General features: G+C 29.6%; 6 protein-coding genes across 11 annotated transcripts in view; 4 read left to right on the top strand and 2 right to left on the bottom strand.

Annotated features, from left to right (window-relative positions):
• LOC132932128 (N-alpha-acetyltransferase 35, NatC auxiliary subunit) overlaps positions 1-4,925 on the top strand; it is a 7,590-nt gene extending 2,665 nt beyond the window's left edge. Inside the window, exons 4-13 of one of the 2 annotated variants that reach the window (XM_060998356.1) lie at positions 20-243; positions 540-690; positions 754-943; positions 1,007-1,185; positions 1,273-1,467; positions 1,526-1,666; positions 1,789-1,967; positions 2,028-2,229; positions 4,193-4,462; positions 4,531-4,925. In XM_060998356.1, coding sequence (XP_060854339.1) covers positions 20-243; positions 540-690; positions 754-943; positions 1,007-1,185; positions 1,273-1,467; positions 1,526-1,666; positions 1,789-1,967; positions 2,028-2,229; positions 4,193-4,462; positions 4,531-4,671 — 1,872 coding nt within the window. In that variant the 3' untranslated portion in view covers positions 4,672-4,925. Of the gene's footprint in view, positions 1-19; positions 244-539; positions 691-753; positions 1,186-1,272; positions 1,468-1,525; positions 1,667-1,788; positions 1,968-2,027; positions 2,230-4,192; positions 4,463-4,530 lie in introns of both variants that reach the window. The other variant, XM_060998355.1, reaches the window with a different exon arrangement.
• A 9,535-nt stretch (positions 4,926-14,460) lies between these two features.
• LOC132918718 (facilitated trehalose transporter Tret1-like) lies at positions 14,461-20,978 on the top strand. The gene is made up of 4 exons (XM_060980146.1): positions 14,461-14,750; positions 15,587-15,722; positions 16,485-16,670; positions 18,877-20,978. Exons 1-4 carry the CDS (start codon positions 14,715-14,717, stop codon positions 19,962-19,964), a joined length of 1,446 nt encoding a protein of 481 aa, XP_060836129.1. The 5' UTR covers positions 14,461-14,714; the 3' UTR covers positions 19,965-20,978.
• A 1,661-nt stretch (positions 20,979-22,639) lies between these two features.
• Positions 22,640-33,404, bottom strand: LOC132918719 (protein naked cuticle homolog 2-like). 2 transcript variants are annotated; one of them, XM_060980147.1, is made up of 5 exons: positions 32,987-33,404; positions 27,545-27,747; positions 27,361-27,459; positions 26,198-26,619; positions 22,640-24,309 (listed from the first exon to the last, which is right to left on the bottom strand). In XM_060980147.1, the coding sequence occupies exons 1-5, from the start codon at positions 33,039-33,041 to the stop codon at positions 23,817-23,819; spliced, it is 1,272 nt and encodes a 423-aa protein (XP_060836130.1). In that variant the 5' UTR covers positions 33,042-33,404; the 3' UTR covers positions 22,640-23,816. The 2 variants fall into 2 exon arrangements, with proteins under 2 accessions (XP_060836130.1, XP_060836131.1); XM_060980148.1 differs by lacking the exon at positions 32,987-33,404 and adding an exon at positions 28,285-28,951.
• A 26,918-nt stretch (positions 33,405-60,322) lies between these two features.
• LOC132927995 (translocon-associated protein subunit beta) lies at positions 60,323-64,534 on the top strand. Its single transcript, XM_060992549.1, has 4 exons — positions 60,323-60,577; positions 63,406-63,559; positions 63,624-63,938; positions 64,324-64,534. The coding sequence occupies exons 2-4, from the start codon at positions 63,407-63,409 to the stop codon at positions 64,450-64,452; spliced, it is 597 nt and encodes a 198-aa protein (XP_060848532.1). The 5' UTR covers positions 60,323-60,577; position 63,406; the 3' UTR covers positions 64,453-64,534.
• On the top strand, positions 60,584-62,994 carry LOC132927985 (maternal embryonic leucine zipper kinase-like). The gene has a single exon (XM_060992536.1). The coding sequence runs from the start codon at positions 60,814-60,816 to the stop codon at positions 62,458-62,460; it is 1,647 nt and encodes a 548-aa protein (XP_060848519.1). The 5' UTR covers positions 60,584-60,813; the 3' UTR covers positions 62,461-62,994.
• A 4,555-nt stretch (positions 64,535-69,089) lies between the features above and the next one.
• LOC132931967 (uncharacterized) lies at positions 69,090-110,305 on the bottom strand. Of its 4 annotated transcripts, none has more exons than XM_060998105.1 (7): positions 109,974-110,305; positions 105,678-105,846; positions 85,802-86,432; positions 81,149-81,944; positions 76,340-76,562; positions 69,577-69,743; positions 69,090-69,467 (listed from the first exon to the last, which is right to left on the bottom strand). In XM_060998105.1, the coding sequence occupies exons 2-6, from the start codon at positions 105,835-105,837 to the stop codon at positions 69,580-69,582; spliced, it is 1,974 nt and encodes a 657-aa protein (XP_060854088.1). In that variant the 5' UTR covers positions 105,838-105,846; positions 109,974-110,305; the 3' UTR covers positions 69,090-69,467; positions 69,577-69,579. The 4 variants fall into 4 exon arrangements, with proteins under 4 accessions (XP_060854088.1, XP_060854089.1, XP_060854090.1 ...); XM_060998106.1 differs by having other exon boundaries at positions 85,802-86,429; XM_060998107.1 differs by lacking the exons at positions 105,678-105,846; positions 109,974-110,305 and adding an exon at positions 99,993-100,183.
• Positions 110,306-144,179: the final 33,874 nt, after the last annotated feature.

Below are 144,179 nucleotides of genomic sequence, written 5' to 3'. Positions count from 1 at the left end.
TTATGAAATATAATTACAGTTAGAGGATTTGAAATTAAGTGATCTTTCTGTGTCTGAACAAATATCAATAATAGATGTTACATTAGCTTGTCTTGTATCATGGCTCGAAGGGCATTCTTTAGCACAAACAGTGTTCACAAATCTATATTTCCAAAAGCCATATGAAATTGAAGTTGTTCCATTAAAAGCATTTTGTATATGCATTTATAAAATTATTGAAGAAATTAGGGACTTTGCTAACAGGTTAGTAATTTTTATATCTTAAACTAGTAAATAATACATTGTGTACCACAAGTAACATATATTTATACCAGTTGTCAAAAAGTTTAGAAATTCTTAATTACTTTATGCATATTTTAATACACATAAAGCAATAACAGATAACATTATATTTATTATGTAAAATATTTAATAATCTCATTAATTATATCATATTATCATTTATCAGTCTCAATTAGTCCAATGACTATTTCCAAACGTTTAACAGTTTTTGAACATCTTGTATAATAAATTATCTAATATACAATTATATTCTACAGGGCACAAGTTTTTGAAGAAGAAGATTTTCAACCTGCGCTTTATAACTATCATTATTTTAATGAGATTTCTGTCACTCGTGTGATTGGTATGATGAGAGAAGTTGATGAGTCTATAAGTCATAAATTAAAATCAAATTCAAATAGTGATGAAGTATAGTACATGGATTTTTTTTTATTAACCACTGTTTTATTTTTAAATCATTTTTTTTTACAGAATGAATCCTATATTGCATTAAATACACGAATTAAGTTTGTTAGACTTTTTTTTCAAATTTTACTTTCTTTTAATCGACGTGAGAATCATTCAAGTTCAATGGGAGAAACCCAGAGGTTGTTAACTACTTGTGGATTATTGATTCCTTCTTTAATAAGCACTGTGGATAAAGGAGTTCCCAAAGTTGGCCGTGAGAAAACATCAAATTATTTCAATTTCATGCTCTATTCTATTTTTTGTTTATATTTTTCAGATTGGTGTTATGACTTGGGCTTTGACCCATTAATAAATCAAAAATTGTTACCACCTACATTTCCTCGTTATACAAAAATTAAACCGGCTGATGAAGCTTATGTTTATTTTGATTCGTTGTTAACAAGACTGAAACAAATTTGTAAACTGACAAATTGTACAACTTTTATTAGTGCTTTGGTATGCTTTGCCATGATAGTATATTATATTATTATATTAATATTGAATATAGTTTAATTCTGTATATGTTTTTTTTTTTTTTTTTAGGAATGTTTTATTGAACTTGGTCACAATAACCACTTATGTATTGTATCTAGATCAATTATGCAAACTCTTTATTTTCCTCAACCTAACCGAGTATTTGGTACTCAGGATTTTGAGGACTGTCTTAGAGAATGGGCTAAGTCATTTATAGCACCACCATCACTTATACCGCGTTTAAACATTTTGTCTAACTCTCAAGTAATATTTATATTTTCTATCTTTTGCAATACAAATAAAATGTATTTAATTTTTTTAGGCTAAGGACTGTATATACAACTTTTTTGAACATTGTACTCGTCCATTTGCCGGGTTGATTCAAATTTGTGGCCACAATAAAGCTAGACAAAGAGATAAGTTAGCACATCTTATGGAAGATTTTTCAGCACTACAAGATGAGGTACATATTTGAAATCAATACTTTTTAATATTAATATTGTAACCTATTGATTATAAACTAATTTATTTAGTAAGTAACTGTTTTAAATTTTAAATACATTTATTATGTTATTTTATTATCAGTCTCAGAGGGTTGATGCATTTTTGCACTCATTCTCATCAAAATTGGATCCACCAAGAGAGCATTTAGCTAGCTTTAGCACATGGATAATTTATCATACAATTAGAATTATGATAATGTACTTACTCTCTGGTTTTGAACTGGAACTCTATAGTCCCCACGAATATCAGTATATTTATTGGTAAAAACTCATACTTAAAAAAATTGTTATTTATTTATTAATAAATTGTTATCATTTTAGGTATTTATATCAATTTCTGTATGGTTGGTTAGTATCTACATTAAATAGAGCTGATAATGTGTTGCTTGGCAGCGATTCACTGGTTGATTCTCAAAAAAATCGAACAAAACGGAATAAGCCTAAAAAGAAAAAACCACATCCATATAGTCAAGAAATTGTTATGTGCCATGCAATGCAAAGTTTAACTGGTGCTTATTTCAAGGTATACTATTAATACTACTCCTAAGCATTAAAATTTATAGTGATGACCCCTTGGCTTCCAAAATAATTCTTCACTCATTACTCTCTTTAGTAGTAATTTTCCACTTCAATATACCAATCCGTCATAGATCTTTACTTGTACTATCTAGCCTGCTAATTCTTAGCATCTCTAGTTTTCTGATTTATTTCACTTTGACATACATTATGCTTTTGAATAATCTTTCGACATCACCCAATCATCTATCTGATTATTCTAATTCTGTATGATTCTACGTATTACACAATATTTTCATTTTATAAAATTTATTTTATTATGTTATTGTTCTGTACCACTTTCCTCTTATAAATATGTAATCTATTGGCATCTGATTTTGACAGTGTCCAAGTTACAGCTCCATAACAGACTAAGGATCTAATTAGGGTTTTGTATAGCTTCATCTTAGTAGCTTTCGATTGAAGCTTTGATTTGATGATTATGATAGTGACTAAGTAAACACAATTGCCAGTCATATTTTTTTTCTTTTGAAATTTTATTACTGTTATTAAATAAAGATCCAAGATACGCAACATGTTTTAAACCTTCAACGCTATATTTTGTATTCACTGATTGTAAGGTTTTGTACCTTGAATTATGCCTCCACTGAAGATAGTTTCATATATTTAATTTTCTGTTCATTCATTTTTAAGCCCAGTATTCTCCCTTATTTTCTATACTGCAGTAAGCTTCTTTCATAGAATCTTTGTTGCTTGCTATTATTTCAATATTGTTTGAATATTCTCAAATTAGTCAAGAATTCTTGATAATATTTCCTGTTTTAACTATATCTTTTACAACTTGGTACAAAATAATATTGAAGAATGTTTCAGATAAGGCAACGGTTCCCAATCCATGTGCCGCGAGCAGTGTGGTACTAGCCCGTGAATCATATAATATTGAATATTATATATATTTAAAATAATAGTATTACATATTTTTATTGTACCTAATAATATTCCTGGTTATAATAATATTTAATTCTTTTATTTCTAATAACTGGTGTATATGTATATACAGAGTGCGGCATAAGTCAGTTCCCGCTGTCTTGTTATCAAAAAACTGCTTATTATTATTATTATTAACAGCAGGAACTGACTTATGCCGCACTCTGTATATTATATATTTATATGTGTGTGTGCTGTTGGTAGTCAATACAATGTAGGTGTATTGAAGTAGAATAGTATTAAATTCTAAGCATTTTTCTATTATCTGTATATCTTAAGATTTGATCAGTGGTTTCTTTACTGCTCATTCAGTATTTCTTCAGAATATTCCTCTAGTTTCATTAGCAGTTTAATTGATAACGTTTTATATGAGACACTTAGCAGCATAATTCTTCTGTAATTTGTGCATTCTATCTTATTTCTTACTTTGAAAATAGTACATATTATTCCATTACTCCAATTTGTTGGTATCTTTTCATTTTCTATGTACAGTATATGAGAGTTCATACATAGCATCTTTATATTTCTTGCTACTATTTTTGATCTGTTAAATTGTCCTCACTAGAAGATTTATTGGCTTTTAGTTTGATGATAGCTACATCAAAGTCAACTCTTCTTGGTTTGTCAATACAAGGTTGAGGGCCATATGGCATTCCTTTGCTGGAAAGTTTGTTAACCTGTGTTTGTCAGATCTGTTGCAATTATATGCACTCTTGAGGATATATCTTGATCACCTCTTATAATGGGCATAGACTACTGAAGGTAAACTCTACCCCCATTCTCAGGGAGATTATTTCAAGTTATCTGAGTAAAAAAATGCATACATTTAATTATTATTTATTAGATATAGGATTTTTTGAATATTTAAAAAACAAATGTTATTAGTAACTACAAAAAAGATGATAGACATTATGAACTATATTTTTGTATAAATATTTAGACTAGTAACATATTTAAAAACTATTATATTAATTGTTTTACAGACATTGATAGGATTTCAACTAGAAGGTAAAATTCGAACACCAAAACATGCAAAATTTGATAATGAAAAAGTTCGCTATGAACACAGATTTGCTGCATTCTCAGCAGTAGCTGTACCTCCACCGTTTTCTTATAATGAATTTCAAATGACTAGATGCCAAATACGTGATTCAGCATCTGGAGATTCTGGAATGTTATATTTAAATAGTTGTGAGCTATTTCATCAAGCAAGGTGTCTTCTAGATACAATTGCACAACCACACTCGCAACAAGTAACTACCAAAATTAATTAATAATTTTATTGTTGTATTAAATACTAAATTCTGTGTATTCTTTTTAGGTACTTGATTTAATAAAAGTATGTAAAACAAATTTTGTAACCATGAAGTTACTAGCTAGTGGATATATGAGAGGACCAGATGTATCGTTGGATTTTGATTTCACAACTAATTCTCACTTTCCTATATTAAAGCTCAGCTAATCTTGAACAATATTTTAGACTAAAAAGATATTTAATTATTTAAAGACTGTTTGAATCCAAAATAATTAAACACAAAATAATTTAATCATTAAAATTGTATGTGGCATTTGTTTGTTTTTTTTTTTTTTGTATAAATGTGTTGAGACGTGTTGTGATGTAAAAAAAATTTTTGTCTAATATATCAATTAATATACATTATACATTAATAATATTATATGTATATAAATATATAATGTGTGATACAAAAAAAAGAACATTTTTTTTCTTTTATCGGTCAATCTTGTAATAGAATTATAATCTTTAGAGCATTTACGATTTGTTACTGTCAAGGCTCGATCACAAGTTTATCTTAGCTTATTAATCAGTGAAAATTGATCAACTATTAAAAATCATGTAACTTATAATCACCTTCTAATCAAAGAAAACTTACAATAACATGTACAAATATTGGTTATTACTTATAAGATTTTATACCTACAGGTAATGGCATATTTTATGAGGTGAATGGGTCCACCAATACCTCATTTTACTATTTTACATCTCAAGGAAATTTATGTTCATAAATTAATATTTCTATACCTTATATTATACATTATACTCAACTTCTAACAATCAAACTATTTAATTTGAATATTATATTTAATCGTAATTAGTGGTAATTTGGTATATATTTAGTTTATATTATACTTAAATTAATAATTTCATACTGAACATTATTATATTTTTTGATTATGTAATTATATTGCTGAAGGGTGGTGTCCTGACACCCAAAATGGCCAAAACACCCCTCCCCCCTCTCCTGGATACGAGAATGATAAAATTACTGATATTAATATAAACTAGATGCCTAGTAGCTGAAGTACTTCGTACGCTACTCAAAATTAATTATGTGTAATAAACTAATAAATATCAATGTATTGCGTATCAATTTCATTGAATTGCGTTATTAATATTTCTTTTGAAAGTTAAACTTAATAAACTTTTACAAAATGTTTTTATATACAGTTTATATAAGTTACATATAACTTTGGCCGTTGTATTTTCATTTGACCTGAATTTATTTTTTAAAGTTTGGCACATTGACATAATATATATATATATATATATAATATATTATAACCAATTATTTATTTTTTATAATATATTATGATAAATTGTTGAACTAATGTGAATTATTTCGAGACTAGACGATCGGTTTATTAGATAAATATTGTATAGTTCAAGAAAAAAAAAACGATAAATACAACATTTAAGTATACCTATATACACTTTGACGATAGGTACTAACGACACTATAATGTACATTTATTTGGAGTTAATTCTATTCTAATATTCTTTATAATACAAGACACAAGTGTCTTAGTGTTTATACAATCGTCAATGTAAATATAGTACAATTTTCAGTCATACAACATCTATATCGCTAAGCCACCGTTTATTGGTTTATCCGCTTATTCAGCTTTTGAGCTTAAAAATTCTGAGTATTACTATTTACTGATCTATAGTGGACTATTAGTGGTATATAAATCCAGTATACTTATAATACTTATATATCTATATTGGCTATATTATATCACTTGTTTGATATGTTTTCCCGTAATCCCTGCAACAGTTCTCCCTCTAATAGAAATTTAAAAAATGCCCTGTATAGTTTTGGATGTATAAAAGATAGAAGAGTCAAGTGCCACTGCTGGGTAGCTACTCCGGCTACTCACCTCAAGCATTCAAGACAACTACTTTGTCGCGCTCATATGCTTATTGTAAACTGTATAACAGATTGTATATATTTCTATTAAATGTTAAAAAAAAAATTGTGGAAGTATTATATCGACATCGAATATAAATAATGTCTAATTCGAAAAAACTTCATATTATCTGCAATAGGTACGTGTTTTATTTCTTCAACTCGGATACATTTTTATATGCTGCACGCAAAAACATACATCATACACGTACATCAATTAAAATTATTAAAATTAGCCAACCCACTAAATCTCCAAACGTATTTTGTACTTTTTCTCCTTTGATCGGTAGCATGTTCATATCGTTTATTTCTGCGTCAACATCCGCCAGCTTGACATCGGAAATGGTGGCAGTCGTTCCTCGATCGACGGTTAACTCGACCGACTGCACTTCCATTTCCGACGACGGCGCGTCTCTGCCCGACAACGAATGTTCTTCGCAACACACTGTCTGCAATAAATCAAATGCAATTTGTCATTTTGATAATTATAAGTCCAATATATTATTAAAAATGATTATTTTAAATATCTCTTTTCTGTTACCAAATGGGTGATCTGAAGCTAATTAATCAAAATGTTTATTTTGAATGCATTAATCAGTGTTTGTTAATAGATAATTAATACCTGTAGTTTAAAGTATAATGTATTATACTATATTTTCACGTTTCACCATATTTTATCATTCAAATTTAAAATCAAACATAATATCTATTCATTAAATTTTTCTTTTAAGTTTCAACTATTGATTTCATGGATTTTTAGTTAAAGTATTCAAGTCTAAAATAGAGTTGATAACAGATAGCAAAAAAACTAAAATAATAATGAACATAAATGTTAAAATTAAAATTAAAAAAGAGTATAATATATATAAAAAGTATATTAAGTACATATAGGTAGTAGGTACGTATAATTGTAAAGCATGTAAGCAGTTACAAATAATGGTATATTTATTATATTTAATAAATGCTATTCGTTTGATATGGTTCTAACTTTTAATTTTTAATAAATATGTATTATTTAGTAAATTATTTATTTGAGAAGTAAAATATATATTATATAAAATTAACAATTTTTCCCGCAATTATCTATCAACTATAAAATTAATATCTTAATGGCTTAATTAATTAGCTGTTTCTATATAAGAAATTGTTTTTTTTTATGTATTATTTAAAATAACAATGTTTTTATTTATAATTGTTTCTTATTCGAATATATTGTTATGTACTTATGTAGATACATATTATACAAAGTAAAAGATATATTTTTACATTTTTACAGTTCATAATAAATAACGATTATGTTTTTTATAGTATTTTGTCTTTACGTTATAAATATTTGTTCTGCAAACGTGATTAATTACGATTTATTAGTTGGAGACTTATCATTTTACAACCAAACACTGGTATTTGCATTACTTGAAAATGAGAGAAATGGTACAGATATGTTGCAGTTAATTGAAAATTTAATGGCACCATGGCACAATGGTAATATATTCGATGAAAAACATATTGTAAATGAATGCATCGTACATTCCGAAATATTTATAAATTCAGTAATGATAATATGCAAAATTTGCTGGCTTATGTTTTATTTTACTATTGTGATCGTGATAATGAGTTTTCCGTTTAATATTTACCAGAAGATAAAAAGTATATTAAATAGCAAAAATAAATTAAATGGTGCTTATGATGATATTTAAGATAAATCAAAAATGCTGTCTACTTTATTTTTGCTATTAATATATTTCTCATGTTTGATGTTCAGGTAAATATTAAATGTAAATCTCATAATCATGATCACAACACTAAAAAAATAAATAAGCCCAAATCGGTTGGGGTACGATGATTCCCGTTCATATCGACAAAATCACCTATAATAGCAGAACGGCTATGTTAATCCACTGAGCTTAGATTCGGAAGTGGTTAAATGACTGAAACATGGTCGGCTCTGCCTGTCTATTCCGCTCCACGGATAAGCTCAGTTAAATATCAGAGCTACTGTTAAACGGGTCATTGTTCGGCAGATCTGTGACTATAGGATCCGTGGTTTCATCGTACCTTGAGATGGGGACCGGACAAAGTCCCAAGGTTTCATATTGGCTGTCATGAGCTTACTGGACGAGCGACTTTCAAAATTGAACGTAAGTTACTTGAATGCCGGAGATTTGAAAGAACGTCTGAAAAGATGTCGTCCTATCACCATAAAATGTCGGAGTCATTTGAGCAGAAAAGTATAACTGGCTTATAGATCATCTTATTTGCTTCAAAAATCGACTTCTCCACTAAACACGCACGATCATTGTACCTATATAATTTTATTTTGTATTAATTAATATGTTATATAGGCATTTAAACATTATAAAGTAAAAGTTTGTATATAACATATTAGTATTTATAGACAATTATTTGCATAGAATGATTAATAATGAAAACGTTTATTATATAAATAAAAAAAAGTACAATATTAACCATGTTTCTTATTGAAATTCAATCATTAATGCTCTAATTTGTTATAGTGTTATAACCAGTAAGTCATTATAATGACTAATTTTTACGTATATATTTGTATGTATATAAAATTATATTTTTAAAACATTCTGATTAAATTTATGCTATTGCTTATTTATAGTTGGTATATATTTTATGTTATAATGTTTATATACCGTATTACTAATAGCAAAATAAATAATAATAATCAATAGCAATATATTTATTTGCAATGTTTGAATTAGTAAAAATTAAAAAGAAAATGCAAAAGTGTAAAAAAATGTGTATATCTAAATATTTAAATGTCTTTAATTAGGATATAATTATATGGGGTTACACCCTATATGCCCCCCTCAATTCAAGCATTATTTATGATAATAGACCATCTTTGCTAAAATCGTTATTCATTGAATTCAAATTTAACACACTCATTTTGTAATGTTGTAATGGATGTAACTACTCAATGACGAAATGCTCTCGACTCTTACTATACAGCAGAATGGTTACCTACTTTTCTCCTTTTTTTAAGAAAACAATGGCTAAGTGCAGTAGCTATTTCAAAATACACTGTTAACTATATCCATGATGAACTATAGTGTATTTTAACGCTGAATATTTCATTCTGATCTCCTTTTGATGACTACAGATCTTCTCTGACTTTCTTATGTGATAAAATTCAGATTGGAAATTCATATTATAATTTATTAGTATACCTTTCGTGAAGATATTTTATCGGTTTAGTGAGGTTTACCACCATATAATTGAGTAAGAACCTTGGAACACTTATCAGTTATCAGGATACGTCATTTACACTTGTATTACAGTGTAAATAATAATGTAGACATGTAGTGTAATGTTAAATTGTTAAAGTAATATTGTTTACTAATTAGTAATTACCTACACGGCTACACCAATATATATATAATATATATTATATAGTAAGTTATAAATTATAATAACATGTATATAATCATTGATTCGAGGAAATCATGTCGAATGGCTAGCACTATATCCTCTTTTACATACTATATATGCAATATGTATATATTATTTTTGTTTTAATATACTTAAGAGAACACACTCATATTCTTGCTGTACTTCAATTACCGTTATAGGTACCTATATATATATATATATATTATTATAATTATTTGCATTATTATTTATTATTACTACTATGAAGTGTCTGATAAAATGTTGACAAAATCTCCCTTTTGACGTAGGTATACCGCGTTAGTACACTCCATCAAACGATTTATTTACTCATATGATTAATTAATCAGTACATCTTGTACTCGAGTTTTCCGTTTTGCATAATTATAATATTATTACAGCATTGTTTTTCAAATATTTTTCTTTATTTTTCTCTGTTATCCGTTTTTTGAATACAAAAACATTTAAATAATAACACGGTTATATTAAATAAAATATGCGGGATAATATCAAGTAAATACTTCAAATAAATCAAATAGTTACAACGATTTAAATCAATATTTTCGATATAATAATTTATGCACCATAAGATAGATAACACGATGTCGCGAGTTAAGTTGCGGAAGAAATATAATAATAATAACAATAATTATTAACGTTACGGTAGATTTCTATATTAGGCACAAAAAAAACTAAAAACTAAATTATAAAAAAACCGTAGAAGTAGCTTTGCTGTATAGTAGTGAAGTCTACTTGTCAATGAATAGGGCATGTACTGTAATGATTATAATTTTAATTGAATGATACGAATAATTACATTAAGCAGAGACAGTCTGTCGACCTTTATGTTTCTAAGAATATTTTAACGTATGTAACCCTATCTCCTCGCCAACAATTTTTCACAAATTTTGTTGTGAATATTTAGTACGTAATTAGTTTTAATTTGTTGGTTCTTATTTAAAACTCGTTAGACATCGGTTTTGTGGTTCAATCATACATTTTGATTTTATCATATAGTTAAAGTAATTTATTTTTTAATTAGTAATCATGAAAGTTTAGAAATATTATAAGTATAATATAGTAATAATTCGAATTTCATTTGATACTTAAAGCTGTTAATTTGAATAAATCAATACCAACATACCATATAACGATTGAAATATTAACATTAATCTAAAAAAATTTAAAATTTCATTATTGTATATTATATAGAAAATATATAATAACTAAAAGTTTCAAATTCATGTGAATAATAAATGAATTACAACATAATTACATTTTTTTTGTATATATACATGTAAATTAGTAATTATAATTTGACAATTTCGTTGAAATTAATATGAATAATTTAATATTAATTTTTCAAACCTTAGCTATTAAGTTTGAACATTTCATAAATATTGTATACCTACGTATAATGTCTCTAATTTTGACGACTTTTGTCGTTTCACTCAGATTTTAAAGCGACTTAAACTACAGAACTCTACATGGATATGAAACAAAAAGGAAATTTAATGAAAAATTAATATAAACACAATATTAAGTTGAATACAAATTATCTATTTACAATAAAATGAGGAAATCGTAAAAATGTATAAAATAGTAAATACATACTTGTATAATTAATAAATTTATCGTTTTATCTTTAAATATGTATAGTTGCTTATAACTGTTATAAGCATGTGTAATTCTCAAGTACTATCTAATACAAAGACGTATTTCAATTACGTCGTTGATTTTTCGGGTAGGTATATCCTTTATGCGTAGATCGTTTGATGCTTCGAAAAATATATGAGTATTGCACTATTATATGGATATTATTGTACGGTTATATGAACGTATATAGGTCGGTGTATCATAAACTATAATATACTGTTCAAAATTTTAAGTGCTTATAAAAACATAAACTCACAGATTTTATCGAAACAAATATAATATGTATTATTAATATCATAGTGATTGGGGGAATTAAAGTGCGTCTTTTAAATTTTAACGTGATTACATTTTTTTTTTATAATAAAGTTTGATTTTTGTCTTAGAAGTTATTAGGTAATATTTTTTTCTCTAACAGAAGTGATAACGTGACAATTTACAATTATAGTAACCGAACAACTTGTCTACTTATATTTTATTATATACTCGTATAAATAGTTAACTAAAAACTTAAATCTTCACCGCACATGTTGTAATTAAGATTAACGCATATTTAAATTGGTATATTACAGTGTAGCAGTATTATAGTTAAGCTGTATGTTATACTAATTAAATTTGTAAGAAAAATAAAAGTATAATAATCGATGAACAGCTGTAAATAATAATAAAATAATAAATTATACTACAAATCATATTTGAGTATGAATAGTATGATGTACCTATTCATTTCTTATTGAAATGGAACAATATATAGGTTCACAATTTAAAGAACGATTACATATTATTATTATTATTATTATAAAGTAGTTCATCGATTAGTAGATATCCTATTATTAATACTTTAATTTCTGAACATTTTTATTTATTTTTTTTTTCAAATCAAAATGTTTACATAATTAGAACTTATTAATAATTTCCAACGATTTGTCTGTCTCCCGTAGGTTATATGTATGACTGTGGTCTATACATAAATGTATTTAATAAATAATTACATTTTAGATATTGCATGATTCTAATTTGGTTTTTACATGATTTAATACATTTTGAGAGAGACAAAAATACATTGCTTAGTCCTTAGCTATACATTTTAGATGTTTGATGAATTACATTATGTAAATTCGCCAATTATATTGATATGGTTTATAAAACCCATGTTATGATTTGTCACTAAAAGTAATGTATATAAAGTAAACTATACTCTTTATCTAAACTCAGTTTAGACTATAGAACTTTTGTTTCTGTGTTCCCTCACGTATTCATTGTAAATCACGATCAATTTCTGTTTAGAGTGTAGAGATGAAACGGTTAAAAAAAATTACACACCGTATCGTACGATCGTATATACTCATCCCACCCATTGGACCAATTCAGAAAATAAATCGAAAACAGATGCGTAAAATCGGTCGAAATCTGTAGAGTATAATTGTTGACCTTTATGACAGTAATAAACGTATACATAAAACGTTCAAAATCAGGAACTATTTTTGAATAAATATATAGTTGTCTTATATTATAAACAAGGGTCTTACATAAATAATTATTTACATTTATTATTAACATATTTTTTAATTTAGTATACTTATAAACCATTGTACCATATAGTACAATATAATAGATATACCGTCTTTTACGTTTACTGGTCACAGTTTTCGTATTTATTATTTTTTATTATTATTAGTTTAAGTTAAATGGGAATAGTAAGCAAGTAAGCTAAGTTAAAAAGTTCTATTAGTTTTTTTTTAGCTTATCCTAGGTCAATTTTATGCATATTGCTACTTCCACAATCGTCCTCCACGCTTCCACATGTGTTGCCACAAGATGCATTAATACCTATAATAATATAATGCATATGTACACATAATAATAAGAATTATATTTACAAAGATTTACGAATTTACAACCAAACTAATTATTAAAAAATAAGTTAGAATTTTAATTTGGTAGTCTCGTATGCACTGAACTATGGATTCATTATTCAAATAGTAGAACAATTAGGAATAAGGAAAGGAATAACGTAACGAGTATGGTGTACCTGGGAATTTTGAAATCCATTAATTGAAGGATAAAAAATAGACAAGAATTAGTATTCAATTATATCACAGATTCACACAGATGAGTTTACTATAGAACCCAGAAGGATATAATATGGAATGAGCATGTCGTCAATGAGCAAGATATTGTTTAGTTTATGGAGCACCTGGTATTAATTTATATTTATTCGGCAAGATAGTCGATTACACTTGTCACTTATTCTATACTACAATATAATATATTATCTGCATTGGCAGTTCAGTATTTGATTCATAAACTGCAGTATATTAGATTATTGTTTATTTCATCATTATATATTTATATTTTATAATCGTAATCATTACTCAAAAGAAAGTCATCTACATGCGGATGTTATTCCTGGTTAAATATATATAATTGTTGAATCTACGTGGAATATAAATAATATGACAGATAAACAATAAAATTAAACATGTGATATAGGTCAATATTACGATAATCATAATATAAACACATTGTAGATACCTACTTTTTGGACACTTTTATGTTTTTGAAAAATTCTTATTTTATTGTAAAGATAATATATAATAATAATAATAATAATAATAATACAATACCATATAATATAATATTTAATTAATATTATAATAATGTATTGAAAACAAAGTATAGATAGGGTTTTTTGACAGAAGCTTAATACGCAACAACACTTATGTAGATATATACAAAATAATTGCTAGTGAAATATCACTCGACGATAACGATGTCTGAGGTTTTATTCAACAAATTATTATAATATAATTTACGTCCACAGGATAATCTATTAACTATCGCGTGTGTTTCGTATTTTATGATCTTATGACGTTTACATATTATTATTATTATTATTAGTATTGTGAAAATTATAATGACGAACCAGAGATTAAAGCGTTATCGCAGTTGCGATTTGTTTCACCTGATTGATGTCATTATAAAAAATGAACGCGTCGCGTGTACTTTTCGCATTCTTCTCGTGGAACTGCCGACACCGAAGCAGCTGAAAAGAACGCACATAAACTATACGCTATCATAGCTAAAGATTAAAGTAAACGCGGTGTATCATCATATATTCTCGTAGAGGTATTTTTACATCTAAATCCATCATACGGAAGTCCTCGCGTCACTGAAGCAATATTTTGTTATATATAATACTCACACGGTTTCACCATCGACGTCCAAAATGTTCAACAAAATATCCATTAACCATCTAAAACTGGTAAGCGCTTTTTTTGTATTTAATTATATGTAATAATTACGTTAAGTGCAGCTTTTTAGAAAAAAAATGTACGTACAGAAATATGGTTGTATTTTGGTTGTATATTAATTCTTGACTTAATATAACTTTAGAGACATATTATTATTTATTATTATTAGGAATAGGTTTTCAAACCTCTAAATATTATAAAATTCAAAAAAATATTGAAGTTCGAGAAAGATTCTAGTTTGAATTTAAAATCAATATCTCGAACAGTTTACCCGAAATCTTCGTAAATAATACTGAAGCAGACTATTTTGAAATTATTTTTTTGTAAAGTGTATATTATATTATTATGTTACTGTTCAGTTTTTGAAAATCCCAATATTACATTACCGATGATTGATTTATGCATTAATATTAATTGTAATTTTTGGACTTAAGTTTTCACTAGAAATAAGTATGTATCTAATAACTATTTTATTTTTTAAATCTGATTTAAAAAGTAAAAGTATTTATACCCATTACCCTTACGCCTTATAAGTCAGTTAATTTAATTATAGAAATGGTTGAAAATGTTTTTAATTGTTAAATTTTTACAAAAATTCAAAATATTGAACAAAAGTTTAAGTATGATATAAGTTAGAGTAAGACATTTTGTGAAATTTAATACATCCCTCATTGGAATGATTTTAATTTATTATGTATAAAAATTTATAAAATTCAAATTATTTAAAAAATGGAGACATTTTAAAATTCTATTTACAAACTATTATTATATTGTATATTCGTTTTTGACATTGATCGAGTTATATTAATTAATTTCTTATTAATTGTATTTATACATTTTTTTATAGTTTTTCACGACTAGTGTCATGTCGTTTCAACAGTTCGTCATTGGTGGAGTATTTGGATTTTCCGCCGTTATACTGCCACAACTTGAACTACCCAGTGCTCTAATCAAAGTCGATGGTGACCAAGCGTCCTGGATAGGTATGTATAAACGAGTGAAAATCCGCCCAGCCTCCTAAATATGTAATTTTTTGACAACGGTTTATAAGAAATTCTTGAACCAATCCAATAATATTACTCATAAAAATCAAATTACTGTGTGTATACTCGCATACTCTCTATATTGTAAAATTGTAATAGGTATACGGTATACCGTTATAAATTATAATTGTACACATTATAAGAGTATATAATATTAAATATGCTAAATTCTAAATTCTCAGATAAGCGCTTCGATAATAATAATTATAATTACAGTCAGTTATAGGAAATATTAGGAGTGAACTTTAGATATCCAATATAATAAATTGAGTTGTGGGAGTAAATTCCCCGCTTCTAAAAATTTTACCAATACAAACTGTTAGTAATTTCAAGTTTTTACAGAATTCTGTTATTTGTTTTTTTAATTACAAAAAAAAAAAAGTAATCAATGTTGTTTAAAACTAGTAATTATATAATTACCTTTTTAAGTTTTTTATTATTATTATCAAAAAATGTCATTAAATGCTGTTTTTTCTTTAAAATATTACGAGTAAAAGATTTTACCCAATGAAAGAAAAAAACGTATTAAAGCTGTTATAATTTAAAAAATCTGAGTATCCTCGTCAACGACCCAAGAAACACAATATCTTTAATACTTACTTATTCATGTAATATATTATGATACGTGACGGATAGTATGAAAATAAATTATAAGTAATAATATGTAATGTGAAGTTATGAACAGTTTTGGTTTTTTTTCAGCAAGTTTTCCGCTCTTGTTATGCCCCATTGGTTCACTGGTGTTTGGCTATTTATCCGATAGATTCGGCCGGAAGCTATCGTTACAACTTACGTACGTACCGTTGATTATCAGCTGGTCGCTGCTCAGCCACGCCGAGTGTTTGCAAGACATTTACATTGGCAGACTGATTACCGGACTGTCTACCGGTGAGTGTATTATTATAAAGTAAATATTAATATAATATATAGGCAATGATGTTAATGTAATAATGTATCGTAATGAAAATTGAAATAATCTGATAGTTGACGAGTCTATAACGAGATTGTGAATGGGTCATCACTAGTTCATTAGGCTAATCATTACGTTATGGTTTTTTGGTTGTAAATTGACTGGCTCGCTAATTTATTGCAATTATATAGGTGAAATAATAAAACTAATAATAATGGTATTACACTAATTAATAATTCTAATACATTTTATTTGTAAGTACCATTTAAAAACAACAATTATCTAAACAATATCGTGTAAATTTATACTATCTGTGCAAATTATATGAAGCATCATTGAAGCGTATACCTATATGGGCTATATGCTATAAGGTACTTGAATGTTTTTGTATAATAAATTTCTCATCCGGTTTTCTTCTTACCTTCTTGGTCAATGATGATTGATAACTGATTCTTCCCCATTGTTATTCCACCAGTATATAGGCATGCGTATGGAAGCAGCAGATAATGTACATTGTATATTTATAATTAAAAACAATTTTTATAAAATGAGTTCTCCCCCCCCTCATGTCATATTAAAATTTTAGATTTTCATGATCTTTTTCTGCAATTATTAGCGTTACGCGATGTATATATCATCCTACCTAACCTAACGAAACTGGAAAACATTTTAGATCCCAACCTATTGTCACTAAATATACGAGACCATGTTTCGCAAACACATATTTATAGTTTAGGTTAAAAGTATAATGATATATTGATTTATACAATGAAGATTATGCGGTGGCGTCTTTATCTCTGTGTATATATAATATATGTGGGCTTCGGATGTACGGGATTTATATTATGTTTGCGGTCTTGCACTCTTGCGGTTATATCGATGTTATTAATTCCACGGTTTTTCTTCACGCGATAAACACGAAATTATTATACATCAAATGTATTTGTATGTAGTGCAGCTCAGAGTCTATAGGTGCATTATAGGTTATTAGGCGACAAATAAAATAATATAATATATCAAATTTGCCTTTGGCCCGTCCATGGAAGCAGCGCTATATTGTCCGATGACACATATACATGTATACACAGACAAAACCCTACATGTTGGGATTCTACAAACCTCAAGTGGGACGTACATGCACGTACTTTGATGACATATGTGTACCTACATTATTTGTGTATACTATAATTTATAGGCGTGAATACACCCGTAATCCGACCCGTCAGATTATTTTATTATTGTTGTTACAATAAGACTTCTAATGCGTTTTAAAGTATATTGTTGTGTAGCCGAAACGTGAGAGATTTGCGGCAAAGTAGTAGTGTACTATATAATAATTTATAATAACTATAACGGTGTATTATATTATTATTTATTGTAAAAGGGAGTTGGATGACGCCCGTGTTGTTATATTGAACACGATGATACACTGATCGCGCTGTGTCGCTGTACTGATTATAATAATTAGAGAGAAATCTATACCGATTATCCACGTGTGTCAGTTGCATATATATGATTGATTGGGTGACGGGGGTGGATGGTGCCCGTTGAATTTTTGAAAAAAAAAGTTAGTTTCTATTTTCCTCCAAACATTTTTTAGGGAATCAAACTATGCGTTTTATCGGCTGCCGATTCCATAATTCTGGTCTCAGAACGGATTTCAGTCCGTGGTTAAACGATTGACCAATTGTATAATTACAAAAAGTTTCTCGAAAACATGTCGATAATTACGGATTTGGGTTTGTAAACCGGAATGGGAGGAATTATTTTATGCCTTAAAAAAAAAACAGAAGCAGAACGGTTAAAATAGTGTAATATATTTGAATAAAAAAACTGTCATACGTGCTTTTATCGGCCACTTCGGTGAATTAATTTTTGTCTAAAAGATATTCACTTTACCTGCTGACGACATATAAAATCAATAAAGTGGGATGAAATAAATGAACGCAGAAGATATATTATATAGTTCCGTGAGACGTGTAACGACGCGGGCAATTAATTAGTTTAATATCGTATAATATTATATATGAACAGAATAAGCTACTAAATATGACCGCGAATTGAGGAAAATTTTTCGAATTTTCCTTCGAACAGTGTACACCCGAAATAAAATCGACGATGGCCGCAAGACCGTCAGTAATAATAATATTATTAAACTCATCGTGTGGCCGTCGCGTGTTTCAGGTACCGGCGGCGTGATCTACGTGTACATAGCCGAGACGAGCCCGACGGACTGCCGGTCGTTCTTCCTGTTGATCTACACGCTGTTCGTAGGACTGGGCTTGATGACGTCCGCGATTTTGGGCGCACTGTTCCATTGGCGCACGGTGGCCGCCGTGTTCGCCGTGATGTGCGCCGTCGGTTTCGTCGCGCCGTTCTTCGTGCCGTCCACGCCGATGTGGCTGCGGTCCCGCGGCCGGAACGAGGAGGCCCGTAAGGTCGAGAAGTGGTTCGGGTTCGAACCGGACCGCATCGACGACCTGCCCACGCTGCCGCCACCGCCTTGCGCGGCCGCGGCCATGGCCACGCTTAGCCGGGCCGACTCGACCGTAGGCGCGATCATGGAAAAGAACGTGAGCTGCTGGGCCTTGTACACAGGGCCCACCGTCTGGAAGCCCACGCTCGCCGCGCTCGCGTTCTTCTGCTGTCAGCAGGCCTCCGGGTTCTACGTGTTGCTGTTCTACTCGGTGGACGTGATGCGCGACTGTCGCGTGTCCATCGACGGCATGACCGCCGCCGTGTACTTGTGCGCCGCCCGACTGGCCGGCACCGTCATCAGCCTCTTGTTCCAGTCGGCCACCAAGCGCACGCTCACCGCTTTCTCGGGCCTGGGCATGTGCGTGTCCATGTCCGCCGTGGTCGGTTACCTGTACGCGTACAGCGACGTGCCCGACCCGCCGGCCACCGATTTTCTGATCGTGCCGTTCCTGTTCTACGTGTTCTTCGCCATGTTCGGCGTGCTGCCGTTACCGTGGAGCGTGTGCGGCGAGATGTTCCCGATGGCCGTCAAGGGCACCATGAACGGCATTATGTACTCATGCGGTTACGAACTCATGTTCGCCGCTATCAAGGTGTACCCGATGCTGGTGGACGCTTTCGGCATCCGGGCTGTGTGGACCGCGTCCGCGTGCACGTGCTTCATCACCTCGCTGTTCGGAGCGTTCGTCCTGCCCGAGACCACCGGAAAGACGCTAAACGAGATTGTCGACGGGTTCAGATCGTCCAGCGACAAAGCTCGCAACAAAAAACCCGCCAAACCTCAAATACCCTAAACCCGACCGCACACCGTCCCAAACCCCGTTTCAAAGTTATTTATTTGTCGTCGTCTACCTCGTAGTTGGGTTGGTTACGTGTTGGTATCAAAAAAAATAAAGCCGGGTTCACAGTTAGGTACGTCGTCTGTTGTGTTGTGTCCGAGAGTTGAGCTTGGTCCAAATTACGGTTGATCGTGGTTAATAATTACAACGGCTAATTATAATACGATACATGGGACATGGCATGACAGACGACGTAGCTGAAAATCAGACATAATAGTGTTCGAAACGTATTCATAATGCCTATATACTATCATACTGTATATTGTAAATAATTAGATTTATGATATTATATTTTCCTATCCGAGACCGGTGAGGTCAAGTGACAAGTATACATAATATAACGTATTGTACTTTATACGACACTCACATACTTTCCACACATGACTCATAAAGTCATAATATGACATAAGTCGGTTGTTTCGGAGTATCAATATTATATTGACCCATTTTCACAACAATTTAATGTAATAATAATAGTACTGTAAATCTATCATAATATATCAGTGTAAATATTTACCATGTATGTCATATATACCATTAAGTGTACCTACTATTATACGACCAATCAGACAACTAAAATACGATACTTTTATAAGTTCGATGAAGTGCTGATCACTATCACATAATTATAATTATTGAAAAATTGTATATTTCTTGTAAAAACTGTATAATTGTAAAAGAAGATATTTCCTTATGTATAAATATACTTTTAAAGTTAGTAATATTGTAAAATTGTACCCATTGAAGCAGTTAATAAGAATAAATAATGTTTTTTTTCTTTAAGTGTACCTACGTATTTTTTGTAGTAGGTATAATGTATGTTTGTGTAAAAAATGGGACACGTGCATTGTTTAATAATCGAATATTAAATATTATTTATTAATGCAATTAATATTTTTTATGTAAATTGTAGCTTTTAACGAAACATAATATATTTATACATACTGTAATATATTTACTATGAATTTATGTCGTATTATGTTAATATGTATATGTTATATTATATTATTATTTAATATTTATTACACAGGCGGTATAGCGTCGTGGCGTACGTCCCATACATATTGATTTTTGTATGTATTTACCTATATTGCAGAGTCGCCATTTCGGGTATCGCAGAGTATACATTGGTGGCCCTATTTTTCCTGTACCATATTGGCATGTCACAATAAACCGATACAGCGAAAATTTAATATACCTAATCATCATTATTGAAAAATATTTTATTTTAAAATGTATTGTAGCTGATATTACTAGACAATTGTAAGATTATAATCATGGTTCAAATATAAAAAATAAAATTATCTCTGTCTAATAAACTTCTGTCTAATAAACTTCTTAAGATTGTGATATTAACATAAATTATTAAAAATTAGTAAAAACAATCACATATTATTCATTTTGTTAATAATTATTTAAGAATTGTTAATTTCAAACTACAAATAATTTATTGATTTTCAAATAACTGCATGTTAATAATAGCTTACAAGTTTACAACATTTTTTTTTATAAATTAAGGTATTAAAATTTAATGTGTGAATTCTATTTTTAGATGAAATGACATGTCATACTATAGTATAATCAAGATTCAAAGTAACATAATATAAACAATACAAATATAAATGCTTGCTGATTACTGTTATTAATTTAAAAGATTTGTCAATTTTTTTCTTATAATGGTCATGGTCACCTGTGGATAGTTTTTTTTTAAAAGAATAACTAATTTTCCGTCTTGTTAAGGGTGTAGGCTGGTTGTCAGACTTCTACAAATAGGCTAAAATATATAACGGAACGTAGTCACGCTATCTTTTAAAACATTAGTATAGTATAGTAGTACATTTCACTGTGGTCTGGTAGTTGAATAATTTGGCTTGCTTAAAAATTTGGCAGCCTTATTTTAAAACTGAATTGGTGACTCCTATATTTTATATTATACATAGTACTCATTCAACCGGAAAACGATTCAGCTTATTTTTCATGAGCTGTGCAAGTTAAAAATAGATTCGAAGTTACAGAAATTCTATTCATTAAACCAATATTTCAGTTTGTAATTATAATATATTTACAACTATAGATTTCTATAGTTTTTAAAGTCGAGGTCTGTGAAAAATTCAAAAATTTGACTTATTAACATAATATTATTGCAGTATATAGATCATGAAATGTCCGAAAGTTACTATATATTATAATTTTTTTTTAAATTTGAGTTACTGATGTAATATATTTCTAAACATTATCAATGTGTTTGGTAGGTAGGTTAGGTACCTGCGTTGTTCCTGTCTACAATCAAATAAAATATACACAATTGTTCATAATTTTTACATTTGGCAGTTGGTACTAAGTAACGAAATTTTTATTTACAATATCCTTATTCAATACCTATTACATTTTCTGTCAAAATTTAAAAAAATCAGCAATAATCCGTGATAGTTTTACATTTATAACATTAATATAAATCATAGAAATCTCATATTATCATCTCATTATTTAATAATAAACTAGTATTTAATGAAAAATTTCCTTTGTAAAAACATTCGTTTTAACATGCATGCAGAATTTTGTATAGACAATGGTAAAAGTGATAATAGGTATATACTATATTGTATATTAAATTAATATAACCAATGAAATTTTATTGTTTGTCAGATTTTATTTTATTTTATAGTATAATATATTATTGTTGAACAGTGAACATTATAATATAAATGACAGTCAAAATTTACACAAGTCAAATTGAAATTTCGTATGTTTTTTTTTTACAATTCGTATATTAGCAATATTAAATTCTAGCGAGAGCACAGCCAGAGAATAATATCATATTTTATAGCATACTTATACACAATTGATAATATTATAATCGTTAGACGTTAATAGTTTAAAAAAAAATCATTTTAAAAAAACTGCAGCACTGCGGCAGGTGTTGCAGCGACTGCGGGTATTGTACTACGGTATGTGAAAAGAAATGTTTAGTCTTTGTTCGCATAATATTAATTTAACGTTCTTTACAATGTTGTTTAAAAACTTATCTTATAAAAAAAAAAAAAATACAATAAAAATAGTACACATACAAAAAGAGGAACTTGGGCTGTTAAACACATTCACAAATACTTCAGATAATTATGTATATGTGGCTCAAAGTTTGATCACATGATGTTGGTTTGTTTTGTGGGAGGAAATTAGTAAGTAACGGTAAAAAATCCGTGTTCGCATAGATCACCGAAAGTATAATATTTGAACAATACACATATACTCGCACAAATCAAACTTTACTGCACACACATATCACAATCAAAATCCTAATATAGGAGCATATTATCAAACAAATGCGTTAAAAAAAAATAATAATATAATAATAATAATAATAATAATAATAATAATAATAATAATAATGATAATAATAAATTATAGTTGGCACTGTGCGTGTATATAAGATGTATATATATATATATATATATATATATATATATATACATACGCAGACGAGCAGGGCGTACAACCAAACTTGAATGTTTTAATGGATATGTTTGTATTGTTGTGATTTGATGATGATTGGATAGGGATTAAAGGAATCTAAGTACCTATATATAATGTTATGGCAGGAAAAGAAGCTTTCTGTCGATGTCGCCGACCCGGTCGGTCCAGTGCAGCGCAAACATGTTCGTAAAAACACTAACATAATGTGTATTATATAATAATAATAATGTTGTGACAATATACATGATGAAAAGGAATTAAACAGTTCTATTTTGTTGTTCTATTTCTCTCTCTCGCGCGCGCACACACACACACACACTGTTTGTCTTACATCTAAACGATGTAATAGTCGTAGTGATGATAATGATGGTGTTCGTGTATGTGATGATGGATCTTCTTGGACGCTAATTTGGCACGCTTGTAGCGCTGATGATCGATGTTTTTGGTCTGCTCCTGGGCGGCGGTCGCGGCTGCAGTGGTGGTGGTGGCCGCCGCGGCCGAGTCCTTCGACTGTTGCAGGTTGCTGCCGCTGACTACCGCGGCGGCTCGGTGGTGTTGTCGGGAGTGACTCGACGAATACTTGACCGCGTGCTCCTCGGCCGTCACACCGTTACTGTACAACTGCTGCTGCTGGCTCCTGACGTTCTTGAGGTGCTCGTACTGTCGGTGCTGCTGCTGCTGCTGGAGGTGGTGGTGTTGGTGCGAAGGGATGTATGCAACCGGTTCGAAGTCGTACGGGCTCCACGCCACCTTGGCCGGTTGAGCTCCGGTCTGGCGACGCTTCGTCCGCGGCCTGTGGTAAACGACCTCCGGCTTATTGGATTTTCTATATAAACATAAAAAAAAAATGGTTTTAATATAATTGTTGAACACACATCGCGGCGCATATATAAGTTGATATAGTATATTATTATTTAAACATCGATTTACATATTTGTCCTAGTCATTTAATATAATGCGTATACGTCATAAAGCTGCAGGTATACGTAACGTGCTCTGCATTGTTTCACGCGGCGACATCGTGATTTACTATTATAGTAAAGCGGTGTTTTTTTAATGAACTGTGTGTAGTTCAGTGTTTGACGTGACAAAACTAGTACTTCAGTTAAATCGAGATGAAATGAATATACGAGTATTGTGTATGTTATATTATAAAGGTAAAACGCGTATTGGTAAATTATTAAACAACGAAACGTTAATAATATAATATTAATGTATCAATAATAATAATATAGTATTTAAGTTAAAATTTTCTAGTTATATTGTATACGTTCACGGATACGGATATAAATACGTATATATATATATATATATATATAGCCTAAGTCCTGCAACTTTAGTACAGCGTAGGTAGCGATAGGTATTACCTTATATTACGATAATACAATTATCGCTTATTATACTTATTTTTGGCATACACTATATGCATTAGTGGGCTTTAGGTTTTCGCCGTACACAAATCCACCGCGGGCTCTATACAAGGATCATAACCAGGCTACAGATATGTTTCGACTTTTAAGCCGGAAGAGGCGGTGAAATTTATATTATTTTAAATTTTAAACAGCTAAGTCTATAAATAATTATTTTATTTACGCCCTCGAAACTCGGTTCCATCTCCCATAGGTATATCACGCACGAGCGTCATCTTACGTCGTCACATGTGACGGTTCGCTTTAGAGAGTGTCAGATTTGGACTGAGTTCAATACACACATATGCATGCACATATAATGTATACTGGCGAAACGTTTACAATACATTATTAAAGATAGGCATATAATATTATTATTATAATCACCCAGCAATCTATATAGAGGTACACGCGGAATTCCTTTTTTGCGACCCGACGAACGGTTATTATATATACAGCGTGCGTGTTGCACTTATATATACCGGTCGGCCTCGCTCGAGTATTATAACTGTATACAATATATTATTATTTTACATGCGACGTACATATATTATAAATTATAATAAACGGACGACGACGACAACAACGACGTTATGATTTTATTTATTTATTATCGTCGCCGCCGCAGGGTTTACTCGCGTAATCTCTCCTGGCTTGTTTGCAGTTTTGATTTATTTACCATAATATGTACATTGGGCGATTATGTATAGTAAAAAATACGTGTCACCGTGAATCGGAGTATAGCAGTCGGATTGATCAATAATAGCGTAATAAAATTCGTATGATGAAATACGCGCGATCCAATTTCCGAAAGTCCGTCGATAACGGATCACTGTCGCAACCGGCAAATGCAAATCAAAATACGATAATGTAATATAACTATATAAGTAATATATTTATTTATTATTTTTTAGTTATTATGGCATTCTAACTATTGAATTGGTGTTATACATTTTAAATTGTATAGTTTATTATAGTCAACCTGCAGTTACAAAAGAGATATGATATGTTCATTTTTACAAAATCAATATTTTGCCATAATTTATCATCCTAGATGAATTGTAAAAACTGCACGTTTTAAAACATACTTAATTTTGAATTAACAATTAGGACATTATAGGTATAATAGTATAAATGTATACTAATTACAAAACGGCATTTGTTCCAAATATGTTTTTGCTTATTAAGTTTGTATACATATTAAGTATATTATTTACTTTATGTACGTATTATTAATAATACGGTTATTCATTTTGCATTTGCGGCTGAATAATTTAATAAACATTAGTATATGACATTACGAACCTTTGATTTTGAAAACTCAAGTTTTCCGCCAGACTTCTTTGTACCATTTCGATCAGTTGTTCGCGCCTGTAACGCTGTGCTCCCAGCTTGGCACTCCTGTGATGCGGCAGCCAGGACCCTTTGACACCGTCGTAAACCGAAGGATAACCTGACTGTTCCAACAGTGTCGCATCGTCGAACACTCCAGATTCGATCGCATCCGTCCTGCTACGATGATGTCTATCCGTCGACGATTTGGTCTTGCGCTCGCGGCTGCTCTGGTGACCTCGGTACGGCGTACCAGTCGTCGCGCCGTCCACGACTACCGCGACCGATTGTCTGATGTTAAGCGTCACTTTGACGGTTCGCTGGCCGCGCGATGAGAATTTCGACGTCGTACCATACATAGACTCGAGAATTTTTGTTGCCAGTCCTTCGACATCCTGCAGTAATACATATAAAAATTATTATTATATATGACGATAACACGGAGACAAGCACAAAATTAAAAAAGGCATAAAAAAATAAAAAAAAAAAAAATAATAATGGATTTGACGGCTTGCCAAGAGCGGAGGTGCAGGCTTCCCCAATGGGATTTCGAGAAATTATATATTACATTTAATATATATCACTATTAACTGACAATGTGTCTGTGAAACAGTGAAATGTGTCTTAATTGGAACATCAAAGGCGAACGAGTAAAAACAAAGAGATCCCGTTGTTGTCGCGCCTATGAGAAGTTTCACAGACAGTTTGAGTGGACTACTTTGATTGCGTTGCCAAACATCAGAAGAAACGATTTGTTATTTTTAAATGCGTTCCATTTAAAATCTTTCAAGCTAGGGCGGTGGACTATTATATACTATAATATGTTTATTATTTTGCGGGTATATATAAAAACGTAACGTACCTACCGCGTGTTAGATACATCTTATTTTTGGGACGGAGTGTATTACAGATTTTGTAAGAATAAAAACAATATTTACCGGTTTACAGCCATATATCCGGTATGGTTTTAGAGAGGGTTTTACGACCGAATTACAAAAAGGACTGCGTGTACCTAAATGTTACCAGCAGATTAACCGAAAAAAAGTTTGGGGTGGGTTTGAACCCGGAAGACCAACTGGTCACTCCCTGTAAAACATTTGTGTACCTACATATAAAATATGTTTATATTGACTTACGTGTTTGGTGATTTTCCCATGCCCGTCGGTGTCGGAAAAGGTGTACTGAAACTCGTGTTTGATGGGTATTCCGTCCAGCGATACGCAGCAGTCATATACCTGTTATAGGAAGAAATCCGTTAAGATTTAAAAACTAAACATTCAAACCATTACAATATTTAATAGGTATGGACGGAATACTCACGTCACTAGGTTGCTGTGGCGGTGATGGCGAAGCTTGTGAAGTAGGTGGTGGCGGCGGCAACATCGGACGCTGGTGTGGGGGTGCGGCGGCGTTAATGAATTCATCGTCAGCAATTACCGAGGAGGTATAAGCGTAATTGATGGTTTTCGAACTGGCCGAATCAATTAACGTTTCCATGCTACCAGTTTTCGAGTCCAGGATACCTGCAAAACCGGGAAGTGGGAAAAAAATGTCAATTAAAATCCACTTAAAGATATTAACATAATTTACAAATTTACGTGCGCGTATATACTATAATATAAAATATATATATTATAGAATGGAGGTTTTTCAATTAAAAATATTTAATAATTGGAATCTAGAATCTGGTATTACATTGCCGCCGCGCCGCTACAACAGCAGGATTCGGAGGAACACATCAAAAAAGCAGCAGCAACGTACACGCTTTTGTTTTGTTTTTAATTTTTTTTCCGACGTTTCTATTCCGGAGGAAATGCTACGTGATTTAGGGTAAGAACCAGTTCTAATCTATTCGATCCATGCTCGTAGCGCGCGGGCGCGAGGAGGAAGTCGGACAATACGATTGTAATGAGTGCGGTGTACATATTATTAGTTATTAGGTATTATTATAATATATTCGCAGGATGGGAGAATTAGGAGGCACCTACGCGATGAGAACGGAGCTGGACTTTAGTATACGATTGTATATAATTATAAATTATAATATTAGTACAACATACCCCAAACCCGACTGCGATACATACGAATGTTTTATTCTTTTCTCTATAATATATAAATCTCGTCACGCATGCACAGCTACATAGGCGTAAATACGTGTAACTATATGTAAAAATATATATTAATTTCGTCTTTAAAGATTCTTGACACCATTCGTCGTAAAACTGTGTGCTCGTATTATAATGTATTATTACATGAGTACAGGAGAGACGAGAGTGTATTATTAAGTAAGGAATACACGCGGTAAATACGAAGAGTGATAGTAGGGGTGCAGGGGTTTGCTGGGGCGGAAAAAAAAAGAGACAGATTGAGAGAGAGAGCTAGTGGTGTGTGTGTGTATGTCAGAGGAGAGAGTGCGACGACGACGACGACGACGATAATGTTATAGAAGCGCACACACGCACGAGAAAACGAACGAACGACCACACGGCAACAACAACACACACAAACGCGCGCGGTCGAGGAAACGAAACCGGTTTGGTTGTCGGCGACGTAGACCGGCGGAGGCGGGAGCGGCGAACGTTTGATACGTACCGCCGAGCACATCCATCCATCCATCTTCTCTCCCGCAGCCGAAGCCGCCGCGCGGCCGATTCAACTCGCATCACACACACACACACAAACGCCGTTTCTACCGAATAAAAACATAACAGAACAATAGACGCACAAACTAGAATAATATTATATATTATTATTATTATTATTATATACACGGGTATTATACGGTGTGTGTGTGTAATTTTTTTTTTCTTGATCATATTTTCGTGCCTACTCCGCTACGTTACGACGACGATTGTTTTTTTTTTTTCATATACATAGCCGTGTTATAATGTAGGTAGGTATATGAAATAATATTATAATATTATAGGTATATACATATTTTAATACCCAACCACGACCGTGCTCCGCGCAATTGACACTCGCGCGTCAAACGCAATAATAGGGGGTTCGGAGAGTGGTCGGCGGAATTCTGTGCGCGACCTTCGAGAAATCTCTTACTCTACTTAACCGTTCGAGTTGGGTCAGGGGGAGGGTGTGACAGAGGTAGTAGTAAAGACGAAAAAACATATCCATAATATTCGATCCCGATTATTATTATTATTATTATTATTACGATTTTTTTCGGAACCGGATTTCTATGCTAATAACACGTTTCCATAGTATTGTTCTGTCCCGCGCGCGCGAACGACGGCGTTACAATCATCTACGGGCAACGGACCGAATGTAAGTGTGAGTTTGTGTGCGTGCGCGCGCGCGTGCGTGTGTGGGTCTGAGCGAGAGGGTGGGACCGCGCGTGAGAGAGAGATGAAACAACATGCGGCAACAACGTTTCAGAAGAGATCCTTGGTTGAGATATATAATCTTGGCCTTGACTCTTGGCTACAAAGAGTACCGACAAGGCGGAGCCGCCGACATAACATTAGTCGTCGGCCGGCTGGTCGGTAATATTCTTTTTTTTTTCCTTTCCTTATATATATGCCATATACATATATTTTTCCCCCTTTGTATATTCGAACGCACGCATAACACATGACACGTCATTATTTTATATTATATTATATACTTTTTTTTTTTTTCTGGAGGATAAAAACCGCTCGGACTTATCGTCGTCGTCGTCGTCAATCCCCGGAGAGATTGTAAAACGCGGTCGCGCACCCGCGTATGCGCGCGTCAGTGGCCGACCGAATAATAACTGAAAAAAAGACCGCCGCGTCTTTGTATGTTATTATACACTATACCTAGTTAGTAGTTATATACGGACACACTCGTAGTTTTCGACCGGCCAGGGAATAATAATAATAATATGTCTTATTATTTCTTGTTGTGCCCTCACGAATTCCAGACGCGCGTGCTTCTCTACCTACACCATATAGGACGAGAAAAAAAAAACACGTCCACGATGGGTAGGGTAATCAGAGCTGATGATTTTCGAGAATTCGTATTATTATTATTATTATTATTATTGTGATATGCATATATTGGCCCGACCGCGGTGTAAACACGGTAGCGATTAATTTTAGCGCTGGCCGACGACTTAACACGTGTTCGCAGCCGCCGCGGAGAATTGGCACCAAAACGACGCGCGGACCTCACGACACCGACGTCCTTGAACCCGTAACAAATAATAATATTATACAATAATATATAATATAATGTAATTGAGTATTAAGTAATAATATGTTAAACCGTCCGATAACGCCAAAAACAAACATTATAATATTATTATCACAGTTTTAAATAATAATAATAGTAATAATAATTACATTCTACGCGCGCAGTCGATGCGTGGCCGTCCGAATTGCAGAGGTATAGAAGAGAAGGGGAAAAAAGGACGCACGGAATGTGTGCGCCCCCCGAGAGGCAAGAATGCGGCGGACAACGAAAAGGGCCCGAAACGATTTCGGGAACTCGATCCCCGCGCCCCCTCCCCAAACAAATAGAGTGGTGGGTGCCGTGCACGCCGTCGGCGCGACCGTCGGCACGCCGTATCGGTTACAAACGAGCGCGCTCGCACACACACACACACACACACACTAACGCATACACGAAATGACTGCACGGCGGCGCGGAGAGACGATGATGACCGTTGTAACGTTGTTTATTGGGCCGGTTCTCGGAATGTCGGCAGATAAAAACCAAACGGTGCGCGCGTGGCCCGTCCGAGTTCCACGAAGTACGGCCGACGATGACCGGTCGCGCGGTTCACATAATACAATATATTACACAATACGAAAAAAAAAAAAAATACTGTTTACGCGCACGTATAACGCATATATAACGCGCGTTAACAGACGTTTAGGGCCCGTTTCGCGGTTGCGTGCGTTTCTGCAGTTTGCGTTGTTGAAAGTTCACAAGCGCCGCCACTGCGACGAGTGCTGTGCGGGACAGACGAGGACATCGCGAACGTCGTCGCCTCGTGTCGCGGTGGCGGATCGAGTCGGGTGCAATGGGTTTCCCAAATCGGCATGGCCCTTCTTCTTTCGCCCCACGTTTTTCGTGCGCGCATATTATATAATACAACTGCAGCAACGGAGCGCACACGCACCGGAGACGTGATGACAATGGACGTCGAACGAGCGGTATGTTATAACAATATAGCGCGGAGAAATTAAACACAAACACGAAAGCCGGACGGCAGACTTCCGGAGTGGTGGCCCGAGCGATGGAGTTGTGGTAGGGTGGGAGGAGGGGGAGGGGAAAGACGGAGAAAGAGGGAAAATACACTATACATAATCTAAAACATGTAAACAAAAAGGCGTGGGTCGCCGTCGCACAAGGGGACCCGCCGATATACATGCGGCGCTGCACCACCCACAAACATTCCGTGTTTGTTCCTTCGCCGTGTGTGCGTGTGCATGTGCGTGTGCGTGTCTTCGGTGTAAATCTATGCCGGGACTCGGTTATTCACAATCACGGGAGACCCGGGGCGCACGGCGTCACACAATGGTGCGAGCCAGCTGGATACTGCTGCAGCGGGAGCGACGGAAAACATTATATTATATTGTTGTTGTTGTTGTTGTGCGAAAGACGGCTAAGGGGGTGGTGGTGATGTCGGCGGTAGAAAGGAAAAAAAAATCCCATTTCCAAGGAAACACGCGGGCCCCTCTGAATTCCTTTACAGCAAGAGATGAAAAAAACCGCAGGTCTACGTGCCGTCTCTGCAGCTCTTCTCTCTTGTATTGTTGTATAATAATAATAATAGTAATAATAATAATATATCGCTACGTGTACGATATGCAAGTATGCGACGGATCGATCATGTAAGTTACACGCGACGGAATCAAATCGATTCCACAAAAACCGTATAATATATATTATACACACGACAATATGACAAAGATCGCTGATGAGTAGGTATAAGAGATAGAGGAGACACAGGCGCGCCCGTAGAGTGTTGACGTTTTTATTTTTTTTTCATTAATTTTTTCACATTACGTTCGAAAACTGAACGAAATAACGCGTCAGTTGCAGTTTTAGCGGCGGCATCGGTGGCTTTCCGTCTCGTCCGTCACGCCGCACACGCATCGCGTTCAGTCTTCCGCGGCGATAGTATAATAGTGGTTCATCGACCCTCGACGGCAATTTGCCGCCGACTGTTGGCGGCAATTGCGTGTCACAACAATCGTGCGCGCCAAATATAACATACTTACTCGCGCTGTATATAATAATAATAATATATAGGTACTCGTGTTGTACAACTTGTGTATATAAAATACGATGACATGTCGCTACCTGTATAACATGGTACATATACTATATGATTAAACGATAGAGTTGCATAGTATCACACACGGTTAAACGATATCGTAAACGTCTGTTGTTGTATGGTCGGAACCTTAAGCGCGGCGCCTGACGATTTCCGCTTTCGGTTCCGCAGTACTACCATACACGAGTTGCATTTTCGAGCCGCTTTTCCCGTAACCCGTTACATAATGCTTTATTGCGTCGATGACGAGATAATAAACAGAGCCGGTGGCGAAAACAACCGTTAAACAAGAGTCGTAAAACGTGTGAATGGCTTAACGAGCGTGCCTTGTTTTTAAAACCTACAGAACGCTCAGTACGCGCGTCGTACAGGTTGTCAAACGCGTGAGGGATGGGAGACTAGCTACCATACACCGCCATAAACGGAAATATCCCATAATATGCGATTTATGAAAGACGAGACTACGGCTATAAAACAGTAGGTATAATAATGTTTACCTGTAGAATATTTTCGTATCCACTTTAGCCATTCCATTTTTTTGACCAGTCCCATGAAGAAGGTGGTAACTGATCCGTGCACTGGTTACAAAAACCGAATAGAAAAATGTCGTAAAAAAAACAAAAATTAAACGGCGACAGTGAAAAACGTCGTCAAAGGCACTCGACATAAAAATCTTGATTGAAAAATAAACGAACGCTTTGAAAATGTAAAAATAAAAATAATAATAACGAACGATAAAACCCGCGGCTAAAGAGAACGTAATAACGTACACAACTCGCGACGAGCTGCGGACGCGCGGCGAACAACACACACACGTGATACTCGTTTGAATGCTGACGGGCGACTGCCGTAGTGCCGTAGTGCCGTTGCGGCGGCAGTGGCGTCGGCACATCGGCAAGGCGACCGCCTATATAGTACGTACGGCATGACACACACTCGCTCATCCTTGGGGCCTCGTCGGACCGTCGCCGTCGCTGCCGCCGCCGTACGGAATGCCTGCCTGCCTACCCTCCCACCCACCCGCCGATGCATAGCGACGGCCGCTCGCCGTTCCGGGGGCCCCGCGCGAGCGTTCTTTGAAACGATACCGCGCGCGCGCGCACATGTGTGCGTAGGTACACATATACCTAGTCCGTGTGCGTGTTATTTTCTCGGTCCATTATTACCCGGCACGTTTTATATATATATATATACGTTATAGGTATAAAGGTACCCATTCTTTTCTTCACTTTTACCATTATTATTTTTACGATTATTATATGTTACGCTCCTCGACACACACACACACACACACACACCACACAAATGCGTACACACACTATCCGGTATACCGCTGGGCATGACGTATGGCGGGCTGTGTGTGCGTGTGTCCGCGAGGTACCGATGAAACGACGGGACGACGATCATGCGCGCGGTAATTAGGAGTCGGGAGGTGCGATTATAATAATAATAATATTATATCACAACAATATTATTATTATTATGTAGAACGCGCGTTTTCGTTTGGTGGTTCCCTATATATATATGTACTTCAGCGAGCGAGATAATCGACTCTAAAGTTGATTTCACACCATATTATGATAGCTACATACTACATACGTAAAAAAAAATTTTAAAAAAACCGGCCCAAGAGAAGAAGTATTATAATATAGGTATATTGCAGTCGGTATAATCTGTTTATATTATTATTATTATTCATATATACCGCGAGTACTGACGAGTTATTATTATTATGACCGGCAAAATAATCGCGTGTAAGAAATCGTAGTTGATCCGGTTTCTGCAGGACGCTGTATGTTAATAATAATATGTACATAATATTAAATATAGCTTAAATCGAGTAGAAATATTAAATATAAATATTTATGTATATGCATGTATATATATATATGCCAAATACAGAATAATAATATTATTAACACTTAGGAAGACCGTATAGATATTGATATTGCTATTTCAATATAATATTTTATATCCGGACACGGGACTTATATATATCATTTGCTCGTAATTATTATATAGAATACACATACAAATAGCATAACAATAACAATTATTATTTTATGCATCCAGGACTTCAAAATATACATTGCAATTATTATATTTTTAATATCATTTTCCCAATTTTAACATTATTTGTTTGCTAATATGAATTAGATAATATTAATTTTATGTATTCCTTACTTCTCGCGATGGTTTGAATGAAAATGTTAAAATAAAAAGATACATGAATATAAATATACAAGAAAAATACACACATTTTGTCGAATTCGAATGTTGTTTACACTTCATTCAAATGAGTTTGTTTTTTTAAATGTATTAATCGTTAATCATTATGCGTGTATTAGTTCTAAATTTAGATTAGAAAATAATAATAAATAAATTTAGCTTCCGAGTTCAGTAATTTTGTATCATTAATATTAATTATACAAAGTGTTTTTTTGTGTTTATGTTCACGCGATTTATTGTAGAAAAAATAGGTATTTGAACTTTCTATTTATTATTTCTTTTCTGGTAAGAAAGTGTATCTAGTTGGTATTTTCAGAAGCTTAAGATCAAAAAATGCCCAGTATTTACAAAATAATCATGAAAACTAAAATTAGGGAAGTTTAATTAAGTTCAATTTGATTTTTTGATTGTACTCTTCAAAAACGAATAACCATCATTTCAACACAAAGTTCCTTATAATTCGTTATTAGATTACTGGAATTAAAAAAATAATTTAGCTTAAATCCATAATAATTTTTTATGATTGTTTGGAGTTAAAATTTTGAAAAATGTCATCAAAAACAAAAAATGTTGTCAATTATATTTTGTGATTTAAATAATTCAGAATATTTTTAATATTTATACTTAGAATTTGAAAATTTAATACAAGGTTTTTATTTGAATTAAAAATAAGGTTCATCATAAGTATTTTTTTCTGGAACAAACTAAAAGTATATTAACTATATTTTTTTATGGACATTTTAAGTTAAAATTTAGAGGAAATTATATATGTTTTAACGAAGAATTACGATTTAAGTTATTTAGTTATAACTCAAAATTTTCGAGGGGATTTAAAATTTGTGCCTACGTATATTTTGTATACCCAAAATGCGTTAAGATTTATTTTATGTTATTACCTTTTTATAGCATGGAATTATTTAAACTGTTCTACAGTAAGTACTCACGTATAGGTAATATAATAATAATACATGATATAAATAATAAATATATAGTATTATAAAAATTTAAGTTGATAATATTTGACAAATGCAATGTTTTCAGCAAAAATGAATTCAACAGTAGTTAATGCAATAGCTGGTAGATATTACTAATACTATAATAAATTATTTTAAAAGTAATTTAAATAAATAATAAAATATAGTTATAATAATACAGGCCGTCCCTTTTTCAGTATTATTTTCTACTCTTCGTATGCAAATTTTGTACGTAATAAATGACGAATTATACTTGAAGCTTACTGTTAAGCAGAATAGTTACCTACTTTTCTTCTTACTATTGTTGATACTTGTATGTATTTAGGGAGCACATTTTAGTATTTTTTAGTCCTAAGATCCGAGCCTTATTGTTTATGGTTATAATTATTATATTGTATAGAAACTAGAAAGTCATTAATATTATGTTATATGAATATAATTATTAATTGTCCATTTATCAAATATTTCCAGAGATAAATTTAATTTAATAAAAATTGTATTTGAAATTTGAATTACCAACAAAGGAGCACTTATTGATTCAGCTGATTATAGATAGATTATACACTCCGTCGGGCATCGACTACTGTTTATAATATCAACATTTCGATTTTCTTTTAAATGTATAAAAATGGTAGAAAGCAGTAATAAGTCATAAACATTATTAATATTTTTAATAATAAAAAGCAGAATATTATAAAACTATAGTCGTATTTATTATATATTTATATATATTGTAAAATGTACAATATAATTTATTTAATTTAGTATTAAAGTCATAATATATTAATATGAATATAATATAATATATTGTAAAATGTAACTATAATAAAAAATTAAAAAAATATAAAAAAGTGGTCAAGTGGGTATCGCTCTGCTGTATAGTAGAGATGGTGATTAGGTCACTGGTCGTGTGGATGTGTTAAATTTGAATGCAATGACGGGTATCATTGTATACGAAAAACGATTCTGAACGGATATGATTTGTCAGTCAATGATAATTAGTTGGATATATTATATTATTATTACTTATATTTAAATTGTAATATGATTATGTAAAAAATAAAATTTCATACTCTCATAAAATGTTTTCTATATTGACGCTGGAATTTTTTTTTACAATTACTTAAAGGAAAACTTATGGATAACCTTGTATTAGATTTTTGAACCTTAAGTATAAATCACAAAAATTTTATGAATTTTCAACTTCAAAATTCACGATTTTTTATTTTTTTTTATTACGATAAGTACAACTTATAATAAACCTTGTATTAAATTTTAAAAATTTTTTGGATAGCCAAATTTTTTTTATCGGCATTTTAAGAAAAAAAACTTAAAAATTTCGAAAATTTCAATTGTCTATAAGTAGCTTAAAAAAGGTCAAAATATTTTGAAAATTTAATCGCAAATAGATCACCATAATAAAAACATTTGGTGAAAATTTCAAGTATTTACAATGATTCGTTTTTGAATTACAGCAAAATCAAAAAATCGATTTTGTCAAAAAGTGGTTATGCGTAAAAATTCCCGTTTTTCCGTAATTTTTTCAGGGTTTTTCCCGACTTTTTTGAAAACTATTGAAAATTTTTTACTTTTTAACCCCCCAAAGTACCAACTAGATGAATTTTCATTTTCAAAGAAGGGCTGAAGTCAAAAATCGAAGCATTATTACTACTCCAAAAAGTGATGACAGACACAAAAAAAAAAAAAATTAAAAAAAAACACACATCATTGTAAAATCAATACATTCATCACTCCGTTAAGAATCTAAAATGTATAATTACTTTTAATTCTTAGGGCCAGTTGTACCGTCTTCGATTAAAGTTAATCACAGTTTAATCGGCCGAATTAGCACGGTTAAAATATCTGTTATCAGTGATTAAGCGTAATCGGAGTTTAATCAGAGACGGTACAACTGGCCCTTATTAGTGGTATTTCAAATGATATGCACTATGCAGGAATTTTCATCTTTAGTGTATGATTTTATTTTTACAGTAAATTGTTTATTTATACACATTTATAAGGATTTAAATATAGATAGGTAGAAAGTTTTTTTTCATAATTTTTAAAATTATTATATAAAACTAAGTCAAGTTTAAACATTGATGTACACATTTTAACTAAATACAATAAAAAATTAATAAAAACGTCACATGTGATATACATAGAGTGCTTCGTGAACTATAGATCGACACTAATTGATAACTAATAACTATAGGTAAGAATATAAAGGAAATTCCACATTTTATCTAGCAGAACAGATCCAATAAAAATATAATACTTAAGTCGAATATATTCAGATATATTTTATCATTTTTATCTTAAAGATAATAAGAGACATAATTATTATTTACTAATAAAGACGAACAAATTTATTATATATCTCGCGTACTACGTTATCAAAAAATATTAATATGTATTTTATTAAATTTATAAAATTCGATAGAATCAATAACTAATAAGTACTTATTACTTAGTATCTATTCATGGACCATGGTCATATTATATGAATGGTATCGGGCGGAATCAATAGCCAATAAAGTCTATATTAAGATATCATGATATATAGCAGCCGACGAAATCAATAAAAACCTTTTTTTTTAAACTAAAACTAAATAAGTCATAAGTTAATAAATCTTCCAATAAAAGTGTTAAACTTAATTTGAATTGATGCAAGAATACTAATAAATATAGATTATTAAAACATTATAATTAGTATTTAGTAAATACGTAATGTAAAAGTGTTCATTATATCATTATACAAATTTAAAATGCATCAAATTTTTATTTTCAAGAATTTTTTGAAAAAAATATTTTTATAATAATGTAGTAAATTATATACTAATTCTAAAAACAGAGATAACGAACATATACAACATATAAGTAATAAGTATATTCATCATGATGATTAATGATAAATATTATGTAAATACTATTATAGTACTACTATATAATAATATATATATAGAACAACTTATCTTTAATGTTTTGTATATTTTTTTTTAAATATGTGCAATGCACATAATAGGCATTTTATAAATGTATTAATTATTATTTAAATTTTTTATAGTTAATATTATTACATATATTATGTGTAATATAGGAAAATATCAAGGTATTCTGTTTTATTTGAATCTAATCAATTTAACCAATGATCTGTGATGATAGTTAAAAAATAATAATTTACCAAATACGTATCCATAATATCCAAATAAATAAGTTTAATAACTTACAAGTACCTTAATGAATGATTGATTTTCTTGGAATTTGTTGCTTAATTCCAATTAAACTTTTATGTTTTTTATTTGCCTTCATAACACACAATGTTATCATATAATTATATTTTAGGCTTAATATAACATTAAATTTAATCTCGTAATAACTAATATAATTATATTAGTAAGTTGGTTGAATGGCATAGTTTATAAATTAAATACAATCAGTGCATCTTAAAAACATTTAAAAATAAATTAAACATATATATAGGTACCTATAAGAAATTTTTTCTGATAATTATTTATTGTGATGTCTGAAACTATATTATATGTGTTTTATTATACTCTGTTTAAATTCTGAATAAAGGTTTTATTGGTGTATTGCAAATTGCAACCTTTCGTTGAAAGAACCTATATGCAAACCCAATTTTCAACAAAATTTTTAATCTTAATACCTAAAGCATGAACATTTAATATAAGGTTCTTTTTACATTTTTCTTACAGTAACATGAAAAATTAAAAAATACATAATATTTCTAATATTTTTAAAAACATTTAAAATTCAAATTTTAACGAATTTGAAATTTGAATATTTAAATAAGAAATAACGGTTCTAGATATTTTGTGGTAATTTAAAATAATTATATCACCTTCCCTGCTTGAAACTTTCATCACGTCGTATATTATTATTAATTATTTAATATTTATACACAATGGTGATATTATCGTAATATATAGTTTTAAACTTTTAACACAGAAAGGTATATTATAATAGAACTATGATATAAAATATTTTACAAAAAGTATCCTTGAAAACTTTATGTCATGTTTTGAAATTTCAAAAATTATTTACAAACTGACCCTTATGGGTATACGACTTTATCAATCCTGTTTTTACGTGATTGGGAATTTAGCAAGTTACCTCTATGATGGCCTACATATTTCACTAATAATTTTAAATTTCATAAAACGATTATGTTTATGGACGAAAACAATAAGAAATCCATAAAATATGTTATATATTGGTATATAAAACTAAGACTATCAAAATTTTTTAACTTACAGTAACCTTGGTTTTCTTAGTTGATATATTTTAAAATTATAATATGCTTTACTTAATGATAATCTGGAAATGATTGGTAAATGGTAATATCACTGTTTATTTTATTAAATTTTTACTGCATAGTAGATTTTAACAAAATTAAATTAATTTAATTATTTAATGTACTATATATAATTCGTATGCCTTTTATGTAGTCTTATTAGAAATGTAAGTATATTCGCTAGTATGAATTGCTGGAGTTTTGGATTATAATATTTTTAAATAAAAATATTATTTGAATATAATATTATATGTTAATTAAATAACACAAAATTTATTATCAAATAAGTTATAAAACATTTATTCTCAATAAGTTTACATTACAATTAACCTATATATTTTTAATTATTAGTTAAATATATATGAGTGTAAGGTTTATGGCATATAATAATTACTTATTAAAAAAAGATAATTGACTATAAAAATGAGCTATCAATCTATATTTTTTAATATATATTATGTTTTTATAAAATTATAAAGATGGGTAAGTATATAGAAATATTATAATATTATATTCATATATAGGTTTATAGTAGCTATTCGGCAGTTTAGGTGATGAATGGTAGCTATAAAAAAATACTGGGTGATTTTTCAAGCATGACCATCATCTTTTTTCTGCAATTATTATAAAATTATTCAAAATTTGATTTTTGGAATTTTAAGAACTTAAACATGTACAATATTTTCAAATTCTTGAATTTTTACTATTTAAAGAATGTTACGTGAAAACACAAACTGGTTATATTTAATGACCCCCTTTTATACTATTATACTGTAAATTATTTTAACGGATACAGTTTCTGAAAATGTTGATATATCAAAATAAAAATTTGAATTAGTAGTTTTTAAGTTACTTAAGTTTGTGTATTAAGAATAATTAGGTCTATGATGGTAATGAATTTAAAATATTTGGGGGCTATGGTGATTTTAAAAATGAAATAATGAATATTAGTCTGTCAAATTCTAGCTTATTAAAATGGTCCAAGTATAATAAATACTATAGGTTCAAAATTACATCTATATTTTATTAAAAAAAAGATTTTTATGGAATACTATCTTTAATCTAAGCATTTTAATAACTGATATACTGTTTTTTCGAATTATGAATTAGTGATACGTCAACATTTTCAAAAATTATCTAAAACAATTAACATTAAGAATTGGGGATTCTCATTTGAAAAACAGAAGTTTGTATCGTCACAAGACACTTCTTGATAGTAATATAAAAAATCTAAAAATCTGAAAATAATAAATATAGTCAATATAAGTATAGTTAAACATTCCTGAAACAAGCATTTGAATAAATGTACCTATTATTAAAGGCGAAAATAGAGGTGATGAATCACCCCGTTGACAAATATTCCTTATTATTATACTATTAACCTTAAAGTTACATTATTTCGATAAACCTTAAAACGATAAGTACCTTTTCACTATTCAGATATCACTATAGTATAAAATAATGAAAATATGCCTAACGAAAATTGTGAATAAGAAGTATATCTATTTTAAAATAATTTAGTTTTGCTTTATTATAAAAATTGTTCATAGAAAATATCCATCTACATTTTTGGGTGGTGTTCTGTATTATTCCATTGCAGATTTTAAATAAGAATTAATGTCCAAATTTCCTTAATATACAACGATATGTAATGTAATTTAGTGTATGTATGCATATTATTTATATATAATAGAAATAGAATCACTGCCACGTCTGAGTGGCGTGAAGAAATCGAAATAATAAATTACATACATGTATATGATATAAATATATATATATTTTTTCCAATCTTATGGGTGCTGTAGTATACGCGTGCATATAATGTGTACGTGTACCAGCGCCTCGATACTTATGTATCGCACGAAAACTGTAATTTTCTTTTATAATGTCCGTCTTAATTCGATGCACGATTACGAAATTAACGGGTGCGGCGTCGCTCACGGCAGGGGACTGGTTAAGGCTGTTGTGAAGGAGGAATGGTAGGGGGTGGTGAAGTGAAAGAGAGAAGAAAAAGGACGGAGGCTATTATTGAACGAAATCATTGGCAGCCAGGCAAGGTAGTAGTAGCTAATTCGTAAAGGGTTAGCAACATTGTCTTAAATTATGGGTTACACCGCGCCGCCACCGCTGCCTAACCCTACGTACCTGGCTCAATTATTATAATAACGTGACAGACGGATACACGTGATTCTTGAAGAATATTATATATATTAGAAAGAAATGTTAAAATGGGGAAAAAATCCATGCATAATATAAAAGATGGCCTACCTAATAACTTATGAAGTTATAAGTAATATCTATGTAATATACCTACTAATATAGAATAAAATAATTTTGGTTTAAAACGTATATCACAATGTCACATATTGACTGCTTGCGTACGCATTTAAAATATAATATATGCGTATTAAAATTTATATTTATTGTTTCATTGATGCTGTAGATATGTACTGTGTAGTGTAGTGTACATGTGTGTATGTACTTTAACAGCTCGGCATGCAATTAACAGCTAAAAAGGTATTAAAAATCTTTTCTGGAATCTAATAAAAATGCACAGCACTTTTAATAATCGGGAAAAGAATAGAAAAAAGGGAATTTTTACATAAACCAAATTCAATTGTTGATAAAGATTATTTTGTTATTTTAGTGTAACTTAAAAGTAAATAACAGAAGATGTTGAAACTTTCACTAAATGTTTATGTTAGCATTTTTTACACATGGTAATTTTCAAAATATTTTGACGTATCTTTTTGAGTTATTTATAGATATTTTACCTTTAAATACCTATTTATATTTATATACATATTAATAAAAAGTGTTTTGCACTGTCGTCTGTCAAAAACCTTGACTATTAAATAAAAAGGTCCTCAAGTTCGAATTTTAATGGAATTTATTATAGGGATCAGTTCACAGAAAGCTTTTTTTATGTTTAGTTTATTTCCAAAAAATTCATCAACTATTTTAAGGAGATGTTTGATTTTTATTTGTGTCCATTAGGGGAGATTTTATTATATCTTCTTTATTTAAAAAAATATTATTGTTTATTATATTTATAAACTAATATTTCATTACCAATTAATGCATGCATGACACATATTTTATTTTATGTTAACTATTCCTTATTTTATATCCTTAATGCATTCCGTGCCTGATTTTGAAATACCAACATAAATAAAGGAACATTAATACAATTTAATCGATACAAAATCATACGATGTTCTTTTTTGTGTTAGTAACCTACTACTACGAAGAAAAATGTTCGTGTCAAGTAATATATATTACGACTTTATATGATTTCTCGAAACCGACATACCTCGAAGTGCCGCAGTGGGGCATTTCACTCAGTGTGACAAAAAGTAATAATGTCCCAGGGTATCCGCCATATAATGTGTATTGAAATCGAACTCATAACTATAATCCAACTTCGTGGGACGTTTTTACCTAAATGCCTAATGGGTTGTTATTCTACGAATCATATTAAGTATTTTATAAAAAAAAATAATGGCGTTTAAAAATTCTTAAATGTATTAAAATAATGATGATTTTAAAATGTAAACAGATTAATAAATACTAAGTAGTAATAATTATGTATTTAATTATTATGCTAGATTAGTCAATATTTTGATTATGTTTTAGTCATACACTAATAATGATATAACAGTATTAGTGTATTACAGTAATGAACAATATCATATTATGGCATTACAGCTATCGCAATATGCCAATATATTAAATATTCATTCATAGGTAACAAACGAAAGATCATTAGCATCATTTGGATGCTAGAAAAAATACCAATTAAATATAATATTATGTTGTCTTATTTTTATTACTTAAATCTTGGTATTTTAGTATTAATTTTATTAACTTTCATTATCTTTATTTATATTCACTGATGTAAATTATGAACCATTTTATTATAAAAAAAAAAAATATATAAATGGTATTTGGATATTTACATCGTGCATGGTTACAACTTAATTACTATATTATATCAGTAATAGAAAAGTGTGTCTTATTAACGATTATTGATATATATATATATATATAAAAAAAGTTTAGTGTCCATCAATGTGTTGATAATTTTATCACAAAATATATTTATAATTGTATATATTAAATCAAATTTTTAGAAATATAAAACATATTAATTGCAACCATCATATTTATGCTGCTTCGATAATATTTTTTTTCCTTCGTGGTGCAATATAATAATTGTTAAAACTTTAACTATAAAAATTAAGAACTATAAGTAATAATATATTTCGTAGAATAGGTATGTATGTGAATATGATAGATGGTAATAGTTTTCATTATTATTTGATCGCTACACTAGTAATCTCAATATTTTGAGAACCATACATATTATGGTCTACAAAATGAAATACTTAGACAGAATAATTGAACGTATTTAGTCAATTTTTAAACGAGAAGTCTCTAATTGAAGCGATCCAGCGATAAATCAATAATAATAGACGTCAAACGATCGATATTCTAATATTATAGGTATTACTGCATCATTGTGTACCTACTACCTATACTTACACACATTTCTTATCTCACGAAATACCTATATGATGGATATTGATGGATCTGCAGTTATGCAGCTGTAGTATCGTACTCGCCCTGTAAACGATATTGAGGTTGTTTTATACTATATAGGCGTGATAATAGATACCAAGATAATTAACTAACTGAGCGGTGCGTAGGTATTTTTTTTTTTTGTTTTGTTTTGACGAGAAAAAAATTACAAATAATATTATAACGCCAATTGTCCGCCGCGAAGATTTATAGACTGCCGTTTATAGCTCGGGGTCTATATAACGCCCTTATTCACTGCATGTGCCCGAATACACCTTTAGTGCTAATCGTCCACAATTGAAATTGCAGCTCGCTTCCACATACATATACATACTCGCGCGCGCACACACACAAAAGTCCTGTTTGTCGGCGCTGACGCCGCCGCGCGTATATACCCATGACCGTGCCCCACAACACACACACACACACACACACACACACACACACAGGTGTACGGCTGCTACATTATATTACAAACACCACCGGCTGCGTAGGACTTTTTTTTTTTAACTTTGTGTGTGATGTTTTCATTATTGCCGGTAATTACAGAGCGGCGCAACAACAAAAGACGCCGCGCGCGCGTATGCGTATTATATAATATATCATAAGTAATATCCTCGTACTTACGTACGTATATAATATATAAACACGGAGTAGATATACGACGCAGCACACACACACACACACTCGCCAGAATATTACAAGTCGCACCGACGAATATTATTACCCGTTGGCCATCTCCCCCGCCATCACGTCCTCGCGCCGACCGACCACCAAAAGTTTTCAATAAAACATTTAAAAAAAAAAACGTCATCGTTGTCGTCGTCGTCGTCATCATCATCTCATCGTAATAACATGTAGGTATACTGTTGGTGCATTGGTGGTATATCATACGTACATAAATACGCCGTATAATACAACTCTACGTAGTAATCTATCGTAAAGCGCCGCCACCGCCGCGTAGTGGGGATTTCGGGTGACTACAAAGAAATCATATTTTTTTTACACGCACATATATAGGTATATGCGTGGGGTCAGACATTTTATATACTTATTATATTATTTTTAGTTTTTTTTTTTTTTTAAATAATATTCGTTCTCGCTGTGTACGATTTGCCACGTGTTACCGGTGACTGTCAAAGTGCCGCCGCCGCCGTCTTCGCCACCGACAATTATTATTATCCGATTGTGACGCAGCGGCGGCGTTAGTCCTTTTGATGTGCCTGGTCACAGAGGCTTGGTGGTTGATATATGTTATATATTATGCGCGCAGCTGATTTTTCTTTACACACGTTTTACATATTATAATATTTTTTTTCTTTTTATTTGCTGGTTTCTCCGTCAATCACTCTCTCTCTCTCACTCTATCGCAGTATATGTATATACCAATACCAGTACACAAATACCTAGGTATATGAAGTATATCAAAGTATTTATATATATAAACCTTAGACGACTTCCACAAAAAAATATTTGTCTAAAATTGATTTGTAGGTATTAAAATAAAAAAAACTACGCGCAACCAACCACGTTTTTAATATTCCATTTTATTATCAATAATTGTGTATTTGTGAGTACATTTTTTTGTAAATTATTTGTATATTGTTAGTATTTATAGGTACGCATGACGTTTATAACACACTAGTAGGTTACCGACAATTGACATTACGTCGAGTATAAGACGTAGTATGGATAATAAGTATAATATATTGAAAAACGCTAGTTTATCGCCAAATAATAATAAATTATACTTAAAAAAAAATAATAATGCTACAATCTATGATAAACATTTAATATAGGTTTTTAGCCTTGTATGCATTGACGTTTTGGTTTTGAATGATGTCAGTTCGTCCACAATATAACATATAATAAATCATAATATATAAAAAGTGTACTTAAATACATACCAGCTAGCATCTCAGCTTTCAATGCTTTCATATTATCCACATTAAACATATAATTGCTTACATATTCAATATTCAAACATGTTCAATTATTGGGTATAGATACATTTCTCGAAAATTTTATTTTAAAAATATACAATGACAACATTATGATGTGTAAATAATCTATATAGCAGGTGCTTATTATCTTGTCATAAATTATTATAAATATTATATAATATTAAAAATTATAAAATACGGCACTGTATAAAGTCCCGTGAACCTAATTGCCGGTCCAATTTAAAACATTTGAATTCAAGTTTTTTCAATAATTATTATTATAAATCATTCTTTAAGTATTTGTAAATATAAGTTGGTAATTTGTAAATTTAGCCGTTTTCAATTATCTAAACATTTTAATTTATTTATGGGCAACTTGTGTAAAACCTGGTCATTTTGACATTTCAAAGTTTTTAGTGTTGCCAAAATATCGTGCGCAATTAATACGTATTTGTAACTTACCCCTCATTTATTAATACCCCTAAAAAAGTTAGTCGTGCTTCATAGAGATTTTCGAACATTGACTGACGGGCGACGGCTAACTTTTTTTAAAGGTAATTAAGAAAAGGATGATTTACAAGTTTTAAATTTATACTTACAAATACTCATAAAATACGACGATATTTGACACGGTCCAAGTTCGAAAAGTTCTATGAATATACAAATATATATACGTACTCGTACCTATATAATATATTTCATAAAGATCTCTTTTACTTGATTATTGCTGTAACCAATTACAATTTTATATATAAACAAACAAACATTTGATTTTCGAGAGTCGAGACGAAATTCAGTGTGCAAGCCACATTTAAGGCTACATTTCCAGAGCCTCAAACAGACTCAAAGAATATGTATGAAAAAATAAGTGGTGCTAATTAGTTCTAGTTTCCAAGTCTATATATCCCATACAATCGTACATTCATTTTAGTATAGGTATATAATATATAAATGTAATAGACAAACATACTATATATTGGTAGGGAATCCTGGAAAAAACAGACCAAGGTTAAAACGACCACGGAAAAAAAGAACAATTTTTAAAAATATATTAATTGAATATGAAAATTAAAAAAATGATCACTTACTACGCACACATTTACATGACCCGTAGGTATGCACACTCATAGAAATAATTGTCTACGGTTAGGTATCTAATCTCCTCAAGAAAAATGTATAATATTTAATATAGTTTTTAAAAATATTGAAATATAAAAAAAATGTATCTTTCATTCTTCATCTTTATATAGGTACTTACCTAGTATATTTTTACAATATAATATTAACTTATTGTAATAAAGATTATAGATTATAGAATAAAATACATTTTTATTACAACCATGTAGGTACATTATAATATAATTATTTTAATTTTTTTATGACCAATTGAACAAAAATGTTACCAGCAACATGCCAAATGTTTTTATATATTTATTATTACGCTTGTAAAATTATAATATAATTGATAAATAATTAATAATAATAATTTGATATCTACAAATTTTTTTTTGGGGAGATAATTGTTTTTATATAATTTCTATGTGTATACATGCGGGTTGTGTAAATGTGTGTAAGTAATCATTTTATAATTTTCGTCATCAATTAATATATTTAAAATTTTTAAAAATTGTTCTTTTTTTTCATGTTCTTTTTTGTTTGTACTTTTTTCCTTGGTTTTTTTTACCGATTACCATAGGTAGGTACTAGGTAATAACTAATAAATACCTAATAGTGTATGCATGTGATAATAACGATAACATAATTACATAAAATATATATACTATATTATACTATACGAATTATAATGCATTTTATAATATATACAATAATAACAGGTTACAGGTGTTTCTATTACAACTTTGATATATACCGCTTCGCGCGAATACACGATAAATACATATTCTGTGTTAATAACATAGTTTTATCAATACGTCATGTTAATTAACTGAATGGGTGCAATAAGAACGTAGTATGGCTTTTATTCATATTAATTTATGATGAGATATAATTAAAAATGGCAAAAAAATGGTAATTACTGGGCAATGATAATGATAAATAAGAGTGTTGTTCTAAAAAATTATCTTTATATAATAGCAGAAAATAACATTTATTTATAATTAAGTATTTAGAGTATTACTATACTATAAAAAACTTAGTGCTTACAAACCCATTTATTTTATAGTATGAAATAATAAATAAATCTTTTTATTATGTTTGCTAAATTATCATATAATAATAAGTTATTATTAATAACATTAAAAAGTCAATAAATTATGTTTATCCAAAATAAAATGTAGCAATGGAAATTGGAAATATACTTCCAAAATTAACCAAATATTTGTTAACTATTCATAAGTTTATGAATTGTGTAAGTTAATGGCGGTTCCAACTTTTAATTTGTCATTGTATCATGATTCATATTGACTCGCTGTTTTTACCTTTTTAAAACCAAGAACGAGTGGGAACTGTTTACCACAATACTGCTACCCGACTCTGCATCGTTTATTCACCAACTTTTAAATGCGTTATACATAGATGAGGCCATGAGGACCTCTAACCGCCCTAAAATGTAACTATATACCTATAATTTTCCTTTAGCTTATACATAGTTGACTATAGTAATAATATTGCTTGATATTGAATACCTATAAGGCTATAACTATATATAGTATCAATATGACAACATGTATAGGTATAATAAACAATATAAGATGAATCGTATTTTTATGTAACTGTTCAATACCTAACTATTTGGGTAAGTGCATGGAATGGACCACAGTTGTAAAAATGTAAATGTGCGGTCACAGTTTTTGAGAATTTTCTACTGAAAAATATTTTTTTTTTGTTCATTGAAATAGCCAATAAGTGTATTTCAGAAGCAGGTGGCAGGTGATCATTGGCACTCGTCCTACTACCCCGCCTACCCGTGGTGATGTAGCCGGCCATTATACAAATGCGGTTGTTTTGCTTTGATCGTGTTTCACACTTCTTGTACCTTGTATAGTCGTGTAACTTGTAAAGTGCCCTATGGCTATACGAAGTCCGTGTATAGTCTAATCGCGGTATGATTGAGAATAAAGAAGAAGCGTGAAATGAGAAGTAAAATTTTTAAAACCGGAATTTAAATGTTTATACTTTATTTTTACTATTATTCAGTGTTATTTTTGTCTGACTGCATAAAAATATTTATTTCATGTGACAAAATTATGAATATTTATGAACAAAATTTAATTCATTCACACATTTCAAACTATTTTGTACACTGATTTTCAATAAATTGTATTATGTACCTTCTGGTTTTACTGATATAATAGCTATATTGTGGTAACTGATAATATATGGATTAATTTATTATATGATATTCTGACGAGTAGTTTATTCAGATAAAAGTGGAATATTATAGAAGGTATTTTAAATGTATAATGTATTTGTTGTTGGCTATTAGTGTTTATATAAGAAAATACATTAGAGCACTTGTTAAGTTAACATTTATAATATTGTAGATGAAACTTATTAATATACAAAAGTAATGATATCTACGATAATATAGTTTAAAATTAAAATTAAATATTAACAATAATAATACTAAATATAAATAGGAAATCATGACCATTCTCGTATTTATTTATTTATTTTTATAAAATAAATCATTTTAATATAAATTATATAACTGACGTGTTTTATTAAATATTTTCATTCTTAATGACCAACTTGTTTTGTATTATATTCTAACCATATATTTATAATATGTTATATCAATGAAATAAAACAAAATTTCTTTGGTACCTTAATAATTATATTAGATAATAAGCTTATATACTTAAACAATTTTCAACTATTAAAAATAATGTAATAGGTACTTGTATTATCATAATTGCTTAAAATGTTATTAATTATTATTTTTAATTACTACAATATAATATAATCAAAGTTCACCGAGTTAAAAACGTCAATTATCCCTATTTATTTTCCAGTATTACGTAACATATAACTTTAATGAGAAAATAAATAAATAATCTCTTTAAAGTTATAGGTACCAACTAGTTTCATTATCTATTTAATTTATTGACAGAATATTAAACTTATGGAACACTAACTAAACAAAAATTAAAAATTTTCTTAAGTTAAATTTTTAAAACTGTTGCATTTTTTGTCGTTACGCTCATAAATTTAAAATATTAATTTTATGAAACGCAATCAAATTCAAAATACAATTTCATGCAGGTATTATAGATAAATTGTTATGATACTTTATTTAATTCAATTTAATCAAGGTTGAACTATAAATTTTTAAAATCGTTTTTATTTTACTGAACCTGAAATTCTTTTATCTTCACCGCATGGTAGGTCAATAAAATATTTTGTCAATAAAAAAATGGAAAACATTCGTTTGCCAACGATACCTGTTGCCTAAATAAATGTATATAATATTCCTTCTGGACTATGTGGCGACATATCTCGATAATGGTTTTCGGGAATTAAGTACATGCCGCTATAATCATAATAATAATAATACTAAAATAGTAATAATAATAATGCGTTTAAATGTATAATGGTGGCGGTTGCGGCAGTTTCAAGAGAAAATCAATTATATTGAAAAAATATTGTTTTTTTATTTTTAAAAATGACGATGTCTCGTATTTGTGGCTTATACTTTATTATACATTAACATTATATAAAATAGAAATCAGCTATCACGGGGTTAATATAACAATATTATATATGGGTGTGCCCACTGTGTTTCAATTGTGCAGCAAGTCTGTGTAGTATACACACCTCTCTTGTACTCGCATTTTGAGACGTAGGTATACTAGGTACGTAACTGCGCACGGCGGTTGACATAAAAATAATGACAGCATGTAGTCGTATCTTATGTGTTCGGCGCCGAAAAGGACTGGTCGGCAATGATTAATAAGACACATTTAACGCGGCTTTTTGGCGGCACGGCAACAAATAATAATATAATGGAAACAGGAACTATAAAAGGGTCTTAGCTCCTACTGCGGGCTTAGGTATAACAACTATTGCTATGGCTATCCTACTAGCACGGCACCATAAACACATTATAGAACACTATATAAGTCTCCGGAACAAACGACATCAACGTTCCGCGCTGTTTGACGCCTCCGTGTATCGATATATTATATATTATGTAGTGTATACATACGTCACACATTTACACGATATATAACTATATATATAAACATAATATATATGATAGGCATTATATTATGGCTATACGCCGCCGATAGGTACGTATAATATACAATACGTTTATATGTCAATACATTAGGTACCTATATAGAATATAGACATGTCATTTTTAGGAGTAGAAGAGTAGACGTTTTAAGAAATGTAGGTACGAGTAATATTCCATCAGAATTTAATAACCAATTTACGGTTTTCCTGAAAAAATTATTAAAGTACACACACGATAAACTAATGAATACCGAGCCATATTATATATTACACTGTGCATTATAAAAATTTATACATTTACATATGTGTATAGTTTATTAATATATTATGTACTTTATGTATATAGGTACAACATGAATTGTTTACACAAAAATAATCACAGTAAACTATTTACAATACACAAGATAATGGATAGACAGACAAATGATAATATATTAATATCATATATATGTATTATTATACATAGACAATAATATTTATTTATTTATTTAAGTTTTAAGTGGGTTAGGCTCAATAACATACATTAGGTATAATAATAATAAGCAATAACAATCCTTTGTAAATAATAAAATGAAAAACAATGAGATAATATGCAATATACAAATAATAATTGATAGTAATTAGGTAGTAATAATAATGATTAAAAAGTAGGTTTATGAAATTACAATATATTTTGAATGAATCGAAGTTTGGTTATATCTATGATCAAATCGATTTTTAATTCGTTTATGGTTTTCATTATTCTATACAGGGGTGGTTTGCTTATATAATTAGTTACTTCTGTGTTCTGTGTTAGGATTTTTAGCATGGAAGGAATACCTACTTAAGATTTAAGAACTCAGGACGATAAATGTTTCCGTCAAAAGCTTATACGAAAAGTATAAATCTAATTATAAACAATAACGTGGTTCTAGTGTTAAGATAAAATTGATAAAATTGGAGAGTAAAAAGAACGTGGTTCATTAGCTATGGAACATTTAAATGTGTGGAATTTGTAAGAACTTTTGCTGAAATTATTCTAGTTTTCATTTAATATATTTATCAACATTATGTATATTATAATATAAATGGGTCCAAACCTACCCAATCTTTTCATCTTCGCATACGAACTAGTAGGAATTTATAATGTTTAAACTACTTTAAAGTCCATCATATACTTTATATTATCAAGTGATGGATACAATAAGGGGGCAACAGGAGAATTCCCTCTGTGGTGGTTATTTTTTATGTAATTATAATATCTAATAATTATTTACATAGTTGGCTAGATAATATATTTGCTGGCAAAAAATTTTACGTGATTCAAATCCCTCATAATTATAGGTAGTATGATATTATGTCGTTATATCATATACATTTTTGAAACCTTGGATTTCATTTTTAAGCATTTTTGCCCAGTAAAATTTGTATCAATATTTATAGAAAAAAGAAAATCAAAATTTTAATTATCGATAAATAGTTCAAAAAGATTCAAAATATTTTGAAAATTATACCATGTATAGTAAATACATTTCTATAATTAAACACAAAACGTTGTAAAATAAACACATCATTACCGGTCAGAATCTAAAATACAAATGTATATATTATATAGGTATATCGTACATAAGTCCTATATAGTTCTTACATGGGCGTAGGTAGGAAATATTTTCGGAGGGGGTTTTTGTCTAAATTTATATTAATATTATAAAATTATGAATAATTTATTTGTATGTATTAAATAATACAATTGTTTTATTTAATTTCGGGGGTGTTTGAACACCCACCCCCCTTATCTACACCTATGAGTCCTTGATCTTATACGAATGCAAAATTTGAAATGGAATTGTTTTGAATATTTTTATTGGTATAAATAATACGATTTTCATAAAGAGATTATAGTACTTATACAAGAAATAACAATTTATTAGCTCTGACAAAAATAATTATTTGAAATACCGCAACTTGCCAATAGGCAAAATTGTCTAGATGATATTATATTATTGTACTCGGATGCCTTAGGTTAAGATAGATTAACTTTCCAAGTTGCTTAAGTGTTTTTAATATTGGACTATTTGGACTGTAGAATTCTGTAGAAATCCTGTAGAAATGGTCACTGCGTATAGGCATTACATTTGATTAAATTCAGCCAATTTATAGGCAGATAAAGTGGTGCTATATATATATAGTATATACACATTTGTGATCGACGGGCGGTGGCGTCTATGAAATCATTGGCGGCGTCGGAGGTAGTTCACTGGCACGCGCGGCGTCTTCGTCAACATTATAATAATTATTTATTATAAGATACCTTTTAATATTTATTATTTAATTATTTACGCATATAGTAATAAAGGAAGTTTATATACTTAGTATACTATTAGGTATAAATTCTTTAAAATGTATGATAATATGATATACAAATTATACATAAACGTTAATAAAGCAACAGTTTTCCGGCAGTAATTACGTCGGTTATTTTTTTCGTATTATGTACCACAACGTCGAGGTGATTGAATAAACACACATCGTCTTCACGCTAGATTTCCAAGCATATTATATTTATATTATACTATTAAGTTTATATTGTAATAATTTAATATTTATATATATAACAATAAATATATATACTCAATGATTATACACAAGAATAAAAACAATAACAATACGAACAAATATGCCTAATAACTTGATAGTTATACAGAACTTGTCTGCTTATAGTTTTATACCTTAGTATAATATATACATATACATTAATGTAAAATATTATAGTCAATAAAAGCGACTGGAGATCGCAATCGCCAAACGATTTTTATGCTCTCCGTTATATTATATTATATTGACGATAAAGCATACAGCGCACCGATGATGATTATCGTTTAAGATACATTCAGTATAAAAATCCTATTTTAATTTAATTTAGTTTTTTTTAATGAGAAGTCCTACCCCCTATATATACATTTATACCTATTATCTATACAGTATATATTCTGTATAATAAGGATATTTCGGATATATTTATGTGCACTTAAACCATTGTTTCCCGGTAGGTTTCCTGTGTGTACTCGTATATTCAAGATGGATTGGGTAGATAGTTATTTAAATAATTTAGACGAACGGTAAAAACGCTAACTAAACTCACCTTAATGTTTTTTCGAATATTTTCGTCTGGTCGGTTTAGGTTTACAATGACAAAAACATAAATAAATCTAGTTAACTGCATTTTTTTTATAAGTCCCAACTAATGGCTGTTCATAATATTATAGTCTATATATAGGTAATCCTAATCAATTGACATTAACCGAAAGAAGTAACCCTTATGACCTTTAATTTAATGCATTATATACGTATACTACGCTTTTTTTATATTATTTATATTTCTACTTTTATAAAAAAAAAAAAGACAAGAGAAAAGAAACAAACGAATAATAAACTTAATTTACTATTTAGATGTATAAGCAATAGCATATATATTTGTATTATTTACCTATCTAAATGATAATTATTTATGGGATAAAGTAGGTGATGTTTTTCATTGATTCATATTTCGTAATTTATTATTGATCTGTGTAATCAAAATATTTAACTTAAAATAACCACAAATATTAATTACTGCAGTGTATAATTTTTCATTCGAAAAAAATTTAAAATTTATTATTATATTCAAATACTTATAACTTATAAGTTATTATTTTTTATAGCTAAAATAGTTGATAATAAATTATTGCATAACTATATATAATAAGTAATTTTACCTTAGCATGATGTTAAAATATACATATAAATTGTCAGTACAATTATTACTTGTTATTATATTTTATTTATTAAGTCTAAGTATTGATACAAATTAACACAACATTATTATTTCTACTGGCTATTGCCTATTGTGATAAATAGTGTATTATAAATTATAATATTGTATAGACCGATTGTAGAAAAATGTTTGTAAACACAGAAAGAATACTAAGAAAATAATTAGAAAATCAAAATATGTAATAACAGAATAATAGGAATTACGATAATTTATATTTGAAATAAAAAATAATTTTAGTACTATGATAAGCTATGATTATGGTTGGTACTTCTGTTTCACCAAACAAAATATTTTTATCGACATCTAACTAAGTTTATAGAAATAAAACTAAACAAATTGAAAATTTTAAATCAATAAGATAATATTGATTTAAAATAATCAAATTGTTTTTAACATTTTTCGATTGGAAATCGATATGAAATTGTTAACACATTATAATCATCGGTAAATGGTAATGGGTGCAATAATTTAAAATTGTTTTATTATTATGCTATTTTATAACTTTTTAAGTAATAAATAATAATTAATAGGTAACTAATATAATTATATAAGTGGTACTCAAAACGTTTTATTAAATGCAAAAATATTCATTATTATTCTATGGGAATTTTACAATATGCAAATAGTTTAAAATTAGTCATGAATCATGATTAATAATTTTCGTTACAGATTTAGTTAATATAAGATAGTATCATACTTACAGCATATAATATAATACAAATAAATCATAAACAATCGTTTTTATTGAAACATATTCTTAATAAATAAAGAAATTGCATTAAATCATATATTTTTTTTCTAATTTCAATACTTATTCTCACACAACATATCCACACTGCTATTTATAAGCATTCAGTATATCCTTTTCTCTCTTTCTCTCTGTGGCTCTGTTAAAGATTTACGATGTTTATATAATACATATTCATACACACGCAGCGGCACAAAAGGATCATTTCATTTGGTCTTGTTTGCATCCACTTGACTTAACGATTATATCAGTTGTCGGGAACTTATATACTCGGTATAATATAAACAATATAATTAGAATAACGCAAATCTCAGCGTTCTAAAAACTATTATACGTTTAAAAAAAAAAAAATATTATTAATTATAATTATATTTACATAAATTAGATATTCGACGTACTGATGTATGATTTCACTATTTCAGTAATATGTTATTTATTTAAAATTAATCGCACTTTTCAGCATCAAGTTCAAGTTTTGAAAGACGTTGACGAACAACATTACGATTTTTCTGGAAGTATAATGTAGTTTTGTATTTGTATATTGTATATAGTATGGTGCACAATACTATACGGTGTAGAAGTGTAAACGAAATGCATCACGACCAATACATGCGAACGTGATGTTCGCATAAAACAAGTCACTAGTATCGCGTATACGTTTATATATATTATTGTGTACAATATACATGTATACGTTTATATATATTATTGTGTACAATATACATGTATACTCGTAATATATTGTTATTATGATGTGTATATGTTAACCTATATAGTATATTGTACTATTTGTACTGTGTGTCTGTGTGTATAGTGGATTAGTATATATGAGCTGAATATATCTATACATGTTTATCTTTTTTTACTGAAAATCGTGTTCGCATTTAAGCCCACGACAAGTCTTTGTATAGTTGTATACATACCATGTACGACGTGATTTCGTACACAAAATTACAAAAACGATTTAAATCTCGCGCGCACTTTCTTTGCACGTTGGATCGAACCAGTGACCGACAATCATGTTCGCCGTTCCCTTAGATCTCGCGCGCGTCCTCCTTATTTCGGACTATCCTCGTCGAAGTTCTCGCATTCCAAATTCATTGCGTGAATTTCACTAATACAATATCATATGCATAACTGTTGTATGAGAGGAGAGAAATCTCAAAAAAGAGTCCCCAAAAACCTATTGATATTTAAACATTTGATAGCTAGCCCAGTTGCCCAGTAGCCCATATTATAATATTATGTCCCTGAAATTGTGAGATATTTTGTTTCAAGGAAAATATTCAATATATTATAAATTATAATAGAGTTTAAACACTATAAACCTACTACCTATGCACTGTGCGTAAGTATAAGAATATTAGAAATTTTGTAATCTCCATACTTAAATAATTTAGACGGTTATTAATTATAATAGTTATTTTAAATTAAACGGTTACATAACAGGATAAATTAAAATAATAATTTAGAAGGGTAATTTACACGTATAATAAAATAGGTTATTACTTATCAGCAATGATGCATTTTTGAAACACCTACCGTTTAAGGCTATGTTTAGTGTAATTTTCGTATAATTAAGAATGATTGAAATATAAAGAGATTCGAATATCAAAATATGCTCTATAATATATAATTATTTAAATCAAATCAATAACTAAATAACTAGGTATTATTAATATTATTTATTTACCAATGGTATTATGTTTTCTATTGTCAATTATTATTTGCAACTTATATTTTACACTAATACATTTTATTGCTTAAATAGTTATAGCTACTTATAGTAAAAAATACGTTAAATTTTTTTATAGGTAAATAAATATCTATGTATATATTATTAATAGTTAAACTTATCATATATGTTATTATTGAAATAATAGTTTTCTTTCGCAATCGATTTATTTTTATATAAAAATTAAACTTTGATGTATTTAAATACCTATTAATATAGATTAGTGATGTTATAACGTTATACGATGAGTATTTTTTATTGTACCTACTTGATGGTAATATAAATCAACTATGACATCTAATAAATAAATAAATATATATCAACAGATGAGTTTATTTGGTGTATTAAGTATTTAAGTCTTAAGTGTCATAATATTTTTTCACATACCGTGATTCTGATAATTTGACCGCGCCATTACGGTCCATAATATATTGTAGGTTGCAAGGAGAATATACCTTGATGAACGTAAGCAAGTGATCGCAATATTTTAAATCAATCAAAGTAAGATTGGTACTGCCGTTCATAGGCGTACACAGAATTCGTTTAACTCCCCCACCACCCTCCGGGTTATCATTTACACACATATAATATATATATTATATTATATTATATATATATATATGTGTGTGTAAAAAAATATTACATCAAATAAATCATTATACATGTTTTACTTGGGGGGAGGGGGGTAAAACCCTAACCCCTCTCCCCGACGTACCGCCACTGCTGCCGTTTAGTGTTTTCGATCAAATCTTTTTCGCATGGTCTACAGCTTTGTGTATAATCCAATGCCTGAGCGATTAAATAAGTATTTACTTTTGTATTATGTATATTATACGTATAATGTAGATTCAGAGGCCCAGAGTTATCCCAAATTTTTTTGAGGACCAGGAAAAAATACGTAGACTAGGACTCCTAAATCATCGGCCAAATCTACCTAAAATTTAATTTAACCTAACACGATATGATACAAAAATATTCACAGATTTGTAATATGTTGGTAAATTTTACCAACCAGTCGTTCTAACTTATGATATTGGTGTTAACGTAACTTATAATCAGTATTAAAATATAATAACACTAGCAATAGGTACTATATTAGCATATATTATTAATGTTATCATTAATTTTCGCACTTCATGTAAGTATTATACTTAGTTTGTATTGTATATACTTCACTAAGTAGTAAGTATATATTTTAAAGATGATAATATTGATCTTATTACAATATTACAATAATGTATAACAATAAATAAAATTACAACAAAGAAATAATTTCTTTAAATTGTATAAAATCATAACTCATTTAATGGAAAATTTAATATATTTAAGAATTTTCATATTAATTTATTTAATGAAATTAATTACCTGAAGGTTAGACTTCATAGACTCTATAAATGACTTCATTGGATCAAAATCATACCCATTTTTCATTGATTTAACATGCGTTTTTCATTAATTAAATGACATTTTTTTTCTGAGTGCAATTTCGCAACAATAATAAATGACAATTATTATTATTTAAAATAACTAAAACGTATCCGGTGGATATAATATAATTACAAAATATAGAAACGAAGTATTTCATATTATTAAAATTTCACAAATAAAAAGATTATTTTAGCAATGATAGGCATTAATGGGCAACGCCGATTAATCATGATTACACATTTATATAATTATATTGTCTTATTGACACATAAGTGCATCCGGAACGTTTTAGGGGGCCCTAGAAAATGAGGCCCGGGGAAAAAATGGTCCCGTTGTCTTTTGATAGTCTTGGCCGAACATCATCATTCATCACCTATTGTCTCAAACGAATCACATGTCACTACATTTTGAGGATTACGTGCTGTGAGCAACAACGGTCAGCGGGTTAATAAAATACGTATATGAAACTATAAACTACACTATACTATATACTATGTACTATATAGTTACTATTTAGCATTCACGGGTCACTCGTGGTACCCGAACTTATCAATAGCTTGTATAATAAAATAAATCGGGTCATTAATTTATTATAACATTTGCTGTTTTATTATTACCGTTTCGTTATGAAGAGGCCACCAAATGTGCATGCACGCAAATACAGTTGTAGTCGTTAGTAAAGACTAAACACTTGACCAAGCTCAGACGTGTGTTCATTGCGGTGTTCCCAATAAGTATCATAATATTATTGGTATCAGACTAACGTAAGTGGTACGCCATCTACTCGTGGTTTTTGTACTGATAAATTATGATAACAGATTATCACGTAGCCGCCGCCGCCGACGCTACCGCTACTACCGCCATAGTGTCATAACGGACATTTTTGTTTACGTGTCCGCGGTCCGGTGACGTGAACGGTTTGAAAAGTTAACAACAAAGCGGTTAGGCAACGAAAGCAAAAATCCGTCATTCCGTCGTCCCCGATACGGCCACGCATCGTTAACACATAAGTCACTTTACGTTCAAATTCACGACTGCCAACGAGTCGTGAACTCGTTCCGTTTTCCGTTTAATTCCGCCCGCACGTATTTTGATATACGTTATAATATACAATACCTAACGTGTACTATAACAACATCATAGGTAAGTCGTCGTTTTTTTCACGTATTAACCACCCAGGATAGTGTTAGGTATTGCCCCCCCGGGTCGTTTTTTTTTGCTTGCCTAACCGCCGTATTGCCGCTAGTTAATTTATTTTTGGTTGTCGTTGTCGAGTTTGCACCCGTGTCGCGAATGATTTGACGCGAAAAGCGCATGTTTGTAGGTGTATTTGTAGTAAGTACGTTGTTCGTGGGTTATCTATCCGACACTCGAGTGTCATGTCGAGATACCCGACGCTACGCAGTTGTGGCTACGAGCTGGACCGGACAATCGGCACTGGCGGCTTCGGCAAAGTCAAACTGGCCACGCACACTTTGACAGGTGAGAAGGTGGCCATCAAGATCATGGACAAGACCAAGCTGGGTAAAGACCTGCCGCGCGTCAAGTTGGAAATCAGCGCGCTAAAGAGCCTGTCGCATCCCAACATTTGCAAGCTTTACCAGGTGATTGAGACTGAGTCCCACTGCTATGTTGTCATGGAGTATTGTTCGGGCGGTGAGTTGTTCGATCACATTGTTGAGAAAAGCCGTCTCAGCGAAATGGAGTCACGTATGTTCTTTAGGCAAATCATATCGGCTGTATCATATTTGCATGATAATGGTTATGCGCACCGTGACCTCAAGCCGGAGAATGTGCTCCTGGACAGGGAACAGAACTTGAAAATAATCGATTTTGGTCTATGCGCTAAACCGCAAGGTGGCATGGACAGCTTGCTGTTGACCTCTTGTGGATCACCCACTTACGCTGCACCCGAACTCATTCAAGGAGTCAAGTACCACGGTTCAGAAGTTGATATTTGGAGTATGGGTGTAATATTATATGCATTGTTGTGCGGATGTTTACCATTTGAAAGTGACAATATTGATGAACTTTTTAAGAAAATATTAAGAGGAAAATACGTAGAACCTGGTTGGCTCTCGTCAGGTAGTAAACGTTTGTTGAGACGTATGCTTTGCGTTGACCCATTAAAGCGTATACGAATTAGTGAGTTAATTAATGATCCATGGATTAGTCTAGGATTTGGTTGTCCACCGTCCACAAAAAATCAAAACGTTGATCGGTGTAAAGACATGGAATGTCTTGAGGTAATTAGTCGACATTGTGATATTGATAAAGAAATTATTTGGTCCCGTATTTCCAAGTGGAAGTATGATAGTGAAACTGCAACTTATTTGTTGTTATTAAATAAAAAAAAATATGGTGCTCCAGTAGTTTTGAAAAAAAAAGAAGTATCCAATCAACAACCAGAACTAATTATAAGAAGACCAGTCACTCTACATACTCCAGGCCAAGAAAACAGAAGAGTAGTTGGACGTGCTATTCGAAGAAAAATTGATGAAGTGACACCTACTATACCTGCTAAAATCAAAAGAAATACTAATGCTGAAACTCCACAAGTACAACCACCATGTTCGTCAAATCTAAGTAGTCCTGCTGGTAAAATAATTTCAGGATTAGACCGTGTCAGAAAAGCATTGACACCTAGACGCCGTATTTCTACTCCCACACAAAAACAACCTGAAATTTTGAACATCAAAAAAGATTTATGTAATATATCAACTACAGTTTGCAAGGATCCAGAAAAGGTGATGAATCAGTTGGAAAAAGTGTTGGCGATGAGAAATGTTATTTGCTCAAGAAAAGGTTTTGTGCTTAGAGGAAAATTAAAGAGTGATGTAGCTGATAAAGAAAAATTGAAATTATCTTTTGAATTAGAAATTTGTTTGGTGCCTTCTATGAACAAAGAAAATGCACCAGTTGTTGCCATTAAACGAAAGCGACTTAAGGGTGACTCTTGGATGTACAAAAAAATATGCGAGGAAATTCTAAATTTTACCGGAAAGTGTGAAACTATTCCAGAATGAAACCTCATTGGTTTTTGACTATTTTATTTTTATCTTGAAATTATTTTCTGGAAATGCTTGTATTTAAATTTAAATATAGTGATAGGTTAAGATACAATAATAATTACCTATTTTACTCTACAGTATTATTAATTTAATTTGATTATTTCGAAATGACAAAATGAGTAATATATTAGTAGGTACAGATTTTTCTTCTTGTATTATATTTTGTTAATTGTTTTCTTGACCGCTTATTATTACATATAAGTTTATAATAAATCATTAGTCATAATATACTTACTTTAATGGTGATTAAATATGTTTGAACTTTTCTTCAGTCACCTAACTCTATGCTTTAACTTTTTTCTAATGCTTTGTCTAAAATTGTTATAAATTAGTTGTTAAATTAATTTATATATTATACTAAAATAAATGATCAAAAATATGATATCTTCTATCAAATAGATTTAAGTTATTTTTATAAGTATGATATACTCTGTAGCTTTGTTATAATTATATTGAAATACACATCTGAATTCCATTAACAAAACATAATTTTGTGTATATATTTTTTTAAACTAATTAAAAAATAGCCTTCTAATCCTCTAATCATACAACCTACTTAGTACTTATACAGTTTATACAGTATATATGTGTGCAAAATGCATAAATACTAAATCAAATCTTACAAGTATGTATGGTTATGTGAACATTGTGTATATAATAATATAGTTAATAAAATAGTTATACAAAAGCTATATTTAAAATTAATTGATGAATTACATGAAAATAATTACATTATTTTTTTTAAGTAAAATGATATATTATCATTTAAAAACTTGATTGTATTATAGTGTTAGGTTAGGTATTTTTTTTTTTTTTAAACTTATTCCGCAGTATTGGATACTTAAATATTAAAATAATAATTTTATTTTAAAAACTAATGATTAATGTTTTTATTTGCAGGATGTATTCATTAAAGTCATTAGTAATTGTAGCACTAATTTGCACATCTTTAAGCGTATCTGGCCAAAATTCAGACAATCAACAGGCCAGATTATTAGTATCTAAACAAGTTCTTAATAAATTGTTAGTTCAAGATTCTGATATCCTAGTTAAGGTATGTATACATAAAATATTTTTCACTTTTGTACAGTTTTAAATTCCAATTAATTTGTATGTAGTATACCATTTACAATGTGGGAAGTGTGCCGGCTACAAATGTTATACTACAAGACTCAGGATTTCCCGATGAAGCATTTGCCACTGTCAAAGGAAATTTGAATATTCGTTTTAACAGAATTCCATCAGGCGCAAATGTTACTCATGCTGTTGTTATCAAACCTCTTACATATGGCCGGTTTAACTTCACAGCTGCAGTGGTACAATATAAGTCATCAGAAGGTGCTGAAGAGCCACAATTTGCAATAAGCAGCGAACCCGGTGAAGGATACATAATCAGTTATGCTGAATACGACAAGAAATTCTCACCCCATTTGGTAAATATATTATACTAGGGTATAAGTTTTTTTTTTCTAGTAAAAAATATGAGTATTTTTATTTAAGTATTATATCAAATTGTTAATGACATTACATTTTAAATCAAAATGTATGAGTTATAAGTAAGGATTAATTCCAGAGCTATAATTTAATAAAACAATTATAATATGTTATACTTCTTTCTTTGAGATGATAAGATTTAAATGTCATAAAAACATAACTGTTAGATTTCAAATAGAATTCAAAAGATTTTTTCTTTTTAACTATATTTTTGTCAATTTGAATAATAATTTAGTTGAAATATTCTTAGTATAATAGTATGCTATAATAATTTGCTATTGTTTGTTTATGTTCTATAATTAGTATTTGTTTTTATTTTTTCAGCTTGATTGGTTTGCATTTGCAGTAATGTCTCTGCCAGCTTTATTAGGGCCATTCGTATTGTGGTGGATTAGCAAGAGCAAGTATGAATTAATATTGAAACAAAAACGTGAAAAAGTGTCTAAAGATTAAAATTAATAAAATAAGAACCTTTGTACAATTAAAATTAAGGATGCTTTAGCCTAATTTGATATAATATATAAAAATGTTTTTATATGTATGTACTTATAAAAATATCCAGATCATTTCCTATGGTTAATTAGAATTACAATTTTTGTTAAAACCATTATAAAATCAACTTTAAAATTTCCATATATCCCATAAAACAAATTTATCACCTTTTCATATTGAAAATACACGATCTCTTTATATATATTTTTCATTAATTAATATTAATATCTGTATTATATATTGCCAACAATTTGATATATATATATAAAAGACTACATATTTTATTTTTAGTAGGTACATTTTGTATGATTATCAAATTACAATTCTGTTCTAAATTTGTTTGTTATTAAATTAATTTTTTTATAATAATTAAATATAAGTGTCAGTAGATGGCTATGTTTAATTTAAAAATTTACCTTTGTGTTCTATTTGTTTGAATTTATTCTCAGAATAATATTAAATTTAGATTTTGGTGAAATTTTATAATAAAATTAGTTTTTTTTTTTTAACTGAAGATTTATAAAATACATCATTTTTTATTTCTTATTAGTAATTAGATTTATTTAATCTCTTTGCAAAACTTACACTTACATTTAGTGAGATGTAGATGTTTTATGTTAATAAGGAATATATTGTTATAAAAGTAAAATATGTACCTTTGGCCGTTTCTAACATTGATATTATTGTCTAAAAAAAGTATATAGGTGAAAAAAATTTCAGTGTGAAGAGTTTTATAACAAAATACAAATAGTATACTTAGTTTTAATAAGTATTTGATGTTCATTATTTTTTTGGATGTATGTCATTTTATAAGCTAATACGTGTGTTGATGAACACAAAAGAACTACTTATTCAATATTTATTCTATGTAAAAATAATGTAATTCAGCTAATTTATAATATCAATATTAATATATGTTGCGTTTGTCTTAAATACATTTAACAGCAAATTTATATACAGCATAACCCATAATATGTTGTTAGCTTTAATGTCAGAGTGAAGTTAACTATTATCTAAGTTAAAGGTTAGAACGTTAGTGATTTAAATTTATAATATTTTACATACTCATATCTTACTTAAAAATTTAAATACTGTAAAAAACGCACTACTATATCACTAATATTTTAACTTTTAACTTTTATAATACATAACTTTACTCTAATGTTAAAGCTAACTACACATAATGGATTTTATTGAACGTAAATTTGTTGTATTGTAAGTAAGACGGTGATGATTATGTAGTTGTGGCGTCCTCTTAAGGTTTTACTGTTCCGAGTTAAAGTATTGTAATAAAACATTATTTATGTAGATATAAATTTATAAATAAAGCTTGAGACTTCATGACCTTAAAATGATCAAAATATATTCACTAATTTTATAGTTTTATTTATAATTTTTAAATTTAATGTATTCTGCAATATAGATTAAATAAAACCATTAAATTATTATCTCAGACTTAGGAAATCTATTTAAAATTCAGTTTTTTTAATGCATTTTTAAAAAAAACTGCCACTTTTATATAAAAAATGGTCAAATATATGTCATATTTTTTTTCATATTTGACTTAAAAAAAGTTTAATATAAAACACATTAGTTTATTATTTAGCTATATTTTTAACAATTTATTTATATGCAAACTTCTCAAAGTCAAGTCTTATAAATAATTATAATTTGAATGTGACAGAATGATTAAAATAATTTAGATGCTCTAAGCAGTGTTTAAAACCTCGAATATCTTGATTTATGATTGATCTTGTATCATAATACGTAAGATAAGTATGGACTGTGAATAATTGAGAAAAAGGGTGTCGCTCTGTGAGTGGGTTTTGAATAAATCTTATGAAACTGGTCAGTGTAGTATGTAATGAGTGTATTACATTTTCAAGTAATAGATAATTCTTCTTATCCATGTTTGAATATTATAAAATGTATTATTGCTGTGTTGACTGTTGATGCACATATTATAATATTACTTACTATTTTGAAATAATATTATCATTGATTAAATAAACGTTTATGTTTTATGTTACATTCGTAATAAAGTAAAATACTAAAATTGTACATAGGATCAAAATTAAAGAATATTAATTGTATATGATAATAATAGTCACTACAAACGTGAAGTAAAATGTAGTTAAATCATTTTGCGTTTGCGTAATGATATTAATAGTAGGTACAACAAAAATACTATTTATTACTAAAATAAATAAATGGGCAAATTAAATTAAATTTTCTTTCTTATGAAAGTTTTTTTTCTTGCTCTTTTTGAAGCAAATTCCTTCAAAGTTCAAGTTTTCTAGTACTAGTACATACATTTCTGTAGAAAAATATTTTGGTAAGTAGATGGTAGTTTGTGTAAAAATTTACTTATAGTATTTTTGTATAAAAAAAACATTAAATAATTTTAAGTTAATAAATCTCTGGGCTCTTAAAATGCTTGCAAGGCTCTGAGGATGTGCTTTCTTGCTCTCTCATAAACTGCAGGACCTGGCAGAGAGCGGAATAGTGCACCAACGTAAATTATGCGGGGATTATATACGTTTTCGCAACTTTGTACTTTCATTGTGAATTCTGCAGTTAACGATATAATATAATATTTTATTTTAACATTCTGTACACTATCATATTATGATAGTATTATTATTAAGTGTCAATATAACTGTTTAAAAGTGTCAAGCATTTGACTTCGAGTCAGTGTAATCGTTAAAGCATAGGGCGGGTTAAAAAAAACTTAACAAGCGCAGGGGCCGAAATTCAATTTTATTTATTTAACACTAAGGCTTGGCTGTTTATGCCTTATAGTGCGTCATGGTCTTATTATGAAAGTAGTGTAGGTGCTTGTGGTTGCATATCCACTACGCCGCGGTATGATCATATTTGTACTTGTGAAATTGTAGGACAGTAATATTATTACCTACGACTTGTTTTTTCAATGACATATTTGCGTGTATACTATAGAGCACACTAATATTTTATATTTGAATTCTGGAAATATCACTACTGCAGGTACCATATTCACGTCTTTTAGCTTCTCCTACCCCGTGATATTTTATTGATTTATAGAAGTGAATATTTTACAAAAAAAAAATATTTCTTATTTTAAAATGTATAATTTATACTAAACACATTTTATTATGGGCTCACACAGTTGCTAAAATTACGAGCATTGTCAAGAAGAATGATAAGACAACTGAGTACTGACAACTTTATAGTAACCAGTTGTACCGTATAAGGCTAAAACAACTAAAACTTTGTCATTAAGAAAAATAGACGAAAATAAGTTTATTGTTTTTGAAAGGAAAATTTTCCCAGAGAATTTATAGCCCGGTTAACGATAAATAGTAATATATAATTGGGGAGTAAAGATGAGAAAAGATTATACAGCTTTAAACATTATACAGTATAGTGATACAGAAATATCAGAAAAGGGAGATTGCGATAGGCTGACCGTTTTTGGAGAAATCAAAATCCAATATTACATTATGTAATAGAACAGAAATCATGTAGGAAAAGACCAAGAATGCGCTAGAAAGATGTCATAAATAGTTTAAGAGTTGTTTTTAATGGAAGAAGTAGCGTTTGATAGAAAATAATAGAGGTTGATTTTTATGACAGGATTCTGAGGGCTCAATGGGTTCAATAAATCCAAGAAGAAGAAGAATAAAGTATTAAAAATTTACTATATTCATATTACAGATATTGCTAAAATTTATTTAGGCTGCTATTAATGATGTAAATCAGTGATTGATTTTGATAGCCCTCTAAAACAAATAAAGAAATAGTTATAATATATATATTTTTTAATATTGTTGTCTTGTTGATAAAAAAAAGTATTTAAAATATATTTTAAGAAATTGTTTTAAAAAATGTCTTCATTTTTCATGAACCGGCTTGCGACTGCCATTATTTTAAAATAATACTGTAAAAAATATTTAGTAAAAAGATCGCTGATTGCTATGATAAGGTACCTACCTATATTATATTATTAAATGCTATTGCCAATTAGGCAAAAAAAAGTCTATAAACTATTTGTGTAATAATAATAATAATAATAATGTTACCTTATGAAATAGCACAATGTTTTTTTTAAATCATACTTAGCTATCATATCTACCTTATTCACTTAATTTCCGCCTATGTGATATGATTATTATTTATTGGGCTAATATAATATATACCTATTACGTAAAATTATGTTGTATTGCAATGGCGATAATTAGTGTAAACTAATTATATATTTATACATTTTTTACAAGTAAGCAACTAGGAATTATACAATCTATATAATCAGTATACTTAAGTACTTTACTGATTATTGACGCAGGAACGTCATAAATCATAATATATAACTAATTAATATATTACAGGGATTGTCGAAGAGCGATAATTTTGCGGTGGCCTTAAACCAAGGTTTGAGACCGTTTTGTCATGTAGGACTGATCACTGATTATAGTATTTTAAATATTTCACTATTTCAGAGTGTACTATAGTAAATAGTATAATAACTATTCTGTTGCAGCATATTATGTTCAGTGTTCACTGTCCAGACGTTTCGAAAATATATTATGCGCATACTATTATATCGACTCAATATCAAATTGTTGTGAATAATTTATTTACATATATACTGGTAACAGTTATTACATTTATATGCATACAGACACGCAGTAATAATATATTATATACATAGGGTGGTTTCCGTTATTTACTCTCTTTTCAAATAGATACAATAGGTACATATAAAAATATTATATTATGGACTTAGAGTTAGTGTTGAAAAACGAGAAATCACGGTAGCCAACCCCGTATAGTATGTAAAAATAAGAAATTAATAATAATTGGTTTAAACGATGAAACATTGTATATAACTCAGAATAAAATTATAGGTATAGGTACAAAACGTAATAATAGACAATAGTAAACAGTAGTAATAATAACACCATCCGTTGAAATGAGAATCTCGATAAATATTCTTCCTGAAATCATAAAAAAAAGATGTGTAGATCCTAATCAATGTAATTATATAAGTACACCGTACATCGGTAATTTTTTTTTTAAAACTGTGACGAAAAACTATGTGCTTACTTTTCAAGGACTTCGCATCGACTTGACCGATTCCCGAGTTCTTTTCGGAACCCTCCTGCCGATGTGTAATGCCATTTCTCCCAATTTGATCTCTTTGAACACAGCTATAGCTTCGCGATGACTTAATCCGTGCAACGGCTTGTTGTTGACTGCCAGGATTTCGTCGCCTAAGACATAACAAAAACAGTTTTACAATTTTAATAATAATATGCACGCGATAAAAGAATATTGTTTAATGTTCACATTTACGTATTTATTTTTCACTCTGGGAATGGCCAGACTGCCCCAGACTATTATATAATACAGCGAATTTTTTTTGTTTCAACAAATGTTTTGTTTTTAAGCGAACTTAAATTGACTCAAAGCCAATTCTTGAATATACATGAATACTATGTTTAATTCTAATGTATATTTTAAGTACATAATACGTATAATTTGTAAGAATCGCTTTTAAAACTCGTTGCTCGAAAAAAAGCGGGTACCTATACGAATTTGAAAACGATCATGTTTTTAGTGTACCCGTTTTCGTTTCAAAACGATGTTTTAAAATTTTAGTCTTGAAAGATGGCTCCGAAATTGGACGTAAAGCGCCGAAACCCTTCGTTGAATTTGCTACCCCATTACGACCGATTTATCCTGCGTCGGTTCCTCTATATTATTGTTAAATACATTGCACCATGACGGCTCGGTTGCATAACTGCAGTTTACCGGGCGTACATAATGCGTGAATTGTGCACAGTTTCGACGTTCAACGTTATAATCGTTATTATTACTATTATATCATACCTGCACACGGGTAGTTAATTTAACGAGTGTGGATTAGACCGATCGAATTACAAATAATGTTCAGGGACCGCGCCGATGGATTACACGATCGACCGAGTACGCGCATACCTATATAATAATATCGTATAGTAATTCATCGTGTGCTGCGCCTCCTAATTTGTCGTCCTATAAATTTTGTGATCGCAAGTCAGCAGTAGCATTTCGTGATTTTAATTAACGTCGCGCACTGTATACGTATAATTCATTACTGCGCTATACTATTATTTGGGGTTACATTATTATTATGTATATTATATGTGTATTGTGTATACACATCCGGTTTTTAGGACGATCGGAAATAAATCGCCGGTGGAACTGTATGGCACGTGCCCGGCGACGAATGACGATGATATTTTAATGTGGAGACCACGGTCGCGTAACTTTGAGTTAATCGGAAGAGGTGGATTTGGCCGGATGAATTAATGAAAAATAATAACTACCATCTATTCCAGTATGTATACTTATAATACGTACGGGTTTCGCTCGGCACAAGTAATTGAAAATAATTACAAAACGCCGTTGGTGGTATTATAATTATATAATATACTATAAAGGGCTTGTCTAGGGCGGGGAAAACGTATTGTACGCTATTATTACCGCCTCGTTATATTAAAATATTGTTCACGTCTTCGTTTAACTGATTTGCGGAAAAAATGTCGTCAGTAATAAACGCGTCGCGGGAGCTGCTGTCGTCGCGTTTCAGACGACAAATAATACACGATATATAGACGAGACTCATCGTAAAGTATTATAATAATATAAAATATGCGCGTACTACTTGAAAATTTAATACCTACGCCCTACGGCTGTAGTTTAATGTTCAACACCAGATAGATGCGACGGGGGAGAGCTTCGTATATCGTTTGAACGGGAAAAAAAACCACGTTTGACTTTTTTTCCCGTTTCGGGTGAGCTCGTGACGACAATTTTTCATTTGAAAAAGTTTTACCCGTTCGTAGTTTATTGAATGATTGAGATGTGTCGTACCTATACTATATAGGCGTCTATACGGTCTACACTCAACCCGTAGCTATTACCGAACTACTAAGTGGATTATAATATTATTGAACTGTAATCGACGGCGGTGCTGAAATCATGGTGAAATCACTAATCACTAATCAGCGTTTATGCGATATTATCTGTCCTGCGGAACAGATGGACCGGTATGAATTTTTTTTTTTTTTGTAATTCGAACGACGGCGATCACGCACACACACACGATCATATTATAATGTATTTCCGGGGATATGATGTAGAACGCGTGCCGTGTATATAGGCGTATATATACGCGGCACACGGTGTGGACCACCGCGTTATGTATATCCCGTTTGGTCGTTTTAAATTAACGCCAGAAAACGGGAAATCGCCGCGATTGGCCGGCCCTTTGTAGTTTATATATGTATAATAATAATAGGTACGTGTTACGACGTTTTAACACTGCAGCACAATCCCATCACGAACTTACGTATAATACAATATTATTATTATTATTATTATAATTACGAGGAAAAAAAACGCGCGCGTGTGACCGTATGAATTATTTATGCGCGCATATCGTATTGTTGTGTGTATATATTGTAATATATAGATTATACGGTGCTGCGGCGGTCGCGTGTGTGTGTCTGGTGTAGTGCGTCCGTTCTCCATATATAATATACGAAATACATTCGGCATTGTGTACACATATTATTATACATAATACTGCAACATATGTGTATAATATATATTAATATGTAGTACCTACATTATTAGTACAATACCTGTGACCTGTCGGCTGTCTGCAGCCTATATAATATTATACTCTCTGCGCGTATATATTATGTGTACCTGTAAAATATGCGACGACCGATGATTCATAATGTACGGTTTTCTGGACGTTCATCCGGACGTGCAGCCGGCGCAATGAACCCGCGATGCACGCGCGTTATAATATGTTCAAATATAATATATAATATTATAATATAATACATTATTTTATTACGATTATTATATTATTGTCGTTGGGCACGATACCGCGGTATCGTGATGAACAGGTGCGTTTATATGAAGCAGGGACGGGCATCTCAAAATTGTTGTATAGAAGGCCGATTTTTAGAACTTTAAAATCTAGCGGGTCAAAGTGTATATAGAAAGCAAAAACAAAACAAAAAGTTCAATACGATTTAAAATCTACAATATTATTAACATTTACTTTTTATATTTTTACATTTATATTAACAACACGTCAAGAATAACGCAATTAAATAAAAATAAACTCTAAAATTTAATAAAGTAATTTGAAAATGTAGCTCGCTCGGGCCAGATAAAAATGGTATACGCGAGCCGCCAGTTGCTTGTTCCTGATATATATATTATATATAATAATATGTAGTATGTACCAATGCAATTGCTTATGGTACCAAAATAATAGCAAGTATATTATTTTTGTACTAAGTACACTTAACTGTTTACGCGACCTATACAGATGTAATTTGATCGAATACTTTTACACAATACAATGCATCAATACCTATATAGTGGCTTCTATAATAGTAGTCTTTTCAGTAATGTTGATACACCATTTATTTGGTTTAATGTCATCATTATTTTTTTATTTTACTAAATTCAAAAGGCTTTCTAGTTTCTCCGATAGTCTCCAGTAAATTTATAGTTCAAGTGGTTCAACACTGCAGTTTTTTCCATCTTTAGTACGGTTTATCGTATATTATTATTTATCGATATTGGTTCAAAATGTTTTTTTTCATCGGTTATTGCAATGTGTTCTGTCCCTTATTCACTTCTGTTATTTGAATTTAATATAATATGTTGGTATAACAATATGATATTTCTATATTGTTTTCAACACATTTCTCCTCTTCAAACTATACGATTAAATCAGGTTATTGTATACATGATGAAAGGATCCATAATTTTGGCATAATAGCAACCTAACTAACCCGTAAATACCAAGTTTCGGTAAATATAACATAATATTTATTTTATTATTTATAAAGGTCTCGCAGTGTATCCATATACAGGGTGATTTACCAATGAATCTCACTCTCCTTTTATCCTTCAAATCCGAATTTATTAAAATTTTGACTTTTGAATTTTAAAAGTATACTTAAGACCATATTTTTAGATATTTTAATTATTTATGTCATTTTTGGTGATTAAAACTAATTTTTAAAATGAGAATATTATTATTATCAAAATGTTCCAACATCAAAGCTCCCAGATCTTATTTAAACCAATCATGGACTATTATCCTTAGTACATAAAGCTTAATATCTCGTTCGAATTATGATTTATATTAGTAAATATTTTAAATAAAATCGTTTGTTTAGCAGTTAACTTTTAAAATGGGTGATTATCACTAAAAAAAAATTGTCATCGCTCTAGAACATCTAAGTACTTGAAAATATGGTGTTTAAGTATATTTAATTATTCTAAAAATCAGAATTTGTATAGTAAAAGCATACTTAAAGGATACAATATTTGGGTGAGCATACTGATACTGATGCCCCACTCTGTATAGGTTAATATTTTCATACCTAGATACTCTGTATACCTATATAATCCGCTTGTGGATATGATAATATGACTTTTCAATCGTTTTATATATTATCCGTTGCACCCTACTTTATTATATACTACATTATGTATACACACCACAAGGGATTTTGCTATTATTCTATTATGCATATTTTATCATAATTTTTTTATAGAGGCTATTTATATATTTATATTATTTGTAGCTGTCTTTGCATGTTATCGAAGTACGTGCATCATTGGGAAGACCCAAGCAGATGTACAGAAGTACTTATGTCTTATATAATATACATATATAATTATAAGGATTCAGAAACGAATACATTATACAGCTTAAACGTTGTCTGCGAATGTCCACGAGCCATTTGCAATTTAACTTGGTACATATAGTATCATTCGAAAACAGAAAACTGGCTGTTAACATAAGACTAGCTTTAGTTATAGGACCTTGTGCCTATTTCGTAATAAAATGTTCAAATTTTATTGCCATTTAACGAGATACGCTTTATGGGGTTTTTCGCGCTTATATCAATATGTCAATCGATAGACTTATCTCCGATGTAGGTACACAATATTTTAATATAAAAATACCGCATGACGCATTTACGCTGTATTCTCGAGAAGTGCTGTGTGTATTTCTGTATCGAGTAATAAAAATTATTTTATACGTGATCCGATAGAAACAAATAATGATATTACCGGTTTTATAATTACAATATATAAAACATCGCTTCAATATTATAGAGGTGTAATAGGAATAAGTACCTGAATTTTATGTTCAATTTTTTGTTATATCGAATATAATATATTGATATGATGTCTTTGTGTTTACAGAAATGCACCTTTTCTGATGTATCAGATATATTATTATATTTTATAAGATGCGTTTGAAAAAAAAGCGATATAATTAAAAGTAAACATGTACTTTAGTATCTACGAAAGACACGCATTTTTCCTAATACTATCCTCATAAGAGTTCTGAATCTCAAAAGCATACTGTAAAAATAAATAAGGTATATATCAGTATGACAATACCATATATAATATTATATTATATACGGCGTAATTGTGTCTGATGAAATATCGTAGTCAGCGTATGCAGAATAAAGCTATTTTTTTTTCGCCGCGAGTAGTACAAAATTAATACCAAACAAAATAAATATGTGTATTACACATACATAATACTCGGTGTGGCGTTTTATCCTTTCGACAGTTTTATTTTACAGTTAATAATTGTTTTACTGTTTTATGTCGGCAGACAGTAATATACTCGTAAAAAACTCAAAAATTGACACTATATAATACCTATGTAGTATAGTAGTATGTGTCAGGTAACATTATGAGTGTGCGTGTGCGTATGTTTGCGATTTTATATCAGTCCTTGAAATTGCGATTATAGGAGTAGCGTATGTAGATAATATACCGAGTCGATACACACGTTATTATTAGTACCTCTTAAACTCACGAATCCTGCAGCAAAGTTAATGGACGAAGAATAATATTCTGATGGATTAAATATAAAAATGAGAACTTTAGATAAAGTTCTATAATGAAAACGATATTTGCTTTGATAACAGTAGGTAGGTGGTAATAAGTAGGTAGGTATAATATATAGTAATATCGCACATGTACATATTATATTTACAATATTAATATAATCCCGAGGTGGGTTTGACGGCAAAGTTTTGCGAGCGCCTAGCCCATATCTTCGAGGTTGGTGGACGATGTATATATAGAAGAGGTTGCACACACTCGTACCTGCCTATATATATTGCTTACCTTGACCGCACCGAACTAATACATCTATATATGTATTTGATCTGATATAATATTATGTGTATACATAGGAAGATAATAATTGGAGATGGGTTTTCGTTTTCCTTTATCGTGTGCTCGTTCTTACATCAATATTATAATTTATACGTTTCAAAGCGGCCAACACACATACGTACGTATGTGCTGTGAGTTATATAAGCACAAACGATGTTATACGTCAGAAAGCACAGATGTGAGGAGAGTCCCACAAATACATTTCACGAAATCTTTATTTTGAATCATCACCGTCTGAATGTATTTGGTATCAATGATAATAATATAATATAAGTGTGCTAATTTTAAAGGTAACTTGATTGGCTAGTTGTTTGCATGATTGGCTTAACATACAATTATTAGAATTACTTTTTGACTTTCATACGAATTTCTTGTTTTGTATTTTGTGAGAGTAATAATAACAATAATAATATTTAAGCAAGAGTATAAGAGTTATTGGGACATTTTTTAAGGGACCACGACTATTTTTCCCCTTTGAAATGACGCTACTGATGCTTTAATGCATATAATGATTCGACCTATCAATAATGTTGTTTGATATAAACCTCGGGCGTATTGTAAATAATTATAATATTACCTTCTTTCAACGTTTCTGCATCGGCGGCTTGTCCGTTTGGAAATATGGTTTTCACGTAGATGCCCATCGTACCTTTCGGTGAATCCGTGCCTCCTACGATGCTAAAGCCCAAGCACTTGTGGCCTGGGCCTTTTTGGAACTTGACCGTCATTATCGTGAAACACGCGTCCTTACCGCCGCCCCGCGGCAACGTGTAGAAACAATTGCTGTCGTTTTTTCCGCCCTGTGGACATCATATACATATTTTTAATAACGTCGACGTAATATATTGTCGTATATTATACAATATCTTTTTAAACAACGATGTATTATTGTATTGTGTTAATTCATAACGAATGACATTTAAGCTATGGTTTTCGTCGCCGGAAACGGAAATCGTGTCGTACAATGTAATATATAATACACCACGGGCACTATAGGCAGTCATATTATTATTACGTAGACAATTCACATGCAATGTATTATAGGTGTTGAAAAGTGTTTTAATCGTTTCAATAGGCAATATGGAGTAGTGGATTACGCGATCGAACGAGGACGCGCGGACCGCGAAGGTTATACGCGTGAATCCAGTGGGTGTATATTTATTATTATTGTATAGTTACTACTGTTGCGCATATATATATATGTACATATAGCAATGCTAACCTAATTATTTGTCGAATTAAAATGTGTCTTACACCTTATGTGTCGCACGATGTACCTATATACATTATACTATTATAATGCTCAATGCTGACAGTCTGCAGCATTGAGCTTATAAATTGTATGTGCGTTTGCTCGAATTGGGACGAGTGAGTAATCATATTTATATTTTTCTACGGAGGAAGTTACTAGTGGATGTATTTAAATATTATCGTTATTTATTTATTTATTATAATAGTGTGTACTTTAATACTTTGTACGATATTTCCATAGTAAATATTATTGTATTACTGTTTATGATACTACGCCAATATAATATAATATATTATTGTTTATATGAATAATACAAATAAAGGACAGTACGGGTTTGTATTCGTTGAGTGGAAATTATTCATGATGTATTATACATGTGAGGAACAATGAATATTAAATTTGTGTCTGCAGTGAAATATTAATCGGTAATTTTTTGTATTTTCATATGTATTGTGGATAAATAATGTTTTAAACTGATGATATACATATGAGTACCGTGTAGTATAAATACAAAAATTATCATATAAATCGGAGACGATTAACATAATAATTATGCGAAATGTTCGTTATATATACAGCAAATTATTAATACGAAACTTCAACTACTCTTTTAAACATTCTAAAGTGTAAAAATATATTATTGTTTTTTTTTTTACCTATGTAAAAGATTATGTATTCTATATTACGAGTATTCTGTGATTATGCAGTGGTTGTGTACAAATATGATATAGCTATTTAGGTGTCTTACCTGCAATAAAATCAGTTTTTTTTTCTAAATGTCAACATCTACTACAACTTGAATACGTAATTTATTTTTTTAAATTTTAAAATGTAAATTGGTAAAAGACATAAATATGTTTTTACCTACGTACATTTCAGTTACAGAGTTGTAAAGAGGTAATTAATCTTGCATACAAAAGATAATAACTGTGAAATTTGTTGTCTGAAGTTTTTACTTGAATTTATACGTGAAAAGTCTATTTTAAAAGATTTTTTTAAGTTTTGTTAAAGGTACAATTTAAATAATCTTTGAACACTATTTTCACACCTTAAAAATTTGGTAGTAATCATTTTTGATAATGGTAAAAAAAATAAATAAAATATTTAAGTTTAAAAAACTAATATGTACCTACTACCTAGGTACTTACTGAAAAATTAAGTAATAAAATGTAAAAAAAAATTATGTTATGTGGTAAAATAGATAATTTGTTTTTAATTTTATCGATATTATTTGAATTGGCTAAGAATAATAAATTAATCAATAAATATTTTAATTAACATACAGAGCTATAGCATGCGAGTATTACAGGATATAATGGTAAAAATTATTATTATAATAATAACACCTGTTATACAAAAATACTAACAATGCATTTATATTTTCAAACCACGTTTCTGTAGATAACGATTTAGATCACACATTGTAACATTGACATCACGATTTGTCATATAAGAATAAATAATAATATGAATATATTTATCATAGCTATTCATAACCAAAGAATATCAATAATCTAACGAAACCTAAGAAAATAACCACAAGAAAACGTGACTTGTATATTATATTTTATTTTTGTTCAAATATATTTAAATTCAATATAATACCTATAGAACTAAATATTAAAATATATTGTATACAATTTAGATACAATATACGTATCAAATGTCATTTGAATAAATTATGTCAATGTTAGCCATTAGGTTGTTATCCGAAAAGTTTTTACTGATATTTTATAAAAAACTTAGAGTACATTATTATCAGTTATTAATAAATGTATTTCACGTATAATTGCATGGCAAATAATTAATAATTCTTTTATGATATAATATAAAACTATAATAATTTTTAATAATATCTTAAGAATTATAGATTCTTCATTTTTTTCGAATATAAAGTATAAAATCTAATAATTAATGTGGAAAGGGATAATAACTAAAAAGGATTTGTTAGCTTAGTTTAAACTTTAGTAACTTTAAAAAAAATAATACAAATAAATAATTGGTTCAACAGCAAATATTTGTATAATTTAGTATAATGTATTGAAAGTTATATATAGTATTAACCGCTACATTATATTATTGTTAAAGTTTTTTCAAATTTTTTTTTTATAAATTTATTATCTATAATAACATACATGTTATACAATACTACAGTATTATTTATATATATATATAACCAATGTGATTTATTAATTTAAATGGTATAATTAGACAAACGAAGAAAATTTGTACATTCCGAAAAAACTTTTTGATAACAAAAAAACACTATAGTTGTCATAGAATTCGAAACATTATCGTTTAAAAATTACTCATAATTTTAATTTTTAATTTTCTTTTTTTTAAAATTTATTCTAAGCCAATTAATAAAGTAATGAGTAGTAAATTAAAAATCGAATAAATGATTATTGTTTACTTAATTTTATACTAAGAAACTATGAAATGATTTTACTTAGGTACTGTAATAATTACAATTAAAGATAATTGCAGGTTTAACACTTTAACACTGCGTGTAATAAGTAGTTTTTTAGTTCTTATCATTGAAAAATATGTATACATCGTGTAAGAATGGAATACTCCAATTATTAATTATTAAAATGGTACCCACTGCATTGAACAAGTATTTTATAGAGGAGAGGGGTCGATAACGTATTTAAAGGGGACATTGGACGTCTTAATTGTCCATTAATTATCCTTAAACAAATTGAACAAAAATCGATCAAATAACAAGCGTATTTACCCTTCAGAAATGTGTGTTAGTATTATTATACTAGTTGATTGCATTTTTTTCTTATTGAAATAAAACTATAAAAGAATAAATTAGAATTGATGAATGTAAGTACATTGAAACAATGTAATGGACATTTTATATTTATGACACATAATTTATTTGAAATGAAATATCTCAATTAAACGAATATTTAACCTGTTTAAAATAATATTAATTTATGAAATTACGTGTTTCTGTCGTTTAATAGAATTATAGCAACGACTGATCGCGAGATTTCTGGAAGTTCTATACTCCGAACTCGTAAATTATTTATAAATAAATATTAACAAATCGTAAGCCTAATAACATTATTATACAAATAATCGTGTACATTGTCATCGTCATAAGTATTGTCGTAAAGAATATCATGATAAATTTTCAATATATTACATATTATAATATGATCATTTAAATTGAGTAGCTTGCTGTACACCAAACTTTGTACAGAAAACCTTGAACTGTACGTACACGCACAAGTGAACACAAAGTGTTATAATAATACACGGAAAACAACACGAATGTATATACCACCTATAAATTATAAAATCAGTTCGCGACCGCATCCGTCGTCGTCACATATTGTATATAATATAGTCGCGTTGTCGTATTGTTTTATACGACCGGCAAGACGGCTTAGATGAGGTTTCGTGTGAATTTCATGTCACGTGTAAAAATATATCGTGTCGCGTTTATTTTGTTCGCATGAAAACAGAAAGAGAAAACACCTTATTCGTCTAATTTTGTGAGAGTAAACGAGCGAATTTGCTGTATCGTAAAAAGGACTCTAAACGTATAGTGATAATCCTACGTGTACAGGTACGATAATATAATATAATTGTATATATTAACGGTATACGTTTCCTCGGCAGGTCGCCCTGTATAGTCGTGTGTTGTGAGTATACAATACACACGTGCGCGTGGTAAATAATAGGGACGTATAAAATTGTACTAAAAGTTTATGCGCAGCGTTCCCTCGTCGATCGAATGAATCACAAATCAAGAGAGCGGCCGGACCTTAAGGTGCGGTCACGGACTCACGGTTAGATTAAAAAAATAATCTTTTACATTTTTCAGTGGATTTCCCACCCCCTGCGCTTAAAAAATAAGACTGTTAAAGTATTATAATCGTGTAAAACGTATACTTATTATGACTATGGGCCCAAACAGGTTTTTAAAATGTGGTGCGAACGCAGAGAGACTTAAAAACATTCCGAAAATCGAAGGGCACTAAAAAGTAAAACGTGTTGTTCGGTACAGGGATATGTCACGATATCGGTATAGAGACGTATACGAATTGCAATAGACGTAGAAACGTTTTTCAAAAGACGAGCTGATGAGAGACGACGTTTCGGAGAAACAAATCTTACCTGAGGGTTGTCGCGTTGACAATGGCCCGCCGGGACGACGCCATTGACCCCGTTGCCGGAACCGAGGGTCGTGGCGCCGGCCGGTGACGCAGCCCTCCCGTTGAACGTGCGATACGGGTTCCTGCCACTGACCCTCGCCGAACCGTTCCTTTCCAGCCTGTCGGATTGCTGCTGTTCTGGCGTCCGGCGGCGGTGGCGCCCGCGTTGCTCGTCCCACTGCGACGATTCCGGTATGGCGGGAAGATCGGCGACGGTCCTCTCCGACGACGGCGGCGGTGGCGGCGGTGGTAGCGGTGGCGGCGGTTTGTGCATCAATGGTGGCGGTGGCAGCGGTGGCGGCGACGATCGGGGCGGCAACTGTTGCTGCAGGGACGGTAACTGTTGCTGTAGGCACGGCAACTGTGGCTGCAAAGACGGTAACTGTTGCTGCAGGGACGGTAACTGTTGCTGCAACGGCGGCGGCGGCGTATAGGTCTGCTGCAGCGACGACGGGCCGCCGAACCGCTGACGACCGCCGCCGTGCCCTGGCGTAGACACGGCGCCTCCAATCCTGAACGCTTTGGCCGTCAGTGGCGGCGTGTCCAACGCGAGCGAGTCGGCTTGTGACCACCGCCGGCACGATCGCATCTTAGGCTTGTTCTGCAGCAGAAGACTGCAGTTGTAATAGTCGTCGTCGTCGTCGGCGTCGTCGTCGTTGTAACCGTCGTCGGTGTCGTCACCACTGCAACGCGTTGGTCGCCGAGGGGCGTTATTTGCGGACCGCCTGACGACGAACGAATGAGGTCTGCAGCTGAGCCTGGAAACGAGATCACGTGATATACAAGTCAGATAAAAATAATTCATCAACAACAGTCATTTGTTCGCATGCATCGTTATATTATAATACGTATACATAATATAGTAAAACGCCAGCGTTTAATACCATTAATCGACACGTTGGGGCTACGTGCAGATGATATTGTAGTGCCAACGGAAAATTGTCTACGTGTGAACGCCATGACCTATGTCATCGTTTCGAATAAACAATCGTGATTTGCGACGAATTAAAGTTCTGAATTTTAGTGACCGTTTATACGCGTCGTGCGAGTAAATCACAATAAAGTATATATACGTATAGGTACGTTTTTGAGGTGTGATGGAAGTCATTCGAATAAATTACTAAACGTACAGTACTTTTCGATATTGGAATTCAAATCGATACACGGTAAACGATAAAAATGCATTTCAAACTATGATTAAATAAGTATATACTATATATGCATATAAACTATTCAACGCGGGCCAAAAAAATTAGCAACCCGTAATTGTTATCCGTCAATTTTGCGAACAATACAAAGGAATGTCGGGTTTGTTGCAGCTAACACACACATATATATATATTATAACATATCAATTTATGTCTTGTTAACAAAACGGGCGTCTGCACACGTGATGTGGGTACTCTGTTAGCTGACGCCGATAACATCTCATATATATGATGGTTATAGTAGGGTAAAATAAAATCGAGAGATGATTTTCGTAGAAACAGAACCATAAAAACTTCTCGACCTTTATTATAGAAATAATTCCCCGCCGACTCGGGAGATTTTCGTATACATATTATTATTATACATAGCATAAAAGAGAAAGCCACGGGGTGTGCACGATTCTCTGGTTTTTACGATGGATTTAGGGTGCGTAAAACGGTCATAGGTATCGGTTTGGCAAATATAATATTTTTTCGTGAATTCAAACAATTATTGTTATGTTGAAGTTAAGTGTGATAAAATAATGCGTGAGAAAGAAAAACAGACGTCACGTTTAGCGCTGGGAATCATTTTTATTCGATCGTATCGATCAGCCGATGCTCAACGGGCACATAATATTATTGATATTTTAAAATTGATTTCTTCTATTGTCTTTGGTGGTCAATCGCGACCTTGTGCGTACTGCGTATACAATGTAATTGAATAAGTTATAATAAATCGCGCGACCACAAATACGCACATTATGTTGGGACGTACTTAAAAAAATAAAAATACTCACACACACACACATACATCCATAGTATATAATATAATATTATGCTTATATTATGCTATAATACGGAAATATATTATAGTACACAATGTTTTCGGACTAGAGACAATCAGTCAGATAGCGCCGTCACCCATGCGGAAATCGCGGTCGTTCTAATTTAAAATTATATACAGGTTTGTGGAAACCGTATTCGAAATGTGTACTTGATTACAGTCACGTGAATAACAAGTCGTAACACGAGTCTCCCGAACGGAATGCTGAAATAGTGTTCTAAGAGTTTTGATGTATCAAATTTGAAATGTCGATTGCGGCGAGTTTTGTTAATTTATTTTGATTATTATATAAGTACATTCTACAATATATGCGTGTAAATAAGGAATAAAAAATATTTATATTATTATGGTCTATAGCTTATGAACAAAACGGTTTTTTTATTTCCCTTAATTATAATGTTATATACTTATATTATACCATCTATTATACACAATTCGCAATTTTGTGAGTACTTTTTTCCGTTTTGTTTGTACAGTTACATACATTATACTACTATTATGATTATTATTTATTAACGAGCAAAGAATACACGATAAAAAGAAAACTGTGTGTTGATTAAAAAAAATTAAATAAATTAAGTACAAACGAGTGAAATAAAATTGCTGACATTTATATTTTTCTCTTGACGTGTATCTAACCTAAGTAGGATTTAATATTGTGTAACCCTTCATTTTTTATTGATAATTTGTACGATAATACTGCAATATTGAATACATTAAATTTAGTAATCATTATAATTTATTATTCGAATGTTGGTTCAAACGTTTATGCGTTTTCCTCGCTTTATATGGGTACCCCTTTTAGTCTTTCCCACAATGCTATTATCCCTGTCGTAATCTTTTGATTAAGATAAAGTCGAAATTATACAGGGAAAAAATCAAACTGTGACGGTAGTATGCTGTACAACGACAAACCCATTATTTATTACTTATTTTTTGTTCTCTTTTGTGTGTGATTACACACATCCTACTGATTCGATCAGTTTGTATGAAATTTATTTCTGACGTTTTTTTGCGAAAGACTGCACCAATGTACGCGCTATTCATAATTCATCGCGTTGCTTTTTGATACTTGGCATTTGTCCGTGAGGTACATTAGAGTAGGGGGAGGGTCGACTCTAAGGAGATTGAGTAAGAGGAGAGGACATACATATATATGTGTATATAATAGTTCACGAGATATTTTTTTAACTTGTTGGTTACCCCAGGTGTTCTCTTTTATCTTTATGATGCTTATGTATACATATTTTTGAGACTCCGTGCAATTACTTAAATAAGTAGAATATTTTGTGCGCGAGTTGCGTAGATTTATAGACGATGAAATTGACTACGGTATCTATATCGTATTCGTGTATAATGCGGGCTACTCATAATAACTATCAATTGTATTATTATTATTATTATTTTTGACGATCTTTTTAATAATATTATACATACACAATATTAACGGGAAATACTATAAAATTGTTATTATATTTATTTTGTTTTGTGTGGGAGAGTCTAAAATATTTACACAATGTATAGTTAATATACAACTTACATTTAATTATTGATATATATATATTTTTAAGGAGTGATTATTAGGTAATTTTAGGAGTTTTGTTTAAAATACTACAGTCTTAAACACGATCACTTTAAGTCGTAATGAATTTTTTTAGAGTGTTTTATAATAACTATATTGATTTTAGCTCTTAAATGGTACGTATTTTATAGTGACAATAATAAAAATGTTAATCTACTTTACATACTGGATACATTTACGCTTAATTGTTCAAAGTGTTTTTTAATTTATGTATGAATCATATGGTGGTTATCATAAACCTGTTTTCTCTAGTAATAGCCACTCAAAGTTCACTAACATTGCACAATCAAACAGTGACTCTTATTCGTCAACAACGATTAGATGAAAACACATTAGACCTCACGATGCTTTGAATAAAAAAAATAAATAATACGATCAAGACATATATATATATATATATATATAGATATATTGTTAGATTTTGTGTTTAATGGACCAAACAATCGAAACGTTTATGAAACTACTAAAACTTGAAATGCGTTTAATCGTGTACAATGTTGATAAAAGGGAACGTATTAACCAACCATATTTTTTGGGAAATTATTGTAATTTAGACCAGTAGAGAAATAGTGATTGCATTTAAAAAAATATATATTTACATTTGTTATATACCTAGATTATATATGCAAAATAAAAGATTTAAAACGCCTCAATAGTGCAATTACTGCGGTAGGTACGTACACGTGTATCTGCCTATTTACGGTATATAATCGGTACGTTTGTATTAGATAATCTTAAAACACGATAAAAATGAATTATAAATGAATATTTCAGCGTATTTCGTGGGTAGGTCGAATGATGTAATACGAGCAGATGTTGTAGTTTGAAACAGAAATTCGGGACCATAATTTTATTACTGCAGAATACGGTGCATATCACGATAGCCTCGTCATAAATGTGCATGATATGCGTGCAGCAGTGAAGGTATGCATATAATGTTATCGTGTAATCGATATACTATATATTATATGGAAACAAGAGAAACTGTATCACACTCACCGATCGGCGTCGTATCCGGTGGCTGTCGCTGTGCTGACGATGCTGTTGTAACCGTGGTCGCTGTACGACACGGACGACCGGTCACTGCCGGCGCCGTCGTCGGCGGTCCCACGGCCCGACGAACCGCACGACGACGGAGTCTCGGCGACGCGGCACAGCGATGACGGTTGGAGCAGTCGGTGGTCGGCGGACAGGTCGAACGCGACGGGCAGCGAACACGGGCCCGCGGCGTCGATGTCCGCGTGGCCGTCGTACCGGCCGTGGCCGTGGCCGGTGGACGCGCTGTCGTCCGAGCGCAGCAGCGGCGACGGCACGTAAAACGTGGACGTGTCCGAGGCGGCCATGCTATTCGGACGCGCGTTGCCGAACAGCTGCAGTTGCGGCCGCCGCTTGTTGCCGATGTTCAGCATGTTCAGTCGAGCGCGCAACATGTCTTGCACCGTGGCCGCGGTCGTTGGCGGCGACAACGACGCGGTCGAGTCGTCCGACGACGATGGCGACGGCGGCAACAGCGGCCCGTCCACAGCGGCGACCGATTTGCCCTTGCCAGTGCCCGCGTTGAACGACGAACACCGACGTCGGATCTTTCGCCACCTCTGTCCCATGTTCTTGTTCCACAAGCCGACGTCTGCTGAAAAACCGCAAAAAACACAGTTAATATTATACGAGTTGATACGTTTTTAAGTGTCTTCGGCTTACACTCGTAATTTCGAAAAGTCTTAACGAGGTTTTTTGAAAAAAAACATTTTATCTTATCTTATTTGTTAAGCTTTTACTATTTTGAAATGATACACGTGCAGTGCCGTAGCCATGATTTTTTTCTGGATGGGGGGGATTACTTTTTGATGGCCAATTATGACAACAAATTGAGTTTGCACTGTATTTCTGACCGCATAATTCATATAATTATACATTTATCAAATCAAGATGGAGTAAGTGCGTGATAAGAGCGGCGTAGCTTTATCTCCACAAACGGCAATTAAATAAAATACTTCGATACACAAAAATCGAAGTTCGAACGAGTGTGGGTAATTAGTTATAACTTTTATGAGTATTTAAAGTTTCTATTACATTTTGCGGCAAGTGGCAAACATTATGCCACTGTTTTGTATTTATCTATAAACTTCAAATAATTTTATTAGCTGGAGTTCAAATATTATTGGTATTTGATTTTTGTTTTTTTATGGTTTCGACTTTCAATGCGATGAACGATCAGGTATACATTTGTTTCATACGACCATGTCTCTATGCAGTATTAATAAACAACATTTTATTTCGTTTTTTTTTTTTTTTTATCTATAATGGCCTTTTTTACTTTTAAAATGCTATTTTAGAAATTTTTATTCGTTGAATTTTACTTATAACCAATTAACTTCTCATTAGAAATGCGTTGATTTAATATAGATATACTATAATGAATGTATTAATTATAAATTTATGAATATTAAATTGCCAAATAGCACTACCTAGTGGTAACCTCCCCATCTGTCATTCTAATATTATTATTTTTATACAGCTTCCATCATAATTAATTAATATACGAACTTCTATAGATTTTAATTGTATTTTTAATAAAACATAAATATATACCTATTTATTAAATTGGTTAATTATAACTAACTTATACAGTAAAAAATGTTGGTATATTTTTTTAAATTCATGTAATCACGTTGCCAAACGATCAACAGAATCTAACAATTTATAAAAACCTTAGACCTATAGTATACAGGGGGGATTTATTATGTCTATACTCTCATTATTTCGAAAATATTATATTTACATAACTTTATGTCATTGTTAAGCAAAATTATTTACACATTTTATCGTTATGATTGTTTAAGTTTTTATTTTATTTTAAATATAAACATTTAATTTATTATTCAGAAACAGAATATTTTTTGAAATTCTTCGAATAGTGGACTAACAATTTGCGTGCTGCCCCTACGCCACTTTATACCACTTATCAACACTTTAAATAGTAATGTTATGACTAAGTAACTACTTTTAAAAAATTTGAATTTTATATAATATTTCTAATATTATGATTATAAATATATAATTAAAAACGTTTGTTGTCGCTTCAAAAAATTGAAACTTTCCGAAATAATGAATGCAGACAAACAATTAAATGGATCACCTTGTGCGGCTTATGATGTACCTATACTCATATGTATGCATTTATAATCTATTATATAATATTATTATTAGTCGATCTGAAACTCGGCAATAATACTTGGCACCTATTTAGACATATAATATATATTATGCGGTATACCATTGCGATGGATATATAATTACTGTACGAGTAAATTATAGGTGCCTATATAGACGAAATTACCAGTGAATAATCGCTATTTTAAATTTATTACACGTAGTGTGAAACTGTGAGTTAAAATTTATCTTAAAAGCATTCGAAGCACGAAAAATATATTATATCATGTTATGACTTATGACTGTACGTCAGTATAGTTAATATGCTTATAAACATACGTTATTTTTTAAGTTTATTGTTTAAAATTTAATTCGCATATGTGATGATTAGATCCTTCGAAGTCTAATAAAATTATATACCTTACACCTATCCTTATACGATAAGCCGAAAGTGACTTGTACAGTTGTACTACAAATTTATAACTTAAATTAATTATTATGTTACAACAGGTATAATGTTATAAAATAATACTCTAAAATACTTATTGAACAATAACTATAAAATGCGTGAACGACGTACACCGGATGTTGTGGTTTCAAATGCGTTTATATTTTATGAATTTGTTCATGGCAGCCTCTGCTTTGGTTAAAATAAATGTCCCACGATTTCTTTGCGCCTACGTGGACCCGAGGAAAATCGGCATTTGTGTCGTCGTCATTGTTTTCGTAACTCACGCGAGCGTGTGCGTATCGTACTAGAAATTATGGTTTAAACTTAAATTTACGGTCCAAAGGAAATAAAAACGATATGCGTCTCTGGGTCTGTAGTGTTAATTGTTATTAACATGTCTTCTTATTACTCAAGCACGCAATGCACATAATGAATCGTTCGATGTGGTTCTTGTATTTGTCGGAAAGTCGTTTTCATAACACAACATTAAACATTCCATTTTAACAAAAACATAATATACATAAGTGTATATCAAAGTGTATAGTTTAATCGATTTAATCAATTTAAAAATTGTTTTTTAATAAATTAAATATGAAGTAATGAAAAAAAAAACAGTTACGGCCGTTTCTTATTAACAAAAAAAAAATTATATAGGTTATTAAGTATTATTTATCAATATATTATAACATTTAACATTGGCCACTAACGTTGCAATAAAGTTAAGTTATTCTCGTAATTGAATGTATAATGGTTTGTAAAGTATTAAGTAGTAGTGAATATGCTTTATTATGTAATATGCTTTTTGTGTTGAGTATAATGTTATGAATTTTAAATGATAACTTATTGTTGAATTTTGAAACGTAAACCTCTATGGCTCATTTTACAGTTAAAAAAAAAAAAAAAATTAAAACACGATATGGACATGAATAAAATAGCTTAACGATTGAAAAAATTAATTTTTAAGTATAATTAAAATTATTTTTTGTGACGTGGTATCATTGCTGCACGTGAAGGTTTTAATTATATACATTTTAAATTGTTATAAATTATTAAGCAATTTAGGCAATTATGATAAAAAAATCAATTATATTATAGAGATATAGGACTTTATATTTGTTGATGATTTTTATAGTGAAAAATTAATGATTAGGAAAGATCAAAATGTCAAATGAATATATAAATTATTTTCATAATGTGCATATAAATTATATATACATTAATTTAAATAACAGATTTATTGAAGTTTATTTAACACCGATATTTTGATTTGTATATCCTAAAAAAGTATAAAACTTGATAATTTATTGCATATTGTATCATACACATTAATTATTTATATTACACTGATAAACGTGACAAGTAATGTCTGTGTATATTTATGTATTATTTAGTGTTGTAGACTGTAGTTGATGAATTCATAAATTAATATTAAAATAATATAAATCAGAGTATTTTAGGAATAATAATAGGTATTAAGAAAATTAATAATGCAACAGTTTCGCTCATTTTCCGTTGACGGTCGTTAAGTATAATTGAGAACGACCGCGACCAGAACTTATGATAATTAATATAATACATAATTATATAAACTATAATCGTGAAGGAAACACATGTCCCTAATATTATGTTCTGTCTTTTAACTATACTACGACAGATTAGAGCCATTTATTATAAGCTAACTGCTAACTGATAATCTCTTTATGTACTTATATGTAACGTGTACAACACATCATAGCTGATTTCTAAACAAGAGCAATCATTGATTATGACATTATGTTATCATGTTTATATATATTTTTTTTAAATAAAAATAATTTTAGTAAAGGCGTTGGCCCCTAGTACACAGAAAATCACACACACACACACACACACACACACACACACAAACATATATATATATATATATATTATGTAATTTAATGGATATACATTATTAATTATTATTTATTATATATTGAACACTGATTAGTGATTGTATTAGTATTTGATATATTTTTTCTTGACAATTTATCATGTCATACGTTATATAAACATTTTCTAAAATATAATATGATGCGCGAATTCAGAATAAAATAGTTAGTAGTATACGTATATTATAAGTATCGACGAATGGTGTCAACTAATCATTTGTAAGGGCGTAAGGTAGGTATAGTTTTGCTATCGATTGAAGAGTAAAACTAAATCTTATAACCACATGAATGATTTAAAGTCGGGTTTGTGGTACCTATACGATGAAGTATTAGTTAAATACTTCAAGCAATTCAATACTTAGTGTAATTGTGTAAAGTTATCGCATGGGTATCCGATTATAGGTAGGTACGTGTGACGTTACACTCAAGTACCCAACACGACGACGATCGTCAAATAATTCTCGTGTGAAATCCTTCGTGAACTATTTAATAATTTAATATAATATGATATTGCGTGTAAACTTATTTTGAAATTGAGATTGATTATTTATAATAAATACCTTTCTTTGCCGAGACGTTTTATTTCTCGATTCTTTTTAAGGAACATATTCTACGAACACATGTGACAATCATGACCGACCACCGGGTTGTTCGTTAATAATATACATTTTGTAACGGGTGACAACATATGCCCGTATGAGGCACCGCGCAGCACCGACATCATTTCGTATGATAATTATTATTATTTATTATACACATATAGCAAATAAAGATGAACAAGGTACGGAGATATTTTTTAAATGCTTTGAGATCCTATTATCCTAATATTAATATTAAAAACAACATTTTTCATTTTTACGCTTAAACATATTATTATTATTAAATTTATTTATTAAAACGCATGACTATATATTTTTTTAAGCAAAACATTAAGCATATCTATATTGACCTCGAAACGCATATTTAGAAACCTAACACCATTTATGTAAGCCAAATGTGTTGAATTACTTTACTTTTTATTTATAAATAATAATGAGTTGATTGTTTATACATTTTGAAAATTATTCAACACTATACAAGTTTATGAATTTTCTTTAATTATAGTTAAAATTTTCTGCGAAAAATTACCATAAACTAATTGCAATATTTTGGCTTTATATTAATCAAATGTATATTGTGCACAACATTATTAATAAGCAGTTAGTTTTAATTCAATTGAAATAACTATAAATAAGTCAAATAAGTATAATTGCACTTAAAAACTAGATTTTGTTCTTCAATTCAAACATAATTTGGAACTTTTAGTTAGCAATATTGAACTTGTTCATAAAAAGGTCCATCATAATGAGATGGTCCGATGATTTTGAACTTCATGAAGTAGTACACACAACAAACACACGATACGTTGACGTGCTAGTTAGTGGTTTATTCATAAAGCGCAGTGCAGGATGCGGATATTTATATGTTGTATGGAAAACGAACCACACACAATTACGTGTAGATAGAAAAAAGACTTTTCAATTTGTAATATTTACAATTTTTTATGAATATCATTAATGTCAGATTGTGTACATGGTCGTCGGTCATACAGTCATCGAATTTTTATTCGATTGCCTTTCAATTAAACTTAAAGTAATATCAATCAGTTTTGTACTTACTACTTTTGTGTGAACTAGGTAAATATAGGATACTTCTGCAGTTTTAATCAAACTTACAATGACTAATATGATCAAGTAATTAATTAATTGTATTGTAATAGGTACATATAACATTATTATAAACTAATTTATTATTATTTATCGTCGTATAAACAGTTAAAAATAAACAAATTGTTGTACCTAGCCTGCAGTTATGTTTATAGGTAGGTACAAGTACTATAGTATGATTTATACATTTGTAATAATAATAATAATTAATAATGTATTTTTTATTGTTGAAGAATTGTACCTACGGCTTGAGTATGTCATTTACATCTAAGTGAAGTTATTTGAAAAGTTATTCTTAGAAATTGTTATTCTACAAGTTACAATGTTGAAATAAAAGATAAGAATTTAAGAAAGTGCCCTTAAACTTAGACAGTTGGACATTGTTTGATTTTAAAAGATTCGCCTTGATTTCAAGATTCTAATAATTTATTAAAATATATATTTTCATATTAATGCTGTTTTATTTTATTGTACTTTAAATGACATTCCTCTATGAATTGTGTTATATATATTATTTTAAAATAAGATTTATAGTAAATATACAAATTTCAAATGTTTTTAATAATATATTTTCAGCTCCATTATTATAACGGAATAATAATCTATAATTCCTTGCTTGGTTTCTATTTAGCTCTTTGTTTAGTTCCTCGATTCAGCTTTTATATTAATATAGTTTAGTTCAACAGGACTCCTGAATTTCTAAGTTTAATTTACTTATCCTGTCATTGCTTTTTAATCATTATTCATGACTAGAATTAATAAAAAAAAACTTATTAAGACATTTTAAAATTTGAATATCTTTGATAAATATTTTATTTATTCATGTATAATTTAGTAGTGATGTTAATTATTTTTATTAAGCTACAATGTCGTGTATACAATTGTTTAAAAACATATCTATACCGTTTATTTACACAAGGGTTTTAAAATGAAACGTAAAATTGTATAGGTACCTTGTCAAAATTACATTAATAATATATTTTCGAAGAAATGTAAATACCTACAATAACAGATGTCACCTGTCAAAATATTTTACAAAAAAATTGCTTTATTAGTTTTGAACTTTTGAAAATTATTTTGTAGGTAGTCGTCGTCGTAGAGTTCTGTGAGCATATTTGAATATTTTTGACGAGATTCGAACATGGAAATGTTTAAGATGAATTTTGCTACTTTGGCATGTATACCATTTGGAAAACATTATTGAAAACAATATTGAAGTGTGTCGTGACCCAAACGTGTACCACGTTGTTAGCAACAATAAGTGTTTTAATTATTGTGTACTTATATTGTACCTATACATATAATATATATTATATAATATGATATATTATACATACTATATTATGTAATAACTTTCAACCGACTACCTGCAGCTCTTATAAACCCTAAAGATTTGCCTTATATCCGAGTAAATTCAGAGTACGCGTTTATCGTCTCACATAATACTATAATGCGAAACGCGAACAAGGGGCCCGAGAGTCAGATGAGGGCAGAGCTCTAGCAAATGTCAAGGGTTAATACCGCGGAGAGGCGATCGAATCGCATCGCTGAGGTATTTCCCGTCATTATACACGTGCCGGCGCCCGGCCGTATAAAACGCACACGGTCGATTGATCCCGTCAAGACGGAGACACGGACGACGACACCACTACGAGACAAATATCCGGTGACGGCGCGCAATGGTCCGGAAAGCCATTCGAGCGGACAACGGGGTAGTTTGATGATAATAATAATAATAATAATAATAATAATATATAGTAACGTCGACCGTGGGCGCTCCGCCGATATTCGATTTATATACACGCGCACATATAAGATCACTCGCGAAATTACGGCGTACGGCCAGAGAGGGTTTTCGCCTTCATAGGTGGAACCCAAGACCGGGCCGGTAAAGAAAGACGCGTGTAAAAGAAACATAATATTATATTATAGGCATATACACGTATATAATGCCCGCGCGTCGTTTACCGAGATATGATACGAGTACCTATCACCGTCGCCGTCTGCGGAAGCGGGAAACAGTCGCGCGTTTCCGTTCGCAGCCAATAACATTATTGGTTATCTCGAAAAAAATGTCTATAATAATAAATATTTTACGCCGAATACCTGCCGATGTCGTTTTGTTTAGATAGGTATAGGTGTAAAAAAAAACGTCGTGTGTACCGCGCGACGACAATCATCAGCGCCATCACATCGAGTCTTCTACAATATAATATAATATGTATAATATTATTATACAAGTCATCTTGTGCACTATACCCATACGGTCTACGTTATAGACGTCGGCGTGTGTATATATACATGTTTACTTCGACGGTCACTAAGACTACGCGTAATGTACTTGTCGTGTGTTTCGTATATAAAACCCGTCAAAGCGATAAACGCGCATTACTATTATGTTGTACGTTGCGTTCGACTTAACCTCATATCTACTCGCGCTGCAGTAAATGTTCGACACCGTCGTCATATATATATATATATACACACACACACGATATATATTATGTATATAACTATTAAACTGTATGTGTATGTATAATATAAGCTCTGCGCGATGGTAACTGCGAGCGGACGACGGCTCTATATATACGAGGACTTGGGCTGCGTAATAAATATGTGTGTGTGTGTGTGTGTAGTGCACTCGGAGGGGGCGAAAAACGTTTTAAGCTTACCCGACCCGTCAAATAATGCGTATATAATAGACTTGAGTGGTTTGACGCCGAAAATATTACATGCCAACCTACCCACGTACATGTATTATATATATTTATGTTTTATATAAACACATAATATATATAGTGTATATAATATATAGACTATATATAGGTATTATCCGTACGATAATTCCGTCTTGCAGGACTACCACGTGCGTTCAGTAATTATACGTCGTCGTTTATCGACAAAAATGGTCGCAACGTGTTCATAACGTCGTCGTCGTGTACATAAAATACCCGATCAAATAATAATAATCCGTTCGATTAGAAAAAAAATAATTAAGAAAATGATAAAAATGTATACCTATATAGTCTTTCCTCGTCTGTGTACCAATACTTTGCTTTCCCGTGGGTAGGTTTTTAATTTTCAATTTTTATTCCACCCGAGTGAATCGTCGCGTATATAAATAATATATAGGTACATAATAATATAAAATGATAAAACTATACGATAATTATGTAGATACACTCGTTAAAAGTCGGCCTCAATATCAACCCCCACGCGGCAACACGCACTCACACTACCGTTTAACCGCATTAAAATCCTATTATTAATAATACCGTATCGCTTCGTACGCGATTTTTAGGCGTTACTATATCATGAGCTATTCGCGTACACTATACTTTATTATTTCACGTAAGAGTACTACTTTATGTACTGCAGACGTATCGTTATTGAACACACACACACACACACACGCACACACACACACACACACACACACACACACACACACACACACACACACACACACACACACACACACACACACACACATACATCCGTACAAACAACTACCGTTCGAATTCCTGCGGTGTACTCGTTTCACTTTTAGGAGAGCGCATATAGTGTATTAGAATACACGTATACATGATATATAATATTATATATATATATATACACACACACACGGTTTACCTACATTACTTCCTAATGATGTTATTATAATGTTCCTATTAGGTACGCCGCAAAGGTGTTTCCGGTCACAGAAAGAATAACAAATCCAACAAGTATCATCTGGTTTTTGTTTTTCGAATCACATACTAAGATAATATACACACGTGCGTAATCCATATGACAGTATAATACGTACATCACAACGATTGATAACGTAATTATGAAACATTCCAATTTTATCTTATAATAATATAATATATAACTATTATACATAAAAATGAGGAAACATGAAAATACTTGTTCGATTTAAAGCTTCCAGGTGTTGAATACACTATTTATTCTGTTTTTGTGTGTGTATTAAAAAAAATACAACTTATAAACAATAAGTTGTCTTATTATTATTTAAATTGAACAGTATAATGACGTCTAATATTATTATTGTGTTCTTGTATTTATATAATAGGAAAAAAAATGTAAAGATTAGGTACAAGTTTTATTAACTTTTCGAATTACATTGATTAATTAATATAAACCTAATTTACCATTATATATTTTGTTGGTCTGTGACATGAACGAAGACTTATCAATCATTATTTAATTTTTTTACTGCAGCCGCGAGTATACCAGAAATGATCGATTGGTGCACCTATTGAATCTAGTCAAGACAATATTATTATAATCCTATCTGGATTAAAAGAAAAAAACACCGTTCAAGTGTGTATAGGATAAAAGACAATGCACATTATACAAGAATATCGAGTAAAAAGAGAATCGTATAACTAAATATATATACTTAAATAAAACCGGCTATCCGAAAATGCTGTGCGTGAGAACTTGGTGCTCGAGAATAGGGTGTTCATTTCGTACGGTGTATTATGCACCCATGTCTTATAGGTATTGGGTATATTATAAATAATAATGATAATCATTACCATCGTAGTCGTCATGCCAAGTACGCGTAAAAAATTGTATTTTTTCAACGGCTAATTGTTTAATTTGTGTTTATGTCAACAACTGCTGTGCTGTCTGTCTATTATTATACGAGTGAGTGTGAGTATATTATGTGTGTTCGTGTGTGAATAGTATAATATTTCAGTTAGATTTTAGATTTTCTGAGCTATTTAAATGTTTGGAGTGGAGGAAAAAAATGAGTATTTTCGGTCTTTTGAAAATTAAAAATATTAAACAATACACAGGTAGATTACGGGCCGCGTAACTGTGGGAGCCGGGTAGGCGAGGGGGACTATATCGTCGTAGACGACGAACACTGCTGCAACCGCCACCGGACGAGACTACGAGAGCCGCCGCCGCCAACATATGGTCCGTCTCCCTCATAATACTCCTACATACGCAAACACACACACTCACATATATGAGGGTGGGCGCGTATAGTTTCAATGGGGATATACGGTGTCGTTGCTGGATGGAATGTCGTTTACACACGTCACGCAGGGGACGTTAAACCTGTTCGGTTAATAATAATTATTGAATCGTGTTCTATCATTTGTCCCTGTAGGCTGCAGTAGTGACGTGATGAGCAGGTGCGCGTATACGTTATTATTATTATATTTGCTTCTAATAAATTGTATTATAATAAACGAACTTAATCCGTAAGAGTACAATAGGTGTATATTATATTTTATAATGTATAACATATAACATGTATATACCGTCCAGTTTATGTTTAATTTTGTGTTTTCGATGCGTTTAACCGTTATTTGTGGGGGAATAAAAATACACAGTCATAGTAAAAAAGTGAATGCGGAAAAAATAAATATCTGTTTTCATAGTGCTCGGCATGGATGTTTTTTATACGATGAACACAGTGTGTGGACAAAACAAAAACCGTTTTATTTAAAATAGCAAATAATAGAATATAGATATAAGTATACAATTAAATGACAAACGTGTGTAACCCGAGGGCGTGTCAACGTCTTTAAGGGATGTTCTATTTCCGTTTTGTCGAACAATAATATAATATCATCGTAGTGTTCTTCCCTTCTTAGTTTCTTACGATATCGCGTTACGCGACCGTTTAATGTACATTATTAGAATACAATATACTTGGTACGTTCTCACGAATAAAATGCAATGGTTATCTGGAGCACAAGACCAACAAACAGAGCATAAAGCCCGCGATAGTCCGTTACCATATATTATATTATTAATTATTATGTGTATAAGAGCAGTTTACAGTGTTTCATTGGGTTTTCTAAATTGAATAAGCGTTACTGAGCTTTTGAGTTTTCTTTTCCCGTCACTAAAAAATAATACGACTTCCCGGTATATACACGATGCCTATAACAAATATATTACGTAAAAATGGTTTACAATAGGTCCACGAAATCTACTCTGAAACTCGCCCCATATAAGATGATTTCAGAATTCATTAATAAAGTTAACAATATTATCTATATTATATATATGTATCATATTTAAAGACGATTTATAAAATTTATTATCGACAGTGCAGGCTTTACCCGCTTTATGATGGCTCGTGTTAAAAAACCACAATTTCCGTTTGCGACCGCAGGTATTTCATTGGCTTACTCTAATAATTGAGAATTTTTAGCTGAAACGCACAGGGTCTATCCTAATAAACACAGCTGCACGTATGTTGATGTACACGGACGAAAACGTTGAGCATCACTGGATGAATGCACGCACACACCGGAAGTTAAAGGGGACACAATGTATTGTTTCTGTTTTGACGCACTCATCCTGCAATTATGTTTTTTTTTTTTTACTTCGTACTGTGTATTATCAGCACCACATAACAAACGACTTTGGGTTATCTTTATTACCAGGGCACAGTACATTGTCCAATTCGCCGAAACGTGTCCTTTTACGGTGCTTCGCGGGTCTTAATCACTTTGCTCATGAAATACATTAAGATTTCGAAATGAGGTCATATTATAAAATTGCGGAAAAACAGTGAACGTCCATCAAGGTTCTGTGTTTTTGAAAATTGTTTTATATTGTGAATATAAATATACCTGCGAGTACATACATATTAGAAATTCATGTCTGATCTCAGGTAAATGAACTACACAGGGACTCCGGATGTACAATATTTCTTATAGTAAATTTATTTAACGTACAATGTTTTTATATATAATATCACTATTTTAAGTATGTATTCAAATTTAGCTTTTGAACTCAAATAGCAAATAGGATATTAAAAAAATCACTAAATTATTTATTTCTTACTAATTAAATATTTTTATAAGTAATAACATGTTAAGTATATGTAATTTACTCAAATTGTTTAATTTAGTTTAAATACATTTTTAATTGAATAAGAAAGTATTTATTAATAATGTATTATACACAGATTGAATGTGAAAAAGTATTTAAATGTTTAACATTTAATTCTACAGTGTATTTAATCGTATGTGTATTATTTAAAACAATTATTATAGTAAAAAAACATGAATTTAAATTATAGTTTAGTTTGATTAGCGTTATTTGCTACACTTATATATATAAATACTTTTTATTAAAAATGGAAATAATTATAAGATAATATATTATAAAATGTAATTGTAGCGTTTAATATTTTGTTTGTTATATGAAACAGTTTTTAAAAACAAATATTTTTTTTTTAGTTGTATGATATTTATTCTATCTATATACAAATTAAAATACATATTGATATTAGTTTAATTAAGCACGTATTTAAAAAAAATTGTACCAATGCTTTTTTTAAATGTATTAATAAAATGTTGTTGAAAATAAAAGTTATTGGTTGCCTTATTGCTTGATGGACGTCTTTTATGCATACAACGAAGGATACATATTATATATATATATAATATATTGAAACATACATTGCGCATGGTCGGCCAAATGGAACGAAAAGATTGTTATTGGTCGGCCAACATAAGGAAATTGTGTAATTATCCGGTAATTATTATTGTTTTATGCTAGTCTATTACAGGGCATCCTAAAAACATAAAATGGATAATTTAAAACTGAGATAAATTACTATATAAGGACAAAGAAGTTGAACGCACTATACTTAAGAACACACAGTAAGTAAGTACTTATAATCCTATAATTCAAAACAGCAGCTGCTGACTACGTAATTTCTATGGTACTACTAAATATATTTTTTTTATTAAGAAAATAAAAATCGTACGCAAAAAATAAATTATTCAGTACGGTTAAGTCAGATATGGCGAGTATGAATAAAAACAATATTATGTTCATACATATTTGATGTTATACCTACATCTAAGTCAATACATAAAAAAAAGGAAAATTTAGCATTTAACTGTGTTATTGATATAACATTTTTAATATTAAATTATTTAGTTCTAAACTGCATTATTATTTAAATATATAAAATTATAACTTACCAAAGTCACAAGCCATGCATAACATAATCGTCTGATTTGTTTAAAACATAATTTAAAACAATATGAATATTTTATAACGAATTTTAAATACGAAAACAACGTGGAGGTAAACACATAATACACCGGCAACGTGCGTCTGCAGTAGACATAATAATACTCGACTGTTCGCTAAAGACTGACACGGATAAGAATAAAAAACCATTAAAATGGGATGGGTTAAAATGGGAGTGTTGCCTGTGTGGTTGACTGGTTTGGTCGTCTATTATATGCGCAACCCACTCTGGTGGTTTTATTTTCAATTTTTCTTATATCTTCAACATTATTATTGTTTTCATTTAAATACAGACCAAATTATACACATGTATTTTAATAACATATAAATGTAATGTATGTAATTTCTAAATAGCCTATGACATAATATATTTATAAATAATATAATTAAATAATTTATTTAATTTTAAAATAAAATAAATAATTATGAGCATTTTCAGTTGTATTATCATTTATATCAATGTCGATTAATGTAATGAAATGTATATATATTATATATATATATATATACATAAATACTTATTTATTGTAAGAAAATGAAATAGGTACTATGAATTTATTATAATATTAAATGGTACATAAATAAGAAATATAAAAGCCACAAAGGTATTATTTTATTTTTATTCTGTTAATATTTTCGACAAGTTCAAATGTTAAAAACATTAATATTTTCAGAAAAAAAATTGTTTATCTTAATTATCTATTGTTGAAATTAACCTTATTTATAAATATCTATTAGTAGGTATATAATATATAGTATTATAATGTAGATATTGTAGGTTCTAACAACTAGAAACCTATAAATAAATATATATATATTGTTTATATATTTCCTGAGAATGTTAATTATGCAACGTATAAAAACAGTAATAGAAACAGCGCTGGCGCTAAATATATTTATAAGTAGTTGCTAAATTTTACTATTTATAATAAATAAAAATAATAAAATATGCAGATTAGAAAAAAATAATAAAAATTACATTTTTATATTTTCGGTTCGCAAAAAAAAAAACACACTGGCTCTCATTATTATATATTAATTTAAATATGATGATTTTAAATTAAGATCACCGCATATATATAATAAATAAATGTATAACAATAAAAAATTATCATACATAATAAACATACAAAAATATTCAGTTAACAGCGAACATTCGTTATTTTAGTATAGTATACTTAATTAATTGTCCATTTTAATTTGTAAATAAATAATTATTGTACTATAAATCTACCCAATAATTAGAAAAATTACATTTTTACAACTATTATATTGCTGTATTAATTCTTTTAATTTTTACTTGTAAAATAAAACGAACAAACGACTATCATAATTTATAATAAGTAATATGAGATAAATTTTTTAAAAAATATGCTTATTTAAAATATTTAGCTTTTTTTTTAATAAAATAACAGTAAGTACAGCACCTAAGCATGATTAAATATTTAATATATTTAATCAACGACTTAAGGCATTAGTTTAATTATTTGATTTTTTAGCACTAATACTAATATTGTACTAAATCAGTCATACTTCATAACAGTAACTATAAAAAGTATAATTCACTATCCTGTATTTTTAAATGATTAATTTACCTATATTTATGAAAATATAACAGATTTTAACTTTAAAAAGACAAAATTAAAGAGTTTATTTTCTACAATATTCACTAGTCACCTCTCGAGAAGATAATTTGTCTTCATACTATAAGAGTTTAACATTTATAAACCTACTATAAGACATTGTTTATATTTTAACACAAAATATTATTAATTTACTAATGTACGAAAAAAAAATGCTGAATATGACGAATTAACGGCTTTTTCAGAAATCAATTATACAATATATTATATTTAAATTTTAACAAGTATAACATGTTTAAGAGGACACCGTTTTGTCTTCGTCTTATAAATATACACGTTACACTATTCCAAATTTGTGTTCAGCAGCTCTTATTTTTTGCAATATAAGCTTTAATATTTTAAGCCTATTATTAAACTTAAAGCTATGAGTCACTATATTCATTTTGTTTTTCATGGATTTTTTTACGATATTCAAATTTTTTTAACGACTTTTACACTGCACAATTCAAGTTGATCGGATTTTTAGGGAGTAAAACTCGGTGATCACTGTTAGATTATAATGACTGACGATGAAATATATTGTGGGTTCCTGTTCGTAAGTATAGTGTACTACACAGGTAAAGCAACTTCACACTACAACATGAACCGTAATTTCCGAAAAAAAAAATTGTTTTTAAATTTACAGTAAATTGTAATGTGCTGAAGTGACTCAAGCGTTTGCAATGTTTACATTGATGAAGTGATAATTAATTATTGACGTATTATAATATGCCTCGAGTAGGATTCAATTATACTCTCTGATACTCTGATATCGATGTGGAATATTATATATTATTATGGTAATACATAGTTGTATACCAGATAATGCAAGATTCAGACAATCACAGTGCCAAATCGTTTCCTGGAAATCACAGTTCACAATTTTCGTTGTATCTTGTAAAATACTTTTTCTGATTGATTTACCAAAACGCAAAAATTGAATCTTCTAACACGACACTATCACAAATCACAATATGTAGAAAAATATTTTCAACTTTTGGCTGTATGGTTAAATGCTGGTGTTAGAATATTCACCGATTAGATAATAATATTAATTTAAAATTTTAATTATATTATATATTTTTATTTATTAGATACTTATTAAAATATTATTCCAGAATATATTAACACGAGACGACACGGTGATTATGAAGCTTCCTTCCCCCATTAAATCATGGTAGAATGTGAAGTCATCTTAAAACTATACGGTCTATAGGTAGCAAATATTATTATTCCACGACCGCGCGCACGGTTCGTATGGTTTACGTATTACACGATTACGTTATTTCGAGCGAGTAACCGTAATATTATTATATCATATTTTCCGTTTCTCGTCTCAATGAAAAATGACAGCCGCCAACTATTTACTTTGAGTACGATGCTCAATTATTTTCTATCAAACCGTTTTCGAGTGCTTAAAGTGTTGTGCGACAAAAATCCGGTAAAACAAGTTTGTCAGTCTGATCTGCACTCATGGCTCAACGAAAAGCGTCGCTAGTTTCTAGAGGATTCCTAGCCGAATACGGCGCGTCAAGGTAAGACGCACATCAGTCACTTGTGTATATTGTTTACGGATCACACGTTCCTCGTATAAAACAAATCTATGACTGTTGTTTTGAATTCAATATGGTTCTACATAATATAGTGCGTGTATTAAATTTGTAAAATTTAAATAGATGAAAAATTGCATGATTACTTAGTCCTTAAATGACGTAAAATAATTGGTATAAAATAATCTCTTAACTTAGCGTATATTAATTCAAAATATCAAAATTTAAATACGTTTATAATTCGAGCGTGTTTAAATAGATTATTCTGTATAGGTTTATACACGGGGACAAAAGACCTATTATATAGTGGGTAATTACACGATGGCGTTAAACAATTATAAAACAAATATTGTTGGAAAACAGTTTTTTCTTTAATTCCAATAATATATTTACCAAACATTTGACGACGAACGTATACAAACTATTGTATGTAGTTATGTAATAAAGGCAGTGATCATATCCCTAAATGTGTTTATTTTTTCTATTTAATCATTAAAAATATATTAAATTAATTTTTATTAATGGAGAAGGGTGAGGACAAAAATAAAAATTAGCACCTATAGCACGAAAAATCGAAGTACTTTTCTGAATATGATTTATGTTCTAAGTGGTCAAACAATTATTTTGTTAAAATTACAATAGATGGGTACAAATATAATAAGTGAAATATAAAATGAATAATTATTCGTATTTGAACTGTACGATGTATATAGTTTAGTCATTATTTGTATAGGTGGACCACGAGATTTTTTTATTATTTATATATACATAAAGCTATATGTATACACAATTATTATGAATGTTAAAATATTTTTATTTTTAATGATAGAAAATTACACTGAAAACAAATTAAATTAGGAAAGAGAGTAGAGAGTGTGTGTGTGAGAGAGAAAGAGAGAGGTAAATCACTGTCACGATCCACGTCTTCCTCCGGTCATGAATAGAAATAAAAAAATAGATATCTACAGGAATTTTAAAAATTTAGTGTAAAAATGTTTTCAATTTATCAAATACGAGTATACCAACCTACCCTATACCCCATATATGGTTATATACTTGTAAATAAACGTTAAAATGTATGTAAGTATAATAATAATAATTATTTAAAATTATTTTTATTGGACTATACATATAACTAAACCTGACCTATTGACTATCAAAGACTTACATATCAATTATTGTTAACTGCGATTATTGAATAACGAATAACGTATACTGCCGTATTCTGTACAATACTAAATTACAACCATAAACCACAGACTGTACAGTCTATACACTGCACTTACGAAATTTCCTATATTGAACACATAATTTAAGTGTATATACGAACAGAATATCGTTTAAATATTACTATTTACTAATAATATATATTATATGACAATAATAGTATAATGTGAGTATAAACTCACTCGTATATAGAGAAGTAACTACTTAATATTTATACATGATAAGTATTTAAGATTTATTTTTATACAAAAATTCATTAAACGATGTATAAATATCATTTTGAAAATTAACTGTATAATTTATTAGAATATTACAGTATTAGGTAATAGATAATATAGACTTAAAATAAATAAATAAAACAAATTTCTATATTTTGATTGCTATTAGTTAATACTGGGCATAAGAAAATGATGACGTTACATTATATAGGTACTTGTTGCATTTTTTATTATTGTAAACGGTAATATATACTAATGATATATATATATATATTACACTTGTTAAAAATATGATGGAAATTAGGATTTATATCGACAAATAACGAAGTGTAGAAACTATATAATTGTTTGATAATAAATATTTGTATTTAATAAGGATATTTATATTTTATAGAATTGTATGTTGCAAAAATATAACAATTATGAAACTCAAGTTTCAACAGTTGTCATCGATATTATTATCCATCTTTTGATCTATTCACATTCAATTGCACACCTAGTGAGTATACAAAGAGCATAATAATTGTGTTCAAATAAGTTCGCCTTTGGCGGCACGTGGCATTCCATTGAAAACGCCGGAGCTCAAATACAGACACCCTCCTCATCAAGGTATGTATATTATTTGAACAGCATTATATCTAAAGTGGAGGGGTTTCTTGCACATGTGATTATAACAAACGTGATATTTCGCAGTTTTCAACCTTGGCGGGCAAAAGAAAACACATACGACTTGGAGAGTAAATTCTTTTTTAAAGGCTACAATAACGCGGTCGCCTTTTTGTCATATTGTTATTTGTATTACGAGTACTTATATCTATACAACAACAGCTATATCAAAAAAATATGAAATACTAGCTATGACACATAATATAATATGGCTTATATACAATAAACGTTTTTTTTTTTTGTGCACTTTTATTATATTTTCTGACTAAATAATCATATTATATAATATTCAAATATTGTTGAATAAGATAGACGCATCATAGGATTTTATTAAGTTACAATAAATTTACCTTGTTGTACGCCATAAAGACTGCTGTGTTTATCTCCAATGAATTGATGGTCTGCACGCATACTGTTTCTGATAGCTGTCATTCTTAAAAGTATTGGAGCTGATATATCTGGTATAACATCTTCGTTTCGTACTGAGTTTCTACTCCGAAACAGTACCATTTTATAATCCTGGAAACATAAATTAATTAAATCTGGTACAAATTTTGCAATAGTTTATAGCTCGATTCTTTCACCTTAATTTTTCGGGGGGGGGGGAGGGGGGTTTAATTTATAAATGCTTATAATCATTTTTTTGATATTCAATAATTATAAATGAGTATAAATATTATAATTCCTCGATACATATAAAAAACTTTATGAGTTAACAGTTTACAACTAATATTGATTTTTATTAATATTAAAGTTAATAAAATGTTTTGTACTTATATACTTTATGATACGTGGTAGGTATATACTATTCAATATAATCATTTATCACAAACAAATAAACAGTTCTATATTTAATACTAATTTAAAATATCTTTTTAATGTAGTATATTATAATGTATAATAATAAACTTTGAATAATATTTACGATTTATTTTATAATTTTGGTGTAATGATGATACAATGTCTATGAATATTGTATGAGTTTTTTTAAAAAAAAATTTTTGAATATGTCATTACCTTTTGGTGCAGTAAAAATAATTCAATCTTCTACTTCAATTTCTTTTTTAGAAATAAAGTGAACTAATGAATCTAGTTAATTCAAGCGGTAAAAATAAAACATTTCTAATACTTTTTTTGGTAAATTGGAAAAACTAAAAAACAACTAGAAAAAACGAGAATTTTAAAGCAAAATCAGTTTTTGATAAAATCGATTTGGTTATTTTGTTGTAATTCAAAAATAAATAATCGTAGATAATAGAAATCTCACGAGCAATTTAAGAGGGCTGTATCGCAAGCGAGTGAATAAGTGTTATTTTATATTTTGTTACATATTATTAGATTTTTTTTGACCTAACCCAAAAATGAGCTGACAACGGTTATAATGATGGATAATTGAAACATAATTGTTTGGAAGCCACACACATTATCCCCACTGTATAGAACAATGCAAATAAAAAATAGTAATACCGAAAAAAATATAAATTTAGTGATATACAATGACATCTCTTATTGACAGCCCACATAAATATAATTTTACCCACCGAGTACTTTATTGCTTATCTGTTAATTATAAAATCAATGAAGTGAATATAATCATGATTATATAACTTTTAAAAAAAAAAATTTATTATTATTATTGTTATATAAAAGACAAACATACTCTTTTAAACAACTATTTAATTGTTGATTAATATATATTTAGTTTTTTTGCGGAACGATAAGCCAATAATTTTTTTTTTATTTATAATGTTGTGTATGTGGTTTTTGTGTGTCGGTATGGCGAAGTCAGGTTTTGGCTTTTGAAAAATTTCGATTTTTTTAATTTTGTTGTCAGCGTGTGTTGAAAATTGTTTTTTCTCCACATACGTTTTATTATTAATTAATTATTATATTATTTACTATAATCAATGAATTCTAAATAATTACACTAAATTTAATCTATTTTTACCTTAAACCTATTCACACCTATTCTATGGTACACGGTAGGTATATTAACTTATAATAAATAAATATAATTGTATATTGAATTCAAAACACATTCATTACAGTGATTACTGTAGAAATGTCATTAGAGATATAACAGTATATATATTACATTAGTAACTCAATGTTTATACGCATATTGGCCTATTTTAATTATACATTGATGCCAGTCAAGCCAAAATTAAAGTATTGGACATTGTTTTTCTTTTAGTCAATCAAAAACCACTAATATTTTGTACTTTATTATTTTTTTAATTTTCTTATTAATATCTATTGTAAGTTGAAATAAGAAAATATTTACATTCGAACATATTTATTTCACTAATTAAGAGTTTTAAAGGTTATATTAAAACTAAAATTATTGCTGTGGTATATACTTAAATAATAATTATTAAAAGTGGCCAGTAGTATATTTTATTCTGATATAATAAGATCAATATGATATTGATAGTTCATGACAATGTATATTTTAAAAAGTGGGGATCTGTTTGTGGTATGAAAAAAAATATAATAAAAACATTTAGATGACTCAAAAACAACACAGTTTAATTTTGATAAAATTATATAATAACAATAAACTATTATTTTAACAATGGAATACATATTAATGAGAAATATATTAAATTACATATATTTAACTATTTTATAAAACCAACATTTTATTATTTTTTTAAATATACCTATCTTATAAGTTTTACATAATATGTATATTGTATACATAATATACGAATGAAAAAAAATTACAACGTTGAACGTTCAAGTGGAAAACAGTAATTATTATTATTATTATATACATACTTCGAAATTACAAGTATGAAAAGGTAGAATAATTTTATTACACACCCCTTTTATTACGAGTATAATATCAGCCATTATAAATATAGGTTTTACTTTCGAAATTCGAAAGTCATCATATTCTAAACATTTTGTTAATTTGGTGTTGATCAATGAAAAGTTAAAGGTGAATCGTATTTCCTTATTTGTCGAAATCATACTAACCGGTTTAAATAGAAAAATAAAAAAATGAAATATTTTGATGGATAAATCTACTTTTTGAGATTATATAATATTGGAAGGTCATAAGTAAAAATATATGTCATAAATAAATAAATGTATGCTTTTATAAATATATATATATAAAACACAAAAATATTAAGTTCAACATTTTAATGTGATTAAATAATACATAGTATCAAACATATTTTACGATTAGGTAGTAAAAAAATCAGTTTAAAACATCATTTCTATCTATAATTGGGGATACGGTTTGTATACATAAGTACATTGTTATTAAAAAATAAAAAATAAAAACATAATATATTTTATATTGAATTAAATGTAATGTTATAAAGTGGGAAAGTAGGTAACCGCTCTGCTGTACGGTAGGTATTGAGTGCAAATTGAGTAAGTCACTGTAACGTACATATATGTTAAAATTGAAATCAATGATAAATCATTGCATATTATGAAAAACGGTTCTAAACAAATTCAGCCTATATTACTTAGTATATTTTATGATATATATTTATATATTAAATGGATTAACTTTATTTTAAGTAACTCGATAGGTTGGATTAATTTTTTCCGAAATAATTGAATTTGAAATTTGTTTGTCTAAAATATAATAATACACGTTAAAAGTTCCAAGTATCTACGAATAATATTTTTGAATTAAACAAAATAATACAATTGTTAGATGAGAAATTATCCATTTATGCGTGACTGCGCGAGTATTCAATTTCGAGATAGTACATAGAATATAGATGCATATTTACAATATAAATGGTTACTTATAAATTTTAACTATAAAATAATTTGCTACTTTCGTCAAAATCATAACTGAAATTTATTATAAAAAAAAATATTTTTAAGTTGGTATATGAAAAATATATGGAATATTAGGACTTCTAGTATCTAGAGTCTTAGGTTTTTAAGTTAAAACAAAATAAGAAAATCCATTTTGTCAGACTGGTTTTACGAAAAATTTTTTCCATATTTTTTATTTTTTGTTTTTCGATTATTTTTTATTATTGACTCCCCAAAATACCAAATAGGCAAAATTTCTTACCAGAAACCAACCCTAAAGTGCAAAATTATCTACTAGAAAAAGTGTGTCTTCAGATACAAAAAAAAAAAATTTATTATTGTAAAATCAATACATTCATCGTTCCGTTTAGATTCTAAAATTTCAACGTCTTTTGAAAAATCAAACGAATATTTGTACAAACTTTTTATCATTTGTACACAGTTAATATTATATTTTAATTTTATCCAAAAGTTTCTTTTGTATTTTATTAAATTTTGTAGTTAATTATAAAAATAATAATTAATACCTGATCAAATGTTTTGTATGTTTCGTTTTCGTAATTTTCACTGAAAACAAAAGATAAAACGCGATGCGTCCATGAATATACGTAGTAGGTATTAATACTTATATTATTATTTTATTGCCTTGTACTAAATCGCAAGTCAAACGAACTATATTTTACTTAGGTGCCTATACTATCTATATGGTGTATCGTTAGTATGATAATGCGTCTATTAATTATACATTTGTTAGGCATAATATTACCTATACGAAAATAACTAAATTTTTTCGGTAATATCGGTTATAAGAATGAATTTTGTTAAGACGATAAACTTTCTTAAGTGTATATTATTACCTAGTATATAATGTTGATAAATGTCTGCAGTTGAAAGGCGGTGGACAGCTGTTCGGAGAATTTTAAAATTGCCACGAGACTTGAGCTCGCACGCGTGAAAAATAATATCAATAATATCAGTAAAAAAAAAAAAACAATTAAAAAAAAAAGTAATTAGTCGGTGGCGACCGTGCTGCTTATAATATGATATAATATTTCAACGATTATTACACACACACACACACACACACATCGTTTTATTTTGAGTAAAAAATGTAACGCACTGGAGTATTCGCGGCGTAATACATATCGTCATATTTTTATTTCGGCCGGTGCAGTAAAAATCGTTACAAACGAATCGCTGCAGATAACAACTAACTACAAAATACGATTTTTAGAACATTCGCAATCGCCGCCGCCGCCGCGCCGTGGCCGTTTCCCCCACGCTCGGGCGGCGGGCACGTCTAATATATAATATTGTTATAATATTATATTATTATTTCGCCTGTTCGTCCGCTGCCGCCTCAGCCTCTGACGATCGTCGGCGACATCACTGTGCTGCGAAGGCACACGGCCCACACTATGTTTTTTTCGTTGTTTTTTTTTATCCACCGCGGTCAGTATATTATATTATTATAATTCCGTATGATAGATATTACCAGTAAGTACCTATACCTATGTATACATACGTGCCGTATAGGTACAATGTCGGACACGCGTTTCCGCGGCTATACGTCACATAATCGTTATTATTATTGCCACCGATGTGATGACATTATTATTTATGTTGTATATAAAGCGACGGCTGTCGGCCAATGGACCATTGATCACGGTTGTAGTAATGCGTATACGAACAGCATCTGAAATGCAAATGTATCTCTATCGGGTCTAAAGTTTTTTTTTATTAACCGAACAGCGGAAGGTTAATTATTATTTGAAAGATCGCCGACGCGGCAACGAGTCGAATGCGTACGAGTATCTTTTATCATCCTGTACACACATCATAGTCGTAACACTAATTGGCCAATAACTCAATTTTATGAGGTATTACAGTGTTAGTACAGCGTATTATGAATTTGTATATTTAAAAAAATATGTATATCTAAATTATAATATCTCGCACATATTCTCACTTGATTATCATATACTGTGTTTATTTAAACATAAGAAAACATTTATTGTATCGCATGTAGGTAGGTAGGTATAGGTATTCATGTATTCATGTGATATGTACCTACTACCTACAATATTATGACGTATGATTATTTGAGATTTAAAATATCTATATTTACATCTCACACTTTTTAAAGCGGTGTTTGGTATTTTTTATAGGTACCGTTTTAAAGTATCTCATTACTGAAGCCGTGCACTTTGCAGAGAACAACTAGTGTGCGATCGATTAATATAAAGCATGCATACTTGTGATAAAACGCCTCCAATGTTCGATTTGAGGAATGGCGCGTGTCGGTGGACCACTCTTACTATGTATACCCTACCTTTGGTTTATTATGAATTTATGACGTTCACGTGTAGGTATATTTACATTCATCGCGAAACACCGGTTGATCGCTGATTTCTAAATATGGTTTTTTGTGATTTAATCTCGGGTTAATTTGATTTTTAGACAAACGTATCCCGCAGATAGCCGCTAGGTATATTAGGTACGCCAATCTTGCTGCCGCCACCATGTAGGTATTATATTATTATATTGAAGTTCGCTAAATATTTTTCCACGACTCAACGGCCTCGGTATCAATTGATCTCGCCAAGTTTAAGATGCAGTTTAACATTTTTGTAAATGTATTCTAATTTTTTTTATTATAGTACAAATTGTTTTTAGTCGTGCACTAAAAAACTAGCTATTGCATTTGTTAATGTATAGGTATGCTTGGTACCTATAATTTTAATATTGTAATTTGACCATGAAAAATGTATTGTAGGTATATTATTTGATTACCCACACATATTAGATAAAAATGTCATTTGGATTAACTAGAATATTTTATATCTAAGACCATACCTATGTAAATATTAAATTATGTAGATCATTAAGTAGGCACCCAAATGAATAAATTAAAAATGAATTTAAATCCGTTTAAGACTACATTATAGTGGGTACTTAGCTTCAATAATCAGTATATTATATATATATTTGTTAATTAATATTATGTTTAGTTATAAAACTTTAAAATTTGTTTTTTAAACGGCAAAAAAATATTTTATTATATAATATATTGTATAATAATATAGAGTTTTTAACCATTGTTTGTTGCAAGTCACCTCTTATAGGATTAATTGTGTTGTCGATTAATATCGGTTAAAGGTTATTGGACGAGGTTCAATAATCGGTCGTAACAAAAGGCGGAAGCTTAATCACAGACGTGACGGACACACGGTAGTAGAATTCATAACACCTGTTCAGTAATATATAGGTATAATAATATGGTTTTTGTGATATACCTAAATAATTTTAATGTACATGAAATTAAAATAACTCTGGATTTAAAGTTCATTGAATTAAATAATATTTCAGTTTAATGAATTTACGAGTTGGTATAGTATGGTTCTAGGTTAAAATATTAAACCACACAATATCCAATAGTCAAATTATCCACAGCCAAAATATCTCAATTTAAAAATGAAGAAAAATTGTCTTTTAAGCTTTTAATTTAAATAGTATAATATAAATAATAATAGTTCAATACGGAGAAGACATTTTGAAATGCCAATATAGTATAATAGATTCTCAGATCACAGAGATATTATGTAATTCATTTTTCTACTTTTATTATTCGTTTACGGTTGGCGATATTCCAATGTTCCTCAATTCATGCTGCGCTATTATTTTCTCGTCACCTGCATTTTCGGATGTAAGTGAATAAACCATAAATATTTAACCCACGAATTAAAGTATTTAGTATATTTTAATTCGTGATTTATCCGATTTTATTGAATCATTAATAATAATAAATACTTAATAAATTTTAAAATCGATTCATTAATGTCAAATTATTAAATAAAACTTAAATATTATTATAAGAGAAATTTGTATCGAATTAATTATACATTTTTTATAATATTCTAATGTTGAATTCATTATATTATTGAATTCATCAGAGGAAAAATTATTTTTATTTGGATATTTTGACCAAATATCGTATATTATAATTTTTTTCTTATATTCTAAAACGTAAATTGTATATACCTACTGTTGCATCAGCTTATCTGCCAACAAATGGTATTTATAATCGGTCATCTTTAGGGATGATACCGGCTTAACCTAAAAATGTGATTAATAAAAAAAGATTTTCGATATTTACTGAGTGCGATCTAATTGAAAAATATTGATTTTTTTCCTAGATTTTTCTAGGTATATCTTAGAAAAGTTAAAATTATAACTAATAACTTAATAATAAGTCTTCCGGATTGACAATCTTTAAATAATATATAATCTTAAACTATTTAAAATATTACAATTCTAAGTGATTAGTATGCACAATAAAATAGTTTTAAGCTGTAACATTTAATTATAAAATATACTGTAACATTGCATATATTATTTCAACATAATAATAATACACTAATATAAGTACCATATTATACTTGCTGCTTCATAGAATCAGTTGATATCTAAGTGATTTTTGTATAATCGAAATAATCCTTTGTAAGTGTAACGTTTTTTTATTTTTATTTATACTTAAATTTTCTGTATGTAATACAGTTTTAAAAATATTTTGAATCTTTTCAAGTTATTTATAGATATCCGAAAATTTTTTTTTTTTAAATTTCTATAAAAAAATGTTTGTTGGGTCAAAAAGTTTAAGCTTTTAAAACAAATTTTTTTATGAGTATTTCATACTGTAATCAAAATATCTTAAAAATAAATTAACACAGTTTTTTTATAGACTTTTCAAATTCAAATTCAAATTTGAACAAAATTAAATATTTAAATAAAGGAAAGGATTTTGGTGTTTTGTTGTGATTTAAAAATATTATTCGTGGTTACTTGACATTTTTAATGTATATTATTATTTTAAAATTACATTTTTAAATGCAATGTTTTTGACAAAAAATAATTTAATCACCTACTGTATTTCAATAGTAAAATAAATTATTAATTAATAGCAATAGAACATATCATTAAACATACTTAGTAAATAGTAATATAGGCTGACAGGCCGTCTTTGCTAAGAATCGTTTTTCGTATGTAATGATTTATCATTGAATTTAAATTTAACATAATATACATTAAAGTAACTTATACTCCTAAATGCCAAGGTACAATCGACTAATGTACAACAGCACAGTTACCTACTTATACTCCCTTTTTATTTTTTATTAATAAATAGGTACCTTTATTTTTGGCTTCATTGAACTTATATCTAAAAATTCTAAAATAATATAGTGCATTTCACAATTTATATGATAAATATAAATAATGACGTCTATTCAGATTTCTGCAATATTTTACAAATATATGAGACAACTAGAAGGTTTTCTTTTGACTGCACAGATACAGATGCTATTTTATAATACGTGTGCTACTTTGAAATCTCGTTGTGTATTCTATATAAGTATTATAGATACGTATTTCTGTTATTATTGTGTAAATAAATATATAATTTAATATTATAACCTATAGATTGCTATGGTTTATACGAGTGTGTAAAATAAAAGCGTTTCAATAAGTATGTGTTCTTTTTATCAATAAAAACCTAAAATATATACGGTGTGTCGATGTCCACCTAAAAAGTAAATCACGATGAGCGCTGTAACGTCTGCACCGAGCATAAATAATAATAATGGTAGGTACCTACTATGAATTGATTTGCAACGCGTGGAATCGACCATAATATATTAATTGGGCAAGACGTCGGTGTATACTTTATATTATATACACGTGTATATTATAATTTTTCATAGTGTTTATTATACGGATATGATCGGAAGCATCCGTAAAATTATTTGTCTACTCACAGGTCGGTCAGTAGGGTAATGCTTAGTTAACCGACATATTATATAATATTAATATTATACGTACGATTCCGTAGGCACGATTGACGCGGCGATCTATACCTACACTATTAGTGAAGGCGGAACAACCGGAACAGACAAATGATCGTTATTTCGGTTAATCGAGTCGTATCGCTGAATTTATATTATAATATGTATAAGATTGAGGACCGTGTAAATATTGTATATCGTTGGTATAGCACAATAATAATGCTCAAATAACTATTTACAACCGAACCAGCAACGCTACGGTGCGTTTGTGTGGAATCGGTTCATGTACGTATAATAATATAACCCGTAAGTATATCTTTGTGTGTGTGTAAATATTTTTTATCTGGCCGGTTTGAATACTATTTTAGAGTCTAGAAAAAAAACTATATTATTGTTTTGTTGATATGTATATTGTAACTGGATCATTATTAGTATCGCTGCCATAATAGAAATAATATCGAACCCACTACAGAACGTTCCAATCGACTATAAAGATCTTAATAAGTGGTTTTCTTTTTTTAAATCTTTATTTCAATTTGATCTGGAGTAAAAACACTTTTCTATACATAATAAGTATCAAGGTGTCAATGCGTTTCACAAATACTTTAAAATGATTTTATCAGGATATGTGTATAGAATTGAAAAATAATTAAAATGTAAAAATAAAAAAAATTGTATCTATGTTATTATTTATTGTATTTTAAATGTATTATGACCAAATGATGGGTTTTTTTAGATTCATTTAAACTAAATAAAATAAACGTTTTTGGTAAAAACTTTTTACGGATTTCATTGATGATTTTTAATATTATCGAAGTTATGAGTACCATGGGAAATATTTCATAAAAACTTGACCTATTTGTAAAGAATAAAAAAAAATAATATTACTGAAATTGAAAAAATTATCAAGTTCAATGGTTGGTTTGTTTTTATCTAATAACATACAAAAAATAGATTCGATATGATATTTGATAAGTTATGGTCATTCAATTTTTTATTTCAACGTTTTTATTATAACGGAAGAAATATACAGTTCATCAATTTTCTTTAGGTAGGTACTTATATATTGGAAATCTGTTTAAGTGTTTAGTTGACATAAATAAATGTGAAGACACAGTTAAAAATTAAGAAAAACATGCTCATAATCGTTGACGTTTGATGTAGACTTGGAATAATACGAGAAAATACATTTTGTTAATGATAACTGCTTTATAAAATGTAATAGGTAAACGTTTTTATTTTGCATTGTGTCTTTGGTCGATACTCTCATCCTAAAAGATAAAGTGGTAATTTAATTATGATCATCGAAACAAACATTATTGTGAATTAGTATACTTTATAATTTATTTAGATTAACAATGCAATTACACTTTGGTTTAGAAGAAAAAATTTTAATTTGAACGTTTTAATTGAATATTTATTTTCTATTTATTATTTGTTTTAAAAATAATTCCATTATGTTGTAATAAACATTATATTGTTAATTAACAACCATTACTAAACTGTATATGTATTACATACAATAATAATTTACCATCAATGCGTATTATATAACAGTTGAATTATTAATATTTCAGTCATATTATTTAGCTATATGTTCACATTCCGGTTCCTATATAATTTGATTAATTGGTTGATACCATAAAAGCCCAAGACACTCGTCACTCCCTAGTCATTTGGACATTATTGCTTATTAATTATTGTTATTGATTATTTATTGTTTTAATGGCTTTACATAGTAGGTACATTTTTCGCTCACGGTTACGATTTTCAGATGCGAACTTAAAATTAAACAGCTTATTTTAGATAAAACCAATCAACTTACACGGTATTTATGTAAACCAAGCAAATAAAATCCATCAGCGTCTGTGATCTATCGCGCAAGTTTAATTTTAGGTGAAAATTCGCCTTTAATTGTTAAGATTAAACACATTATTTTTACTGGGACTATTTTTATGATTTTAAGACTATAAGTATATTATTTCTTCTAATTTCATCAATTCAATATGACTTATGTTGATATTTATGTTGATATTTTATAAGAATCTAAAAAAATTGACTGTAGATTTTAGGTTAGCTGCTATTTTATTTGAATAAAGATTAAATATTTGTTAAGCGTGAAATAGGTTATATATTTTGTGATAAAATTCTTTATTATATTTAGGATACCGTTTTGTGCACTTATTATATAAAATTTATGAAGATATACAGCCTCATAATGTCCAAAAATGTTTACAATAGGTACATGTTTTTCTCTCAAAAACCATATTGAAAATAAAATCAGCCTGACAAAACTATATTAGTGCTCTAATCGAGTCTGTGGTTAGAGAAAAATAAGTATATTATACTCACGCGCGTATATAAAACATTAAAATGGCATGCGCTTGTTAGCTACACCTCTTTACAAATTAAGTTTGTGATGGAAAAATTAACCGTGTCAATCCATTTCGTGTCAGAAAATTGTCGAAAACATCGCAACGATATTATTATAAACTGAATGTTCCTATATTAAATTCACGTAAAATGTACGATAATAATTTAAATAAATCCATCTCGAGTGGTTATTATGGTTGTACGTACGAAATTGCAACTATATCAACTTCTTAAACGAAGGCAAAGCTAAGCGTAATTAAAAACTTTGTCAATATCAAACTCACGTTTAAATTAAAATTATATGAAAGTTTATTTAGAACTACTTTGTTATGGGTAACAAACTCTTCAGAGTATAATAATTATTGCGTGTAGTGCCGACTAACGAGTGTGAAATGTCGAGGAGGGAGGTAACTTTACAAGTGTCACTTAAATCTGTATGTAATGCGTACATTTAATTATTAGTGTAATATGTTTGCGGAAGACGGCATCGTGTATAACGTGTTGAAGAGAGTCTTGGGCAAATAATTAAAAAGTAAACGTAGTTAATATCGTAATGATACTATTTCCAGACTGATTTGTTGATGGACAGAGTACATTTTATAACCAACGAAATTTACAGATCTAAAACAAAACAATACACTATTAGAGAACGGAGGAGGTTGATTGTATATAACTTGAAATTTTCAAAAAGTATTTATATTATAATTTTATATAAATATTACATAATATAATTTTTATTTGTTTTGAGTTATTTATAGATAATTGAATTTTTTCATTTTCTTTCATTATTTTTCTATAGATGTTGATAAAACATATTATAACTGGGAAAAACGCTTAAAAATGTACCTAATCCAAAGTTTTTTATTTACCAAATTAAAAAGAATCTAAAATATATATTTTAAGCGTTAAACATATTTAGTGATAAATAACGATGCTAATTATTTTGTTATAATTTATGAATATTATTCGACTTTTAACATATATTTGTATAATATTATAAATATATAATATTTACTATACGCAATGACATTGTTGGTTATTTACTTTAAGATATAGTCTATTTTATAATATAAATCTATTTTTAATGTTTTTCATCGGTACTTACAGAAAGATATTGTTATTAAATTTTAAGTTATATAAGTTGGTACAGTATGGTAAAAATATTTATTATTATAATAATTAAATACGAACAATATAATAAATACAATATTTTCGGAAACAATGATATCAAAATACCGTACCATTAAACGACTTATTGACTAGGTATATAAAAAAACATAAGAAATATTGAAATATATTTAGTAATATAGGTAAGTTGACAGACCATCTACACTCAGAATCGTTTTTTGTATACAATGATTGTACCATAAATTATATTAGGGGTAGTCAATTTGCGGCTCACGTCTTTTTTATAAAATAAAAATAAAAATATACTTATTATTATTAGGAATTTTAATTTTTTTAGTATTATACATATATAAAAATTAATATCAAATTAAATAAAAAGTATTTATAATTATTTTGAATCTTGGTATTATTTTATTTATTCATATGTCCCGCGAATATTTTCATGTTGGCCACAAATTTTTTCTATGAATTAAAATTTAACCCATCCATAATAGTGACCCACTTGATACATACAGCAAAACGTTAATCATTTATCTACATTTTTTTTAATTATGTTAATAAGCATTTAAATTTAAATTTAAAGTCTATCACAAACTATTCTTAAGAAATTTAAAAAATATTAAAAATATATAATAATATAGATAACTTTTTTTTTTATAAATATATTGTTCTAGAATAAAAATTATAATTTGTTAAAATTATCATTGTATATTGTCATTAGTAAATATTTTAAATAAAGTGTGAGTATAGTATAATCTTATAATCTAATTATGTTAAAATATTATATTTTAAATTTATGATTTATAACTTTAAACACGAAAGTAGTTATTTGGTAAAATCAATCAGTGATGTTCTATAATACGTTTCAAATAATAATTAATGAACCTAAAACTTTCAAACTTTTATTAGGTACTCATAAATTGTTAAGATGTTAGTTAAAGAGTTTAAGGTATAATAATATTTAACTACTAAACAGATTCTCTTATATATATTATACATTCTTATATAAGGTAAACAATAAACAATATAATTGAACAATGTGTAAGTACAAAGTATAATAAGTACCATACATAAATTTCTAAAATATATAATAACAAAATATATTAAGGAAAGTTAATTTTAGTACAATAGTTAAAAGAACATTTTTACAGAAGTCAAATTTATTAAGCCAATAATCCAGAAAAATTTAATTTTATTGGCAATTACAAATTAAAAATGAAATAATAATCATAAATAAGTGTATGTTGACATATTTATTAATTGAATATTAATAGAAATTAATATAATAATGTATACAACATTTTTACAGAATTATTTCTGTCTTTCGTCTTCTGATGACATAAAAATTATAAAATCAAATAATGGTAAAAATTATAAGAAGAAAATTGTTTTCTCCGTTTTGTTATGGTAAAGTACAATACAAACATTTTACAAATATTGATTTTTAGTTTTTATCAATTGTTGAGGGAAATTTCAAATTTTCAATACATTGTATGATAAAGTTTGATTCTTTGTCAGTAAAAAAAATAATCATATGGTGATATCTTGTTTAAAGACAAAATATAGTAAATTTCAAACAATTTGTTTAATTAAGTAAATGTGAAGTATAATTATAATTGATTTCCATAGCTATTGCTGATTATATGCATTAACCATAAGTAACTTAACACGTTTTAGTCTAAACATGTTAAAAAAAACTATGTTATTTTGGATTCGTCGTTACACAATACAACTCATTTTAATTAGAAATTACCGTTTCTTAATTATGTTGTGCGGAAAATTACCCTCTTGATTTTAGATTTATGTTTGAATCTTTTTGAAAAATGCTATGTTCTTTGCGACATTATTTAATAAGTTCTGTTTAATTAATTAAACTAATAAATAAATACTTTTTAAACTTAAATAGTAATTTTTAAATTGATAATTTAGATTCTACGCTAATACGTAAATTAAAGAGTAAAGATCAATACAAATAATTTGAAACTCATATTGAGGATCGAGGAAAAAAGATAAACACCTTCAACAAAAAGTTTGAAAGTTAAACATTATAATATCTAACATACAAGCTTTTTTTACAGTATATTTAATAATATTAACAATATGAACAATAATTTATTGCAATAAATAAAATAAGAATTATAATACTAAATAAAATAATGCATAATAAACCAAGAGGTATAAAATCTTACACAAAAATGATTATTCAACAAATATTGCAAATTAAACACCCCTTAGCCTCTAACAACACAATGTTTTTTAAATATATTATTTAGATGTTAATGGAAACATTTAAGTCTTTAATCAATAGTGAAACAAATTACGTAAATAATGAAATAAAATTTGTACCAACAGGAATTAATGTAAAAATAATGAAACAAGATGTAAGTAACTTACTGACTATTAGTAATGGTGTAAATGGACGGTATATAAGGAACCTATATAAATTTAATTTATTATTTATATCTATGCAAACAGTAATAAATTAAGCACTCATAGAAGTGATAAATTAGTGCTCATATTAGATACCATATAGTAAGCTACTTTAGTAATTAGAGAATATATCTAGCTAAATATTGTTTAAAATAGCCTTTACCAACTCTGAATATTTTTAAAACGATAAAATATGTGAAATTTTCTATAAAAATATTGGCTTCAAATTGTACATGATATTAAGTCAACATTTAAATGTAAGTTCACTAAGATATATTTTAGTGGGCATATTCGATTTTAAATGTAGTACATAAATATATAAATTAAAATTGAAACAATGTATTAAACAATTCGAAAATTATCTTATATTGACATTATTTTCCTTATAACTGTTGGTGTGAGATTATTAATTATTTTATTTATTTCAATTTTTTTACGTAAATAATGGACGTGACTCTAATTTTATTGTTACATCAAACCGCTTTTAATATTGTTTCTGTGACCTTTATAAAACATCAATTCCTATTTATTTACTCGGCGTCATTGTTCCGATTGGTCTTGAAGTCTTGCTGCGATGTGATGTGCGCCCGACTACAACTACTTTTTTACAAACTCGGGGACTCAACTGTCACGGCAGCCTAAATTATTACGTGTGAGTTACACAGACGGCGCGGCGTAGGCAAAAAAAAAGTTAGCTCTTCTGGTCGGTGGACAGCCTCGTCGTGTAGTGGAACCAATACAATATAATAATATAATATAATATAGGAACGTTGCAAGCAAATAAATCTATATTAAAAAAACCGGACATGATACAGAGACCGGAAAATGTGTCCACAGGAAAAACTAATTATAAAAACCAATACATTCGCTTGTTTTCGTCGCTGTGCGGAATCTAAAATAACATAGCAGGACGTTTTATTTATTATTATAGATTCCTGCTGTGAAAGAACTACTGCATTACGTGCACACATTTAAACGATATAATATAAATGTATTGCTGTTCAGATATAACTGTTATAACTAAATATTATTGTGTTAAGAAACAAATATTACGAATTCGACATATTTTTATTTATATTAATTGTTTTATATTGTTAAAATATTAAACGAGGCGAATCTTATAAAGGTAAATACTTATTTTGTCTATAAAATATTGATGTTTTTGTCAAATTATTTGTTCACAATTTATAATGTTATAACAAAATAATATTTTTTAATACAATTTCGTATTTTTTACTATATTTATCGTTGTAATTCTATTAATTTCTTAATTTTTTGAATAAAAATTACACGTTTTTAATTTCATACTCAAAAGCAAACTCATTTTCCGGCAATTAAAATCTATAAAAATTAATTTTATAATAAGTAGTTTAGCTATAAATCATAACTTATAAGCATTTAAAGTTTTGATTATCAAAGTAGTAGATTAACATTTTGTGATTTATAGAATGAATAGTGATAAATCATTCAAAACAATCAATGTGTATGCTATATTGTTTCTATAACTCCAAATTTTATAGTAAATAGAAAACGATAACATAAACATTTGGTGAAAATGTCAAGTATCTACAAATATTCGTTTTTGAGTTAAAATCAGAAATCAAAAATCGAATTTGTCAAAAATTCCCGTTTTCCTTAATGTTTTGGTTTTTTCCTGATTATAAAAATAAACATTGAGCATTTTTAAATTTAATCTCTCTAAAGTACAAATTAGATTCAATTCGATATCCAAAACCATCCCTGCAATTTTTAAAAATCGTAACTTGTATGTATAATATCCTATAAAAATATGAATAATATTTGGCAGTGGATTCTGAAAAACACGCGTGGGTAACTATATTTATACTTACAATAAAACATGTACAATTATCAAGCCAGAGCGGTGACACCTCCCCGGGTGGCGGGCGCGGCGGCAGTGGCGGCGAGAAGACTTACGAGATCTCGGTCGCGCGTAACCGTTTACGTCAGAACAACAACGCCATATAGTTATTGTATATCATTATTGTGTATACTTGCAGAAACCGGACAAATGCGCGTCGGCAGCTATATTGCGCGCGACGAATTTTGTGTGGAAATTGGCCCGGCGGCTGTCGCAGCAGTGCAAAGGAAATTACTTTTTTTTTCTCGAGAGAAGTATATATTTAATATTATACATATATGTATAATACATGTGTATTATATAACCAATAACATAAAGCCCTGCAATGCCACTGGCTGCGTCCATATTATTTTATATACATATCGTCTGAGCTTTTTTTTCCATTCGCTCTTCCTTTCTCTCTCTCGTTCATCTCTCTCACCTTTGAAGTGGTCTGTTTGGAAATATGTCAAAGTGTACGATATTATATTATATTCGCAGTGTGCGCGAGTGGTAGTTGCCAGAGAGGGTGCAGGAAAGTGTCGGTGTATAGCCGCCGCCACTGTTGCATAGGCGGCGAAGGCAGTGCCAACAGAAAAGATCGGTATAAGACGCGGAACGTGTCTCGGGCCGCAAACAAGGGACTTATATTATTATTATTATTAATATATAATATAACGTATACGTATCGCAGCTCGCATGTAACCGAAAATACGAGTTCGTAACGAAAATGTTACAGTAAAATATATTATTTATATTATAATATGTTATATTATTAAATGGGGTGATTCACCAAGTGTGCTCACCCTTTTTTTATTTTTTAATAATAATAATAATATAGTTATTTAAAATTGACGAGTAGTTTTTTAATTAATTAAATTTATGTACTTAGCCACTTAAGATATAATTGGTCCAATGGACAATAAGATTTGAGAATCAATACTATACTCGATGTATTAAATCTATTTTATATTTTTATAAAACCATTTTTAAGGATCATTGCCCTTAATATAAAAATTCTAAGGGGTGGTAATCATTTTAAAAACAAAAATTTATATCACCTCAAGACACTCCTTAAATATTAAAAACAATCTAAAAAATTTGGTAAAGTTTATTTAAAAAATCTAAAAAATCAGAATTATGATTAAAACCATTATTAAAAGAAAAATAAGGCTACGCATGCTTGATGAATCACGCTGTATATATAGTACTATAGGCACATTCAATAATATGATACGAATAATATGATCGTTTAAACAGTAAGATTACAATAACATTTTAAAAAGTGCATACATTTACAGAGACTGTGTCCTAGCCTAGGAACTATAGGACTTCTAGGTATAATGTTATTTTTAAGTAATATATTTACTGCGCAAACCGTTAAAATTTGTAGACGTGGCATTACTACTAACTAGTGTCGAACAACTCACACTATATCTCCATTTTGTCACTTTTCCACTATCTCTCACTTATTTATTGTCAGAGAAATGTTTTCTCCCTAAAAACTTTTTAAGACTAGTGAAAAGGTAATAATCACTGTTGGCGCAAGATCCATTCTTTACTACTGTGAGGGGGTGGAGGTGGAGATCCTATCCAAATTATTTTACGTAATTTAGATTGTATAGACAATATTACATATTAAAGAAACGTTCTCGTAAGTTTTGCATATTTCTTTAGATACATTAAATTATTGTACAATATTGTTACCAACAAAGTTGCAGACCTTGTATTAATCATTATACTTCACCAAGCCAAATAATTCTTTATGCATTATATAAACTGAGCATTTTCCCAGGTCCGATATTGTTCAAACCACTAATTTCACAAAACCGTTTGTGGCCACAACGTTCAATCAGAGAATATACGTTCGCAGATCGAACGTCCGCTGTGTCTTTATTAGCAGGAACAATGCGTAAATCGGGTAATTTTCACAAGAAAGTCAATTTTTCGTTTTAAACTTTTATTAGACGTTTAACTATGCCATTCGGTGATGTGATCTTAGCGATTAAACGTAAAACTTACATACCTACGTACGTACACATATTGTATTGTATACACCATAGGTTAGACGCGGAAATATTTGGCTGAGGTGGTGGTGTACGCGTGTATACAGGTTAATTATTTCATCGGCTTTCCGTCCGGCACCGGTGGTGGCACACAATATTACACTTTCATTAGGCTTGGGGGCGCGATAAGGACGAGGGCGACAAGAAGAAGAAGCCGCGTGCCACGGGCAAAGGCTTTCGACAAGGGTCGTAGGGGGAGTCACGTGTACCGACATGCGCGCCAACGACGGCGGCGTATTATATTATATATAATACATAATATCATTATGCGTGTCTCTCGCGCTCGCCACGCAGGGCTCTGTCGGCGGGCCGCCGCCGTCCGGAGGAGCTTTTTCCCAACTGCTGTCCGACTGCCACAGAACGCCGACATTCGCGTCCGCGCATCGTACCATCACGCACGTACTCCGTCTGTTCTGATCGACGACAATACCGCTGCTGACGAAGTCTCTCGCGGCCACGACTCCGAATCACTCACGAGTCACCATATCCACATTTTGCACTATACACGGTCACTCGATCATCGACTCGTTTTTCTGATACTTTCGATCGCATATCTTGAGTTCTAACATATCTTCCTCGATGATCTCCCTCGTCGTCTCGGGTTACCTCCTTCACCTGCAGTTATGAAAAACACTTTCTACGTCACGACTCAGCCCCGTACAGGTAATACCCGTATAATATCGTTTATAAAACGATTTATTATTAAATTAATATACCTACAAGTGCGTACTTCGTATCTTTATCGTTACGGCTCTAAAAATGAGTTATTTCGTTTTTTCTCTTTAGGTACCTAAGTACTTTTTTACCGCCTCAGTGTCGTTCGATCGTGGACCAATTTAACACCGCGATCATTATACACTGTACTTCCCAAAGATCAATTTTATTTTTAGCGGAAACGCATGTAAAATAGTTGTAGTTACGTATAGATAGTCAAATGCTTGAAAAACATCGAATAGGATTCAGGAAATACGTGTTTTTTCTATACGTTAAATTTGAACAAGATCTACTATAAATATTTCGTAGTTTCGACATTTTCATGTACAATTTCATAATTTTTCGTACCTACGTTATTAATAACAAAAATATAATGTTTTGTATTTTTATTGAATAATTTTTTATTTATTTGTGTTATAGACTTCAAAACTACAAAAAGTTAATAGTCAATGCCATTATTTAGTTGACAAGAATATTATATTTGCAAAAATATATATCAACGGTCGACATCAGGTAATCTGTTTTTTTTCTTATGATTACTATTAATTTTAATTAATATTAACATGTTCATTCGATCATTCGATTAAACCATACTTAATAAGACAGTTAAATTTATTTGAGTTATATATATTTATATGTTTGCAATTGATGATAAAATGTATAATATTTATACATATTCAAATTCAATATTATCAGGATATTTTCATATTATAATATATTTTTTTTAAATTTGCTACAATATGTTCTACTTATGTTTGAATATGAAATATTACGCGATTCGCGTGGATTTTAATTTTTAATACTCTTTAAATTTACTATAATTCATTTATACATTATATTGGTATGTATATAAATATATTACATAATATTATTCTTATACAGTTTTCCTTATACAATACTATTCATAGGTTATTTATTATTTTTTTTTTTTTAAATACTGCATTACGGTCTTATTTAGTTTATGTATTCTAAGGGTTATTTTTAAATAAATAAAAATATTGGAATATATAGAAGTAGTAAAATATTTTATTTACAATAAATAATCTTGCGAACAGTTAATATTTAACTTTTTGTTATATTTACAACTATTTTAATTAAATGGGATTGAGTATTAAGTTTATAAAATCATTTATTTCATTGGCTTGCCATTTTAAATAAACATTTATCACTAATAGAATATAAAGTTAAACAACTGGAAATTATAAAATTAAATGTTAAATATACTTGAGTTACATATTTTTGTATGCTCAACTAATGAAAAATTGTATATTTATATATATATTCGAATTCAATACTATTAAACACGAGATTTTCATATTATAAGTTATAACATTTTGTTTTTATAAAATTTAATATTACCCAGTCATCCAAAACGACAGTTCATAAATAATGTTGCTACAATATGTTCTACTTATATTTTAATATGAAATATGTCACAACTCGTGTGGATTTTAAATGTAGATATTTTTTCTCATTAAGTTTATTATTCATTTATCACTAATATAATATTATCAAGTTAATTAAACAACTGAAAATTAAATTTTTGATAAACATAGGTACGTTTTTTGGATAATTAAAAACTACACAACTTTAAAATTAACAATTTATAATTTGAGTTAAGCATTTTGACTTAAGGCCCACAAAGTAATTTAAAAATATTTTATTTACACAAACAGAAGCGCATAATCCGTAGATCTCAATTTAGTGACTGTTGCATTTATTTTTATTGTTGTAGTTGAACCTGTATGAGTAAACGCATATTAATATGAGGTTACTGACCGGAAGAGAATGATTAGGGGTACATATAATAGTTTTGTGTGAATTAAGTAAAAAATAGTACACCAGTTACTAGTTAGTACTGGTAACATTAATTTAATTTCAATTTCAGATGCAAATATTGTTATATGTACACCAATTATACATAATATGGTGTTCATATATACTCGTAGTGGTAGTGTATAATATATACATATGTAGGTATGTATAAATGGGGTTTTCCTAATTTGATTGGGTCGTCGTTTTCGCGTAAGTACGTGTGGTGAAGGTTTTTGAAATAGAAAGGAAACGTATATACGTCGGAATGGTAATGGGCATGTAGGAAAAAAAACTATCTGAAATAATCATATGAATAAAAGATGTTTGAGATAAAACATTTTCCCGGTGTGGCGGTTTTTCAGTGGAGTTTCTTCTCCGGAAACGCACAAGAAAACATTTTATATATATGATCGACATCATTGGGAAATCACTGTTTGTCTTTATTTTTTTATCTGTTTACACAAGGACTCACATTAAATATAATGATTCACAATAGGTCACTTGAAAAACTTAAATAACTGTATGGTATAAAGTGTACAAACAATGATATATTATTATGTCAAAGTTTTATTTAAAAAAACAATCGTTTTCCCTTTTCAAAAAATCTAGCTGTCGTGATAGCGGTATTGCTATATTTTTTCACGGATCACGGAGTACTGATATTCTGTGTTTTTATTTTTTGTTTTGTATATTATACAGTTAAAACAAAAATTAATTATACAGGTTGTTGCAAAAAAGCTGCATAATAATTTTTTTCTAATCAATATTACTTTTTTTAAATAACTAACAGGTTAATGATATATTGATATAACTTCTAAATTCTAAATTTTGAAAAAAAAAATTAAATAATTGATAAGATTATAAATTATTTAATAATTTACATAGTTGATTAGTAATTACATCAATAACAGATCTTTTTGTTCGACAGATGTAGATCATATATACAGGTTATACCGGTTACTGTGTAGTTCATACGAAAAAAATCAATTAATGAGATCAACTTGAAATGTATTTGATGTGAAGTTTAATTATGATATTCATTGACAAAAAATTCAATTTATTTAAAATCTTACCATATTAGGACAGCTCTTTAAATCCTTAAATCAATAATATTGATTTGATCTATAATAGTTAAGACAGTAAATACAATTATAATACAATAATTTTGTTAAATATTATCACAAAAAACCTGTAAAAACTATAAAGCTATTACGAAAATACAATTTACTTCATGATGAATTAAAATGGCTTAAATGGTTATTGGTTTAAAAAAGAATACCTTCAGATAAATTAAATAGTTTTAGCAAATTACCAAATTGAATTTAAATTAAGATTGTGATTACTATTTTATTTTTAATAGTCTTGATTTTTTAATTCATTGTAATTTAATAATATGCAACGTTTCAAATTATTGATTTAAGTTAAATATGATTGTTCAGCTGGTAATTAATCGATTTTATATGGGTAGTAAATGTTCAAAAATATATCACTTTTATAATAATATAAAATGATCCAATTTTCTAGATTACTCGTATGTTTACGAAATATGCTGGACGTAAGCTTCTAACCTTAACTTTAGGGTTTTTGAAAACTTTTATTAAAGACTTGAAACACCAAAAAAAAAAGTCGACATCTAATTTAATTCTTTGTGAGTAGGTAGTCCTTTTGATAGGATGCACTGGCTTTAATGCTTATTTAGCCACTTCTGTTGTACTGCAGTACTTTGTAAGACATTACAAGTTACCAAGTATAAAGAATAGTGTTTCCTGATATAGAACTAAAATACATTTTTCATATGAAATAAGATATGACAGGTTAAATATTCTGTTTGGGCAATACTTGGCTTATTAGTAACATATTTGAATATTTGATATTTTCGGTATGTTTTCTTGATTTAAAATCATTGTCATGCATACAAATATTTTATCCACAACTTGAAATTATTTTTTTTGTTTTTTGTTTCATACATCGTACAGAAATCTATAGCTGTATTTTGAAAAACTATTTTTTGTCGTCTGGTTCGGAAGTAATATAAAAATGACATTGTTAAAACTATAAGCTCTATCCCCATAATATGTAACATTCTTAAAAACCAAGACTATTTACTTTGGCTTACGCTGACAGACCGTATTATTAGATTAAATATTATTACGTATTATGCCACATAATATTATGTGACATCTTGACACAAAGGGTTTTGTTTATGTTCTCGGGGGAGATAATTTCTGTAGACTTTTGTCCAAAACTGAGCTCCATATTATATCTTACAGGTTACTCTATATGGCTGTATAGTACCTATATAATACAACATACGAGTATATCGTAACGTGCCTGCTAGGTATTACGTTATCAATAATATTATTGCAGTTTTTAAATTTTTTTTCTTGCAGACTTTTTGTATCCAATTGGTAGAAAACGTTTTTATTTACCCAATTCGTATTAAACCTAAAGGTTGATTTACTATGTCGCATTTTAAGTTTTTCTAATAATATTGTAGTTGTAAGGTATTATATTTGTGAAAATAAAAAAATGCTTTCGTTTTTATACTAATTAATGAAAAGATAATAAATTATAGTAACTAAAAATCCACGTAAAATGTATATTTGAAAGTATATCATGATTTATGAATGATATACTAATGAAATGATATAATATATAGTTTTAAATATAATTATGATAATTGTTTATTCTATTTTTAATACGGTTTAAACTAGTATCTATTCAATCAATTTTAATTTTTCTAGCTCTGATGTGTAATAAACTATGCATTGGAAAGTTAATGTTCGATTAGTGTGATATTACAATATGTTCATTACGTGTGAAGTATCGTAAACGTTGTAAACGTTTCTACAAACATCGTAAACAAAACTATTATGTATCCAATCCATCACTATCACAATCTGATACTTTATACGATGTACCTAAAGTCTAAAAAAAATCAAGTTTACAAATCTCTCATGCCATTATCGAATTACATTATTCTATTTTACACGTCAATTTTACGTTTTAAACGTAGCACTTGCAAATTGTATAATTAATTGGTATTAATAAATAATAACTTATTACAATTTTATAATTCGGTGTTCAGATGTGCTGCTCGAGTACCGCGTATAATAAATGTAGTTGAGCTACACATTTCTAACGATCCACGCAATCGGTAAGACGGGTATGTCAGAATAAAAACCAGTGGGAGTCGTTGGCAAAAAACATTTGTAAGCATACAAAATAATAATATATTTCGTCGGAAGAAATGTCAAATCCTATGAGTTTCACATCATTTCATTGGCAAATATTGAGTGTACAGCGTGCGCACCAAAGCCGGCAAGATTTTAAAATAAACATGACAAAAAATAAAAAATAAATACGATTTCTTTCACTTCAATATTGTATAAGTGTACCATGTATGTTTAAAGTTTTTTTTTTATACTAGATAGAGGTACCTACTACATTTACATTAGTGTTCAGTCAAATCCGAATGACGAATAAGTCTTTGTATATTCATCTTTATATGAATACGAGTGGTACGGCATTATTTTACAGTTTACGAATCAAATATATTCTATTAAAACGTATTTCGTTTGTTTGTTATTATTAATTTGAAGTAACTATATGATCGTATGAATGAATATTATTTTATTATAAGTATAACATTATGACGTTGTTATAGGCACTGTAATATTTTTGCATTATTATCACTAAACAGCAAATCACATTTAAAATAATAAAACATTTTGTATTTATAAAAGCTACGTACTCTGTCGCTATACCGTTATATCAAATCGTTAAATTATATTTAAATATTATTAAATATTTTCTGGCTTAGGCAATCGTGGTAATGAAACTATTTTCAAATAATTGTTATTGTTGTCTTTTCGTTCTAATGTATTAATTACTACGGTCTATTACCACCGCACTGTATATATTAAATACATTATATACGTAATATATAATCATATTAATTTGTCATTTGTCACGTACAAGAAATGATGTTTAATCCTTAGAACATCATTGTTATGCGTCATATTTCTATCATTAGCACAGTTGCCTTTTTAGTTTGATAATTTTCTAAAATAATATTACAATAAAATGTTACATGGAGTGTAGATAATAGAAGATAAATGACTTTAACACGTTTACGTGACCACTAGATTTAGCAATGATGAGTATACTTATACAGTTATACGTCCAGTAGATGCTCAGGCTTGTGCTTACAGGTATGGTTCAAGAGTATATTATTGACTTCTGCCAGAAAAACAGTTACAAGCTTAGAGCTATGCGTAAAAACAATAATATTTCCTTTCTTAAAATACCATTAAAAGAATAATATTGTCAAATGGTTATAAAAAATATAAAATAGTTTTAATATTTATTTACTCGTGTGATATGCCTGCATAATTTAAAACGTTGGAGAACATAAATCTTTGAAAAAAAAAAACTGAATTTATAAACAGAGAAAAGTCTGAATATTTTGCTGTTGATACTGGCCCCCGGCATAAGAACAAAAGTGGACGAGAAAAATGTGTCAAATAAAATGCTCGGCTGATGTCTAAGACGTTTGGAATTCCAACCTGAATCACAATTAGTCACTTTTTTATGCGAGGAAAACATTTCTTTCAACTGACGTGAATTTGTTTGTATTTCAAATATAATTCACCGTGATTTAAATTATTTTCTTAATTTTTATACAATTTTCAACATGTTTAGCATTTTATTTTGACAGTTGTTTTGATTAAAGAAAATTAATAAAAAAAATGCATTGGAGTAATTTAATGTATAATAAAAACCATTAGATATTATTTTGTCGATTATTTAACACTTGATTTTGTAAACAATATCATAATTTATTTGGGTAAGATATTTATTAAATTAGGTGGAAAAAAAACTTATTTCCTTAAGACAAACATTTGCATGATAAAATATGGCAATAATTTGGTTTATAGTCGCGATTTAATAAAAATTATTAAAATATATAAAATAAATCTTCAATACGAAATAACGTTAGTGATACAATTTTGAGAATTAATTTATAATAATAAGTAGGTAATAACGGCTATGTAGGTTGTTCTTATCTATAGACTATTTTTAAATTTACCGTTTAAAGGCATACAAAAATATTGGGTTATAAGTGACTTTATAAATAAAATTATCTGGCGCTTTAATAATAACTTGTAATATATATATATAAAAAAATAATAATAATAAAATTACACTATAGGATTTAAAATGTTTTATACATGACTTTTCATACGAGGTAACTTATAGTTTTCGTTTTAGACTCTAAATGGTATTATATTTCTATGTTTCGTAACAAATGTTACGAGAGCATACATTTTTTAACCGAAACTTTTAACGTGTTTATCTACTTGGATGCGGATGGCGGTAGAAGTGGTATTTTTTTCCAAAAGCAGCGCGCCGTATTTTACAAAAGTAAAAAACAGAATAATGCGAAAACACGTCAAGTTGTTTTTTATTTTATTTTGTTTCATTTGTCTTGAGCCGCAAAACTTTTCGTTTATTTTTTTGTTTTTAAGGTTTATTAATGACTCCCGTGTTGGATGACTCGGAGGCGGATATATACTTTGCAGTACATCGTACATTATAATATAAAATCGTCATTATTATTATTATCATCGTCGTCGTCATACGCGTATGATGAAACGTTGTGAGTAAGGACATCCAATATACGTGCAACGAGATGGCGATGTTTTGGCTTTTTTTTTTAATATTAATATCTGAATTCCTACTCTAGACGAGCTCTTGTTTCCGGACTATAGGTATATTATACTGTATAGTTCTCTCGAGCGACGAACGGGACACCCGACGTCAAACGGCGAATTTCCGCTTTTGTACGAATATACTTATTAATATTGTAATATACTTCTTTTCTTTCCTTTCCTTTTCAATAGTCGATAATAAAAAGGAACTCGGCGTTACAGCACGCACACACACGCATACAGTTCTGCAATCGTGAGTTTATTCGACTGACTTTTTTTAAGCTCTCCTCGTCCTCCACTACGCGTTTTTTCGACTTCGGTCTCCTTTGTAGATAAACACGTGCGCACAGCCGCCTATTGTTGTCGCGGGTTAAACGCTCAGTGATTTCTAAAACGGATTGCTGTTAAAAGTGCTTTATATATTATTATGTACGCGTACTTTATATATACCTTTCCGTCTCCTAGTGATTCTCTCCTTTACAAGCGCACTCGATGAATAGATGAGAATACTGGGCAATTTGTTACCCCAACTGCCTCTGACACACGTCGTCGTCGCGATCGCTGATTTATTGTTTGATCTCGCGGTAAACGGTATGCACGCCGATCGAGAACAAGACTCAATTGTGGTATATTATATTATAATGTATTGTACGCGATAATATTATTATAACAACGGCACGAGGTCGTGATTAAATCATTTAACGCTAATCTCAGACGTCTTGACACATTGATCTTTTCAAGGCTAGATTTCCCATGAACAAATATCGAATCTTGTAGAAGATATTTATAATTTATACAAAAACATCAAATAATATCATACTCAATACCTACTATATTATAATCTCGACTGTTTCCACTATTCACGAATCGAGCGTAGACTAATTACTATTATATTGCTACAATTGACAATAACTATTATCTAACCACGACTACAATTAAATTAACAGTATATAATTCCGAGTACTTTCATCAGTGATCATCAAGACGACAATTGTGTCTGTTTTAAACATTTGATAATAATAATATATATCTTATGTGTATTTATCTACCTATCATCTGGAATGATTTAAATTAAATTAACTGTTTATTTATAGAATATATTATTATTTGTAAATAGTAAACACTGAGTAACGTTTCTGCGAGATTTGAATTTTATTTAATGGAAACAATGTCATTAATTATTATAATACAGATCAATTGTGTTTTAGTAATAGTTATAAATTATACACACTAAGTGTTTATTGACAAATTTGAAATTATATTACAAATGTATATTATTCTTGTATTATGATGTGTATATTTAAGGACATGAAATTCGTATTAAAATTAACGATTATTGATAATATAATATAGGTTATAAAATTATAATCATAATTTTCTTATATTATTTTTGATTTAACGTTAAATATTTTTTTTATTGTATTACTCCCAAACCAAAAATATTATAATTACTTCTCCTGTACGATATCTAATAGTCCAAAAACAAAAAGCGCGAGCTTTCTGGCAAAATTACAACTGTTTTATAAACAAATACATAATAATCTCAATGCTAAACAGCTAAATTCAAATGTACATTATTTTACAATTTTTATTGCAACAAAAAATAGTTCCTTACGGAAAGCCATTTTTTACTATCTTATAAAAAGGAACGTCATTTCCTCTAAAAAATTTCAATAATACCTGATGTAATTTAGATATAGAAAAATCGAAACTTTTGCGCACGTATTACTTAGTTCTGCCTCCCAACTTCATCAATATATAATTCCTATCTTGTCTCACTGCATTCAATAATTTTAACTTTTAAGGAGTACCCAAACCATCATACTTCCGAACATTTTTATTGTTTCAATCAATTACACTCCGCTTTATAACGGGTGCAATTTGTACGTCTTTAATCACATCACTCTATACTTCAATTTATAGATAGACATCATATCCGAAACTGCATCCACTTCTATAAACGATGACGATTCCATTTAGTTAACCATTAAGATATATACAGAATATATAGTATCTCCAGAAAAAATGATCTTATAATATAATTTAAAACTGGATTACTACCAAGTTAAACAAAATCATGTCATTACTTGGTGGTGACTTATTTTTATCTCTCAATTACATGCGATTCATACCATACTACTCATACGTTTATTCTAAAAAAAAATTATTGTAACAAATTACACACTACATATTGAATACTACGAATCCATATTATATGATATAATATTAATTATATGATTCATATTATTATATTATTACTATAATAGTAAATTACCGACATTGATACTGCAATCATATTGCAGCTGTTTAAAATGTACCTGAATTGCATACCCAATACGCCGTATAAAAATAAAAATAACGCAGCGTGAGAGTACAACACTATACTATGTTGATCGAACACTGTAGGACGTCTTTGATTATAATATGAAGATTTTCTTAATAACTGCAGTTTTAAAGATATTTATTTTTTATTATTTTATAATTTTATACAAGTCGTTGGCCAAATACCGAGTATATAAATAAATAATAATTACAATAAAACATCCAGTTTTTCTACCAAAAACCCACTTCTTCCATAAGTAAGACGCGTACAATTATATATAAAGGAATTTAATAAATAATTATATACGGAAAATGGAAGAGAAAAAGCGTAGTGGACTAGTATGACGAGGCAGAACATTCAATTTAATCCGTGAAAGGAGTATAGGGCAATCAATTGAGTTAGATAAAAGTTTAGTAAGCAATGATATATTCACAATGTGTCTCCGATTAACAAGGCTGGTTAAATTTAAAACTTTACGTACACAGTCAAAATCATGTGGAGGACGAACGACCCTTAGAGAATAAAAAGCAAATGTAATTTAAATAATATATAATTTGTATTTAAGCTATATTTAATATAATGTATTTATATAAGCTTTTTATTGTATTTTCAACTATTTATTGAAAATATTTAAACAACAGTAAAAATTATTTTAAAAAAATAATAATAAACGTTAAAAAAAATTAAGTGATTTGTATTTTTATTTACAGTATTTTATATTATAGTTATTTCTTGTAGATACTTACTAATAAACTAAATTCGATTATAAATTCTACAGACCTAGAGTAATTTATATTTTTCAGAGCGCCTATAATTAATAGTATATTTTAATTTAGGTAGGTATCAAAAAACAAAGAATTATCATGATTTTTTTTACGTTGAAATATATTATGTCTTTTTACCATAATCAATAATGTCTTAAATAACTTCATTTAAATTTAAAAAAATAATATTATACTTATGAGCTTATATGGCATTTTTACACATAATTATATTTATATTTTTTAATATAAATTACAAAGTTTTCATAATAATTGGTATTTTTTTTTAATTTTGAAGTATCTAAAAATATAATAATAGAACATTAATATTCTATAATTAGTTATATTTCAATAGTAGCTCATTTACAATATTACCTCACGTGTAGAAATCTATGTCATCCCAACAAGACCATGTCTATCAAATCGAGTCGAATACACATAACATAATTTTATCTAATGGTTAATGTTTGTGTATGTGCTTATGCAGTAAACAATAAAATATGATAAATGTACCACTGAAATATTTGTTCAATTTTCAAAACATTTATCTTAAAATAGTTAATTATATAATATAATACCCATGGAAATTGCTAACTGGAGTTAACCTTTTCCTATTGAAACCATAAATAACAACATTGTACCAAATAACTATATGATGGTTTGTATAGCGTGTTTATTGTTTCGTTCTGTATAGTTTTTCACCATGTCAAAAGTTTATGCACCGACTTTATGATGTAAAAGGGTAGGGTCACTAAACATTTCGATCATAGTTAGGATCATCCGAACCGTATACGGACGATAAACAGACGGAGCAAAAGTTCCAGATAAAGTATCTATACATCATGTCAAACATTATTAATACTACGAACTTACCAAATTATTTTTCATAAAATGAAAAAGTGTAAAAAAAAATATTTAACAGTCTTAAGTTTTTGGAATGAAAAAAAATGTGTTTAGAGTTTTACTCCCTTCGTTTTAAACGTCAAGCTAGAATGCAAATTAAAAGGACATCTTTATTGTTCGAAATTTCAAATATTCGTATTAGGGCCGAAACTATTACAAAAGCAGACAACTTTATACACGAATGTTTAGTGCAGGAAAAGGAGGCTCTGTATTATAATGTATATATGTGAATATTGTGTTGGGGAGGATATAGTATAATCGACCCCTCCACACAGTTAATAACCCATTTCGTGACCTAAGCAGACGAGTTTCGTCAAATTGATTTGCACGAACTTCTTTTTTTAATTCTTGGAAATACTATATTAAAATAGGAATGACAAATTTCAAATTCTACATAGAATGGAAGATATTATTACCACGCGTTTGTTTTTGCAAATGATTAATTTTTAAATTGTTTGTGTTGTTATTTTAATATCATATTTTTAATTTATCATTTTATAATAATATATTTTTAAAAATTCTAAAATAAAAATCGTATTTGAACACATAATTATTTAAAATAAATTATTTCACTTTTAAATTAAAAAATATAAATTAATTTTATTTACCGGCCGACAGCTAAATTTTTATTTTATTTTTGTTTTTATGAGAAGTGTATTGGGTAGAAAAAGGCATAAGAAGCTGTGAAAATAACCAAATATAACAATATAAATTGGGTTTTTTTTTATTTTCTACATCGCATCATAATATTATTATCATAACGTTGTAAGGCGATTAATTCTGAAATCGTATATGGTATGTATATGCGAACAGCATCGTATTCAATTCATCTCAGTTTTCTAGTCACGCGCGGGTTTATAAATTGTTGCCATACACTGCTCGCATAACCGAATATAATAAACAACACGTCGTACACACAATATATTATAATAATATGGAGAATATCACTTGTTTTCCTCGATAAACAACCGATGCCGTCCGATATACTCACATATATACAGATTTACGTCGAATTTAAATTTGACGTCTTTGCAGACGCTAATTTATTATTCGAGGTTTTTGCCACCACCAACAATGTGATACATTTCACTAATCGAAGGTGAAAAAAAAAATGTGTTTATCCTAAATTGAATCAAAATGGAGTACAAAACTAAGGAAATTATGAAAGCATAATTTATTTTCAACACATTATAATATGCCTACTTATAAAGATAGTTAACAGTTAATTTTAAAGTTTTAAATAGATTTTATTTACACCTCATACTATTACTATATAAATTGGTATAAATTAAACTTATTTTTATAAGAATATAAGACGTCTTTTTCATGGATATAAAATGTACACATCATTATTTAAAAATATTTATATTTTTATTTTATAAACGCTATTAATATACACTAATGTACAATACATTTATTGTACATTATTAAAAATGCAATACAAATATATAATGCAATTATTATGCATGCACTCGGAGCGTCTATACAAAATGCAAAATATTAAATACTGGACAAACTTGAGCCGCTAATTTTCAGGTTTTCCGGAAGTAAAAATGTTATAAATTTAACTTAAATCACATTAAGGGTTATAATATATTTGAATGAATTATTCCTACAGTGATTATTTGACGATCAAATTAGACACGGAAATACCATAATATGTTTTGTAATATTATGTATTCGTATATTATTTATATATAGAAGGAAATAGATAAATAATAATTCAAACGCCTTTATACTCTTATAAGCTTTGTGAAGTTGTTCAAAAATAATAAATTAATATGATTTTAATTTAAAAAAAAAACTTTGGTGTCTTACAATTTTATAAGTTTTCGTTTATGTTTTTTGAAATATATTTATTTCCTCTTTTCGTCCACCTAGAATGCAAATTTATCCAACTAACCACCTGTAAATCATTTTATTATTCATTTCAAAAACATCATTCCACCCGCTAATCGAGACGTTGGATTCTTCGAGGTTTCGTACAGTCATTGTAGCGGTGCTTCGGCAGTCTAATTGAATAGAATATAGATTGATCTGCAGGCGCCCGTCCCTCGGTGGTAGAGGAGGGTACGATAATAATAGGATTATAATGATTAGTGATTGTAATGTACAGACCGATTATTTGCGTTAAGAAAATGGTCGAGAAATGAATCGTTAATTACCCTGTATAATTTTTAGTGCGTATGTATAGGACATATTTATAATATAAAACGTCACGCGCACAAACCCGGTTGTTTCTCCTCCTGCTCTTGCCGTTCCTCCGGCGCACCCGACTGCGCGCGCGTATTGTTTATATGACAAACCCAATTCATTAATTCGGTAACCGAATACACCGAGTTATAAACGTCGGTCGGCGGCGAAGGGTTATCATAACACGATCCCGGCGGAGGGAGGGTGGAAAAAACTCGTAATGTATATTGCTGTGGGTTAGCGGATACAGCAGTTGTATTTTATATGATATATAGGTATTGTCGACTTCCGTGCCGCATAGAGAGATGGCGGGAGAGAAAGCTATTTGTGCGACGTCTATTACAACGCAAATTGGAATCCGATGACTTATGACGGACGATGTTTGCGGTAAGGGCGTTGGCCTCGTTTCGGCCACGGCGGCGGTGTTGACGACTGTCGCGGCGGGGCGGCAAAGTATACATAATAATATTAATAATAATAACACGTATACCGGGCGAATGAGTTGACAGTGTGTGTGTGTGTGTGTGTTTGTATGAGAGAGAGAGAGAGAGAGAGAGAGAGTGATAGACCTCGCCGAACACATGATCGGAGGGTACGGCGATATAACATGTAGTGGCGAGGGGGTTGTGGCGTCTGTTTCTAATCAACCGACGACTATTTTATACGGTGGCGCGGGTGGGCGTCGGCCGGGCGCCGTTGTCGCCGTAGAATATTGTCACTGCGAATTTATAGAGGCCCTAAGTAGTATTATATACACATACAATATGTACGTGACGGCATCAATATAATACGATGTGCATTGTGCGCTCAGCAAGTCTATTAGTCTATACTCGTCTTATCCAAAGGATTTTTACCCATTGCCCAAATTGTAGGACATTGATATCCGATGCCACCGCCTTACACTAGTTATCTCTATTATGTAGGAGATTTCCAAGACCGACAAATATATTTGTAACTTTTATATTTGATGATATTTCAATATACATGTACTGCCGCAGCATGTATATTATAATATATAATATTATATAACTTACGAAAACGTATTGATAATGAAAATAATACAATATTATTAAATCCGAGTTATATGAAAAAATTAATTGATTTAAAACTTATCCGACCAATTGCAGGTCTCTAAATCATACGTAAAGATAGTACAAGTTCACTATTGATCGATTAAAATGTTTAGTGATTCTTAATGCAACCCAGCAAATTATTTATTTATGATTATTGTATTCTAACCACCTTTATCCGTTAAGCCAAAAGTTTTAAACCTAATTACATGGATGAACCGATTTTGTGAATTTTTAACTATCACTGATTAATTTTACACCTTACAATTTCACTAGCTACAGTAAGATGTCGTTAGTTTTTAATTTAAACTTTTTTAAATTTCAAAAATTGATGAAAATGAATAAATTGTCTGTGTAAGTAAACGTTTTCAGCACTGCAAGTACATTATTGTTTTATCGTCATGTGGTATGGGTGGAGTGGCTGATGTTATGTGATACCAAGCCAGTCGGGTCGTTAAATTTCAAAGGACTCGCGATGTATGTTCTATACTATATTATCTCATATTTTTATTGATCTCTCAAATCCAGCACTACAGACATGTTAGGACATGGTATGTATATAGGTACCCGCACAGTGGTTCTATTCCACTTTTGACATTATATAATATATAATCGCGTGCGAATATGTATACATGGAAACATGGTTATCTGAGGATCTCTGTCTCGACATAACGTGTACGGTCGTCATCGTGAACATTTTGTTGACGGTGAGTCGGAGATGAAGGTACGTTCGGTCATATAAGTTCGGCTATAAACATGGCTTTACGATGATATTATTAAACGTTAAGGGATTATTACGAGTATTTCGATTTATAAAAATTCAATTTCTTAACACTGTGCTAATCTAAGCTTTAAATAGGCACTTTATAACTAAGTAATTAACAACACATTTAAAATTCTATTTCCATAAATCGAAATATCTATTTGGAAAAAAGTTTGATTTGGAATATGAAATTAAGCAATGTAAACATGCCATTCACAAAAAGTAAAAACTCAAAAGATAATAACGATGATCATTATGAAAAAAATGTATATGTTTTCCAAAAATATTTTTTAATAACTTTGAATGATTTGAAAAAATATTTTCAAAAATGTTAATATTTAAAAATAAATTCAACCAGTATATGATGAATGGAGATGATAGGCCGCTTCGTGGGACACGTGCATTCCGTTCAAGGAAATAAAATGTTTAATATAATATTGGTTTTAAATATTATTAAATAACTTTTGTCCCGAAAACAACAGACTGCACTGGTATTTACTATGTATATATCGTGGAGAGAAAACCTGGGCAGAGTATTTACCGTTGTACTGTTGTTTGAAGAGCAATAATCCTCGCAACTGATGTTGCCATGTTGGTCTATCATATATCTTCGTATTATATATTATATTTGTTTATTTCACTTGTCAAGTCTCGATGGCAATAAAACTAACATATTATGATGTTATATACTATATTATATCGCAACCGCCAACTCTTCGTTCGTCGTTTGATTGATATATAACGTGTACAGCTGTAATGAAGTTGTATAATTTCGAGAAAGTAAATATTTGATTTCGAGTACCATAAATAAATATCATAATTTCAAAACTGAAAACCCTTCTCCCAATACCTCCTCACTCCTCCTGGGAAAATTAAATAGTGCGATTTTAAAGAAAAAAATCTTTAAAATTCTAAATGCCGTGATGATCTCGATACATTTTACTCGATAATACGTTATCATTGAAAATGTACAAAAATAATTGTTACGAGTATAAAGCGGATATCTATATATTTGCAACATATTATACATCGAGTTGTATACTAAAATAATATGTATCTAAAAAAATATCATAAAAAAATAAAAATGTATGTATGCTTTTTTCGATAAAATGAATCGCACAGGTTTGCATTAAAATAGCATCAAAATAATGCAGTTATATAGGCTAACGATGGCGTTATCCACTAAATTATTGTATTTTCGGTGATCTATTATTATTTTAGAGTATTATTCAATAGCGCTTTACAATATTATTATACTGTTCTCGTAACCTACACACAGGATTAAATTAGCGTTAAACGGGCGAAAATTCTCCGGGATTAATCATTCGTAAGTACCACAAATCTAAACCCTATTATCATTGCAAATAATATCATTGACGTTAATTTGTCGACACACAATAAAATTAAAATATTACTTAATATACTTACCTAACAAGTGTTATTTCCTATTTTTAAAATTAAAACAAATATATCAATTAGAGAAAAAAATAATTATTAAACTACCACTTTTAATAATGTTATATCTAAATGTTGTATTTAAAATTGTAAAATAACTATTATATAAATAAATGTATTTCTCTTTTAGAATTGAATAAACCTTTATCAAGATATGTGTTATATATTTCAATAAAGAGTCACTTGCAAGTTGTATATTATGAAAATGTAATGCATTTTTAAAATTCAATACTAACCTAAACTGCATAGTTTTAAATTTGTCACAATTTTTTTTACATATTTCAATAATTTTGTAACGTCATACGAAATTCACACGTATAACAAATAATGACACAATAAAATAAAAACTTCCGGTTCTATATTCTACTCGACCTCGACATGTACCAATAATAACCGTAATTCAGTGAAAAACAACATTATATCTATTGTTCTCTCGGTCGTCCGCGTTCTCTATTCACAATACAAGTCAACATTCGTCGGCAGATTTTCGAGTTGTATCGTTCGTTTTGCTGTTCTTGAGCGTGTACATGTGCCGTGTGGTACAAGGTTGGTACGTGCTTTTGTTAAATACATCAATAATATCACCACAACACATAGATAATAAAAACGTAGATGACTTAAATTATGTATTTAATTAAATGTATTATATTTCTTGTTTCCAAACATCTTAAGCGAGATCCGAATAAAAATCTCACGAGCCGCGGATTTGTGTATTCTTGGACCATTTTAAAAGTATCACTTACACTATAAAATGTAGTATACAAACAAATTATAAAATACGACCAACTTGTGTTCTAAAAACAATTACGCGTGAGACAACCCGATTATAAAGTCGACAAATTAAACCAGAGTTAAATTACATTAAGTCCTCTTTAGTAAGTAATTTGCACAATCCGAAGAAGCGGCCGTTTCGCACTTTTGATAACTTTTCCCCTCTTGCCATCGTTTTGTAATTTAAGCTTTTTTGTGTTTTTTGTCGTTAAGAATTTCTCACCGTCACTATAATACTGCTACTGCAGTTCCAAAAACAAATTTTTCCCTGCGTGCGCGTCCTCGACCTACGCCCTTCCGCACACCTGTCCGCTAAAGTGTGTAGTATATATTATGTATATATTTTTTTCCGGCACGTGAAGGGGTTTTAAACGTGAAATATTGTCTTACGCTGCCGCCTTCTCAGACGTTAACGCTGTAACGCAACGAAAATAAGAGCCATTAAAAAAAAATAAAAATTACCGAACGACGGCGGCCCATATGATTTGCTTGCTTACCTGCATACACTCCGGCGCGCCTAATTATTACAAGCACATGCGGTGTACCTACACAACACATATGCCTATTTATGAGAGGTATATAATATGTGATGTTATATTATATTATACAGTGTTATTGTATGTGTGTATTATTATTATTATTATTATTATTATTATTATTATTATACAACACAAAGGCGCTTATAATGTAGTCGTACTTATGTCCTTGTTAAAATCGCTTTGAACTCGGAGCGCGCTCTCGCCAATACCTTGTTTTATCCCCCCCCCGTATCGCTAGCTATCACGCCCCCCCCCCCCAACCACCGCAATATTGCGAGTTAATTAAGATTCTATTCACGGTTAATTGGAGGGGTGATTTCGAAGTATTCCGGCGCCACCATTTTGCC

The sequence above is a fragment of the Rhopalosiphum padi genome, chromosome 1 (genome assembly GCF_020882245.1).
Source record: "Rhopalosiphum padi isolate XX-2018 chromosome 1, ASM2088224v1, whole genome shotgun sequence".
NCBI lineage: Eukaryota > Metazoa > Arthropoda > Insecta > Hemiptera > Aphididae > Rhopalosiphum > Rhopalosiphum padi.
Note: the sequence above shows the minus strand (reverse complement) of the source record. Positions and strands in the feature narration are given on the sequence as shown.

Bases quoted from the DNA above. Each gene is read 5' to 3' on its own strand.
- LOC132918718 (XM_060980146.1), top strand. From the start codon at position 14,715: ATGTTCAACAAAATATCCATTAACCATCTAAAACTG. The intron at 15,723-16,484 runs GTATGTATAAAC...GTTTTTTTTCAG, and splicing joins TGACCAAGCGTCCTGGATAG to CAAGTTTTCCGCTCTTGTTA. The intron at 16,671-18,876 runs GTGAGTGTATTA...CGCGTGTTTCAG, and splicing joins GATTACCGGACTGTCTACCG to GTACCGGCGGCGTGATCTAC.
- LOC132918719 (XM_060980147.1), bottom strand. From the start codon at position 33,041: ATGGGACTGGTCAAAAAAATGGAATGGCTAAAGTGGATACGAAAATAT. The intron at 27,460-27,544 runs GTGAGTATTCCG...TTCCTATAACAG, and splicing joins CGCCACAGCAACCTAGTGAC to GTATATGACTGCTGCGTATC. The intron at 26,620-27,360 runs GTAAGTCAATAT...GTATTACTGCAG, and splicing joins ATGGGAAAATCACCAAACAC to GATGTCGAAGGACTGGCAAC.
- LOC132927985 (XM_060992536.1), top strand. From the start codon at position 60,814: ATGTCGAGATACCCGACGCTACGCAGTTGTGGCTACGAGCTGGACCGG.
- LOC132927995 (XM_060992549.1), top strand. From the start codon at position 63,407: ATGTATTCATTAAAGTCATTAGTAATTGTAGCACTAATTTGCACATCT. The intron at 63,560-63,623 runs GTATGTATACAT...ATTTGTATGTAG, and splicing joins ATTCTGATATCCTAGTTAAG to TATACCATTTACAATGTGGG. The intron at 63,939-64,323 runs GTAAATATATTA...TTATTTTTTCAG, and splicing joins AGAAATTCTCACCCCATTTG to CTTGATTGGTTTGCATTTGC.
- LOC132931967 (XM_060998105.1), bottom strand. From the start codon at position 105,837: ATGGTACTGTTTCGGAGTAGAAACTCAGTACGAAACGAAGATGTTATA. The intron at 86,433-105,677 runs GTAAATTTATTG...GCGGTTTTTCAG, and splicing joins TCTTTATGGCGTACAACAAG to CAGACGTCGGCTTGTGGAAC. The intron at 76,563-81,148 runs GTAAGATTTGTT...TGATGTCCACAG, and splicing joins GTCAACGCGACAACCCTCAG to GGCGGAAAAAACGACAGCAA.